The sequence below is a fragment of the Solanum dulcamara genome, chromosome 4, assembly GCF_947179165.1.
Source record: "Solanum dulcamara chromosome 4, daSolDulc1.2, whole genome shotgun sequence".
Lineage (NCBI taxonomy): Eukaryota > Viridiplantae > Streptophyta > Magnoliopsida > Solanales > Solanaceae > Solanum > Solanum dulcamara.
In genome coordinates this window covers 14894920-15039098 of record NC_077240.1, presented here as the reverse complement: position 1 = coordinate 15039098, position 144179 = coordinate 14894920, and the positions used below count along the sequence as shown (strand labels likewise).

The 144179-nt window shown below is 33.5% G+C and overlaps 11 protein-coding genes, 2 long non-coding RNA genes and 2 pseudogenes across 14 annotated transcripts; 9 read left to right on the top strand and 6 right to left on the bottom strand.

Moving 5' to 3' along the window:
• Nucleotides 1-5631: 5631 nt before the first annotated feature.
• Nucleotides 5632-8686, bottom strand: LOC129886523 (1-aminocyclopropane-1-carboxylate synthase 2). The gene is made up of 4 exons (XM_055961231.1): nt 8354-8686; nt 8089-8220; nt 7825-7985; nt 5632-6849 (listed from the first exon to the last, which is right to left on the bottom strand). The coding sequence occupies exons 1-4, from the start codon at nt 8522-8524 to the stop codon at nt 5853-5855; spliced, it is 1461 nt and encodes a 486-aa protein (XP_055817206.1). The 5' UTR covers nt 8525-8686; the 3' UTR covers nt 5632-5852.
• Nucleotides 8687-27188: 18502 nt separating this feature from the next.
• Nucleotides 27189-36079, bottom strand: LOC129886522 (uncharacterized). The gene is made up of 9 exons (XM_055961230.1): nt 35817-36079; nt 34315-34585; nt 32342-32443; nt 32133-32215; nt 31921-32037; nt 30917-31019; nt 30166-30832; nt 29674-29873; nt 27189-27496 (listed from the first exon to the last, which is right to left on the bottom strand). The coding sequence occupies exons 1-9, from the start codon at nt 35933-35935 to the stop codon at nt 27383-27385; spliced, it is 1776 nt and encodes a 591-aa protein (XP_055817205.1). The 5' UTR covers nt 35936-36079; the 3' UTR covers nt 27189-27382.
• Nucleotides 36080-59289: 23210 nt separating this feature from the next.
• On the top strand, nt 59290-61211 carry LOC129884029 (uncharacterized). Its single transcript, XM_055958407.1, has 3 exons — nt 59290-60552; nt 60742-60980; nt 61208-61211. Exons 1-3 carry the CDS (start codon nt 59290-59292, stop codon nt 61209-61211), a joined length of 1506 nt encoding a protein of 501 aa, XP_055814382.1.
• A 352-nt stretch (nt 61212-61563) lies between these two features.
• Nucleotides 61564-63676, bottom strand: LOC129884736 (uncharacterized). The gene is made up of 3 exons (XR_008765977.1): nt 63468-63676; nt 63124-63317; nt 61564-62360 (listed from the first exon to the last, which is right to left on the bottom strand). It is a non-coding gene; the product is annotated as an uncharacterized LOC129884736 (long non-coding RNA).
• A 6502-nt stretch (nt 63677-70178) lies between these two features.
• On the top strand, nt 70179-71870 carry LOC129884735 (WRKY transcription factor 22-like). Its single transcript, XM_055959022.1, has 3 exons — nt 70179-70765; nt 70948-71058; nt 71192-71870. The coding sequence occupies exons 1-3, from the start codon at nt 70311-70313 to the stop codon at nt 71682-71684; spliced, it is 1059 nt and encodes a 352-aa protein (XP_055814997.1). The 5' UTR covers nt 70179-70310; the 3' UTR covers nt 71685-71870.
• Nucleotides 71871-74856: 2986 nt separating this feature from the next.
• Nucleotides 74857-77684, bottom strand: LOC129886521 (pentatricopeptide repeat-containing protein At3g61520, mitochondrial). Its single transcript, XM_055961229.1, has one exon. The coding sequence runs from the start codon at nt 77595-77597 to the stop codon at nt 75315-75317; it is 2283 nt and encodes a 760-aa protein (XP_055817204.1). The 5' UTR covers nt 77598-77684; the 3' UTR covers nt 74857-75314.
• Nucleotides 77685-78935: 1251 nt separating this feature from the next.
• Nucleotides 78936-87904, top strand: LOC129886518 (uncharacterized). Of its 2 annotated transcripts, none has more exons than XM_055961228.1 (11): nt 78936-79283; nt 81787-81923; nt 82003-82176; nt 82441-82674; nt 82811-82911; nt 83011-83083; nt 83962-84030; nt 84176-84283; nt 85564-85689; nt 85923-86188; nt 87840-87904. In XM_055961228.1, exons 1-10 carry the CDS (start codon nt 78956-78958, stop codon nt 86115-86117), a joined length of 1545 nt encoding a protein of 514 aa, XP_055817203.1. In that variant the 5' UTR covers nt 78936-78955; the 3' UTR covers nt 86118-86188; nt 87840-87904. The 2 variants fall into 2 exon arrangements, with proteins under 2 accessions (XP_055817203.1, XP_055817202.1); XM_055961227.1 differs by lacking the exon at nt 87840-87904 and adding an exon at nt 87281-87481 and having other exon boundaries at nt 78937-79283.
• LOC129886519 (uncharacterized) lies at nt 87280-88363 on the bottom strand. Its single transcript, XR_008766225.1, has 2 exons — nt 88304-88363; nt 87280-87580 (listed from the first exon to the last, which is right to left on the bottom strand). It is a non-coding gene; the product is annotated as an uncharacterized LOC129886519 (long non-coding RNA).
• A 5963-nt stretch (nt 88364-94326) lies between these two features.
• Nucleotides 94327-95956, top strand: LOC129886517 (desiccation protectant protein Lea14 homolog). Its single transcript, XM_055961226.1, has 2 exons — nt 94327-94608; nt 95453-95956. Exons 1-2 carry the CDS (start codon nt 94403-94405, stop codon nt 95736-95738), a joined length of 492 nt encoding a protein of 163 aa, XP_055817201.1. The 5' UTR covers nt 94327-94402; the 3' UTR covers nt 95739-95956.
• A 7929-nt stretch (nt 95957-103885) lies between these two features.
• Nucleotides 103886-108448, top strand: LOC129886516 (desiccation protectant protein Lea14 homolog). The gene is made up of 2 exons (XM_055961225.1): nt 103886-104223; nt 107990-108448. Exons 1-2 carry the CDS (start codon nt 104021-104023, stop codon nt 108291-108293), a joined length of 507 nt encoding a protein of 168 aa, XP_055817200.1. The 5' UTR covers nt 103886-104020; the 3' UTR covers nt 108294-108448.
• Nucleotides 108449-110917: 2469 nt separating this feature from the next.
• On the top strand, nt 110918-111235 carry LOC129884028 (desiccation protectant protein Lea14 homolog). The gene has a single exon (XM_055958406.1). The coding sequence runs from the start codon at nt 110918-110920 to the stop codon at nt 111233-111235; it is 318 nt and encodes a 105-aa protein (XP_055814381.1).
• A 1945-nt stretch (nt 111236-113180) lies between these two features.
• Nucleotides 113181-114078, top strand: LOC129884027 (CENP-B homolog protein 2-like; annotated as a pseudogene).
• A 1603-nt stretch (nt 114079-115681) lies between these two features.
• Nucleotides 115682-118423, top strand: LOC129886515 (pentatricopeptide repeat-containing protein At4g37170-like). The gene has a single exon (XM_055961224.1). The coding sequence runs from the start codon at nt 115861-115863 to the stop codon at nt 117946-117948; it is 2088 nt and encodes a 695-aa protein (XP_055817199.1). The 5' UTR covers nt 115682-115860; the 3' UTR covers nt 117949-118423.
• A 5246-nt stretch (nt 118424-123669) lies between these two features.
• Nucleotides 123670-129558, bottom strand: LOC129884025 (uncharacterized; annotated as a pseudogene).
• A 2117-nt stretch (nt 129559-131675) lies between these two features.
• LOC129884734 (uncharacterized) lies at nt 131676-132586 on the top strand. Its single transcript, XM_055959021.1, has one exon. The coding sequence runs from the start codon at nt 131759-131761 to the stop codon at nt 132437-132439; it is 681 nt and encodes a 226-aa protein (XP_055814996.1). The 5' UTR covers nt 131676-131758; the 3' UTR covers nt 132440-132586.
• The last annotated feature ends 11593 nt before the right edge of the window (nt 132587-144179 follow it).

Below are 144179 nucleotides of genomic sequence, written 5' to 3'. Positions count from 1 at the left end.
ATGCTCGAAACAATATTTTTAAAAATTCCAGAACTGGTCCCTTCCTCTCTATTTCTCTTACTCCTTTTTCTTTTCTAAAATTCAATATTTTAGTTTTTTTTTCTTTTTTTTTCTTTTCCAATTGATGATATAATTAATTGTAGTTCTATTATAGTTTTCCATCAAAAACAATTTCTCATGTATATACATATTAACGGAAACATGACAAATCTTTATAAACCAAAATTACAAAGTTTTCAAGAAATTAAATAACCTTGAGATAATTGAAAACATTTTCAGATTAAAAACAGAAAAGTCTATTACAACGTTCAAACATTTTACTAAGCTACTATAGATTTTTATGATAAATATGAATTCATGACCTCGTGATCTAATAAACATAATTATCACTAAACTACTATATATGGTAGGTTAAATTGTATTGATCATATAATTTTTTATAACCTATCAGTACATATAACTTAAATGCTTCTGATTAAATTCTTTGTATGAAGTTTTCCAATATCATGCAGCACATAGAATATGCATTAGGACTTGTCCTCCCACCGTTCACGACATTCCTTGCTTCTCGCAAGAACGACTCCTCGGCGGAGGAGTAGAAGCGTTGATCCCCTTCGGTCAACTTGCTTGTGCCTGCTGTTACCTACCGTAGGACCTCCGTCCCCGAAGCGAAGAAAGAGGAGCAGGAACAAGAGGTTGTCCTCTTCAACTAGTCAAGAGGCTTTCCGCTCCTCTCCCGGCCTAATAGTTTCGCAACTACTACCGTGGTTGTTGCCAACGGGGATCCCCCATTCCGAAAGGTTACTAGGCCGGCCGTTAGGTCCAAAGTTGTATACCACTGTTATGGTGCCGATAGATTCACTATTTCAGCGCCGTTATCGGACATTGCAGGCTGAGTATCTATTTCTCGTATATCGTTCCACACCGAGAAGAGGGATGTGTACCTCCAGCAACAACAAGAATGGAACCATAGGCTCCTATGCTGGGAGCATTTGCATGTATAGATCAGAAGATAAAAACAATTTTGAAATAGTTAATTGATTATTTGAATCTTTTCGATAAGCTTTCAATATGTACGGGTTAATATTATTTTCAAGTCGGATAGTATGATATTTATGACTGATCGATTTCTTCTTTTAGTCTAAAATTAGTGGGTTTAATTAGTAAAATTTAAACGCTCTTAATGATCACATCAGATTAATAAATGATCAAAAAATATTTGACTTTCATATGTTTAAATATCATGCATTCTCAATTTTTTTTTTAATTTTTTACTCCTCTTTAAAAAGAAAAGGTGAAAGCTCCTTCGAAAGAATAAAACAATAATCCATGGGACCAAAACTTAATGTGGCCTTTTTACATTTAAAACCAAAATAACCATTTTCATACCTGTAAACACTTTTGGCAGATTAAAAACTGAGTTTTGAAAAGAATGTCAAGATGTAAGATTGCGTCCAGACCGACAAAAGATTTAAATATACGTCACAACAACATTTTTAGTGACAATAAATATGTAAATTAATAGAGAATGTTAAAGTCTTTATCGATATTAGTTAATTATTATTGTATCCAATGTTGTTATAAGCTCTGAGGATATTTACAAAGAATACTAATTGTCTCTTAAAAGAATATTTAGCAATAATTAATTTATTATTATTAATTAATTACTGCTAAAAATTATTTTTGATGTAGTGTAGTTTATCAACAGTGTTGAAGTTGTTTTTCTAATTATTCATACAGATTTTTTTGACTATTTTCATCAGAAAAAGTCAACATATCTAAGATCGTTTACTTAAAGCTTAAAGCAAAAACATTTCGATATTGCTTGCTAGCTATATGGTTGGTAAGTCCAGTCTTTGATATCCAACTATATTCATACAACTGGTCTTTAAGTTCAATTCTGCCCCAATTTCCTCTACTCTAATTTGTGCTTCATTTATGTTTAAATCTTTGATTTACGGGTAAAGATAGGGGCGAGCCTAATTCACCAAATTTAAAAAGTTGGATTAATATGTAGATTAAATTAACTCATGAGCAATTTTATCAAAGTATTTTTAACAAATATTTGTTTTCATTTAATAAGTTATATTTAGGCATAATAAAAAAATATTTTATTAGCTATCAAAAATTTATAAAAAAACAAATACAATAATTATAACTTAGTAAAAGTTGGACAGATTGGGTTATGACCCACATTTTTAGCCCATTTCAACCCAACTAGCTTCAGTTCAAGTAGCTTTTGGGTGAGTCAATAACACGTCCAGTTATTAACTCAACTTAATTTGACCCTTTCAAATTCAATCCAATCCGCTCATTTGATACTTATAGGTAAAAATAATGAGTGATGATAACAATACACTCCCTATTGTTATATAGTACGTAGTGATCGAGTGCAAATTAACGGTGTTAAATGGACAAATTAGACTGATTATATATAATAGTTTGACAAGATTTCATTATTAATTCGTTCAAATTTAAACAAATCAAACGAGTCATGTTTTTATATGCTAGTTTTGCCATCGGTCCTACGGTGCAAACTAAGTATAGATATAATTTTCTTATATATTATTCAACTATGCGTTGTAAATATATACTTTTAGTCAATGTTTTGGCATATTTTAGAACACATTTCACATGTATTCTACGTACCTCATATATATTAAAACAGTCAAAATTAGATTTTAGAGTTTAGTGCGTGTAAATGAATTTGAAAAAAATGTCAATTAATGATATGAAACTCATGTAGTCTGTGGCTACACAATTTTCCCCTTCACTTAAAATTTCGTGTGATTCATGCATTTTATTGTTAAAAAATGATATTTCATAATTTCTTAAATAAAAACATGCTCCCCCCCCCCCCCCACAACCCTTCTTTCCTCCTCTTTTTTTTTTGGTTATTTTTTACATTTTATTATACATGAGAATGTGTGATGTCAAAAGTACTTCGTAAAAAGGTAAAATTAAAATTATCTCCCATTCACTTTTCTCTCACCATTAGTTAGGTAAAAATTTACGCCGTAATTTTTTTCTTATATATTGGAAGTTCAAAGTAATAAAAAGCATTTATATCTTCAATGTAATAATATTATAATATAATATTGCAATCAAGAATTGTATTAGAATAAATAAGATCTCTCCATTCTTAATCGAAGGTCATAATTAGATTCAAGCTCTAAAAATAAAAAAAATTAAGAGATGAATTCATATTAATCAAAACTTTAATATGGAAATCGACCAAACAATATAGGGTATCTCCATTATAATTAGTGACAGATTCGGAATTTTCATCAAGGAGGTTCGAAAAAAATATATATAATGCTTAAAATTTGAACTTAGAACCTCAAGATTAGTTTTGAACCCTCAACCACTAAGTTAACCTCTAATCTTCTATTTAAGTGATTCAAAATAAATATATAGACATAATTTTTTTAAAAAATATTTTATATATACAATTTAATTTTTTGCCGAGACGATTTGAGTGAACCCTTAGATGACATCTAGGTCAACCCTCAATTATAACACGTACTTTCTATAAATAGTTAAACTATACGGCTATGCTTTTTACTTATCTTAGCCATTTCAATAATAGTATCAAATCAAATCATGAAATAAGGCCAAGGAAGCAAAATCCATGTTGGAGACATCGTTAGCATCAACTATACGAGTCAATATTTTCATCTTTAAAGTATTAATAAGTAGTATTTTCATTTTTAAAGTTCTACTTTTTACCCAAAATAAATAAGTGCCCTACATATATATAATTACTCTACTGAAGTCAAAGGCTTTGGGTGGCTGTTGACTCAAATATTTAGAAAGTCGTCCGACAATTCAATTCTTTTGAGGGATTCACTTGGACCCCAATGTCAGCTTGTCTTCCAATAAATCCAATTTTTTGTCATCATTTCTATTTACATGTTGTCTCTGTGTGGTGGTTTGCTTGGATATCAACTTCTATATTGAAAAAAGTAAATTGAAATAATTTATGATTTAAAACAAGTTATAAATGTAGAATAGTAATAAATCATTTTATTATAATCTTTTTAATAAAGTTATATTATTTTAAACAAGAGACAATCTCCAGAAGTTCAGCATTAGTTGAATTCAGGAGCATGACAAACTGTGCAGCTGAGATCACTTGGCTAATTGGCCTGTTCAAAGAGTTTGGTGTTCAGGATGATCTAACAGTTAGAATGGTGTGTGAAAGCAAGTCAGCAATACAAATTGCTGCAAATTCTATCTTCCGTGAGAGGACTAAACACATAAACATAGATTGTCATTTTGTAGGGAAAGAATCTGTCAAGGAATTCTGAAAACTAAATTCACTCATACTAAAGATCAGCTAGCTGATCTACTCACAAAGAGTCTTGGCAAAGCACAACCTCAACTACTCCTAAGTGGCTTGGGTGTCATGGATTTGTTTAAACCATGAGCTTGAGGGGGAGTGTTAACTAGGGAGGTTAGTTAGGCAAGCTATCATGGTTAGTTAAGCTAACTAAGTTTGTTAGAAATTAGTTAGAGTTAGTTGGAGAGTAACTTCCACATGTAGTCTATAAATACATATGCTATACACATATATTGTATGAATGAAGATAATCTAACTACTTTCTCTTCTTCCTTTCTTTTCTCAGTTTCTGTTTTACAAAGCTCCATCAATGGAGTTTATCAAATAGGCACTTTTCCGTTGTGTTCAGTGTTTTGATAAATTGAAGAGGGCATTATTTTCTAATCAATTTGGAAACTCATATAACATCCAATTTGAGGAGAAATTGTGGCATCCACGTTACATTCACCCGACAACAAGAAGAAGATATCTAGTGAAATTCAATAAATATGCGCAACCTTACCCCTTTAAAAAGATAGAAAGGTTGTTCCAATTGACCCTCATCTCAAAGTAGAACATAGTAACAAACTAGGAGATCATCTTGTAACGTAACTAGTCTACCTGCACTATAGTAATTAACTGCCAGTTGGTCCATTTCTGCTTGTGATTTGTAGTCGATATTTCCCACAAACAAGTACTGTATTTCTTTTTTCCATTAAAATATAGGGAGGAGATGATACTGACTAGCAAAAATATACTAGTTAATTAATATACATAGTTATAGGTTAAGTTAATTCCTATTCGTCACTAACTTTTTCTAGTAATTAATATACATAGTTATAGTTGATATGGGCACATCCAGAATTTGTATAATTAAACTCCAAGTGTATAAATTCAGAATTTCCTAATTGAATAAATTCATAATTTGTATATGTTTACCCTAGCATGTATATAATCATAATATTGATACATTTGATTTGTATAAGTTCTAAAAAATTCATAAAATGTATAAATACAAAATTTATATATACTTACTCTTTTTGTATATTGTTAGCGAATTATACAAATGAATTTGTATATTGACAGCAAATTATATAAACGGATATGCGAATTATACAAACATTTGCTATAGCTACAGTTACAAAATGTAATTACCCAAACAATAGTTATTTCGGCCTATATTTAAGTTTTAGGACTAAGCTATTTATGAAAATTCTACTAAAATATACCTAAGAATCATATGGAATACATGGAATTTAATAATAATAATAATTAAAAAAAAATCGAAAAAGTCCAAGAAATCAAAAGAATCTAAGAGTCATAATACAACTTTAATTTTTGCATTTCATTAGTTAGACAAATTTATGATGTCAATGTACGTAGATCAGTGTAGTCAATACATACACTAACAGTTATTTCTGAATACATTCCTCCTCCTACATTCTTATTTTCTTTTCCTTTCTATCTTATTCTTACTATTTCTTTTTTCAAATATAAAGAAACATAAATTAATTCTTCCCTTACTTAAGTCCTAGCGAACTAGTGGTAAGGGAGGAATAGGAGACGAAAGTGGTGACAAAACATTTTCATCATACATTCTTTTCGAAAAACTAAGTCGTAAATTATTCTTTTTCCATTGATGCTTCTTTTCCATTGCGTTCGATTCATCTCCAATTTTCTTAACACCCACGAACCTCCGAATCCTCGCGAGCGCGATATCCACAGTTCCATCATCCATGTTCGCAAAACAAACTCGGAACCATCCTGGCTCTTGACATTCAAACGAAGATCCTGGCGATACGTTGAGCTTCACGTCGTTTATAATCACTCTCCATAACGACATTTCCGAATCGAATGTCGATTCCCTTAAAAGCGGACGCAAATCCATCCAGCAGAATAGCCCCGCATTATTTTTCAAACATTTAATGCCCACTTCTTCAAGTCCGTTGGTAAAGTGTCTGTGCCTTTTACCTAATCTCATCGCACTTTCTGTCAGAAAATTTGCCACGAATTTTTCGTCCGATAGCATTGCGGCCAAAAAATATTGCGTCTGAGTAGAAATTAAGCCGAAACTCGACATTTTTCGAGCACAATTAACGACATCATCGTTGAAAGAATATACAATTCCAATTCTAAATCCAGGTAATCCCATGTCTTTCGATAAACTGTAGACGATGTGAACCAAATCTTTGTTGCAATAATTCATTTCCTTATCGTCGAGGACTTCAGCTATGCTGACGAATTGAGGCGTGTCAAAGACGGTGGCTGCATAAATTTCGTCACAAACAAGGTGGATGTTGTGTTGGTTGGTGAAGTTCAAGAGGCTTTTTAATGTGTCTATGTCCAAAGTAGTGCCCAATGGATTTGATGGGTTGGTCAAAATCAAGCCTTTTACTCTGATGTTTGACTTTTGTGCCTTTTCATATGCTTCTTTTACTGCTTTTGCGGTAATTTTGAAATTGTTGGAGCTCTCACAATGAATTGGAAGGAGTTGTACTCCAGTTCTCCATCTTAGATCTCTGTTAAATCTGCATTAGTCAATTGCAAAAGTATTCTTAGTTAGTACTTAGAAATATATATAGTACTACATATGCACAATTGACTATTGTAACATGCATCCACACGTGGGACTTTCTTCTTTTTTTCCAGCTAATTATATCGGTACTAGACAGAGTGTCAATCATGTTTTTTACTAAAATTAAAAATATTTTTAATAAAAATAAATACAAGTAAAGAAGGTTGGGTCTAATTTTATCAATCGTAATGAGATAGCGAAACTCTATTAATACAAGTGAATATATAGAAATGAAGTAGCAATCTTGACATATTAATTATATATTCTTTGACAAGTCATTGTCAGTGTTTGAAATTTCAATTTACTTCGATAGGCAATGGTCACGGGTCAAGCAAGAAATTAAAGTGGGGACCCAATTGTTCTAAAATGTTCTAAATAATTGATTGCTATACCTTAGTTCTTTTTCTTTTTTTATTGTTTTTTGTATTTTTAGTTTTTGCCTTATTCGTCTGTTTGACTATTGTTTTTATCAGTATTTATTTATATTTCTCTCTTTAATTAATTACAACCAGGATGTTTTATAGTGTGAATACAAAGTTTCACGAACAAGCTGGATTTTACTAAAGGAGGATATTATAAAATCACTTTTTATTAAAAAGAACAATAAAATTCAAGATCGCTTGCGTGATGATCCCGAAATTAAAATTAATTAAACACTCATTGAGTTCAAAAAGAATGACAATCGCATGAATGTTTTTGTGGCCCAAAGTTTTACCGATCAACATAAAAAGACAAATTAAGTTATATACACAATTAATGTACTGAATAAGTTTATATTATTAGGCCACTTAATGAATATTTCTCGATAATTAAATTTCTTTAAAATATAAATTTCTTTTGAAAATAAGTCAACTTATCTGGTAAAACAAATAAAAAATAATTTAATGGTTTAAATTAATATTTTTTTATATAAAATGAAAATACGTACGCTGGGTAGTATGGTGAAGGTACTAAAAATGCATCGCCTGGATTAGCCAAACAAAATATAATTGTCTCATTGGCTCCAGTGGCACCACCAGCCATAACAACTCTTTCTGGATCAAATCTAACTCTTCCTCCTCTTGTTTTCTCCATAAACTTCGCAATAGCCTGCAAATTAATTAAGGACATATAGTATAAACTTGTTAGTTATATATACTAACGAATTTTTATATTATCAGTATAATTTAACCGACTATAGCATGATACATACTCTTCTGAATTCAGGCAAGCCATGATAATCTTGAAAGTTGGCTATTGCCTTGAATGATTTCATTCCTTCAGTGGAACAAATGGAAGCTTTTGGGTTTCGCTTAATCCAGTCTTCTATCAAGTCGAAACAAAGCTGCAAACAAATTTGACTTATTCAAGGTTATGGAGAAAATTTATAGTCCGTTCGATCAAACTGTCAAAAACTACTTATTTTCTTAATATAATAATAAAAAATATATATATTAAAATAAAAGATAATTAAGTACCTGATTTTCAGCAAGACCCATTTGGATAACTCCATTAGGGTTCTTTAAAGGGTGGAAAGGATTGCTATCGTATGCTTTCCACCCATCAAAATATGGCGAGTTTTCGCCATGTTCTTCATTAGTAGCCAGCTTTGACAAGATTGAGTTGGTCTTTGCAATCTCAAATCCCATTTTTTTTTCTTAATGAGTTTAAAAGTGAAGAAGAAATTAAATATTGAATAGAATTAAGAAGATGAAAATATGCACACAACTCACAAATGCTTAATTTCAAATACTTTTAATAAATAAGTATTATATTAAAAGAATATTTGTTTCTTGTAGTTGTGTTATGGTACGAGAATGAAGAATGAGTGAGGGATATATATAGGGAGAAAGACTGAAGTAAATGAGAATACGTCAACTAACGTATAGAAGAATTACATCACACAATAAATTAAAATAGAAAAGTCAATTTTAATGTTCAAAATGTTGGAAAACAAAAGTACCCATTAAAAGAAAAAAACTAGATCTACGATTCTTACTATTTTCTCCCTCCTCTTCTTAATGTTGGGTATTTCACTAATTTTGTCGTAATTGCTTGCGTCTGAAAAGTGAAATGAAATTCCATGTTCAAGCTAGAAGCTACACGTGAGAAAGAAAAAAGTTTGACAATGACTACTAAAAAAAATATGGAATTAACTATGATTTTGTCAGTGATTTCTATCTAATTCGTAGATAAAAAGCTTTTAGATAATTATTTTTAAAAAGAATTCATCGCTAATTCGTAACTAAATGAGATTAGCATAGAATTTTTATTATTGTTTAACCACTAATGTAGTTTATTTATTTTTTTCTTTTTTGAATAATTACAGGCATGAATTATCAGCCATTTAGTTCACAAAATATGTATAAAGCGCATAAATAATGTATATTTGATACTAAGTATGCATTTATTATACATATATAATACATGTCTATAAAAAACATATATATTGATAAATTATTTGACCGAATATTGATAACTATACTATAATAATTATATGGTGCTTTGATTTTTCGTTTGAATGTAGGTTTATCATGGGCTGCTTATTTGGCCTAGTCTTTGTTAGGCTCATATTCCTTCCCCCCTCAGAATATTTTGGTATCAAATAGGGAATTAAAGCTCCAAAATAAAAATGTGGGAGAATGAGAGGAAAGTTCCCAACAAGCAGCACATAGAAAATGCTTCAATGACTTTTCGAAGCTTGTTTTGGTTAACAAGACTATTAAAATTCCATATAGTAAGTTTTGACTTTGGTTAGTTTATACATATTGTTGAAAAAAAAAATTCACCTTTCTATAGGGAGTGGGTTATTTGTACACATCATGAAACTCTTAATAACTAATATTTCCAAATTATTTGTTTATTGTACCTTCGCTATACTATCCAAAAAGGCTAATTACCCTCGATATACTATCCAAAAAGGCTAATTACCCTCGATATACTATCCAAAAAAGCTATAGATAAATTAGTTGTGAAATTCATCACTAAATAATCTATAGCTAATAAGAAGCCATAACTAATTTTCATTGCTAAATAACGAAAATACGGTTTCACCCTTATTCGTAGGCGTATTAACGCACTATGATTCCTTGTACTCTGATGTATGTTATTTATGTTATTATCTAATAATAATATCTACTGTTGTTTTGTGCTTTGATTATACTATTGTTTGGACCGTTTTCGTCATCTACTTATTTACTCTAATAATCTTGTGTAACCTTTTTCTATGCTTTTATTGAGCCGGGGGTCTTTCGGAAACAGCCGTCCTACATTGGTAGGAGTCAGGTCTGCGTACACTCTACCCTCCCCAGACCCACGATGTGGGATTTCACTGGGTTGTTGTTGTTGTTGTATATATAATTTGAGATTATAAATACGCAATGAGCATGAAGATCGACAATCTACATCTCCACTAAATAATAGCCCAAGGTGCATAGTTCTTTATTTTCTTCAGCTTTGTATTGTACTTCACGCAATGAACGTTCATGCACTAATACTTTATAGTACATATACTCGTTTTTTATCGTAATTGTTTTTCAAAAAAATATTTTGAAATGTAGCAGTATAGTAATTTATGCTTGATCAAAAATTCAAAAATACTAAATTTTATTTATTTATTTATTTTAATTTTGCTAGCTGCTACTCAAAAATACTTGTTTTTTTAAAGTATAAACTTGACCGAACACCTCAACAAAAACTCTAAAATAAGCACATTTTTTTATTTAAGAGAAAATTTGATCAAACGGACTATAAATCCGAATTCCGTGGGAGTCTTTTGAGTTTTTAGGCCTTTTTGGTTTAGTAATTGAATTCATATCCAAAATGAAGTCATAACTTGTAAGATCAAGAAACGAGTTAATTAATGTTTCTCTTCATTACATTATTATTAACTTGATATGGGAATAGCTTGCTCCTATTTTTTGGGAGGTGACCAATAAACGTGTTTGGAAATTGGGCTTGCTTGGCTGATCACTAGTGCATGTGTATATGTCTTTGTGTTTGATAACGTGGATACTTCTAATTCCTTATGATTAATTAGAGAATTCAAGATTCATATGGGACGGCTACCAAAGTAGGACCTATCCCCGCCCCACATCTGCGAGATATAGATATGAAACTAGATATGCTTGAATCGGACTGCATCTCGATTTGGACTCCTCAACTATAAGATTGACGTAAATCCAAGAATTTCAAAAAAAATGATTTTATAGTCTTTTATAAAAATATTTTTAGTTTTATATATTATTTATGAGATAACTTTATTTTTCTGTATACTATATTTGAAAAAAATCATTTTTTCAATTTAAATGATAAGTGATCATAAGAGATCATTTCTACGAAATTTCCTTATTAGTATGAATAATTGAATGCACCTACCTAAATATTTCTCATTGAATTGGACCATTTTAGGATTACGATCTCTCTTCGGTATGAAAGAACTGATTTTTGATAAAAACACGGGTAATGCATGCAACACGAACATGATATTAATTATCGACCTAATTACAATCATTTGCATTAATTCCTATACCAAAATCTTTTTATTAGGTGGAAATTTAAGGATTTTGGATAATGGTCTATATTGACGGTGTAATGGGAATTTATTGTTGGGTTTAAGTAAGGTATGAAAGGAAAATAACAATTGGGAAATGTGGGGAAACAAAGTGAAAGGAAAAATAAAAAGTCATTTCTTCCTCATTGGTAGAAGAAAGAAAAAGTGTTGTCCTTATATTAGGAAACACTTCATTTAGCTCTTAAAGGATTAAGTAGAGGGCGCCCTTCGCGTTGTCGCTCGCTCGACTTCGACTTCGACAAATGATGTGATTGATTGATTGATAATACACTGAATTATTTATTAATTAATTAATTAATTTGAATTAATTACCCTACAAAAAAAACTGTGAAAAAACGACGCAAAAGAGCGACAGATCGATGCATACAACCTCTTTAATCTAAGAATAAGAGGTAAATAATGCATTGCCTTAATTGGGATCATCTTTCCAGCAGAAGTCCTCTTATAACGCGCTGCTTCACAAAACTTATAATTTTCTAATTCACTATCAGTCTTGTAGAACAACATGCAGCCATTAACAAAACAATGAATTCTATCATACGACAATCCTAACTTGGAAACTAATCTCTTTGCCTGATAGAAGTTCTTAGGTATGCTAAACTCAGGATTAAATAGTTCGCCCAAAAGATCAACCATTGAGTCCATAGCCGCATGAGGAACACTCCAATCTGATTTAATATTTATTAACCTAACTGCAACTGACAAAGCAGAATGCGGACTCCCGTCACATAGTGGACAACTAGCCTCTTCTAATTGTTGATAGAAGCGTCTTGCTTCTTCATTAGGAGTTTCATCAAAATATTGTTCAGGTTCCATCCCACCTTGAACCTCGAAAGCATCATTGACCATTTCATGAACTATATCATATAGAACTCTATCATGTAGAACCCTATCATGTTCAACACTAATTTATCCATGTGGTGCAAGCATATTATATTCATTCACAAGTAGCAAATTATAAAATATATTATTCAATCCATCTATTTCTCCATGATCAACTCATACAAAATATCTAGGCTTAAATCCATTACCATACAAATGAACCATAACTATATCTAGATTAAAAAAAATTAAATACCTACATTCACGACAAGGACACCTAACCAATCCATTTCTCTTAAAAATATCAAGTGTCATGACATGATCGATAAAACATCTTACACCATCAATAAATTCAGATTTCAAACCACCACCAACTTCATAAAGCATGTTATACATCCACAAACGATGATCCATCTATAAAATTACATATATTCAATCTTAATTAATTAGTTCATAAAGACTACAATTCATCGAGATTACAAGTGTCATTAATTCAAGTTATAATTAATTAATTCATATAATAATTAAGTTCAAGTTATAATTAATTCAACTTATAATTAAGTTCAAATTCTAATTAAGTTCAAATTCTAATTAATTCAAGTTATAATTAATTAATTCATATAATAATTAAGTTCAAGTTATGATTAATTAATTCATATAATAATTAAGTTCAACGTATAATTAATTCAACTTATAATTAAGTTCAAATTATAAATAATTCAAGTTCTAATTAATTCAAGTCGGATGTTCTAAGTTAAATAAGAACAAAATTAAAAGTTTCAAGTATATACAAATTAAAGTTCTAAAATACGAGTATTCAAGTAACTAATTAAAGTTCAAGTTCATGACAACATAAAGTTCTAATTAATTAGTTTTAAAGTCTAAAAGTTCAAAATTTATCCAAACCAAAATAATTTATAAAGTTCTGAATTCCTAAAATTCAAGTATCTAAAGTTCAAGTTAATAACCACAGAACTTCTAAGTTCTAGTTACTTCTAAAGTTTAAAGAGTTCAAACATATATAAACCTAAAAATTTCAAAGTTCAACTTCAAAATTCCTAAAGTTTAAGTTCAAGACTTTGAATGTCGTCTAACTCTAATTAGCTTAACTAGTTCATAAGGACTACAATTCGACAAGATTTCTAAAGTCAACAAATTTCAAGTTCTAAGTTCAAGTTCAAAATTCAAGTTCTAAGTTCAAGTTCTATATTATATTCAAGTATCTTAAAATTCAAGTATCTAAGTTATAATTAGTTCCAAAGTGTAAAGTTCACAATTTATACAAACCGAAAAAAAATTCTAAGTTCAAAAATCCTAAAGTTCAAGTTCATAACTTGAATATATACCAAACATCAAAAATCATTCAACCCAATATTTTTCTAACTTAAATATCTTCCAAACATAAAAAAATCTTAAATTCTAACTTCTAATTACTTCATATTCTAACTTTAATTTTATCTTCAAAAACACTTCAAGTCCAACTAAAACAATACCCAATTCACAGTCTAATTTTAAAAAATCACAATTCAAACTAAAGCCCTAAAATCTTCATTCACATTCTAACTTCAAGAACTAACCAACTATGTTAATAACATTTGAACATCAAGAACACTTTAATTCCAACTCAAAAAATATTCAATTCACAATTTAATTTAAAAATAAATAAATCAAAGCAAAGACCTAAAATCTAATTTCTAACATTCACCAATTCAAAATCACATATACAAATTAACTATGTTAAATAACATACATTAAACAAATTAAATAAAATAAATTAACTAACAAATCAATAAATTATATTTTTTTTCAAAATTAAAACCCTAACTAACTAACCTTATTAACAATAAGGAGAGAGAAGGCTGACGGAGGGAAGTGGAGAAGGCAACAACGGAGATGAGGGAGGGAGTGGCGGCGACGAAGGGCGGCGAAGGGGGCGAGGCGTTAGGAGTTAAGAGAGAAGGAGGAGGGGTTTTTAGAGAGAGAGAGAGAGAGAGAGAGAGAGCAGAAAATAAGAAATCTCACGTACTCAGATGTAATATTTCAGAAAAAACGACGGACAGCGTTGCCCTGTCCGTCACAAATTTTAAATAGCTGACCGCCATTTTGATCAAAAAAGTGACGACCTGGAATACGCTGTCCGTCTTTTATTTTAAAAAAATTAATAAACAAAATGTAATAAATAACGACGGATAGCGATGCAATTTTTAAATAATATTTAATTATTTTAAATTTAAAGCGACGAACTCCATCACTATTTATATCATATAATTAATTTTTAATTATATTTACATATGGCGCAAAAATCCGCCAAAAAAGCAATGGACAAGGAGTCCCTGTCCATCATTTTAATAAAAAAAAATTAAAAACCGACGGACAACGTCTCAAATTCCGTTGCTTTTTTGAGCGACATAGTCCGTCGCTGTTTTTTCGTCATTTTTTGAACTGTTTTTAGTAGTGTTAAATCACGATATTAACTAACAAATTTAACTACTTAATTCGCGAGGCGAAATTAATTTGAAATTCGCAGATTTGGAAAGGAATTGTTCCTTCCGAATAGATATTTTCCTTCCCAAAAGACACCATGTCTGTTCTGAACAAGTAAGTTCGCACCCCTTGTTGGTTATAAATAGAGAGGCTTCCTCTCAGTTTGCGACATTGAAATTTCTCCTTCTTCTGCATATATTTTCTTACAAACAAAGATGTGTCTTTGTGTGATTTCATTGTTGCTTTTTGAGTTCGCTGGAATTATCGAAGTTTGAGGTACCACTACTTTATTAATGGTCTATCCGTTTTATCCTGGACGAAATCATGCATAACCTCGGGTACAATGAGAGAATTAAATTCTTTAAGGACACACGGTAAATTTTGTTAACTCGGATACTATTTTTCTTTTCATTTTTATTGTTTCTGGTTTCTAACTTTAATACAGGAGATAACATTTATATTATTTGTGTAATTGTTGTGTAAGATCGTGAGTTAACTAATATATGCAAAATTAGTGGTGAAACCAAAAATTTTACTAAGGGTCAAAGTGTCACAATATAAAAATCTACTCACACAAAAAAATAAGAGGAATCAACCTCTAGTATATATACATAAAATTTAAATTTTAATCTAACTTAACATTACAATTATAACGATGAAGGGCTGTCATTTGACATCCCTTTAACATAAGATGAATCTGCCACTGTTGCACAATCACACATAAAGCAAATAGACAAAATAAAGTAACCAAACTTTTTAACGAATTTCAGACAAGGTTACATCTTCTCAAGCAAAAGCAAAAAAGAGTTTTGCCAACCTAGCTACAATGATAATGGGTTTTCCAAATCTACAAGGAGAATAGGATTCCCAAACCTATTAGGAAAAACAACAACCCCCCAGTGAAAACACAAACAACTAATCTTCCTTTTAGCTTAAATTCTCTTGATCAACATGAATAACATCAATTTGTCTTGTCGCCAGTCCTCACAAGGATCTATTAAGTACTGCACTCACTAATCAAGTCTAGATAATATCTAAACGATTAAATTTGTTGGTTGATACTATCTTGGTCATTATATCAATTGGTAATCAAGCATGTGTAAATACTTTATTCACATTGTATATGTGTTTGGCTCGAAGGAAAATGTTTTCCTAGAAAATATTTTCATGAAAAAAAAAGTTGATTTTTTACTTATTTTTTATGTTTGGTTGGTGAATGAAAAATATTTTTTAGTCTTAGATTGGTGAATGAAAAATATTTTTTTGAAAATATCTTTTATGTTTGGCTACAAATTAGAAAATAATTTCAGAAAAATAATTTTTGATCCAGGAATGAACTCCAATGATCGATCAGGTCCTCAATTCGGGAGTCAAATCTTGAGTAGGGTGTTAGACTCAGGAGTTGGGTTCGAGTTTTAGATCGGGTGTCAGGATTGGATCCTGAGTCGGGTGTTTGGCTGGATCCTAGATATGTCAATAAGGTCGAGTCCTGATTTGGGTGTTAGTGTGGGGGTTAGGTCCCGACTCGGGTGTCGGGTCTCGAGTTAGGATTTGAGATCGAGTCCCGGTTCAATTATTAGGTCCGGGTTGAGTCCATGAAAGTGTGAGAAAGAGTGGTGGAGATGAGGGTGAGGAGCGGCATATCTATTTTAGAGAACCATTTCGGATTTATGCCGGAATGCTCAACTACAAAAATCATCCATCTTATGAGGAGACTGGTGGAGCAGTATAGGAAGAGGAAGAGGGACTTGCACATGGTATTCATCGATCTAGAAAAGGCTTACGATAAAGTTGCATAAGAGATACTATGGAGATGTTTGGAGGCTAAAGGTGTACCTACGGCGTACATTAGGGTGATCAAGGACATGTATGAAGGTGCCAAAACTAGGGTAAGGATAGTAGGAGGGGACTTAGAGCACTTCCCAGTTGTGATGGAGTTGCATCAAGGATCATCTCTTAGTCCGTTTTTATTTGCCTTGGTGATGGATGAATTGAGGCAAAAATTCAAGGTGAGGTGCCATGGTGTATGCTTTTCGCGGATGACATAGTCCTGATCGATGAGACTCGTAACGGAGTTAACGCTAAGCTGGAGGATTGGAGACATACCTTGGAGTCTAAAGGGTTTAAGTTGAGTAGGACCAAGACAGAGTACTTAGAGTGCAAGTTCAGTGAGATACCTCAGGAGGTTGGCACGGAAGTTAGGCTTTGTGACCAGGCCATCCAAAAGAAAAGTAGTTTCAAGTACCTTGGGTCTATCATGCAAGAAAGCGGAGAGATTGACGATGATGTCACACATTGTATTGGGGCAGGATAGATGAAATAGAGGCTTGCTTACGGTGTACTATGCGATAAGAAGGTGCTACCACAACTTAAGGGCAAGTTCTACAAAGTGGTGGTTAGACCGGCTATGTTATATGGGGCAAAGTGTTGGCCAGTTAAGGTCTCTCACATTCAAAAGATGAAAGTCGCCGAGATGAGAATGTTGAGATGGATGTGTGGGCATACCAGGAGTGACAAGATTAGAAATAAGGCTATTCGGTACAAGGTAGGAGTGGCTTCGATGGAAGATAAGATGGGGAAAATGCGACAGAGATGGTTTGTGCATGTGAAGAGGAGACACATAAATACCCTAGTGCCGAGGTGTGAAAGGTTGGCCATGGATGGTTTCAGAAGTGGTAGGGGTAGGCCGAAGAAATATTGGGGAGAGGTGATTAGACAGGACATGGCGCAGTTACAGCTTACCAAGGACATGACCTTAGATAAGAAGGTGTGGATGACCATATTAGGGTAAAAGGCTAGTACAAAGTCTCGTTATTCTTCTGTATTAGTAGGCGCATTAGCGCACTATAATTTCTTTTGCTCTGACTTCTGATATTATCTATTACTTTCTGTACTGTGGTTACTCTATTTTATCTGTGTCGCTTTCGTTATTTGCTTTCCCATATCGCTTTGAACTTCTTAGCCTTATCTGACCTCTTTTTATGCTTCTATTGAGCTGAAGGTTTCTCGAAAACAGTCGTCCTACCTTGGTAAGAGTAAGGTCTGCGTACACTTTACCCTCTCAGACTTCATGTTGTGGGATTTCACTGCGACCCTGATGATTAATTCGAGATCCAATCCAGACACCTGAACATGACAGTCGATCCTGACCTTGACACCAACACTCGACCCCGACACCCAAATTGAAACTCAACAGTAATATTCGATCTTGGACCTGGTACACGAATAGGGACACTACCCTAAATCCTGACTTTAGGCCTAACACCTATATTGGGACACGATACCCGACTCGGGGTCCGACAATCGAATCAATACACGACACTCGAATGGGGACCATACCCCGACTTCGAAGCTCAACCCCAATCGAAACACCCGAATAGGGATCCAATCCCTACAACTAATCTATGATACTATCTCGAGACCCACCTTGATACCCAAGTTGGGATTTGACACTCAATTCTTACACCAATACCTGAATCGAGACCCAACCCTGGACCTAATATCCAAATAGTGACTCGACCCCAAATCTCTACTCGTGACCCGATATTTGAACTAGACCTCGATACCCAAATTGGGATACGATCTCGACACTGACACCCGACCCTAATGATTTATTCGAAATTCGACCCTGATATCCAACCCTAACACTCGATCTGGGAACCGATCCCAACACCGACACCCGACCTTAAAAATCGAACTCAGACCCGATCTTGATGATCGATACAAAATTTGACCTCGATATCCGACTCATGATCCGATCCTAACATCATATTTGATATTCCACCCCGACTTTGACTTGGGACCCGACACCCAAACTGGGATCCAACTCTGACACTGACTCTGTCACCCATCCTCGATGATTGATCTAATACTCGACCATGATACTGGACCCAGCACCCGACCCTAATACCTGACCATGACACCTATCCAGACTCGATTCTAACACCCAAACTAAGACCTGAACTCGAGACCTGATTTGGGACCCGACCCCATGCACTGATTTGAGATCTGACACCCAAATTGGGACCCAATCGCTATCGAGATTGGTTCTCGAGTCGGAATGTATTTTCTACTATGTTGAGGTGTGAGGTTAAGAGAGGGTTTTGGAAAATGTTGTTCTTACATTTTGGAGATAAGTTATTTCCTTAAATTTTGAGGAAAATTAGTTGATTTGAAAAAATAGTTTCCATAATATTTAAGCAACCAAACATGAGAAAATTAGAAAACAAACCAAACACACTTCAGGGTGTGTTTTGTATGAAGGAGAATATTTTCCATGAAAAATGTTTTTCTAGAAAATATTTTCTTGAAAAATAAATTGATTTCTTACTATTTTCTAATATTTAGCAAGTAAGCAAAAATTATTAACTCAAGAACACTTATATGTAATCTAACATAATATTATAAGGGTTGGAGGCTGGAGTGAGGTGTGGGGCCTTGGTGCGGGAGGGTGTGGGATGATCAAGGGGCAGGGAATGAGGGCATTGGATGGGTGGATGGATACAACAAACATAAAATATCATTTATAGAACGGAAAAGAATCAAAATTACCCCTGAACTTTGAAAAATAGTTTATTCATGTCCTTCGTTATATTTTAGGGCCAATTATACCCTTATTATTATACTTTGGGCCAAATATGCCCTTGAGTATAACAGAGTGCCACGTGTCGGTCTCTTAGTGGACAACTTATTTTCCCTTTTAAATGTGTTTTTTTATTTGTTTTTAAATCTATTTTTTATTTGTTTTTAAATATGTTTTTAAAATTTATTTTTTTAAATCTATTTTTTAAAATATGTTAATTTTGAAAAAAAAACAGTTTTTTTTTTAAAAAGATAAAAAAAAAGATTTAAAAAAAAGAAAGATTTTAAAAACAAATAAAAAAATAGATTTTAAAAAATAGATTTAAAAAAATAAATTTTAAAAACAGATTTAAATTCTTTTTATTTTAAAATCTGTTTTTTAATCTTTTTTAAAAAAAATCTGTTTTTTATCTTTTTTATTTTAAAATCTGTTTTTTATCTTTTTTTAAAAAAAATCTTTTTTTTAAAATCTGTTTTTTTTTAATCTTTTTTTAAAAAATCTGTTTTTTAAAATTAACATATTTTAAAAAATAGATTTAAAAAAATAAATTTTAAAAACATATTTAAAAACAAATAAAAAACAGATTTAAAAACAAATAAAAAAAACACATTTAAAAGGGAAAATAAGTTGTCCACTGAGAGGCCGACACGTGGCACTCTGTTATAGTCAAGGACATATTTGGCCCAAAGTATAATAATAAGGGTATAATTGGCCCTAAAGTATAACGAAGAGCATGAATAAACTATTTTTCAAAGTTCAGGGATAATTTTGACCCTTTTCCGTTTATAGAATTTGTTTTTTCTTAATTTCATTAAAAATGTCATTTTTCTCATTTTTAAGAAACTTGTTTTTCTTGAGAATTTTTTTTTCAAAGATCCAATCAAATTTGAGAAAATAAAAAAACATTCTCCAAAAAATATTTCTGTATGCCAAACACAATTGCGCGCGTTTTGTTACACAAATCTTTCTGTGCTTAATTATTTTTCATTCTTTTTTTTTCATATTATTACACAAATCTTTCTGTGTTTAATTATTTTTTAATCTTTGTTTTCATATTATTTTAAAAGTATTTTGGACAGTAAACGTCGTGATAGCTAATAAGTCCACTAGCGGACAAGACCCCGGGATGTCGGGTGATGCACCGATAGACTAGCATAGGATTTTTTTTCTTTATTTTAAGTATTTCGTTTTGAAAGGTAATAGAAGTAATAATTTTTAAATACTTTTTTCTGTTTAAATTTGTTTATTTTATTTTGACTTAACATATAAGTTATGAAAATATAAAAGATTTTTGAATCTTATAATTTTAAATTTAAAATATATCAAATGTATCAAAATGTCCTTTAATTTCGTGGTATTAAACATATCATATAAAAGTTGAAACTAAAAAATTATTAAAATGAAAAGAAATATTCTTTTTAAAACAAATTAAATAGAAAAGAAAATTTGAAACGGGAGGAGTATTTGAACTATGCATGCTAGTGTGGGTGGAGGTCTCGATTGTTTGTTTATACTCCCTCTATTTGAATTTCTAAGGTAATGTACACGTATTAAAAAAGAAGGACAAAATTTAAATTATATTTTTCTCTATTACCCTTTTGTTTAATCAACATCATAAAAATGATTAAATGTGAAATCATAAATATAAATAGTCATTTATTGAAGTATAACTTTGTAAGTGGTGTAGTTTACTCTTAGCAAATTACAAAACTTTATTAATGAAAAGGGTAAACATGGAAAAAAAATTAAATATTTCTCTTGAACTTTGAACAATTTAACTATTTTAAACAATGAAAAAAGCTCTTGAAATTCAGTTAATATGGTATAGAGGGAGTAATAAGAAGCCAAATACGATTAAGTAGGAAACCATGTAAACCAAGTTACATTAAAAGAGAATAAGATAAAATTAAATTACATTGAAAATCAAGCATCTATTTTGGATTGAATGTCATTGAAAAAACTTCATCTCAGATAAATTCTTCTCTACCCCGTGGTAATGTTTTTTGTAATTGACCATTTGGCTATTAAATTAACAATAATGATAGTTGAAAACCATTTTGTAACATAAACTTTTGGGCAGATAATTAAGCTCTACGCTGGAATTAGATTCAGTAGCTGAGATTCGAAATTATCTCAATTAAGATTGCGTCCAAACTGACGAATATTTAAGTCTAGTCAAGTAGTTGGCAGAAAACGACTTTGAAAACCTCAATAAAGAAATGTTTTATCCACAAATCTTAAAAATTGTGTGTTCATTATTCTTCTTTTTTTCTGCAAATGTTTGAGAATTTTTTGGTAATATTGTCGAATTAATGATAGAATTTTTATTTTCTACATGACAAAAGTCAATGCAAGCAATTACTTACGTGCAGCACAAGAAATAACATTTACATGCTTTTTTGACTAGATGGCTTAATTAATTCCCACTGTGCTCAGAGTTCAGACTATTAGTCTACCTTTGAGAAATTTAATAGGTCTTTTTTGTGAGGACTTCGAACACCATTTTTCTATATTTCCCGGTTGTGTTTATACTCATTCAATGCTTTAGATTTGTTTTCATTATAGTGAGTCATCTTGACGTTGCAACGTGAAGATTGTTGTAAAATTATTGGAAATCACGTAGCTTGAGACGTGTCTATGACACTGTTCTTAAATATATTTATCATCCATGATTCAACAAGCTTTTCTAGAATTAAACTATGAGATAGCATTTAACAAAAATATTAGATTGATAGAAAACCCAGTAACTTAAACAATAGGAAGGAACATATTTTCTTATTCTACATCGAAGGAAGACTCTGTTCTTTTATATATCATCCATAGAAAATACCGTGGTGAATATATATAAATATATATATATATATATATATATATATATATATATATATAGGAAAAAAAGGATCCACACCATAAGAGTGATTGATTAGAAATCAAGGAAATTAATAATGGAAATAAAGGAGAGTAATTGCTAATCGTGAAGAATAATGACCAAATTAAAAGTTACCGTTAGCAATTTGGAAAAGGAAAAGTGGTCAAACAATGTCATTTAAGGAAGGGATATCATTGGCCAATAATTCTCATAAATGCTGAATAAATTAGAGAAATTAAAATATAATTTTTATTCTTTTTGAGATACAAATTAAAATTATTTTTCCAATAAAAATAGAAGCGGATTCAAAATTTAAATCAATGGATGCATAATGCTATTTAATCAACTACTATGTCATAGCAATAACAATAACAACATATATGCACAATGTACCTTATAAGTAGGATCAGAAAATGATAAGAAGTACAGATATTTTACCCCTACCTATGACATAGAAAGAATGTTTCTGATAGCAACAAATACAAATAAATATGTATGTACTAAGGGACGGAGATAGAAGTCCAAATATGACTTCGGTTGACCCATTAGATGTTGCTCAAACACTAATGCATAATTGAGAAATTCATTAAATATAAACAAATATATATATATATTAAGTTTAGAACCTAGTTAAATATTAATAACATGAAATAGTCATTCTAAAATTCAGAACATAAAATTAAAATTCTGGCTCCGCCTCATCATTATGTATCAAATTAAAATTATTCAACTATATTTATATGGTGTCTAATTTAAACTTGAGAAGGGGAATCTCTTAAAAGATAATCGCTACATTATAATCCCTACAATATTACTAATTTATATATTACAATCTTTTATAACTTATTTTTTATTTTTTTCCTTATTAATTTTCCCTGGTTAACAGGGGTGTTGTTTATCAATAGAATACATCAATATACAACACAAGGATAAAATTCTTATTCTTTGCAAAAGGAGGGTTGGGAGATAACTATCTACAAACTATGCATACTCTTATTTTCCTCCAGTTTTCACATATTAAAGAGGCAGAAGGGAGAATATATATATATAAAAATTAAGAAACATACATGAGAGAGGTTGTGATTTAATTAGGATATTGACACATATTTCACGTGTGATCTAAATATGTGAACCAAGTATAAGATAGAATTTCGAGTTTGGTCATTTATTAAAATGTTTAATTTGTTAATGACCTTACAAATTAATTAAATTAATATGCAAAACCATTATCATGGAAAATCGAGAATCACACACATCTAAATCATACCTTTACGCTGTGTCTATCGTAACCTAATTGATTAACTAAGTATGTCATTATAATAACTCACTTTTGTCAAAGACGATAAGAACGTGATAATTAATATTTTCTCTAACTTTGAAGAAATGATTTAAATTAACCAAATTTAATTAATTAGTATAATTATATTTCCAGCATAGAATTAGAAACGTCAACGTGGGCCGCAGAAATTTGGCTGCCCAACCTGAAACATCAACATATCGTGCTTACTAGTTCCATCTTTATTTTTTTTGTTGTTCAGTTGTCTTTAGCAAATAAAATAAGAATAATTTGGTTAGACTATATAATAATAACAAAAATAATAATAAAAAAAAGAATTAAAAAAGGTGTATATAACACTTCATGAAAGGTGAATTATTTGTTGTTTCTGTAGAAAAATGATGATATAACACTGTAAAATTATGTTCACAATTGATGAGTATTATTTAAACTCTTGAACTATGACTTCTTTATCACACTAGAAATAGGTGCCAAGAGTTTAAATAATATTCATACATATCAATGTGAATACTATTTAAACTCTTGAACTATGACTTCTTTTTATTCTTTTTTCTCAGAGGAAATAAAAGTATATTTTAGACGTAAAAAGAATGACAAGATTGGATTGCAAAGTCAACTCATCAAACATATCTTCTTTTTTTGGTTATCCTACCCGGTCGCGCCGGAAAGTTCCATTTGGTGTAAAGTGTGTCCTAACAAAGGCGACTTCGTATTCAAGGAGATTCGAACACGAGATCTCTTGATTAAAAATAAAAGAGTACTTATCACTCCACCACAACTCTTATTGATAACTCATCAAACATATCAGTGTGAATATTAATAATTAATTTTTTAATAAACTTTATAGATTTAAAAGTTAAACAAAATGATTGCAGACTACAACATTAATAACTTAAACAATAAAAAGATTGTGATGAAAAAAAAAACCTTTTCACTTTAAATACGGAGTATTATTATAGAAGTGTCGTATTGAACAGCCCAAACAAGTAAAGTTACCTAGCAGTATCAATCGGATCTTAGAAAAAGAATTTCAAAAGGACAAAGGGTGTGCTTCTTATGTGGAAAAAATGCTTTTCAATGTTTTCTCAGGGCCGGTTAGTCAAAAAAATTAAATGATGTTTTCATTAAGAAAATAAATTTCTTATAAAAATAATTATAGTAGGAAAAAACAAGTTTCACGAGTGGTATTCATGATGTGCTTCTTCCCTGCAACACACCTTATATTATCTCCTACCCCGATAGCCCCCATCCCCACGACTCCATCCCTATCTTCTATATTATTCGTCTAGATCATATATAAACGCTTTTAGGATAATATATTTTGTTTGCATACCAAACAAAAGAAAATATATTTAAAAATTAATCCACCTTTATTTCAAATGGGGTAAGAGAAAGAGATTTCAAGATAGGGAATCAAACTCTCATCAACCATGTAGAAATTCAGAGCCAACCAATTGAACTTAATAGAGAAATCACTTAGAAAAAAACGATCTTCAAAAAAAACATTTCACTTCGTACCAAACACATGACCAAAAGTCAAAAAGTAAATATTTAAAGTAGAAAGTTTAGTTTCAAAGCAAAATCCATGTTGTTAGCTTCCACCCATGGCCATCATCGTTCAATCTTAAGTCTTAGTTTTACCAATAAATAAATGCAAATGAAGTCAAAGCTGGCTGGGCTTGTTGACTCATGCACGTATTTACAAGTCAACCAAGAATTTAATTGGACTATCCACCTATAAGGTTGTTTTCCAATAATAAATCAAATTCTTTTCTTGCCACGAATGCATTAATTAGTTCCCCACAAATTAATTACTGTCAAAGGGTACGTTGTCATGCGGTAAATAAATTGTAAATACGATGGGGGAAGTGCGTGTGTATATATAGAGAGAGAGAGAGATTTTGAATCACTTTAGGGACAAAGCTTATAATTTTTTTGTAAATTTAGTCAGATTTCGAAAACAATTTTAGGCATACGAGATTAAAGTTGTAAAAACTCACCTCTAAAGTTTTGCAAATTAGTTGTACAAGCAAATTTCTGACTTCTTTTGATGATCGCGCCTGAAATTTGGTTTGCCAAAACTAAAATTCAAATATGTACGTATGTCTAAAGTTTGAACTATCAATCTTTATCAGTTTCGTATGGATATTCCCAAGCTTACTTTAATCAAACTTCAAAAGAGTGTTCCCAGTGACAACTAAGATTTCCTTCATCAAGTTTAATTAATTTTTCCCTTTCCTTCTTCGTGTTTAGTTGATTCAATTTTTCCAAAATCTAATTTTTTTTTTGTCTACGTTTACAAGTTTCTTGGTACTTTCCCATATTTACGAGCTGTAAAGTGCAAGATCCGCATGCAATTATATAAGTACGTGTAAAATAGAGTTTTCCTAGAAATTTCTTTCTGAATTTTCTTAAAATAAAAGTGTCGACTTATCTTTATCCTTAATATATTTTAAAAGAATCAAGATCCTTCTTTTACGTAGTGGAGTAATTACTTACGGAAATTAATAGTGTTACAACATTTAAGTAAATCATGAAATTGACTGATGATAACATTTAAGTCTCTCACGTTAATTAACTAGGAAATACAACATGACATATTATTTTAAAATATTCTGTTAGTTAAAGTTTATGTGGTCCTCCAAATAATTATTTTATGTGGCCCTTCAAATATTTATTATGGTTTAGCTTTTGTCGTCATATTGGCAAATAATTGAACTGTATTTACAATACATAGCTATAGTTTTCAAAAAATGCAAAACGTGAATTATATTAGCTAGGATATACGAAAAAGGAAAAGAATTGTTTCCAAACCACAATACTGAATTTGTAGGTCTAGTTTAGACAAGAGAAATTTGACACTCAAATGAATGAAGAAATTTGGATATATAGTTGGGCAGCTGGGCACTGCATTGTGCTCTCGAGTTGTCACAATCACAAGCAGAAATTAAAGAAAGTAATAAGGATGAGAATGAGAAAGAATATATTACAAGGAAGTTAAAACATGAAAACTTAAAATGGCCAAACTTGCAAAAAAATCTTTCTGTCTCAGTTTGGTATCTATCTGGGTGTTTATCTGGTGGTCCGTTTGATTTTTACTAATTTGACTTATCAATTATCATTTTTTATTCGTGCTAAATCGTTATTGAAGAAATAAGATATTAGTTAATTCAGTAGATTAAGAAACACACGTAAATACCATTAACTGACAACAGAGTTCCAAGATGAGATTTGATTTTTCTTCATCCGGAAAGCAAAAAGGATAATATGAAACATCGAGACTAATATTATAAAACAATTAAGTGGATATACTCCATCATAATGGTCTATGTTTCCAATTTCAACTATGAGGGTGATATTGTAAATTCACTGGAGTTAACATGTTATCAATTTATCCAATATAAAAATTAAACAATCCATTCTCAAATCAATAATTTGTTCTTTATAAAATTCTAAACCACTTCAAAAGTATTAATCCGATAATTCAATAATACTTTTTCAATTTGAATTATCTATTATGATTCGATTTTGAACACCGTAGTATCCTCTTTGGACTATTTTGTATCTAATGTCAACTTGTGCAAGTTACCTCAAGAAATTATAAAGTACAAAACTGACAAGTACCTACTTCAGAAAGATGGGGGATTATACCTACATGTAGCTGTTTTGTGATTTCTGAATGAATATTGATGTAAACTACAAGATATGTATTTAACTTAGCTCAACACAATGATTACTTTGTTTCTGTATTTTTCAGTCAAAAATGGTAAAGCAAGATCTAGCCAACACAACAAATCTAAAAACTGAAAAATGAATGGCTGCTCATTTTTATGTTATGCATATACAGAGAAGAATTCTACAAGTGCCATTGCGCATAGTGCTATTGACCAGCCCTTCTGAAGAAATGTTCTATTTGCAAGCATCCTTGAGACTGTGAACTACCTGTTTTCATGCCGGATTTGCATCTCTTTATTGATACTGCACTCTCCTTGTCCTGATCAGGAAGTAAAGAGCAACAAATAAACTTCTATATTCAAACATTAACCTTTATATAACAGTTTCAAAATAGAAAATGGAGTATATACCACCATGGATAAACAGAAAACCAAGCACCTGCATATATACCAGAAAGGAACAATGCATACAGCCAAGAAGCAAAAGATCTAGTTATAAATGCAAATACAAAGTACTTTCCAACAAAAGTGCAAACACGATTATTGTTAGAGAAGTTGGGAACTTATGCTATCTTAGATACTACGATAATTAGGCTCTTTTATTGTCATTCCTCTGTAGTTGAGCTCGAAATAGTTTAGCAAATCATAGGTGACGAGATGACAGCTAAATTGTGCTCCATTGTCTTCTTACATTCTGGAACTCTTACGACTTTGGCTGAGGCTCTCCACCCCAGTGGCCCAGAAGAGGACTTAAAAAGAAGCATACAATTTTTTAACTGCTTAAGTTACTTTAAATTCAACCACGATGTATAACTTATACAGATTGGCAAACTCAGATCATGGCTCTGGAAACTTGAATATCTTGGCAACAGAAAAAAATTCCATACTATAATACATTAAAATCTGAAAGTATCCATGTCAGAACAGCAGAGACAGCTCTAATATTGTAGAGTAAAATCAAAGAGCAAATTTTCTGTTAAGGAAGGAGATAAAGTTTTACCACATGAAGGTTAATAACAAAGTTGTTGCTCATAAACCAAGAGGTAATCATGTTGAACACTGCATAGTTACACTATTAAGTCATGTATAAAGAATTGTGTCTCTGTGAATTCAGTTACAATGACTGAATGAGAAGCTTCCTGATAAATCCGTGTCAGAGATATCAGGACACAGCATACCTTTGAGGATTTGAAATTGAATACAAGGGGGAACAGAAAAAGCCCTATACAGTTTGAAGGCTTCTACCAGAAAAGAGCTTATTAACAGATAAGAATTACAAATACAAGTCTAACTTTCTTCTCTCATTCGGAGAAGTAAGATCAACCAATTCAGAGATGAAATCTAGACAAACCAAAAGATTAGGAAGATTTTTTTTTTATAACCACGGTGTCCAGATCAGCTTGCATGCCCCTCAACTAGATCGATGGGGTACCTGCCACCTCCCACAGAAACAGATACCAGGTAGCTATGTCACCAAGACTATGACAAATGGGAAGAAATCACCTAGTGTTTGTCTCTACTGGGATTTGAACCTAAGACCTCATGATTTTCAATCCACTATACTGAACCAAAAGATTAGTAAGTTGAAATTGTATTACTCCAAAATTAATCAATATTTCAAGAAAGAAACAATAGGACAGGATTGCGTGTTTGGGGTATTAAATGCTAAATGTCCCACATTGGTTGGAGTGAGTAGGTTATTGTCTCCTTACATGGCCTAGGGCAATCCCCACTTCATGAGCTAGCTTTTAAAGTTATGAGTTAGGGTCAAATTCCATTTTCTTAATGGGTTGTCTCCTCGGACGATTTTGGGTAATCCTTATCTTATGAGCTAGTTCTTGAGGCGGTGTTTGGCCCAATATTCATTTTCTTATCATAGTATCAAACTTAGACTCATATGCTTGGTTTACAGTGTTAGGCCCCTACATTACGCTATCCATGCTCCAAATATCCATCCCTGATCGTGCAAGAAAGGTGTTCCCACATTGGTTGATGGAATGAGTAGTAGTCTCCTTCTATGGTCTTGACAATCCTCACCTCATGAGTTAGTTTTGTGGTTGATTTAGACCCAAGATTCATTTTCTTATCATTGATAAAACAAAGTAAAAAGAGCAACATAGATCATGACTTCATATAAAAGGAAAATTGATAAATGCCTCTAATTAGGATCTCAAAATTTAAGAAATAAAGGACAAAGAAATTAATAAAATAACAAACTTTCTTGTTTTTCTCAATATCACTCCAAGGTACGAAAAATCATTTCTTTTTTTTTGGTCAAAAGATCATTTCACATCCTCCTAGAGGAGTAGTAAGTGATGAAGATAAGAAACCAGAGTGCAGACTGCTGATGCTGATCACAGTAAAATATGGGAAGGATCCACAGTGTATTCTGCAGAGACCTTACTGAGTAAAGCTACTTAATTTGGAATATGACAGAAAAGTAGCAAAAATAACTGCACATATACATTTGTAAGTCAGAAGATGAGTAAATACCCACCATAGACGCCTGATTTATTGATCGGAGAACTTTAATCCTACCACCTCTGCCATCAGCTCCCACAGAAATCAAATCACCTGAATTTGCACCTGATCCTTGCAACCCTACAGATCCCTTGTTCTGCACCTTCTTACACCATTTTCCCAAGTGCCTGTTTGTTCCATCAGGGCCTAATAATCCACCGGAGAAGCAATGGTCTCCTGAAATATTACGATTAAAATGTCAGAGAGCCTTCTTATGATGTAATTTTCTGTTTTCATGAGGAAATGAATTTCATGACCGCCCTCAAGAAAAGTCTAAGCAATGGCCCATTCATATATATAATTGAATTAAATTTTGGGTATATATTGATCTTAAAAGGCTTTGCTGAAGAGTGAATTGAGATTATTTGTAAACAGATAATTGTTGAAACTCCTCGCCATCTAAACAACTAAAAAAATTTCCAGCCCAGCAGCCCACCAACATTGAAGATGAGAGAGCGAGAGAGAGAACCTATTTCGGCAAGTGAAGTCAGTGCAGAAGTCCCTTTTCTGATGTGAAATGAGGGCTCACAGTGAGTAAAGTCATCTAGAGGGAGAAGATCATCATCATCAAGAATAGTTACATGCGACATGTTTACTGTACTGTTCTTGCCACAATTCTTTAAGCCTGAGAATTCATCCTTGTTATCTGATACCTTTACTTGAGTTGCATCTGCACTCCCCGAACTTACTTTCAACCTTGAAAAAATACTCTCATGAACTGCCTTATTATGGTCAATTAGGGGATTCAGTTTTTGATTTGATACTTGATGTACATAACTGGAAGTCTCCAAAATGCTTCCATCCTTATTTTCCTGGATCGGGTTTTTCTCCCAATTATCTTGGTCAAGAGAACTAGCTATGATACAATCTGCTGTATCTTTTTCACTCACATCATTATACATAACCTTACGTTTTTCCCCTCGAAGAGAATTATTACCAGAGCCAGTGACCTGATGCAAATGCACTACTGTCTCGGCAAGTTTCTTTTTTTGATTCTCGTATGAGCATTTGACATCTTTCAGTTCTTTACTAACACCTTTTCCAGTTTCAACTTCAAAGTTCTTGGAAGCTCTCAAAGTTCTCAAAATTTCATTGTCTCTTCCTTCAACAGCCATCTCAAGCTCTTGGACCCTTGCCTATTAATATTATCACATTGATGCATCTTCAAATCTCAAAGTGAAGTTAACAAAATTGGATTGATGAGGACATCGAGCACTTACCTTGAGCTTATCTATCTTCTCTATAGCCTTCTCAAGCTTACTAAGAGAACGAGCCTCTCCCCTCCCAAGGGTGTTGCACTTGGTCATCAACTCTTTGTAACTCCTGCCAGAAGCACACAGTAGTAGTCTTGCATCAAACTTACAACTTGAATATAAAGAATGCTGCTGTACCACATAGAAGCAGGCCAGTGTAAACCACAAACCGTACAGCTCAAAGCACTAGAAAATAACTTTACAATGTAAAAAGATGAGTACTTTAGGGGAAAGATCAGCTGGTGCGAAAATTTCTAAAGATCAGCTGGTGCGAAAATTTCTACATCTCAATCACAAAACTTCTTTGATAAATTAATCTCGGCCATAATACTTTAAAGTGTCCTAACAAGTCCACAGACATATTCACAATATATAACTTACTCCACCAAAATTTATCTTCTTAATAGTTGTTGAAGAAAATAATAAAATTCAGAATACTAGTCAGTATTTCTTCTTTAAAAAAAAGGTTGACAACTACAATTACCTATAGAGCAGAAAGAAGCCACTATTTTAAACTGAAATAGCACTACTTCCATGTAAGCATGACATAATGTGCAAGAACTCTAAGTTTTGCAGACTAAAAGTTCTAGTCTAACTATCTTTCAGACTTAACCACTCTGTTGGATGTAAAGAGTCCCTAAGGGAAGCGAGGCTTTGATAGAGTTTCTAGGTTGAAGCTTATGTATTAACATGTTGACCTTGCCTACATGCATATTCTGGTATCCGGTCAATTATGATTTGCCTGAGCTCAAGCAGAAAACAAATATGATGTGTCACATTTTGTTCAGTTTTTCCAGTGGCAATCAATTACCAAGAAAATACCTACAGATCTGTCGATAACAAAAATATATCTAGAGCAAAGTTTTGCATTACTAGATGTAAATGGCCGGAACAGAGATACTTTGTACAGTCCGATATTGGGATAAAAATGATTTCTATAAATAAAAGTAACTCAAAAAATAAAATATTACTTGTTACGGATGACCAGTGACTTTTTCAAGACGTCAATTGTCTCTTTACTGTTGGCCTCATTGCCCAATGAAGCAAGCTTCAAGACTTCTTCTTCCCCCAAGTTCACATCACAGACTCTAAAGACAAGAAACATAAATGAAAAGTCATAACAAATTGTAGAACAACAAAAATATGATATGAATGGTTGTTTCCCTTGATATAATTCACTTACAGCTTGAGTGCTGCAAGCTCCTTAGCTAGGGCCATATTTCTTTCTTGCAGTCTTCTGCATTCCAAGGTAGATTGATCTAGCTCCTGCAACACGAATTCTCCCAACGCATAGAACTTGTAAGAGTACATTTTTTTCCCACCAGAAGGCATTTAGTGCAAGCATGCAAGGCACAGATTTACTTGCAATAAATCAAGAGTCAAAAAATCTACCTGAGATTTAACATGAAGCAATTGCTGACTGGCTGTCTTCTGTTTTTTAGCTTCATTCTTTAGAGCCACTTCTACTTTCAACTGCTCTTTGCAACTGAACAACTGAAAATTTCCCAGTACCAAGAAGATTAGTTGAGAGAAAGAAAGTGATGAGAAGTCTTAGGACGGATGAATTTGGAGGCAGATATTCTGACTTGAATATCTCTCAGAACACTTGACTGTACAAGATATGCATCAGCAATCACCACGGGACATTTCCTGAACTGGTCTATTTGCTCCCAAGAAACTCTTTTGGTTTTGAGCAGAATATGGCTATTCAAATCATTGTCCTAATAGTAAATTGAAACTGGAATTTTAACAGCTCCAGAAGATTTTATTTGTTTGCCACATTTAATTGATAAGCAACTCTTGGGTGACTCATTGCCATCTTTAAATATCATTCACACATGTCAAATGTGATAAACAAGAATGATGAAAAGAAATCTCTAAAAAGTTTTCAACTCAGTGATGGAATCCTTAATCAAATCAGATAGTTATTTGCCTAATTGCTTGCCAGAAGCTATTACCATTTGATTTTATGCATTAATGTACTTACTACTGTTTCTCAGTTCAATGGCTTCTGATTGCTTTGTTTATGCGATATTTAGTTAAAGAAAACTGTTTTTTTGGATAGGTGTAGTTACAGAAAACTAGAAGTCATGTTCGTTCTTATTCGAAATCCTTGACCATTGCAACGTCGAAAATTCCTAATCATTTTCTCTTCTTTTTTATAATCATGGTGTCTAGGTCAGCTTCCACAACTAATGCCAGAGATACCCGCTACCTCCCACCAACACAGGTACTGGGCAACTCTAGCCACGAATGCTTGGACAGATGCGAAGAAATCACTTAGCGTTTTTGCTTCCACTAGAATTTGAACATGAAATTCATAGTTCTCAACATAGAACGCAAGGTTACACACTCTTGGGTGCCGAATTGTTTTCTCTTGCTGTCAACATGTATACTATATTTAAAGTGGGGATTGACATTAGGCTGATCAACTCCCTTAAATCTCTCAGAGACCCTCCAAGTATTGTCTACCACCCAGGTCAGAATAAATTGGTCTATTCTACTGCAAGACTGTGTGTTTGATTTGGCCTAGCCTAACCAACCGGATTCACCTGAATGTGATGATTGGAGACAGTTATGTATGGGGGTGTTTCAAAATAACAATAGGTGGGTTAAAGAAATGAAGAGGAAAATCAAGTTTTGCCCCTTTTTTGAATCTGTACCGCATAAAAAAAGTTAAACTCATTAACCATAAGTTAGACAGAAATGATGAGAAAATCAGGCTTTATCATTTGTGAATCTGTGTGGCGTATGTAACTTAAACTCATAATGCAGACAAAACACAAAATGCAAAGATGATAGTTCAATGGAAAAGTCCTCGTAGTTCAGTATCTAGAGCTTGGCATATAAACTGGTTCGCATCTCCAAAACCTTAGCAAAACAGCATCTTAATAGGCACCCTGCCTTAGATAGTCCCCAAAGAAAGTCAACAGGCTTGTAAAATTCTTAATAACCAGGACAAAATAGGAACTGTCAGAAAAGCATTAAAATTTAACAATTTATAGATTAAACAGTCTATCATTCCCTTCAATAACTCAAATCTTTAGTTTTGAGCTTGGTGGAGTAAATAACTGGGAATCTACTTGTATTTTTGTGGAATCAAAAAGTACCAACCATGTAATGAAAATGGAAATAAAAAATTGGCTCAACTAGACAACAGATATGCAAACTTCTACAATCATCTCTTCTACAAATGAAATATTACAAAACTAATCCTTTTTTAGTCAGGTTAACGATATACTAAACCTGTTCTCATTTCATGACTAGAAGTAAAGTACAGTGAATAGCATAACCAGTATGCAACTCCAAACTTTATATACTGCAAATTCAGGGCAACCAAAACAGGAAAAGGATGAACCATTTACCTCAACGTTAACTTCTTTGAGATCTTTCTGTTGCTGTTCCAGAGTAGAAGCCAGTTTTAAAACTTTCCCCTCTAACCTTTTGACCTCATTTAGTAATTCACAAGGAGTCCCCCCTTCAAAGTCATGTGGTTGCTGGGAGAGACTAGGATCATTTGGATCACCAACTGATTGGAAAAAAAGCCTATTTGTGTTTTTCTCTGTACAAGTCTGTTTGCAAACTGGACAGTTCTTCTTCTTTCCATTTGTACAATACTCAAACCATTGCTGAAGACTGGTTTTTACAACCATAACATGTGAGGCAGAAACAACCATAGGAAAGACATGAGGAAAATTGAACCCAGATAGACAAGTTGAGAAAAAAAATTATAATTTAATGGGCGCAAAGTACCATTGCACCACTCCTCCTTATGGCATTGGTGTGAAAGTAATGTAAACACATGATCACACACACACACACCAGCTTCCAAAGCTCTACATCCACCACTATAAGCTGGCACAGTTATAGCACGGTGGACCTGACTAGAACAACACTAATGCAAATTCATCTATTCACATTATTGAAGCAGAACATATGGATTTATCCGTAAAAACAAGAAATGGGATTTGTAAAGGACATAGTATCAGACTTCAAAATTTGCACAAACAACTTCGGATAAACTGGTCCAACAATAGCCACTTTCAAATAAAACTCCAAGAACAAATGGGAGAATTTTCATAACAAGTAGGAGTACAATTTTAGGTAATAATTTTAACCAAATGCAATCCAAATCACGTATAACTAAACTAGTCAAACTATTTTCAATTTTAAACTGAGTACAATCCAAACCAAGGAAATCCAATACATGTTCCACATATTTTCAATTTTTAACCAGGTTAATCCAAACTAATGACACTAATACAAGTTGTTACTTTTTTAAAATGGTTAACCTAGTATAATCCAGCCTGATGATACCCAGTAGGAGTCTCCTAGTATTTTCATTTTTTACCAAAATGAAATCAAAACCAAAGTTGCCAAGTACAAAAGTCGTGCAAAAAGATATGAGTTATGTTAAAGAAATGATCTTTAACAAGGTACATTCCAAACCAAGGTACCCAACACAAGTCACAAAAACATTTCAATGTTTACAACACCAACAACATTTCCAGTGTATACCACAAGCAGGGTCTGGGGAGGGTGGTGTGTAAGCAATCTTACCCCTGCCTTGTGAAGATAGTTAATTTGTTTCGGATAGATACTCGGCTCAGGTAAAAAGCATTTCAATTTTTAACCAAATGAAATCCAAGGCAAGGATGCCCAAATACACAATTCTTCACATATTTTTAAGAAAATTAAAATCCAAATCAAAAGTACCCAATACAAGACTTCAACTAATTTCAATTCTTCACTAATTAAAACCCAAACCCAGAATACCCAATTCAAAGCATTGCAATAATTTCACAAATGCAACATCTATATCCGCAAATTAGAAATCAAAAGCACAAGAAAAGGGATGTGGACTTACCAGAGCTCGTGAAAGACATGGCCGCAAAGAGAAATGGACTGAAGGTCTTCGACTACAGGTTTGAGATCCTCATAGCAGATTGAGCAAATGGTTTTCGCAAATGTGTTGCCTCCTACCATTCCTACCAGCAGCTCTTTTCTCTGTCTTCGAATGTTAATTTTTGAACCATTGGAAAATTGAAAGCGGGACGGGAAGAAGGGGGGAAATTGAATTGACGCAAATGAAGAATTTTACCTTACCCCACCCCTATTTTTCCCTCTCTTTTTTTTCTCTCTTATTACAATAGTAAATCAAGAATTTTTGGAAGAATGTCAATATATGATTATCTGAACTTTGCTTTTTTGATAAAAAAAATTGATTTTTATTTTGTAATCTCTTCGACTACCCCTAATTAAAAAATAATAATATATATATATATATATATTTGTCAATATATTTTTTTGTTCGTGAGCCACTTTCCCCTTTAATATAATTTTCAAACACAAATGATTAAATTAAATAAAAAATACATATAATTTTACTCACAAAACTAAGATACTAATTAACATAATAATTTTTCATTTTAATTTTAATAATATTTATTTTGGGAGAATTTCTCTTTGCTAAGATAATATTTATTTTATGATGGAGAAAGTATCTTATTTAAAAAAAATACAAAATATAACTTCTTAGGATTGAAAATTGAAATAATTTCACAAACTTCCCCCAAAGTTTTATCTATAATGCACACCAGTTTTAATATTTTCACACATTTGATCCCCCTCAAAATAAATTTTAAAAAAGGCGGAATGACCTGCGAAACCTTTATATTTGGCTTCGTTTATAAGTTGGACCCTTATACTTACGATTTTGTCAACTGAATACTTAAAATCACCGAAACACAATATTTTAAATTCCTCTGACCATTGACCAAACTTACGTGGCACTGATATTGCTGAGTTAAAAAAATGTTTGAATGCACGCGTCTTAAAGCGAGTAAGTATCTTTTTTTATATTAAAAAAATTTCATTTTAGTTTCTTTAATTTTAAAATTCAAACTCTTTTTCCATGATTCTTCTGAAATTTGGGTTTTCAAATTTTGTTGGTAAAAGAATGAAGTTAAGATAATCTTGAAATTTTAAGAGTAAAAAATAGAAAAGACTTGCGGGAAGGTGAAAATGAAGGATAAGATTGAAAAATTCACCTTCACCTCTAATTGTATGTAGTGTTTTTCTCAAATGAAATAAAAAATTTCAACTCAAAAATTTCTTTTGTTGCAAAGTTCCCACAACCTTCTGTCACTCTCCCATCAATTTCATTAGTATCTTTCAAATCTTGTATGAGTTATTTGTGAAAAGTAATGGTGTATATTGAAAAGTTGAAAAGTTTCAAGAACAATAAATGAGTTTTGTGAATTGATGAAACTAATCCAAAATTGTGATGAAAATTTGTTGAGTTTGTGAACTTTTAGTGTAAAAAAATTCAAGTATAATAGGAAGAATTAGACCAATTTGACATCAATTTAGTGCTCAATTATGAGCAAATATGAAGAACATGATATTGAAAATTTTCTGAATGTGCAAAATTTTATTATTATTTTTTAATATTTAATCTCCTATGTGGCATTAAAAATGACATGAAATTCTATAAAATGACATGAAATTCCACATGTAAGTAGTTGTGCTACACCACATACATCGAATGAGAAAGGGATTTAAAATATTTTGTTTTGGTGAGTTTAAAAATTCAGTTAGCAAAATCATAAGTATAAGAGTCTAACTTACAAACGAAGTCAAATATAAGGGTCTTTCAGGTCATTCCGTAAAAAAAAATAACGAGTCAAATAGTTCAAGGGTTGGTATGAAGGATGAGTTATCCTACTTCTTTTTAGCTAAAAAGAAATAGTGGTAAGGACAATTTTACGTCAATAATATATATAAAAGAAAAGGTTAATCTATTTTAAATAATTCAAAATAATTTTATTTATTATTTTTTCTAATTTTATGCCGTGATATCCTCTTTTATAATTTCACCTTTTTGCATGTGTTGAATTGTGTGTCCATCTTCTTGCTTTCTTCTTTCACTACTCTTCATTTTTGGTCAAAATGGACAACTAATATAGAACTTATGAAGTATATTAAAGAGTCAATTCTTTATTTAAAGCATTTAATTAAGGATGAGCAGTAAAACACTTTTTATTCTTTTGATTTTTTTAAATGACAATTATTTTAGATCATCTATTTTATTAAGGACAACAAATAAAGTAGTTCGGAGCAATTACTTCCTCTTTATTTGCCTATATTGCTAAAAAATAGTTATCCCAAATTACTTATCAATTTACAAAATAAAAAAAAAAATATTCTTTCTCTCATTTAATCCTTAGAATTAATTCTCTTTGAAAGTATAATATTGTCAAATTTCATCTTTCAAAAAAAATCACAATTTTTTTTGGTATTGATAGATAAAGAGTGTATTAAAAAAAAAATCCGTTCTTATTTATAATTTGGCATATAAAATGAAAAGTGAATACATATTTTTTTTTACCAACTCCAGAGCCATATTGGGGGTTGATTTCAATGACATTTTGTTGGTCCTTTTACATTTTAATATTAATAAAAATGCATTTTATGCATTGCCACATTATGTATGGACTTATGTTCGTTGTATGCCGTTTTACTCACAATTAGAGAATCTCATTATGTTAGCATAATGTGACGTTAGTGGTGAGTTGGAGTTTACAATTTGTTGGTCAACATTTAGCAGCCAATGAAAGTGGCAGGGAGTTGGCCTTGAATTCCCTTAAAACCTTGTAACCTTTTAACACATTATTTCACCCTTAATTCTATCTCATTATGCTTATAACTTATCTAAACTTTTGGCTATTCATTTATCAAATTTATTATCCCACATTTTTCTTATTCAATAAAAGAGAGAATTGCACACTTATAAATATTGGTATTTTTTTTCTATGTGATGGGTATAAGATGAGATGAAATATGAATGGTGTGGAAAGTTATTGTAGTGTGTAAAAGTACAAGAGAGAGTTTGACACAAAAAATATAAAATAAAATATTCTAAATCTTCAATTATATTCATAATATAAAAGAGAGTATTTATATGTTGAAAAAATGATGCTCTTTTTATGGAGCTTAGGACTCTTCAACTAATTTGGACGATGTTGGGATGTTGTATCCCAAAGGGGATAAGTCAAACTGCTGAATGAGTGTAGATTATGCCGCAGCGGGCTTGAATCTCCTTAAAGAGAGCGAAATATCCACACATTAGCCTAAATATATTTATCATTCATTTTTATCATTTTATTTTCAATTATAATTTATTGTATTTATGATATATATACACCAACATATTTATATGTTGTATGATGCACTAGACTCTGCATAGGTACTTAATTTTCTTGATGATATTATGCATTGATAAAAAAAAAAGAGGGTGTTTTGAAGTCATTTGCCATATCACTCGATCATATCGCCAGAATATTACAAATATAGGGGGGGTTAATAAAAAATCAAGAAAATATCTTTTTGGCATATAAACGGAAAGGCTCAAAATCATTTTCCCGGAGTTTGATTTAAAAATCAAACCCTCTCCCTAACTTTCAACAAGAATCATTTTTCTCCCTTTATCCCTTAAAATATCTATTTTGCCCTTGATTTTCTATTTTTCATCGCCTATTTATATTAATAAAAATAATAGGCAATATAATAGCTTTTAAATATATTTCAAAAATAATACAAAAATATTAATAAAAATGAAGGTATATCCTATAAAAAAAAAGATTATATATTTGTATTGTAAGTAATTTTTATTTTTAAATTTAAAAAATACTTCATTATTGACAAATAAAAATATTTTATCTATTCAAACATTTAAGAATAAGAGAGAATTGAAACATGCATTTATATACATATACATATTAAATACATGTAATATTAAAATAATAATCATAAATAATAACAAAAATTTTAATTACAAACTGATAAAACAATTGTTCTACTTATAATTTTAATGTGCTTAAATAAAAATCTATAAATACTTAAATTAAGAAAGATAAATAGTATACATTAGAGTTTTGATTATTATTAAAATATTCACTTTTTACTCTACTCATTTATTTCATTATAGAACATCAGTAATTTATATATTCAATTAGAATTTTTTTTACTTTTCGGATAGAAAAAATATTTTTTGCCTTTAATAGAAAATTTGTTACCTAGAACAAAAAATAAAAAAACATGGTTTTAAAGAAGTAAAATATAAATGACAAAGGTGAATAATACAAAGGGTAAAATAGGCATTTTGAAAATTTAATTAAAATAAGGGGGGAAATGATTATTATTGAAAGTAGGGATGGAGTTTGATTTTTAAATCAAACTTGGGGGGTGATTTTGACCCTAAACAGAAATTTATTTGTATATATTTAAGATGAATTATGAGGATGGATTGGAGGATGGACATGGGGTGGGGTGGGGTGGTTGTCAGTGGCGCAAATTGGGGTATGGATGGGTGAAAAACACAGTGCGATTTATTTTTCTTTCGTTAATATTAAAGTTATTTTTCTAATTTTAAAAAAAAATACCTTTTCTGAGAAAATATTTTTCTACTCCCATACATGATACCTTTAATCTTGGAACCCATTATTTTCCTTTAATACAATGATGGAATTGGTAGTGTCTACGTGAGACTGTGCATATGTACCAGTCCAATCTGATAAAGAAAGAAAAGAGCAGAAAGGAAAGCACTATGTACAGAGATAGTGATGAAGCGAAGCACAAACAAAGGCGCAAAACCTCCTGCCTTACCGACGAGGGTTGTGGTGCAGTGATGAAACTGCTTCATTTTTAATTAGAGGTCTTGAGTTTGAGTCTTAATTATAAAAAAATCATATTGACTGCGTCATCCTCAAATAGACTCTGCAATTCATGAGCCAAATTTAATCGAAGCTCCACGAACTCCGAACACCCATTGAAAAAACAAAAAAATAAAACCTCCCTCTTTAATTCAAGTTCTCTTATTAAACACTTTGAAGTGATTTTTTTTTTTTTTTATTTTTTTATTATTATTATTTTTTACCCCCCTATTTTGGAGAATTTATAGTGTTTTCACACTTCCCCTCCAGTGTGACTCGAACCCAGGACATACCGATCGTGGGTGGAGGTGCTTAACCAACTGAGCAACCTTCACTTGTCCTTTGAAGTGATTGAGATATGCACTAACACCTCTTATAGTAAGTTCTCTTATTAAACACTTTGAAGTGATTGAGATATGCACCAACACCTCTTATAGTGGCTATATATGCAACTAGCTTTCTCCTTAATTTGATCATCTAAGGTGTATTTGGGTTTTTAAAAATAGGAAGAAATAATATCCACATTAAAAAATTAGTACAGTAGTGTTTATATAATGTTTGGTTACTTTTTTCTTCTACCACATAAAACATTATAGCGTTGTTATATAAGTAATACTCTATGTTTGGTTCGTGTTTATTAAAAAAGATCGCATAATTAAATTATGCAGGAAATAACATGTGACATACTTTTTTTCTTAGTTTATATTAAAAAGAGTGTCATATTTTTATAATTAGAAATAACTTAATTTTAATATTTTTATTTGATTCCTAATCAAATAATTTATAACCACACAAATAAAAAAGATTTTCTTTTAGATCATAATTTTTTTAAAAAATTATTTATTTTTTAAATTTATACATAATCAAATAATAATACATAAATTGAGATTGAAAACAGTGTGGAGTATTAATTTTCTTAGTTACTAAAAAAATAACATGAAATTGCTTGACGTGCCAAGCAATAAGAAAGAAAGATGATGGGCCAGGTCACTGGGATTTAGGCGGTCTCAACACATGTTCTTGTCCCATCCATGGGCCTAACTAGTACTACTCCATAGCTTCACATTAATATTTGAAGTCTAGTCAAATTAGAACTAGCCTTTGGGCTTATAACTTGATAAGATAAAGTTATATAAACGGAAAAGAGTCTAAAATGTCTTTGAATTATTAAAAATAATATAAAAATAATAAATTTTATCTAAATTTCATTGTGAATCAATTCAATTATAACCTATCCCTACTATTTTCAATATTACTCAAAATTCCTCACTTTCGGATAAATAAGGGGCCTTCATGATACATAAGTAGTTGATACGAAACATTAATTACAGTTGAGTTTTTTTATGAAAAAAAAAACGTAAAACAATTTAAGATTCCTTATTTCAAGCAATCATGTATTAGAAGTAGTTAATTACTCACATCTATTCAATCCATCCTTTGTCGTAACAGCTTGAGTGAATTTAAAATTCAGAACTACTACTACTACTTCTTCTTCTTCTTCTTCTTCTTCTTCTTCTTCTTCTTCTTATTATTATTATTATTATTATTATTATTATTATTATTATTATTATTATTATTATTATTATTATTATTATTATTATTATTATTATTAGTAGTAGTAGTAGTAGTAGTAGTAGTAGTAGTAGTAGTAGTAGTAGTAGTTAATTATTCACATCTATTCAGTCCATCATTTGTCGTAACAGCTTTCGATTGATTTTCTTCTTAAATTTTGTATTCTTCAACTTTAATTTCTAATACATATGAATTTTGATCCTTCTTTTAGTATTGGTCTTACCCAATTATAAATCCTCAATAATAAAAAAATTATTTCTCCTAGATCTGATTCAAATGGTGATGGTTATGATGAAATTAGATTCAAACACCACAATGATCCTTTAGTTATGGAAAAATTGCGTGAAGAATATTTAGTGAAGGACTATGATACAAAATTAAAATCTCCAATTGCACAACCCCCCCCCCCCCCCAAAAAAATGAAAAAAATAAATTAAAGGTGTTACAACACGCTTTTCTCTGTCCAAGATATGCATTTTTTAATGTATTTTGTGATTTTTAATTTTAAATTCCACGAATAATCATTACATTGCAATGTATCATGTTTTCAAATCTTTCTTGATACATAATCCCAATTCATTGATACAAAATTTAGCATGTATCATGTTCTTATTTGTATTGTTGATACATAACTCATTGTCTTATTTATATTCTGAGTGAATGTATCATATCATGACACATAAATTTTTTGTTTATAATGTTAATTGTTGGTTCTGTTCATGATACATAAGGTGATATACATGATATGTGGTGCTGAATGAATGTAACTAATATCATGATACATAAGTATTATATGTATAATGTTCATGGTTTGTGGTGTTCACGATACATAAATTTTTATGTGTGGTATGTGAATTTGAATCAATATATCTCATATAATGATATATAATTATTTTGTCTATACTATATAGTAAATATGCGTAATCATGCTCATGATACATAAGTTTTTGTAATGTATCATGAACAGATCTTATAGTTATTGATATTTATGCTATGTCAATGTAGGATTTGACGTACGTAATCAAAAAAATTCATTCTCACTTTTAATTTGATGAGTCAAACAATGATGTTTCATGTTATTTACCCAAATTAGAAGTAACAAAATTATATCACTGATACAAGCAGTGTAGAAGTGAGGAGAATCAATTGTATAAGGATAAAGCAACACTAATCACTATAATGTTCAAATAAAAATTTAAAAATAGTTTCAATTTCAGAGTTAAGAGATCGAATAGTAAAATATATGTAATTGTAGGTATTGTGCTATGTAATTGATTTTAAATTTGTGTTTTTTGTGATTTCTGGATCAAGAGTGATACATTGCTATAGTATGTATCATGAATAAAATAGATAGTGAGTGAATCTATCATTATACATTAGACACTATATTATTGATGTATATGATGTCTATTTTAATTTTGATACATTGATTTGTAGTATTGTTAAATTAAAAGATACATGAAGTTTAAATTTGATGTTATGTATCATGAAAAAAATATGTTGAACATTATACATTATTAAACATGTATTATAGTTAAATTTACGTAAGAAAACTATTGAAGTTTTCAAATGATAGCTCTATCTACAGTTATAATTATTTTTTATTAGTGATACATAATGTAAATGTATATGATACATATTGATAACTTGTCTATTCAATATAATGGTGCAGCTATGTATTAAGATATTATTCGGAGGACTGTGCTTGGAGTATGAAAGCACCTTGTAGGATGAATCATTCAATGTGTTAATGTTGACAGGTTGTTGGTTCATCTGAATATCTTTATTTAGTTTATGAATCGGAAAGAAGATACATTGTCTGTCTTGAACGAAAAATATGCAATTGTGAAAAATTTCAACTAGAGGAGATACCTTGTTCACACGCAATTGCTGTTTTTGAGAGTAAGAATGTCATAGATATGCATCCATACTGCTCTGATTACTACAAGCCAGACACATTAGCAAGTACATATGAGGTGTCAATGATTCCAATGCCAATAAGCAAGATTGGTCTATTCCAAAAGAAGTTTTAGAGGAAATGATCTTGCCACCAATATACAAAAGGATGTCTGAAAGATCAAGGAAAGGAAGAAAAAAGAACGGTAGTGAGAAGCTAACTAAGAGCACAAACTTTTATCGACGTTTTGGACATGAAGCTCAGAATAGAAGATCTTGTAATTTATTTCCCAAGGAGAAGTGATAATTTAATTTTTGAAAATACATTCACCTACTAGTTGAATAGACAACATATAATTGGTTTATGTATAGTATGTATCCTGACTTTGAATTATTGAGTAGTTTTAAATATTTTTATCATGTAATTGTGAATTTATGATACATTTACATTGAGTATTAGTTTACTGAATGGCTTGATTTTTATAATTTAGAACCTGATACATTTATTTTTGTGTATCAGATTAAAAAAAATCAATTAATTTTATATTTGATACATTATATAAATTAAGTTTATTTTGTCTGATACATTATGTTCAGGGACTTAATTATACTCGAATAAGATACATTATATTAAGAACATACGAAATCATTACATTAAAAAAATGACTTGGTGGTGCAATGTATCAGATACATTACAATCTATGAATTATGTAGAAGATACATTATTAATAATGAACAAAATAAATCTAACATGTAGAATTAAGTGTATCTTTAAACTGATACATGAAAATGTGTATCATTTTAATGTAGTTGATACAATACATGGTGTTATTTATCACATGCTAAATAGGTCATCTGGAAAAATATATCAGATACAAGTAAAAAATCAAGAATTCAACAGCATGTAGTAATTAACATAAACGGAAACAAATTTATAAACATTATGCATTCATAAAAGTTTTAAATAGTACTTCTCCAAAATATTGACTACAAAACTAATGAATGAATCAACTAGTAAAAACAAAACTATAGATCATTAGTGGTAACATAACTATTCTACATCAACCAAATTTTCAGGAGCCGGGGGCACGAAATCACTCTTAGACTTTAGTGGATTGTCGTTTTCACTGACATATCTTTTCGTTGCCTTTTCAATATCATATAAAAATGATGTGTATTGAGCACGAAGATAGTCAGCTTGGAGTCTAATAGATGAAATCTGAATTCTCACAGACTGTCACTTCCTTGTTGAGCAATGCCTTGGACACATTCAACATGAAAAGAGTGTTATGGTCCAAGTAAGCTCATATAAGACTTATGTATCATGATATGAGATATAATAATTCAACTCCACATACCACATATAAGATTTATGTATCAAGAACACCACAAACAATAAACATTATATGTATAATACTTATGTACCATGATATTAGATACATCAATTCAACAACTTATGTATCATTGGGATCTTTTTGCTCCAACTCAAGCAATAAGAGACACTTGGTGATTTGTTCTTGAAAATTACGCCGTGGTATATTCAAGTAAAGACCAAATATTATTTCTCTAAATAACTTAATTATTTCTTCTCCTATTGACAATTTGATTTCATTCACAAAAGTCGCATTGTCAGCTGTACCAAATTTCAAAGAGTGAGATGAAATTTGTTTTCTTACATACTTCATACCCCGCATTAACAAGGCATAACTGATAATATGACAAACTTTGATACATTGCAATATCATATACATTGAAGCACTATATATATATATATATATGTATAAAACTGTAGATACATTAGATCACATGATACATAGCAGAAATATACAGTTTGACATAATTATGTATCAAATATGTAACTATGAATATGATAAAAAGAGAAAGGTTTTGTGAACTTCTGTATCAAACAGAAAAACAATGACATGACACATAACAACAATTTTATGTATCGTGAAAAGTGATAGATTAACCCCAATTCAAAATAAGATATTCACCCAACCATAAAAAATACAACAACATGATAATAGAAAATAGACTACTATTTTGACTTTTTTCTCCTTTTTTGAAAGCTTTTGAAACTGGATATTTCGAACTTAAAACTATTAGAACTGGAGATTTCGAACTTGAACAAGCATCCTTTCGCAATTTCTTCATAATTAAAGGTCTTGTTACGATATTTGAATCTATTTTCATCAAAAAACCCACTACTGGAAGAATCAAAATCATGAGTGAGAAATTAGAGATATGCTCAATAAAAGATATGAAAATAGAGAGAGAATGCAGTTGAGAATCAAAAGGAGATGATAGATTGTAACTTCTAACTCATGTGAGTGCTTTTGGGCAAGAAATTAGGGATATGCTCAATAAATATCTTAAATTTTTGGATCTTGAAAATGGAGAGAAAATGAGAGAAAAAGATTTAGAGGAGAGAGAATGTTTTTTGAGTGATGTATCCGGAAGATGAAGGGGAAAACTGAAAATAAGGGATTTTGGTAATTTTTTTTAAAGGGTTGGGACTTTTAGACAATATAATAATAAAATATGTGTAATTTGATAATTTTTCAATAAAAATATCCCGCATTTATTTATTGGGACTAAAATATCCTTGATATCCACCTTTAGTTCCAAAAACAATATTTTCTTTAACGGAAAAAGACATTTTAGGCCCAATAGATAGATGAGAGACATTTTTGTACCATTTTTAATAGTTTGAGAGCATTTCAGGCCATTTTTCGTAATTAAAATTCTGTTAAACAAATTTTGATTTATAATTAATTTTAAATAATTAAATTGTAACCAATAGATGGCCGCCACGTGTTTAAAAAAAATTATTTAATTAAAATTCTGTTAAATAAATTTTGATTTATAATTATTTTCAAATAATTAAATTGTAACCAATAGATGACCGCCACGAATTTAAAAAGATTATTTAATTAAAATTCTGTTAAATAAATTTTAATTTATAATTAATTTCAAATAATTAAATTATAACCAATAGATGGCCGCTACGTGTTTAAAAAAATTATTTAATTAAAATTCTGTTAAATAAATTTGATTTATAATTAATTTTGAATAATTAAATTGTAACCAATAGATGACCGCCGTGTGTTTAAAAAAATTATTTAATTAAAATTCTGTTAAATAAATTTTGATTTATAATTAATTTTGAATAATTAAATTGTAACCAATAGATGACTGCCACATGTTTAAAAAAATTATTCAAATTATTTAATTAAAATTCTGTTAAAAGAGCCTAAAATGCCCTCGAACTATTGAAAATAGTACAAAATGCCCTCATCCATCTAGTGGGCCTAATATGACTTTTTCCGTTAAAGAAAATGTTATTTTTGGACCTAAAGGTGGTTGTCAAGGATATTTTAGGCCCAATAGATGGATGAGCGTATTTTTGTACCATTTCCAATAGTTCAAGGACATTTTAGGCCCTTTTCCGTTATATAAATAACACACTAACACTTCATAACTGATTCTTTCATAAATAATATATCAATTTTTTGTATAATTATTCATGTTTTGTTAATAACTCCATAATTCTAGCGCTACTAAACAATCTCTAAATTCGGAGTATATAGTTGGGTCATTAACAATTATGCCTCGTGACATTATTTTTTAAAGGCATAAATATTACGTTTATATATTTTTGTATCATAATATCCTATAAAAAATTTTGAGAAAAACTTGAGAAGTGGTGTTTGGTCATATAACTTGGCAAATATATTTGGCAATATCCTAAGTTTCCAATACCTAGAAAAAATAGTATTTGGGCTGAAAAAATTAAAATATTTAAAAATTATCCCAAACTTTTATATTTTATAAAAAAAATACCCTTCATTTATTTATTCCAACTTATATTTATCTACCTCTTTCAAAAAAGTTTGAGTTATAATTTGATTGACAAGATTGAGAAAAGAGAACAATTTACTTTTAATACATTATAATTCCAACTGAATCAGTGACAAGTTTGAGTATGCCATTAATGTATTACTCCTGCCATATTGTTATTTTGTTGTTGTTGATTATTATCAATTATGTTCTGAGGTTATTTTTTTAACGAAATATTTTTATTATAAAATAATAATGCAAATTTATAAGTATTTTTTTTTTAAAACTTATGGGTATAAATCATATTTTTTTGAAATGCTCAAATATTTTAAAGAAAATTTATGGTCAAACACATAGTAAAACTTTATCAAAACTTCACCCAAAAATAATTTGACAAAAATATTTAAAAATTCGGAATCAAACGTTAGCTTAATGAAATGAAACTCAAATGTTAATTTGCTCTACGTATCTTTTATCTATTTGTGATCTCCTTGCCTATAAATTAGTGGAGTGCCTCAAAGACTAAAGAAGACGTCCTCTGTCAAGTCAAGCAAATTATAGTTCACCAACAGAGAAAATAAAAAATCGCTGCTTGACAATCTACATTTAGGATGCATCGAATAAAGTTACATGTCCATGTCGATGTGAAATATATTTCGTTTGTCTGTGTTTTTCTTTCCCAATAGAAATACATCTCCATCAATTGCCCATTTTTTGTTTATTGGCCACATGGAAAAAAAAAACATATTTATTTGTAAAGAAACACACATACTAAACAGAAACAACTCCCACTTGGCCATACCTTAGATGGATGAAATGAATGGATGAGGAAATTATATATATATATATATATATATATTATGTAACGACCCACTAGGCCGTTTTGAGACACACTAGTTCATTTTGAGTACTAGAGCTTCTTATTTTATAAAAGACTCATCTCATAGATTTTAATAGGTATTTTACACTATTCGATAACTACAGTTATTTAGTTGAGGTAACTTTAGATAACTAAATTAATTAATGAGTTAAATTGATAATTTATTTAATACTTTATACCACTTTATTTATTAAAATAAGTTAGTATGGTTTGTGACTTTTAATACATAATTAATTAAGAAAAAAAAAGGGAGACAAATCCTGGCGAACGAACTGTGGAAGCAAACATTGCACTTTTTGCAGGTAAACAAACGAAAATTTGCCACTACTAGTACATTATTTTATATACCTAATTATGTATATAGAATATAAGACATCCTATTATTATTATCTACGGTGCATTTAGAAGTTATGGCCTTATTAATGTTGTTGCTGTGCGTGGAAAAATAGAATTTGGAGATAAATTTTTAAGGAGTGGTTACTAAGTAATGATTACAATGTATAGGTAATGATGGGATAATGATTGATAAGGGATGCAGGTGGTGGTGAATGTGAAATTATGCACTGTTAAGGATTGGGTTCATTCGTTCCTTTGTGGTTAGAGTTGCAGATGGTGTATTTAGTTTCAATTGTGGATTTTATTGTCACCTTACAATTTAAGTTTTCAATATATTGGTTTATGTAAATAAATAATAGGTGTACTGTAGTATATAAATACAATTAGATTTATGTTATTGGAAGAAATTGAGGCTTAACCCTAAGTTTGAGATTGAGGAAATTAATTATAGATTTAGGTGAATTTTTGGGTCTAAGCTTGACATATAGTAATATGGGTGTCTACGGACTCGTTTACTAATGAATATTATATACTTGATAAATTGGAAATGTGAGACATTGAATAAAGGAAAAGCGTTGGTGAATTAACTTCCTTGACTTCGGTTCTTCGGTTAAAGTAGATTATGATTTATTTTATATCATAGATAGACTCTTAATAGTGATTGATAGTCACTGAGTAATGTGTGAAGTTTACTATGCATTTTTAATTATTTTGGTTTGAATGGTTGATATGTTGTTGTGATTGCGATTGGTCTGCAATCCCAAGACCATGAAATCCATAATATTGAACTTACCCTATCAAAAGTGATGTCTTAAATAAAGAAGACTTGATGAAATATTGTTAATGATGCGGAATGTGATAATAAAGAATGATAAATTAATTATATTTAGATCGGGTGTCACATTCCGATACGGTATATTTGGATCGAGTGTCACGTTCTGACATGGTATATTTGGATCGGATGCGCGTTCGACATGATATATTTGAATCGGGTGTCACATTCCAACACGATATTATTGGACAGTGTGTCACGTTCCGGCACGATAATATTAAAGAAAAACAAATTAAATGACTTAATGCTACCCAATCTCAAATAACTCATTTCCCAAAAGAGCGTGATGTGGAGGCCTGTGTGATCTTGATATTGTTGACTGGTTATGTAATTGTTCATTATGTTGTCACTTGATCTTGATCTTGTTGGTTGTCACCTGTTAAGTGCTATGGTTGATTTTCCGCTACTACTTTATACATATTGATTTTTATTTTGAGTAAGACGATGATACCTACTCAATACATGTTGTCCCGTACTGACCCCTACTTGCATTTTTCTTTGTTTTATTTTGTGGAGTGCAGCGAGTGTTCCATCAACTTCGACTAGACCTCAGCTCTAGCCAGTGTCCAGCACATCAGGTTTCAGGGTGAGCTATTCCTTCTAGCTCGTGTTGGATTCTCTCGAGCATGGCAAAATGTCCTTTAGTTTTTGGACACATTAAGTTATTTATTTATTCTGGTGTTTGATAGTTTCAGACTTAGTATTTTAGAATTAGATGTCCTTGAAGTGTTGTCTTTCAAGTTTTGGGAATGACATGTAATAGACCCTAGTGGATTGTTATTTCTTACTTCCGTAAGTTGGGCTTCCGCATTATTATCGTATTTCATAAGTTGAACAGCTAATATAAGTTGGGGTTGTATCGTTGGTTCTCCCACCTAAGAAGTTAAGTATGGGTGCCACTCATGACCCATTTTGAATAGTGACATATTATCTTAATACTACTCTCCCATGCTTTTGATTGTGCAAGCAACTCCACTTAAACTTTGTTTGGATGTTGTCATTCATTCAATCGTATTGTATTGTTAGTTCAAATATAATATTTATTTTGATTATTACTTAAATTTTATAGTATTGTATCGTTAAAAATTATCGTTAAGCGATGATGACGACTGATTTGATGTGGTCCCATTGTTACTTTAATTTTTTCTTCTCATTGTATCTTTACTTATTATTTAATAATTTTATTTTATCTTTACCTTACCCACGAACGTCTTGACAAACCTAAAAAAAGGCATTAGCCTTAGGCCCCTAATTTAAGGGGGCTCATTTTTTAAGCAATAATGGGTTATAGATATATATTTTTTTTAAAAATATTAAGTATTATTTATTAAAAAAATACAAATATTTTATATAAGGGAGAAAGAATTATTAGAAGTTTGGCAAATCTATAATACTATTTGTCTCAAGAAAGATTAAATTGATTGAGAGTAAGAAATTTTATTTAAAAACTTAAAATTTAAGGTCTCCGTTCGAATTTGACTTTAGACCACTGATATGTTTGAACCGTCCCTGACCCTACCTTTCTATAATAGCTCTACCTTGTACCTATTTTTCTTCTATATTTATCCTTCAAATTAATATTGGGTGACATTATCTAATGACGAAGACAGATACAATCTATTCAAATTATTTATTAAAATAATAAAATAATATACGTAACAACCAATATCGATCCAAACATAGTGTTAAAGATCATTTAATTTATTTGGTCCAATATAAAAAATAAGGAGTTTAAATTATGTGACATTTGTCGTGTATTATTTGATTGTCTACACCTCAAGTTCGTTTAATCTATAATAACATGTAAATGCTTATATCATATTAAAATTTGATAATGTAACTTTTTTTACACGTTAATGTGTTGAATATTGTGGCCCACATAGGTGGTTGGGAGGCTATCACCTTATATGGTTGTCCAATTTTTTTTTCTTTTTAAGTTTGACGCTAAATTCATTTTCTTATCATGATATTAAAATTAAGTATATTTAAAATTTATTTTATTCGATATTGAACTTTTATATTATCTTGTTCATATTCTAGCTGGCAGGCCTGAATGTGAAGAATATTGAATTTTGTGTCCCACCCTAGTTGGTGGGGATTATTTATCTCTTTTTATATGGTGTTAGACAATTCTCATTTATTAAATTAGTTTTGGAATTGAGTTAGATATAAGGTTCATATTTTTTTATCATCACAGTTGATATAATGTAAATCCAAAGTAGAATACATCGACAATCCTTTAAGTTTGTTAGTAAATTTTATTTTGACTCTTAAACTATAATACGTTCTAATTAAGCTGCCTAAATATATGATAAAATGTTCAATATTAAATATTTTTTACTTGAAATTTTTTAGAAACTTTTTACATGTGTTCTCCTCACTTTTTAAGTTAATCATTTAAAATAGATCACATCATTAAAATATTATATCATTAGCTCAATAGGTCATAAAACTTCATACATGATTCAATTGATATTGATGTATATAATAAAAAATGAAGCATATTATATGCGATAAATTAACTTATTTATGTAAAGAGTGTTATGAACACGCGTAAAAGTTTTTTCAAATATGGTCCTCCCACGCCTATGAGATTTAACTGCTGCAAAAACCTAACAAAACCTTGTTGCCTGTTGGGATTTCAAGACCAGTTCAACTTGTCTGTGTCTACAATATCTAGGTTTCGGCCATTTTTGTTAAAATTTAATTAGAATATATCAAGTTCAACAAAAAATTCTAGGCTCTTGACATTTTTGTTAATAATTTATTAGCGTGTATATTAAGTTAATAATTTGCTACAAATGTAGATGAACCTAATAATTTAATACAAATTAAATGTCTTTTGCTTATTCAAATCATTTGCCATTTACTCGTTCCAATTGTTTATCTGTCATTTTTTATTTACCGGATTCAATTTAATTTGACAATTTTAAGGGGGGAAATAGAATATAAATAAATGAACTATTTGAATATATTTAAAAATTATATGAATTTTTTTTCTTATCAAAATTCAACTAAAGATTGAATATAAAAATATGAGATAAATGTCTATCCCTTTTTTTTTGAGTTTCATATCTAAATTATTAGAAGTTTGAGTTTCAAACCTAAACTATCACTTATTAGTTTGAGAAACACACTTCAGTAGTGTGTGTAATACACTCTCTCTACTCTCTCTATTTTTTGAAAAAACCTTGCCACATGGATATTAGTTAAATGTTAAATAATAAAGTATTTTTATCCCCCCAAAGATGAATCAATATTTTATCCATGTGACAAGGTTTTTTCAAAAAATAGAGAGAGTAGAGAGAGTGTATGTTTCTCAAACTAATAAGTGATAGTTTAGGTATGAAACTTACACTTTCAACAGTTTGGGTATGAAACTCAAAAAAAAAAAAAAAATTAGTTTGTTTTTGACACTTATCTCTACAATGTTGATTAAATGTTAGTAGTACTCTGTTTTGTTTTCAACGTACACTCATGAGAATTAAATACTCATTAACTCATGACAGGTACGATCCCTTCGTCACCCCAAAATGAAAGGGGTGATCTCGTAGTTTTTGGTCTAAGAATTTCATTGTCTATTATTTTTATGTATCTATTGTCTTATTTTTGTACTTTAGATATTATCTCCTCCGCATTGAATATATTACGAGGAGTTTACTAGTTATATCTCAAATTTGAGAGATTTTAATGCAAATTTGAAGTTATTTTTTCAAAAAGATAAAAATAAATCAAGTTTGAAGATACACGATTAAAGTTGTCCAACATAATTATATTAATAATAAATTTATATTTGTGAATGTAAAAACATACTTATATTCTTGTATTTACGCATTCAGAAATCACGAACGGCAACAATGATGTGGTGGATATTTTCTTTGCACTCAGTGTTGCTTTATATGGCGGTGAATAAAGTGACTCCGGTACAAAGCACACTATGTAGTATATGTGCTTGTATTCATCAGTTCAACCATCAATGTATATATTTTCCGTATTTTTGTATTTTGTCTAGATGGGTATCATATTTGTACCTTTATTTTCATGTATGAGATGTATTTTTGTTGTTTATATCCCAATTTGATTGTATTTTTATAATGTATCCTTGCTTGATTGTATAATGGTGGTTAGGTACCCATATGTATACACCCCTTCGTTTTTGTTCTTTGCACTCATTTATATTTTTGTAAAAATTTCATAAATGACATTTATAAGATAGTTTATTACTAGTTAAATCATGATTTTTTATCTTTCAAGTACTAACAATAAAATATCGACAACTTATAACATTATTTTAATATAATAAAGTAATTCAAAAAATGAATTAGAAAATAACAAAATAATAAATGTATTAATTATTTATCTTCTTTAAATCACTCAAATCAATTATAATTGGAAAAGATATCTAATCAGGTTACTATAACTTATTATATATTTATATTCCTTAAATTATTCAAATCAATTTACTTAGTTTGTTATTTGCCTTTGTGAAAGAATTTTTTTCAATCGTCTTGCTTTCATCTCTATTGATCAATTTTTCTTGTTTTTGTTTTTACCATTTTTGGAAGAATTTTTCTTTGGTATTGACGTATTGACATAGAGAGTAAAGTATTATTATCGATACTTATTCAATATGGTGGCAGATGAAATTGTACAGGTTAGTGCTATAATATTTTCTTTTTATGACTGTTGTGTTCATTAATAAAAATATATTTAAATAAACTGATCAATTTTTTGAATTTATTTGTATTGAGAAATTTGATAGTAAGGTAAAATAGTGTTCGATTTTATTGATTATGAATATATTAATATTGGTGTATTTAATTTTATTTTTTTCAAAGAATAAATTACAGAATAAGGTAACATCTGGATTGGATGTGATTTATTTGGAATAATCATTCATTGAAACGTAATACGGATTTTTAGTTGGCATGAACTGTGTATGAATTTGATAAATTTGTGAACCACACAATTTGAAACTTGAATTGTATAGTGAGATGTGACTTGGCATACTTGATATATGTATAACGTGTTTTTAAAGTGTTGTTTGTGTTTAAAGGTGGAAGGATATTGGCATGAATTTGGTATAGTTTGTTGATATATATATATTATTTACAATTTGTATTAAATCGGTACAACATTTGATGTACTATGTATGTCTGTTCTCAATGTTCAAATTTAGTATACTTTTATGTCTATTCTAAATGTTCAAATTTAATTACACGGAATTTGTATGAATTTAATATATTTGTGAACCACACAAATTGAAACTTGAATATCGATATTTATACTCATTGGCACAAAGAGATTTTATCTGACATAAGTTAATTTATAGGAAAATTTATGAAATATAACAAATATCAATATTTATTTAATGTAAATAGCTACAGTTTATCTTTATTATATTATATGAATACATTTAAATATCAAATAAATAACTTTTTAAAATTTTATAAATATTTAATACCCAAAAGCAATAAATGCACTACTAATCAATTACCACGCAATTTTTTTTACCATCTTCGAAGTATTTTTTGAATACAAAAAGCAATTTGATGTTTGATTTTGATAGATAGTACAATATTTTTATACATATAAATACTTTGCTTTTTTAAAGAATTATGTGACACCCAAATAAAAATATATTTGAATACTTTTCCTTGGATAATCACAATGTGATACATTATATCTTGTTTATGGGGGTTATCCAAGGTACAAGATTTTGTGATTAATAATAGGGGTATTATGTACAGAGAAGGCTTACGATAAAGTTCCACGAGAAATACTACGGAGATGTTTGGAGGCTAAAGGTGTACCGGTGGCGTACATTAGAGTGATCAATGATATGTATGAGGGCGCCAAAACCAGGGTAAGGACAGTAGGAGGAGACTCAGAGCACTTTCCAGTTGTGATGGGGTTACATCAAGGATCAACCCTTAGTCCGTTTTTATTTGCCTTGGTGATGGATGTATTGACGCGACAAATTCAAGGTGAGGTGCCATGGTGTATGCTTTTTGCGGACGATATAGTCCTGATCGATGAGACTCGTAGCGGAGTTAACGCTAAGCTGGAGGATTGGAGACACACCCTGGAGTCTAAAGGGTTTAAGCTGAGTAGGACCAAGACAGAGTACTTAGAGTGCAAGTTAAGTGAGACACCCCATGAGGTTGGCGCGGAAGTTATGCTTGGTGACCAGGCCATCCAAAAGAAAGGTAGTTTCAAGTACCTGGGGTCTATCATGCAAGGCAGCGGGGAGATTGACGACGATGTCACACATCGTATTGGGGCAGGGTGGATGAAATGGAGGCTCGCTTCCAGGGTGCTCTGTGACAAGAAGGTGCCACCACAACTTAAGGGCAAGTTCTACAAAGTGGTTGTTAGACCGGCTATGTTATATGGGGCTGAGTGTTGGCCAATTAAGATCTCTCACATCCAAAAGATGAAAGTAGCCGAGATGAGAATGTTGAGATAGATGTGTGGGCATACCAGGAGCGACAAGATTAGAAACGAGGCTATTCGGGATAAGGTAGGAGTGGACTCAGTGGAAGACAAGATGTGGGAAAATGCGACTTAGGTGGTTTGGGCATGTGAAGAGGAGAGACACAGATGCCCCAGTGAGAAGGTGTGAGAGGTTGGCCATGGATGACTTCAGAAGAGGTAGGGGTAGGCCGAAGAAATATTGGGGAGAGGTGATTAGACAAGACATGGCACAGTTACAGCTTACCAAGGACATGACCTTAGATAGGAGTGTGTGGAGGACCCGCATTCGGGTAGAAGGCTAGTACATAGTCGCATTATCCTACCCTATTAGTAGGCGCATTAGCGCACTATAATTTCCTTTGGGGAGGACTCAGATTAGGATTAAAGGCTAAGTGATTCATCTTTTGCACCATAGTAGTTGTAGTTCTGCTCATTGTTTATTGCCTTTTGATTTCTGCATTGTATTGCTGTTTATAGTTGTGGCGCCGTTGTACTTTGACTGTCTTATCTATCTTATCTTATCTTATCTTATTTATTTATTTATTTATTGTAGTTATGCCTCTTTCTTTTCGTACCACTCTACCACAACTTTCCCTTTTGTTATTCCTGTTTTCATCTTGTTTTCTATATGTTTGGCCTATCTGACCTTTTATCTTGTCCTCTCTTAAAGCCGAGGGTCTTTCGGAAACAGCCGCCCTACCTTTCAAGGTGGGGGTTAGGTCTGCGTACACTCTACCCTCCCCAGACCCCACATTATGGGATTATACTGGGTTTGTTGTTGTTGTTGTTGTTGTTGTTATGTACAGAGAAATATGTCATAATTTTATCTTATTTTTATACAATATTACATTAAGGGCTACATGTATACTTTGATATAACAATACATTACCTATATAAATGCTTGTATTCATTTGAAATATAAATATTCTTATGCTAACATATTTAAAGGCATTTTGATATCGTTATGTGTTATGTTCTATATTTTTCACCTTTTATGATTTGTCCAATGCATCAATTTCTTCTTTAAAATGAATGTTTATACTAATTTGGATTGTTGATACTAATTTGGATTCTCTATATTTATTTATTTTCAAATGGATGTTGGAAAATGGAGGATAGGAAGGTGGCTAGCAAGTGAGGTAACATGGGCTTGTATATTCAGATTTCAGACCATCATCATATAATCTTGGGGTTTTAACTCAAAATATCCATAAAAAATAAAGTAATTATCCAAAATTGCTATCTATATAAAAAACTACAGAATATAACAAATATCAATATATATTTAATATAAATAGCTATAATTTATATTTTTTTATAGTATTTAGATACAATTAAATATTAAATAGCAAAGTTGATTATACATAAATAATAATTTATTATATATATATAATTAAATAATTATTTAATTCAAGACAATTAATACACTCCTAATTCTAATCAATTAAAGATTAGCAATTAATATATTTACTTCAATTATCTACTCATTTTTTTCTCTTCTCTCCAATTTAGTGTATAACCCCAAACTAGCATATTCCGTCATTTTTCATGGATGATTATTTTTCTTCTTTTTTTCCATGGATTATTTTTTTAATTTTTTTTCACTTTCTCCAATAAAGCGTAGTCATCATTGGCTCAAGATGATTACGAAACTTTATTGTCAGTCGTGAGAGAAAGTTTTAAAGCTTTTGGTTTGTACATGCTCGACTGGTGGGAACGTTGTCTCTTCAGTATCCTTTCTTTTGTTAATTACTAATTTATTAGATCTGATAAAGAATTTTTTTAGTTTATCAATTTTCAATTCATTTTGCTAATATAGATGTCGGATTTTGGTTGGATCTGGAGTTCTCAACGCTTTTGTTTTAATAGATATTTTGGTGCTTGTGTTGCTATGGTTTGTGTTACAACGGGTTTCGATTTGCCTCCGAACTCTTCAATAGGTACGTGGTTCATTTGTCCTAATTACTTGCAATTAGTTTAATTTTTCAGCAACTATAAGAAATGATCAAATATTATGAAATCTAGAACATTTATGTTTAATTCCAAAAGTGTGTTTATGGAGATTGGATGTAGAAATTGAGTGACAAATGGGATTAGTAAATCATTAAAGCAAACTGATTGTGGTTTTGCTGTTTAAATCTTCATTTTGAAAAATAGATTATAGTGAAACTTGCATAATAATATTTAGTTATTGCCCGAGCAGTGAACTTACATAGTGATATCCAGGTAGGTGATTTTTGTAGTCTATACAATCGAATCTCAATGAATGTAGTGGAAGGATTTGTTGTGATTTATCTCTCAGAGATATGTTGAAGGAGGAAGATACAGAAGATGAAGAGGCTCAAGACCACTTCGTACAAATAGAAGTGTCTAGATCCTCTTCAGATATTTTACATGTTAGGGCAAATGGACTGAGGACATGGTTTTATTTGGGCTTTCAGATTTTGGATCTCAGTTTTGAGTTGGGCTGGGAAATATTATATGAATAGTAGATGAAGGCCCAAATGACCTGTACATATATAATGTTTATTTTATTTGTGTATTTGTAATTTCAGCATTTATTTATTTTAAGTTGTTAGGAGGTTACAACAGAAATTGGGACACTTGTCCATTCTGTTACAAGATTAGATTCCATACAAATGTATATAAATTCTAGAGTAGATTGTAAAGATGGGTAGCAGAAAATAGAAGAAAATTTCGCAAATTCTTCATTATTTCATCATGGTATCAGAGCAGGTCTGATTTCAATATTCTGCTGTCAATCATTTTTTGTAATTCCATAAACTAATTTACAATGCCTAGAGATAGTTCTTCTTCTGATGAAAGGAATGAAGGATCCACTACAACTAATGTTGTGGATTCATCTCATCCTTACTACATACACCCATCAGATTATCCAGGGATGAATTTGGTGGGTGCTCTCTTTGATGGTAGAAGCTATGGAGGATGGAGAAGGGCTGTCATCATAGCCCTTTCAGCTAAGAACAAGTTAGGATTCATTGATGGATCCCTAACTGTTCCAGCTGTTGATCTTATGCTCCAGAAAGCTTGGGAAAGATGCAATAATATGGTACTCTCTTGGTTGCTGAACTCTTTATCAAAAGAGATTGCTGAAAGTGTGCTGTACTCCCACAGTGCACAGTTACTCTGGTCTGACCTGGAAGATAGATTTGGTCAGGCAAATGGGGCAAAATTATTTCAACTTCAAAAGGAATTAAATGCACTGACACAAGGAAACCTTAGCATTTCTACTTATTTCACAAAAATGAAAAGTCTATGGGATGAACTAGATGCAATGAATACTTTTTCAGCATGTGTATGTGAGTGTAAATGTGGTGCAAAAGAGAAGACTGTGAAGGCACATCAGGATGAAAGACTCTTGCAATTTTTGATGGGTCTGAATGAGACTTTCATAGGAGTAAGAAGTAATATTTTGTTGTCTTCACCACTTCCTACTATTGGGCAAGCTTACTCTTTGGTAATTCAAGATGAAAAACAGAGAGAAATTCATGCAACCCCTAATTACCCAGGGGAATCATCCTCTTTTATGGCAACTAACCAACATCCCAGGAGGTTTAATGATCATAAGAATCAAAAACTTGCCTATGACACTAAGAAAACCACAGTTTACTGCAACTACTGCAAGAAACCAGGACACACTATTGACAAATGTTACAAGATTCATGGTTTTCCAGCTGATTTCAAATTTACAAAGCAAAGAATGTTTCAAAATAATATTCAATCTAACAATGCAATCAGTTCAGCAGATGATTCACAACAATCAGGAGGAAACAGTGAGGCTAAGTTTTTGAATCAAGACAATATTTCTCAGCTTTTGCAACTTTTGGAACAAGTGAAAATGAACCAGCAAGCTGCAGGTTCCACTGAAAATGCTGCAAATCTAACTTGTGCTGGTATGACTAAGTTTTTTTTCTCCAATGCCTGCATATTCAATGTTGATAATAGATCTTGGATAATAGATAGTGGAGCAACTGAGCATATGACTTTTAACAGAAGTTTGTTCACTAATTTGAAAGCATTTTCTGAGCCTATTGTGGTAAATCTTCCAAATTCTCAAAGAGTCAAAGTAACCTATTCAGGATCTGTCTACCTTTCTTCTAAATTTATTCTACATGATGTACTCTATATACCCTCTTTCAGGTTTAATCTGCTGTCTGCACATAAATTGTGCAAACAACTCAGAAAATTTCTTCTTTTCACACCTAGTGCCTGTTTTCTTTTGCAGGACCTTTCACTGAGGAACCCTCAGGTGTTTGGTAGAGAACAAGGAGGACTCTACATCTTAAAGCCCAATCAGCCAGCAATTTCTAGTAGCTTTCCTAAGGCTGTTTCTAGTTGCTTGTCTAGTTCTAGTTTTAACTTACCTAAGGATCAGTCCATTTGTATTTCCAATTCAGTGTTTGTGTTTTCTGTTTTCTCTAGTGTTTTTGATCCAAGTGTAAAAGAGAAACTGTGGCATTACAGGTTGGGTCACCTTCCTTTGAGTAATATGAAAAATATTGTTCCAATTTCTCCTTGTTCTAAATTTACTTCGCCTTGTATTATCTGTCCTATGGCTAGACAAACCAGGCAGCCTTTTCCTTTAAGCACAATCACATCCAAATCTGCTTTTGATTTGATACACATAGACACTTGGGGACCATACAAAACTCCTACTCATGATGGTTTTAAATATTTTATCACTATTGTAGATGACTTTACAAGAGCTACTTGGACTCATTTGTTGAGCACAAAGTCAAATGCATTCTCAATATTGCAATCCTTTTTAAGCATGGTGGAAAGGCAGTTCCATTCTCATGTAAAGATAATAAGATCAGACAATGCTTTTGAATTAGGAAGTGGCAAAATCCAATCAGATTTTCTATCCTCTAAAGGTATTATACACCAAACCACATGTGTTTCTTCCCCACAACAAAATGGAGTAGTGGAGAGGAAACACAAGCATCTTCTTGAAACCTCCAGGGCTTTACTGTTTCAATCTCACTTACCTATCACCTACTGGGGAGACTGTGTTTTAACAGCCACTTATCTTATAAACAGATTTCCCTCTAAAGTTTTACACTATAAAACACCTTATGAACTTTTGTTTAACACAAAGCCATTGTATTCTCATCTAAAGTGTTTTGGTTGTTTGTGTTTTGTGTCTACTCTACCAAATCATAGATCCAAATTTGATCCAAGGGCTCTGCCATGTGTATTTATAGGATACCCTTTCAATAAAAAAGGATACAAGGTTATGAATCTTAAGACTATGCAAATTTCAGTGTCTAGAAATGTTGTCTTTCATGAGGAATTTTATCCTTTCTCCTCTCCTACTCCCCACCATCCTCCAAATCTATTTTCTCATGAGAATCCAGAAACTATTTCATCTGATATCTTTGTGTCTCCAGGTCCTGATACTACTTCTGATGATTGCAATGTCACTACAGATCTTATATCCCCTCTTACTGATCCTATCACTAGTCCTACCTCTTCTGCTATCTCACACTCTCCTATTCCTAATTCTCCTGAACCCCTAGTTGAAACCATAGTTAGACAGTCCTCTAGGATTCCAAAAACTCCTTCCTATCTCAAGGATTACATATGCAATGCTATCACACACACAGATATGACTTCCAGCAATTTCTTTTGTCCAGTTAATGTTGCATGTTTTTCTTTTAGTCACTTATCTTCTGTTAATCAAGACATGCTTAAATCTATATCTACTATCCAAGAACCTATTAGCTATGCACAGGCTTCTTATCATCCTGGTTGGCAAGAAGCTATGAACAAGGAAATTGAAGCTTTACAGTTAAATCATACCTGGGATGTTGTTGTTCTGCCTACCGGAAAGAAAGCCTTACCCTGCAAATGGGTTTACAAGGTCAAACAGCATTCAGATGGGAGCATTGAAAGACTTAAAGCTAGATTGGTGATTAGAGGAGATATTCAACGAGAAGGTGTGGATTATAATGAGACCTTTTCACCTGTGGTAAAAATGACGACCATAAGGTGTATTTTGGCTTTGGCAATTAAGAAAGGATGGGGTCTTTTTCAACTAGATGTCAACAATGCCTTTTTACATGGGGATTTGGATGAGGAAGTCTACATGAAGTTTCCACCAGGTATCTCACCTCCTTCTCCTAACCATGTCTGTTTGCTGAAAAAATCCATTTATGGACTTAAACAGGCCTCCAGACAGTGGTATTCAAAGCTAACCTCTGCTCTCAGTTTCAAAGGATTCAAACATTCCTTAAATGACTATTCTCTGTTTGTAAAGAAGGAAGGTGATTTCATTTCTATTGTTGCTGTTTATGTGGATGACATTATCATGACTGGGAACAATTCTGCCGAATTACATTCCCTTAAGATGTTTCTGGATACGGAGTTCCGAATCAAAGATTTGGGAAATTTGCATTTTTTTCTTGGTATGGAAGTTGTTCGAGAATCTCATGGTCTTGTTCTATCTCAACGGAAGTTTACTTTTGATCTACTCCACGAGTTTGATTCATTAAATCTTCAACCTGTCTCTGCTCCTTTGGACTCTACCGTCAAGTTACATGCTCACACAAGCACACCTATCACAGATCCCACACTCTATAGGCATTTATTGGGTAAGTTGAATTACCTTACTCACACCAGGCCTGATTTGTCTTTCACTGTACAACATTTGAGCCAGTTTATGCAAGATCCTCGTGAACCACATCTTACTGCTGCCTTTCGGGTGTTACGCTATCTTTTGAAGGACCCAGGACTTGGTTTGTACATGACTTCTTCCTCCTGCTACAAACTCCTCGCCTTTTGTGACTCTGATTGGGGTACCTGTCCAGATTCACGCCGATCTGTTAGTGGTTTTTATATTTCGCTTGGTTCTTCACCTATTTCATGGAAATCTAAAAAGCAAGCTTCGATTTCTCTTAGTTCGGCTGAAGCTGAGTATCGTTCCATGCGACGAGTTGTAGCTGAACTTACCTGGTTAGTCCGCCTCTTTGACGATCTGTCTGTTCCGCTTTCCTTGCCTATTCCTTTACATTCCGATAGCCTCGCTGCCATCCACATAGCAAAGAACCCAGTTTTTCATGAACGGACGAAGCATGTTGAACTTGACTGTCACTTCGTCCGTCAACAGTATCTTGCTGGTTTGATTTCCCTCTCTTTTGTCAAATCGAACTCACAGCTTGCCGATCTGTTCACCAAATCGCTCACTGGACCGCTTCATCTTCGATTGTACGAAGTGGTCTTGAGCCTCTTCATCTTCTGTATCTTCCTCCTTCAACATATCTCTGAGAGATAAATCACAACAGGATTTGGCTATAGTTTTATGAATATGAGTATTAATAATGGGCGAGAAATTTTCTTTATAATCTGGTTTAACTGTAGGAATTGACTGTAATTGTCATTTGATTTAATACCAGGGTGTCTGACAAATTTGTTTCACATCAAGAGATTGGCGACCAGGTCAAAAAAAGAAACCATGTCATTGGTCAATCTAACAATCCATATTTCGTAATGTTGTATAACTATGAATCTTACGAGGTAACACCAGGTTCTTGTCGTGATTTTGGTTCAGAGAAGATGGAAGTTGCGACTACAGTAGCTTACCATCCCCGACAGCAGAAAAGAAAAGTAAAAACATTTAAAGAAGCATTGATGCACCAAGGGTGTCGTCTAGTGGTCAATAAAGTGGGAGGAGAATCATAAGGTCTTAAGGTTCAAATCCCAAGTGAAATGCAACTGAATATACATGTATTAGTCAAAATGAATTTTCTGGGAAAAATAGTCAAGGCAGAGTAGCAACCTGTTGTTCTTCAAATTTATGCCAATTCGATCCTACTCAAGTAAAGCTTCAATAAGTTACTATGTTTGTAGCTTTTCATTAACTTGAGCAAATCTGTGATGTACTTATGAAAAGTTAATTGGTTCTCTCTTCTGTTCTTACACTGTAAATATTGTTGTTGAAGCTTCTTCCATTTGATTTCATTGTTGTCTCATAGCATGTACAACATTGGAAGTGCCCTTTTCTTAGAAACAGATTTGCTCCTGCTGAAGCAAATATTCAGTAAGAAAGTCTCTCTTCCAAATTCAAATTATGTTAGCAGTCTTGACCCTTACACAGGGCGATGATACTGTATCGAGTGTGTTGTTGGAGAAAAAAATTAATAGTTTATGTTGCTTACCCTTTAGACTTTTTTGAAGAAGGTCCCGTTACCAATATGTTTACTTCCAATTGTAGGTAATGTATTTGGGTTCAAGGCCCTGCGGACTCTACGTTTGGAAGATATGCGAATTCATTCTGCTTATGTTAAAATTTTTCAAGGTCCGCCTCATAGGATCCAAGTTGAAAAAGATTAATTGAACAAGTATGATCATCCCCTGTATGTACTGTTAAACTTAAATTGTGGGTGAACTTAAATTGTGGGTGAACCAAAAAATGCAATCAGCTAGGCCAACCTTGCAATACAAAAATGACCTTATCCTATTTTTGATTCTCCCCTTCTATACAAGTCAATTTCCAATTTCTAGTTTGCTTCTATTCCTTTCTCATTTTTTCGTATTTATTAATCTTCCTTCCGTTAAAAAACTTAAACTCATACTTCCAAGTTCCAACAGATTACTTTACTACTCAACTTTTATCATAAGTTTCTTAAAAAAATTATGTATTTAAAATTATTTATATTTTTATTTAATATTTTTAATTGTATAAAATGTTAATTTTTTAAAAAATAAATATTCCTTCTTTAGTCACTCTTCAAAAAATAAAATGAGAGTAGATCTAAACAATCACAATTGACTTAAGTTTGCTATCTCAATTAATTGATATTTATTATTTTCAATAATTATTATTCGAGGACAAAATGATAGTAGCATGCTTAATTATATCTTGATTTTTTATAATGACAACTATTTTGGACCATCTATTTTTTATAAAGCTGATAAGACTTTCTCCGTTCACTTTTACTTGTCCGCTGTGCAAAAGTAGGTATCTAATTTTATTTGTTTCAATTTGAAAAATTGAGAGATAATTTATTATTTTGTACCTTTTTTAAAACTTTATTATTAAGTACTATTTATTTTTCAATATTTAAATTATTTGTAATAATTATGAGTAATATAGTAAAATTACTATTTTATTTATTGATTTTTAAGGGGTATATAAATTAAATATGAACCAATAGAGAATTTATTAAGAATCTATTTTATTAAATTAACTTTATTTATAGTTACTTATAATGGCAATATTGAAAGAAAGTGATAGATAATTTTTAATTTGCTCAAATGAACCGGTAAAATAAATAAAGTATAATTATCTTCTAAATTAACAAGTTCATAATAACCGTATTTTAAGTAAAGTTTTACTAATATTTTTACCTACATTGGATAACTTAATCAATAAATTAAGATTAGTAATGGATAAGTGTGAAGCTTGATCAAATAATTAACATACACTACCATTCGATAGGCGGAGAATTGAATCACACAAAAAAGTAAGTTGAAACATTTTTAGTTCTCTTGGGATGAGGAAATATATATTAATTTTTTTGATAATTTAATTATAGTATAAAATTAACGGTGTGATTTAATACATGCATCAGGTGAATTTGTTTTATTTCAACCACTCACTCAAATCTTGAGTCTTACTTTTCAAATTTAGTTTTCCAAATAAATATATTTCATTTGTCCACATTTCGGCGGCAGGTATTTTTTAATCTATTAAAAAAGAATAATATAAATATATGTTTAAAAATAATTTAATTTTAAAAGTCTCATTTTTCCCGTAATAAAATAATTTATGCTCATAAGACATTAATTAATATATAAATTATTTAAGACTATAATTTTCAAAACTTCTATTCATTTTTTTAAATTTTTTGTCCAATCAAATAGTGCTATATAAATTGAAATGAAGTGAAATAGTAGTTAAAATTTAAAAATAAAAGGGATATGCGTTAATAAAAACTATAAATGAGGGTTTAGACGTGGAAATAAACCCTAGTAGATTAACAAATCACAATTTCATAAAACGGGAGAATATTCAACATGCAAATATTGGAATAAAGAAAAGTAAATCGTTGACTGTTAGTTTATTAATGCTCTTTAATACTAACTCCATTGACTGAATTTCTAAAGCTTTTTTCATTGTTTAAAATAATTGAATTGTTCAAAATTCAAAAAAAAATATTTAAAACTTTTTCTATGTTTACCTTTTTCATTAATGGAGTTTTGTAATTTTTTAGGAGTAAACTACACTACTTACAAAGTTATACTTTAATAAAAGACTACTTGTATTTATGATTTCACATTTAATTATACTGATTAAACAAAAGGATAATAGAAGAAAATAAGGTTTAAATTTTATTTTTAAATGTTTTTTCTTAATATATGTGCATTGCCTTAAAAATTTAACTAATATGGAATAGAGGGAGTATATTAGAGTCGAGTTCCATACAATGACAATGAATTGTTTTTTTTCTCTATATAATCAAATCATTGCCCTTTTTATAATCAAATCATTAATTACTTGCCGCGTTCCAATTTATGGAGGTTGAGCAAGTTTTTTTTTTAAAAAACTTTTAGAACTTCTCCTTTAAAATATTAGTATGATATTTAAGTGATTATAAAAACTTATTGAACAAAAGATAAAGATAAGTAAAATATATTAAAATGTCGTTTAATCACATAATTTAAAATATGTCATATAGAAAATTAAAATTAAGAAGTTATCAATTTTTTTTTTAAACGGATTAAAAAGTAAATTAGTTAGATAAATATATTAAAACGGATGAAATAAATATATTGGAAAGAGTGATTTATATAGATTTTAAAGTAAAGAAGCTATTTATGATAAATTGTCACATTTAATTTATATTTAGCTTAATATATACATAACCAACTTTTTAAACTTGCCGAAGTATTTCATTTAAATGCTTAAAAAAGTCTTGTTTCAATTAAATACTACAACTCCTAATAAAGTGTTCTAATTAGACATTTTTTGTTCAAAATTTAGAAATTATTTTATGTGTGTTTGTTCTTTTTATTGGGTAGTTAGGTTAATTACATAAAATATAATTGTATCATATTCACCTAAGTTGTAAAATCCCAAGTATTTTTTACTTGAGGTCAATCGATGCATATAACTAAAAGAGATGTTATATTTTATGAGATTAACTTAACCACTTAATAGATGAATAGATACACGCACAATTATTATTTTTTAAATTGAAATAAAAATATCTAACTAAAACACTTTATTAGTATTAAAACAATTATTTAAAATTAGAATTAATCTGAATATCTAAATGAAATATAAATTTTATATGTCCTCCGTTCACTTTTACTTGTTACTTATTCCTAAAATAAATTTTCATATTTACTTGTCACTTTTGACATATTAAGAAATATTTTTTTTTTCTTCATACCTTATTATTAAATACTATTCTCCAAATCATTTTTCAAAAACTAATATTCCCTCTGTCCGAATTTATGTGACGTTTATCATTTTTTGAGAGTCAAACAGTTTAAGTTTAATTGAAAATTTGCGCATGAAATCTTCAAATATTTTGAAATAATTTTTTATATTTTTAAACTATCATAAGTCACAATAATTGACAATTCAAAATATTTAAAAGATATGTGAAAAAATACAATCAAAGATAGACCTGTTTGAATCTCAAAATTTAAAAGATACCACATAAATTAAAACGAAGAGAGTACTAAACATCAATTACTAGAGATAATATGATAAAATATCAATATCAAGAATTATTTATTTAATTAAAATGCCAAGTCAAATAGTGACAAGTAAAATGAACGGATAGTGTATTTTAGCCTGTTTGGATTAACTTATTTTTAAGCAGCTTATAAGTTGAAAACTGCTTAATTAAAAAAAAAAAATAGGTGCAGGCCAATTTTTTTTTTTTTTTGAATTATAAGTTGTTTTCAACTTATAAACTGCTTAAAATAAGTTCATCCAAATAAACTCAACTATTTATTGGGACTTATTTTAAACACAAAATAACTTTAAATTGGCTATCCAAACATTCAAAAAAAATTAAAAACAATTTATAAGCAGTTTATAAGTCAATTCAAACGGTTTTTTTATATAACTTAAATTAAGGACACATACAAACAAAATAAAAAGTAAAAAAATTAAGGACACTCCACATGAAGGAACACTCCGTTTCTCTCTCTTCTCTCTTCTTTTGTCGGTCAGTGCACGCACTCACGAGACTCGATGTGAGAGAGTGTAAACACCTACCGCGTGGACCTTTTCCAATATGCTAAACCACCTTGCCCTTTGACATTATAAATAGTCAACCCCTTCAAAACCACCACCAAAAACACAGAGCATTTTTTCCCCCAATTAAGATGAGGACAAAAGATAAGCCCTCTTTGAATAATTGAATACTCTACATTAAATTAATGTAAATTTATGTCTGTTGTGCTAACCAACAAACCATAAAATCCTTATCTTTTGTCCTTTTTAGAATCTTACTCAAACCAAGTCTTAGCACTTTTATTAAACAATTGTTAAGTTGTTGACATGTTAGCTAGCTAGCAAAATGCTTTGCTTATCCTATGTGAAAGATGGATACAATTTTATGGCTTGACTATGTAAAAGTATAGAAGAGAAATAGATAAAGCAACACCATTGTTGTCATCTTCTTGGAAAAATTCTACCCCACTTTGATTTTTTATTTATTTTTGTTGAATAGTAATGTAAAAGTAAAAAGGGGTCAACTAAATAATCTTTTATCATTTAAATTAAAACTTGTGGTATGTTGCATAAATCATACTCCTTCGAGTTATGTTTGTACTTTGCTTTCATAAATTATACTCCTTCAAAATCATGTATACACTTTCCTTTCTAGCTTGTACAAAAAAAAAGAAAAAAGAGAAGGGGGCATAATTTCCCTGGTTAAAAATAATCAATTTAAAATTTTTCATGAAATGATTTAGAGTTACGTATATATCTATGAAATATTTTTGATCATTCATTTTATTTTATTTTCCTTTTTCTCATAAATTGCATTTTTCAGTCAAATACCATAATTTTAACCTGATACTCCCTCCATTCATTTTTATTTGTTTAGTATTAACTTACCACCCCTCTTAAAGAGCATTCCCTCTATTCCATATTAAGTGAATTTTTGAGGAATTTTTCATTATTCAAAATAATTGAATTGTTCAAAATTCAAGATAGATGTTTGAATTTTTTTTCCATATTTGCTCTTTCCTTTATTGAAATTTTATATTTTCTAAGAGATAAATCACACTACTTGCAAAATTATATTTATAATTTACAAAGAGCAATAGTGAAAAGTATGGTTCAAATTATATTCTTAAATATTTTTTTTAATATTTGTGCATTGCTTCATAAATGAATCGAAAAATTAATTGATGCTATTTACAAGAATACAATGTGTTAAATGTTAATACTCCCATTTTGAAATTGTAGATAGCACATAGATTTTACCTTTTGACAACTCAAATCTTGAACATATGAGGACTTAAATATGGGTAAAACTCATCTAACTCATAAAAGAAAAGGTCCAATGTTTAGAATTAGAGATCAAAAATGAAAATATTTGTTGTCCCCCACCTTCTCTCTCTAAACATGTAGTGAAAACCAGCCAAATCACAAACACACCCACACAATCTCTTTCTATAAATATTAAATGTATTCCACTCATTTATGCCTCTCATCAGATCCCTTTTCCCATCTCTCCAAGCCAAAAGTCAGCGCCTTCTTTTGTCTCTCTACATTGCCTCTCTCTAACCCCAAACAAAAAGTCAAGGCCATAGCAAAATAACAACATGGAGGAGGATTGGGATCTATATGCAGTGGTCAGAGGCTGCGCCGCTAGTTCCACCGCCGCTGCCACCACCACCACAACCACCAGCAGCGCCACTACTTCTTGCTGCAGCTTCCAACCAAGACAAGATGGCAACTTTTTTAGCTTTCAAGATCCATTTGTGCCAAGATTTGACAACCCCACAAATGATTTTGAAGAGTTGCATAATCTTTACAAGCCTTTCTTCCCTAAATCACAACAAATACCTCTTTCTCCTCAAAATAATAATATACCCATTTCACCCCTCTCTGTTCTTGGAGGAATACAAGATCTATCACCCCAACAAACACTAAAACAACAACAACATATACATCAGCTAAACAGTACAAGATCAACACAACCCAAACAGTCTCCTCTGTCTGTATATGGTTCCACAACTAGTGCTTCACATATTCAAAGCCCAAGACCTAAAAGAAGGTAACTTTAACTATATTTTTTAAAAAAACTTTTTACCTTCATTCTTTTATTTCTATGTAACATATTGAAGTTTCTTGTTGGAAAGATTAAAACTTTCTTAGTTTGTACAATACCCATATCATAAAATTCATTTTTTTAAAATTTTCACACATTTTTATGGAATTTCTTTTAATTTTTCTCAGGAAAAACCAATTGAAGAAGGTATGCCAAGTACCTGCTGAAGGTTTATCTTCTGACATGTGGTCTTGGAGAAAATATGGACAAAAACCCATCAAAGGCTCCCCATATCCAAGGTAGATTCCTTAATCTCTCTTTTAATTACATTTTAAAGTTGGTTTAAAACAAATTTTAAGATTTTTATTTTTTTTTATTTTTAGTAATTAAAGTTTTCTGATAAACTCTGTTTTCTTCTTTTGGGTTAAACAGGGGTTATTACAGGTGTAGTACCTCAAAGGGTTGTTTGGCCCGAAAACAAGTGGAGCGAAATAGATCCGACCCGAATATGTTCATTGTCACCTACACAGCAGAGCACAACCACCCTATGCCTACTCACCGGAATTCCCTCGCCGGGAGTACCCGACAGAAGCCGGCGAATTCCGAAGCTGGCACTGTAAGTGACTCTAACAAACCCACTAGCTCATCGCCAGTATCTTCGCCGGTGTTCCATTCTCCGGCGACTGAGAAGCAAGAAAGCAGCAGGGAAGAAAAAGAAGACATTTTTGAAGATGACGATGATGAATTTGGTTGTTCAAATATGGGATTAGATAGCATGGAGCCTGCAGATGATGACTTTTTTGAGGGGTTAGATGAACTCGCCGCTCAGGCCACCGGAGATTGCTTTTCCGATAATTTTCAGGGGTCTATGCAGCTTCCATGGTTGTCAAATAATGCCACAACCACCGCCGCAGGCGGCGTTTGACTTGCCAGGAAAAAAAGTTGAAGAAATTGATGCTTTTCTTCTTATTCACTTTTCTTTTCACTTGTTAGGAGTATCTTTTTGTCCGTTAGAGATATAGGAAAATAGAAAGCAAGAGAATCTTGAAATCTCCATGTCCTTTTCTTTTTCTTTTTTTAATTTAAAAAAAATTTTGTTCTCTTTTTGTTCGTGTAAGGTATAATTCCATTCCCCATAATCATAGTAGAGGAAAAAGGAAAAAGAAAAGAGTTAGATTCCAATTTTCTTTGTTAGTAGGTTAATTATATTGGATGATAAGGTACGTAGAGATTAGAGGTAAAAAAATTCCATTAGTTGTTAAATGTTGTAATTTTATAATAGTACTAGTAATCATTATCAATGACTTAAGTTTTTTTTTCAAGTGTCCCTTTTCATACCTTTTGTGGTGCTTGTTTCGTGTTAGTGTGCTTGAGTGTTTGTGCTACTAATTATGTTAGGGGAATTTGAGTCCTACCAAATGGAATCTTGGGAAATTTGCTTTGCCAATTTACCTCAAACACCAACCATCTTTGCTTATCGACTGAATTATGTGTTTGGACATAAATTTGGTTGAAATTTGTAAAAAGGGTTTTTGAAATTGAAAAAATCAGTTAAATATATTACCAACCAAATATACTATTTTTTTAAGCAAAAAAGAAAGCATTTCTATGTCCAAACCGCCCGATATAGATATGCCAATGACATTTGCCCATCTCCTCTATGTATTGTACAGGGTGAATGTGATGCGTTTTCATGGAACTTCTAACTATTCAAAGTGAAAATTCAAGCGTTGAAGTTTAATTTTTCAATATTTGTCCAATTCTTTCAACTTGCTAATATTCATCTTGATTTCGATCTTTATTTTTTTCAAGTTGAAATAATTGACTTGATTGGTTTAAATTTGATTTAGCTGTAAGAAAGATGAGCTGATTGAAAATAAGCATTCCCTCTGTATCAACTAAGATTGCCACACCAACGAGTGTGGTGGTGGAGTGGTAAATACTCTTTCATTCTTAATCAAGAGGTCTCGGGTTTGAGTCCCCTTGGGTACGAAATCACCTTTATTAAAGAGCACTTTACCCCTCAATATGGGACTTCCCGACGCGAATTCAGACTTAGTCGGGCTCCAATAAGGGTGCCGGACATCGGATGGAAAACCCCCCCCCCCCCCAAAAAAAAAAAAAAACTTGTAATTTTTAAATATACTGTGGCTATTAAAAGACATATCATTATGAATAGGCGGAACCCATCAGTGACCCTCTAAAATTGGCACCAACTTTCATTTAGACACCTCAACTAGGCTTTGTTCATTTTAGATACCTCAAATAAGGCTCCGATGTGTCATTTTGACACTTTTTTGACAATCACCAAAATATATTAAGTGTGTGTAATGTACTCGCCTGACGTGTCAAAAACAGCGAATTAAATAAAGACACGTGGTATATATATATATATCAAAAATAATTATGAAATAATGACTTTTGAATAGAAAAAATGACCAATAATTTGATGACACGTGATATTTTTTTAATCCAAATAATAATTTTTTTTTAAAAAATAAAAATTAACAATTATTAACCCCCACTCCCACACCCTATCAGTGGTCTTCCAACACCACCCACCCCACCGTCGTCTTCTCCAACCCCACCCACCCCAACCTTAACCCTCCCCCACCCCACCAGATCTTTTTTTCCTCCAACACCCACCCAACGCTATTCATATCATTTAAAAAGGAAAAAATGGAGCTATAATGGCAAACAAAAATATAAATCAAATTAGGTCAAAAAATCCGACGAACCTCAATTTTTTTCGGCAAGATTAATACAAATATAAAATTATTTTCTTTAAAATTAATAAAGAATTCAAATCTTAAAGAACTCACAACAAAATTCGAAGCCCAATTAAAAAACAAATGAGCTATTCTCCAATTTCTCATGTTTCTAAGAATAACTTCAACAATACAAATAGTAATTTTTGAATCCAACTAATCAAGTTCTTGGCTTTTTGATGAATCAAGAGGCTTAGTGAATATGTGAACAAGTCTATCAACGATTCTTGAATCGTTTGGAGAGATTGGGGGAAGGGAATTTATAGGTTTTGGGCAAATGGGTGTTGAAGAAAATGGAGAAAGATTGTATTTTGTAAAAGGGATTTGTAAAAGAAGAACATGCAATGAAGAAGAAGAAGAACAAAAAAAAATAATAAAAAAATATTTTTAAAGAAATGAAGAAGAACTTTTTATTTTGATGGTGTTGATGGCAGAAATGAAGAAGAAGAAGAATAACAAAAAAAATAATAATAAAATATTTTTTACGCGCTTAAAATGGGTGCAGCACACGCAATGTGCCAAGTTAGCAAAAAGTGTCAAAATGACACATTCGGGTCTTAGTGAAAGTTGGTGCCAACTAGAGGCTATCGATGGGTTTCGCCTTATGAATAAAAAGAGTTCAAAGTTAAAAACCATAACAGAACATTTATCTCACTAGACATGAAACTCGAGGTTATAATTTTGGGTAATTGACCTCCATTAGTCACTCAACAACTGAAACATAGTGGAGAAGAGCATGAAAGGATGAAACATATCTTTTCAAAAGGGAAGCACCCACCAAAAAAACATTGGAATCCAGTAGATCGATTCTAGCATATGGGGAATAGTTTAAACAATATGTTAGAGCAGTACCTCCACAACAACCCAAAAAAGGGACAAAATAAAGAGAAGGAACAAGTTAAGAAGAGGCAAAATTTCACTTGAACCATGCTAGTCAGCTTACCTTTCACCAGCACATATTCAAACAACTCTTGGCAACTATAATTTAGACAGATGGGAACGACTCACTTCCCTTTTTTGCCTCTATTGAGATTTCAACTCTGATATTCATTTTTTTCATCCCACTTCATTGAACGAAACAGAGCTTACTGCAGCAACAGAGAGACATAATTCACACAAATCATGATAAACACTAATGTATTGATAGCTTCTAGTCTTCCATACGGAAGACCATCAGAAGTCTGGATCTCAGAACTGTTTATACATGGAGATAAAAAGAGAAACACATTTTCACCACTCGTCAAAAGGCAATAACAAAAAATCAGTATAGGAAAGACGAATAGCATTAAGATACATCCAAAGCCAAAAAATATTAAGCTCAGTACAGAGTTGGCACAATATAAGCATATATAAACTTTATTTCAACTTTATCTTGAATTAGATACCAATAAAATCATTATCCAAGAACATAAGGTGCTTCAGGCAGCAATTACACCAGCTACAACTTGGATGAAATTTGAAAATACAAAACTTCAGTACGACCACCAAATTTGTAACATCATTTTGCTGTGTCCAAATGATAATCAGTTCATCTAAAGTGCAAGGGATGGAGATGTCTTCATAGAACATAATTTGTGTACCTACACAACAACTTATGCATCAAAGCAGGCATGCCAAATGACAGCACAGAGCTTGAAGGCCAAATGGGACCTCACACATTCTACTTGATCTTAGCTAAAAGATCGAGAAAGTTATCCAAATGGGATTCAACTGACTGCAAAAGAATCTCGACATGCCCAGTGAACATCACAGCAGAATTAGGGAAGTATCTTCAGTTCCAGTTAGTATTAGGCAGTTGAAGTAGAAACCTCATATCCTTCCACAAAGCTTCGCAACTTTTCTGTTTCACCAATGGAAGAAAGCCATGGAGTTAGGACTTCCATGGTAATGTAGTCAGGATTACATGCATTTTCAGTCATTTGGTCCATTATTTCAAATGCCTTTTCCACCCAGTTCCTCTCCTGAAGACCTTTAAAGAGGGCATTGTATGTTTTGGTATTTGGTCTTACCCCTTTGTCCTTCATTTCACCCAACAAAGAAATAGCAGCTTCTACTTTGTCACTCTTGCAGAGAGTGTCGATCAAAATATTGTATATGACAGTGTTTGGTGGCACATTACTAGCAGAACTCATATTCTGGAATATTTCCATAGCTTCATCAAGATTTCCAGCTAAGCAATATGCATGAATTAATGCTCCATATGTAAAAACATTAGGCAAATAACCATCACCAATCATCCTCTTCAGTATTCTATTGGCAGTTGTAAATTGCCCCTTCTCGCTGAAATATGATATCAAAGTGTTGTAGGTGTACATGTCAGGTTTGATACCTGCCTCTTCCATATTTTTAAGAGTCTTATGAACTTCATCAATCTTATTTTTCCTACAAAGTCCCCCAATCAGAGCATTGTAGCAGACAATATTCAAGCCAAACCCAGCTTCTTTCGCCTTTGAAGCAATACAGGAGGCGTCATCCATTCTTTGAGCCTGGCAAAGGCCGAAAATCAAACTGAAATATAATTTGGCATCAGGGAGACACCTATTTTCTGACATTTCATTGAACAAACTCATTGCTCTGTCAATATTGTTGACACTACAAAAAGATGTAATGAGGATGGTGTAAGTGATCGCATTCCCCTTTAAACCCTTCTCTTGCATCTCAGCAAAAAGTCTCATAGCGCTGTTAACTCTCCCGAGCTTACACATTCCGTGGAGCAAAGTATTCAGAGTAATCACATTTGGCACAACCCTGTCCTTTTTCATCTGGTCAAAAAGCTCTAATGACCTCTCAATCCCACCGGCTTTGCAGAAACCATCTATCAAGCAATTATAGGTAACAGTATTAGGTAATCTATTCTCCAACCTCATCTTCTCCATCAACTTAAACCCTTCTTCTTGCTTCCCTACCTTGCAAAGCCCATCAATCAATGTATTGTAGAGTACAAGGTCTGGCTTAATAAGAATGGCATCAGTTTCACTCCGTCCCATCTTCTCAAACACCTGCAGTGCCTCATCGACCCTGTAACTTTTGCATAAATGATTGATGAGAATCCCAAATGTCACAACATCCGGTTCAACTTCCTTTTCCTTCATCTCATTCGTAAGCAAATTCATCTTTTGAAAATCACGCTCCCGGCCTAACCCGCTCAAAAGGGCATTGAATGAAGAAGCTTTTGCCTGACCACCCAGCCTCATCATATCATGCAAAAGGTCCCAGGCCTTATCACACTTCCCACTGCGACAAAACTTGGTAATCAATTTAGTAAACCACACATCATCCAAGAACACGCCATGCTCGAAGAATCTCACAAGAAGTCCACAAATATCCTCCACAGTCATCCTCGTCCCGATCCAATTTATCTTCCACATAGAAGCCAGAACAATACGCACCGTACTATTATTCGGAGGAAAATCACTATCCCTTTTGAGCATTTCGTCGAGCACCTTGAACCCATCATCAATATTCCCTCCGCGAAACAAACTATCCAACAACAAATTAACCACATTTGTGTTTCTTAAATCTGAGTCTAGCTCATTGTACACAGATATCGATTCCTTGAGCATTTTGGCTCGCCCAAAGCATCGTATAAGAAGAGTCACAGCATTGATCGATAAAGGGATTTTTTGGTCTTTGGCAAAGGAAAACAGTTGGAAAAGCTTACCGGGTACGTCAAATTTTTCTTCATGCATTGCTTGTTCAAGAATAGCTTGAAATGTGAAGGAAAGAGAAGAAGGGTTTGATGATGAACTCGAGCTATGATTCTTGAAGAATTCAAAAAAGTGTAAAGATTTTTGAGTGGACCCCAATTGGCGGGTGATTTTGAGAAGTGAAGTTGGGGAAGGCGGACTATGAAGAAACTCAACAAGCTGCGAGCTGGAAATCCAGTCATTGTGATCGGTAGTTTTGAGAAGAGAGACTATTTCGGGTACGGCCCAGGAGGTTGGCGGCGGCGGAACAGGTTTATGCGTATCGTCGACCTCGCCGGAGAAGTGTCTCACTCCGGCAATAGTCCCTGTTTTCGGCAGGGCAGGGAGATGAAGGAGGGATTTTCTTGCAGCTGCGAGTTTCATAGTAATCGGATTTTCAGAAGAGGTAGGGATGGATAGTTTTAGGTCATAAAATTTTGCGCGGGTCTATTCTCTACCAAAATAAATTACTCCTACAATTTAATTTGGAGTTTTATAAAATTGTTTATATTTCAATTTCTAGGCGTCAGATAAAATTAGTAAAATCTTGTTGGATACGTATAACTATTTGCAAGTCTTTTCTTATTCAATTATATTAGTTAAGTTATGACATATGAAGTAGTAGTATCTTTGAAACTTCTAATGACAATTAACGAATTTTTATCAGCATTTTATATTTTATTTGATGAGTTTAACAAAAATTGATCCAAATTGAAAGAAATATAAGAATTAACTAGACTGAATTTATAATTAAAATTTCTGTATTTTATTGTCATTTTTTGTCTATTTAAAAAATCTATATTGATAGGTAAAAAATATAATTGATCTTCGTACATGAACTTGGACAATCATCACTTTAGGAGTTAATTTTTTCTTTGTTCACCAATGTTGATTCTCCATATTATATTTGCCCATCCTTTCAATTAACGATAATGTGCGAATGAGGATTAAGAAGTCTCACATCAAAAAATAAATAAATAATTAATCTCTATATATGAATTTGCGGTTAAGTAGGCCAAGATTTTAATATCCATTTCTTTACTGGATAAGCTAACAAGGAAAGTTATGGTTTATAATTTGTTCAGTAATCTTATATATATATAAAAGAGAATTTTTAACTTGCCTACTAGATGCTCTCTAAGGCTGGAATACATATTTATTTATTTTCCTTAAATTTTCACCCTTTTCCTCCATTTAAAATTTAAAAATTTCAAAAAATGCCAAAAAAGGGCTCCCGAAAAGTTGTGTCCACTCACTAAGGGGTGCCTTGGCAGCGTTTTAGTGTTTGTTTCTAACAAAAAGGTGGCTTCTTCATTTTTTTTTTTAAAAACCTTGAATTTCAACCATTAAAATCAACTCTGCTCAATACATCACATACGTACAGTGTCAATTTTAAACTTTATTTCTCTTCCAATTTAAAACTTCCAAACGCACCAACAAAAACCCAGATAACATTTGTAAAATTAATTATTTTTACTATTTTCCAAAATTAGAATATTCTTACACTTCATCAAATCATAATTCACAATGAAGTTGAAAGTCACACTATCGGCCATAACTGAACATTTGTAGGCTTTTATGTCCTTTAACTTTTTATCATTTTTGTAGTGACACTATATTTTCTATACCAAGATAAATATTTATTTTCGTTCAACTTTAATATGTAAATAAAAATATAAAAATAAAATGCATAAATATTTTTTCCCGAGCTGCGCGAGTGTGGATATACTATAGAAGTCAAAATGCGGTCACTTCACTCGTCATTGATAAAACCCCTCATTCATCTTCATATCCCATTTTCGACTCACATTTTTTCACCATCTCTAATTCGAGCACAATTTCTCTACTTGCACTCCTCCACTACTCCTTCACTCCCAAAACTAACCGCCATGTCCGACAACAAGGCAGCCGCCGTCGACGGCAACTCCACCTCTGACCACGTTTCCGGCGGTTGGTACTCCGTTCCCGACCTCCGATTACGCGATCACCGATTCAACGTTCCTCTCGATTACTCTATCGATCACTTTTCCTCCACTAAAATCACCGTCTTCGCTCGTGAAGTCGTTGCTGGTATTACTCTAATTTGGTTCACGTTGTTCATCATTATGGATTTTGCATTTGTTCACTCTATCCAAGTGGAGTACTTCGCGATGTGTACTCTGGATTAAGTACAAGGATTGCTTGTAAATATATTCTAATTCTGAATAGATACTGAGTATCTTCATATAGTGGTTATAGTTGTTTGATTGATGGATTTACATTTGTTCGGTTTACTTATGCACATTATCGTGCTTATGTGTTCAGTCTATTTGATTCGTATTTTAGGCAGTGTTTGATCTTAGTTTAGCTTATAAAAGAGTGCCAAATTTCAGCTTAACTGATATGTAAAGTAGTAGGAGAAGTTTTCCAGATAAGTTTAAGCTAGTAGATTCAAAACTAAACACTTGTTTCACATTTGTTCTGTTAACTTTTGCACGCTCATGTATTGATTCTCTGAAATTTCTGTTTTAGGCAGTGTTCGGTGTTGATTTAGTTTATACGGTACGGCACAACTTTGTTTTTTGAGGAAATAGGTTTTATCTTAGGATGGCTTGACATATTTGGGATAACAGTTATAGTTTAAAGGCAAAAGATTTGATTCACTTAGTAGTATCATTGGACTAGCTAGTTCGTTCTGTGATGGAAATGACAAATGCAAGAGCTTTGAAGTCCTTGAATTTTCCGCGAAGCTGATCTAACTCCTCATCCTATTTAACAAGTTTAAATCCTTTGCATAAAATTGAATGTCCATCTTCGCTTTTCTTGTTTGTCCCAAAGTGGTGGTTGCAAAAGTGAGATGACATATTTTGAACTCAAGAAGTTTGGTGGGGAACTTATCAATTTACTTTGTGCTGGGCCAATATCTCAAAACTGAGTATTACCTAATCAGCACTAAATATTCCAAGAAACATTACATGACGTATTTCTACTCTCATCTTGTATCTATATAAGATGAGGCTTGGACATCAAGCCGTGGTTTCCCCTTTTTCTCTTGATTTGTATATAGGTTATACAAATTTGCGTAGTCTTAGTATTTCAATGTTTTAAAACAACTCTTCTCTTTCTTCATCTGATTATAAATTTTAGACTTGGCATGCGTATTAAGATACGAGTTGGAATTATGACAGTAGCTTACTAATGATATGACCCTAGATAGGAGGTATGGGGGTCGAGGATAGGGGTAATAGGTAGTTGAGTGTTGTCGTGCTTTTATGTGGGAGAGGCATGGGTTTAATCTCCTCTTCTCTTCTTCTCCTTATTTAGTAGTATTAGATAGTTCACGTAGTATCTTATTCTTCAATTCTCACTACTACCTGTTGCTTCATTTACTCTTTTTATCTTGGTATTTTGTTGCCATTATTTTCCTTTTGTTCCTGCTTTGATTACACTTCTTTTGAGCCGAGAGTTTATCGAAAACATCCTCTCTACTCCAAGAAGGTAGGGGTAAAGTCTGCGTACATCCTACTCTTCCCGAACGCAACTTGTGAGATTACGTTGGATATGTTGTTGTTTTTTAATTCTAGAGTGAGAGAACATCTTATCACCAATGATCCATTGATTGACTTTCAAAAATAAGAAGAGGAAAGAAATTTATTGAAGAGAAGGTTGGCCCCTGTAACATTTTGGGAGTGGAACATGTTACCTTAGTTACTTGTCACAAAAAGGAAAAGAAGAAAAGAAGGTTGCTGGATAAAAGAAAGACATATTACTGTACATACTTGTCACAAAACAACTACACCTTAATCTTAAGTTGGATGGGTCGGTCGGCCATGTGAAGGAGCTTGCTCATGTTGCCAGTCCCAAGCCTGCTTAAAGGAGAGGTTGCGGTAGGTTGAAGGCCATTAGAAATCTAGCTAGAAATATTTACTAGTAATTTTAAAGGTACAAGTAACTTTATTTGTTTGATTCACATCCACTGTAAACGGTTCGGATGAACCTTTGTTTTGTTAATCCACAAGTTTGGTGCCAAAACCGTCAAGTCATTTATGCTGTCACAATTTGGTAAGAGAGAGAGAGAGAGATTGAGCTTACCTCAATGCTACTACTTTTGAATAATATGCAGATACTTGTGTTATGATCACTTCTTTCTGTCTGTACAACTAACTTGGCATTGACAAATGAAAAAACATGGTTGTAGGGAAAGAGTAAGTGAAGTTCTGGCCACATAGATAGCTTAATATGTACTATTCCCGTTGTTTTACTTTATGTGGCACAATTACTATTTGGTAAGTCAAATAAGTTTTTCATCGACCACAAAAATTCTAAAATACCTTTAAAATATTTTGAATTGTGAATTATAGTATTTTTTATGTAATTTCCTAATGTAAATTTTATTTCACAAACACTTGAAGATTCTATGTATGAATTCACACCAAAAATTAGGCAGTTTGACCCTCATGCTCTGGAACATATCATGTAAGTTAGAATGGGGGGTGTAGTTGACTACTGGTTGGTGATTAACTAACTGCTATTTTCTGTTAGGATCAGTTATTGGTTAATATATATTCTCAACTGATTATCAAGCAAACTGCAGTTGGTAAGGAGGAACAATGTCTGCCATATCTACTATATTTGCAAGGTGGACCAGGCTTTGAATGCCCAAGACCAACTGAAGCTGGAGGATGGATAAGCAAAGCATGTGAGGAGTACCGTGTTGTTTTAATGGATCAGGCACTCTCTCTCTCTCTCTCTCTCTCTCTCTCTCTTTCAAAATGAAATAAGTTTCCTTCTGCTGATGCTTTTACTGCAGAGAGGAACAGGTCTATCAACACCATTAACACCATCATCTATGTCACAAGTGAAGTCTGCTGAGGATTTGGTTAACTACTTGAGACATTTCCGAGCTGATAATATAATACATGATGCTGAGTTCATCCGAAAATGCCTTGTCCCTGATACTGGACCTTGGACAATACTTGGACAGGTCACATAGTTTTTGCTCTTTCCTGTATTTGGTTTTTCTACCTTAACACTGTCGTGCTATTCTCTCAACAAGTAGTTAAAGAAGACTTACTGCAGGAACAATTTTTTCAATGGTCTTGATTATATATTTTCTAGAAAATTATTTAAAAATCTCTTTTGAGGAAAATTATCATCTCATATGATGTATGGAAGTCTTAATACTGATGCTAGTTATGCTTGGAATTGTACGCGGTGTGATTGGAATTTCGGATCGATTATCGTGCAGAGCTTCGGAGGATTTTGTGCAGTTACTTACTTGAGTTTTGCTCCTCAAGGACTCAAACACGCTCTTATAACTGGCGGGCTCCCTCCAATTGGCGAAGGATGCACAGCTGATTCTGTTTATAAGGCAGGCTTTGAGCAGCTTGTTTATCAAAACGAAAAATATTACAAGAGGTTTCCACAGGATATTGAAATTGTTCGTGATGTTGTAAATTACCTGGCAGAGTCAGGAGGCGGGGTAAGGAAGCAATACTGGTATAAAATAACATTCTTCATATAAGTCCATCTGATACATACTTTTCCAAGTTTTGTTAATCTCTCTCTCTCTCTCTGCACCCTGTCCTATCTCCCTCCCTTTCTCCGTGTTGACATAGGTGCCTCTTCCATCTGGCGGCATCTTAACACCTCGAGGACTACAACTTCTTGGTCTCTCAGGTCTAGGATCAAGTACTGGTTTCGAACGATTGCATTACCTGTAAGCCATCATTTTGCCATCTGCTCTCTCTCCCCCCCCCCCCCCAAAAAAAAAAAATATCATATATTTGAACCTATCCTTTCTATACACTGCTTATAGGTTTGAGAGAGTCTGGGATCCTGTAATAGTTCAAGGAGCAGAAAGGAGAATCAGTGACTACTTCTTGAATGCTGTAAGAAATACACATGCCTATTACAAAAAAAAAAACAGTGACTTTATTCTGAGTTTAGGTTTGATTAATATGCAAAAACTAGAGATCTTGTTGAGCAATTAGTAAATGGTTCATGAACTAAATACGCTGGCATAGATATCCTCCACAAATTTTGTACCATTGAGTTCAAATGCTTTGTGTTCATTTTCATCAGTATAATTGTTTTTTGGTGGCTACATTCTTTATTTGTGTACATGATTTTTCTAATGACTATCTTTATGTTGATTCTTGAATACGATAATTCATGACTAATTAAACCAGCTTTGACCTCAATGTTTCAAATGAAGAAATAATAAATAGTGGTAGGAAATAGAAAAGAACACATGAGTGCACAACCTTATAAGGAAGAATGCTTAAATCTTTCATGTGATGTGATCTCCTATGAACTGGAACCTAAATGTTATGTTAAGCTATTACCTGCTTTATTTCTTTTGAAAATTTGAAATTCTGTTGCATGGTAAAAAGTTAATTCAAGATGCTGGACAAAAATAAATTTCTTTCAGAAGTGAATCTTGGATACTGACATATTTAAGCCTTTAGCGCTCATGATGACTTAAGAGGTCACGCTGTATCCCACTTGGATTATCTTTGTTACTATTTTCTCAAGGCTGATGCACTATAGAAGTGCTGTGTCTTCGAGTTTTAACAAGTAAACAGAGGTTTCATATTTGTTACGGTAGATTGAGATTCTTTTCCATTTAGGAGATGCATAGGATCTGAAACTTTGGCCCATTTTGTGCGAATGTTAGCAGCATTTTCTTGGTAATTCTAGATGCATTTAGAAGTACAGTAGCTGGATGATGGATATCTGCTAAATTGAGTTCTGTGTGGCATTGCAGTATGAGAGATGGATCGCATTTGATGCAAACCCTTTATATGCTCTTTTGCATGAAAGCATATATTGCCAGGTAAACTTTTCAATAGGAGTATTGCTACAATAGTGGGAGTACTTGGCCAAAAGGAATTTCTGCATCTACTTTTATAGTTTTGGATACCTATTTTCTGCAGGCATGCCTGAACTGTCTAATTCATTTACTTTTTATTGATATGAAGGGTGCCTCATCCCTGTGGTCTGCTCAGAGAATTAGGGCTCTAAATGACGACAAATTTGATGCAATTGAGGCAGCAAAAGTTGGCCGCCCTGTACTTTTTACTGGAGAGGTGAGACACAATGTGTTCGTTTTTGGTTAAGAACTGCCTTATTATGAAGCAAGCATCAAACAAAAGTTTTACTTCCACCTAAATTTCTCTGATGCGACTTCCACATTAAAGGGGCCTGTCCTTGAGAGGGCCCAAACTACAACTTATATTTAACTAACCAAAGCCACCTCCCCCTAATATGTACGGCTTGCGCAAAAAATTCATATATTCATAATTATTGGAAGTTTTTATAGATATATGACGAGCTGTAAATTAGCTTCATTTTGTTCTCCTATAAAAACCTTTATTACATTTAAGTGTAGTGTGTCCTGCTGGGAATTGAATTCCAGCTTGTAAAAAAGGGGTCCAGAAAAGTGTGGCTGCTTTGTTCTTTTACCATGTCAGCCACACTCTCATTTAGTCGAGCAGAGGCGTGGTGTAGACGGTAGACCATAGTGAATCTGAAATCATATTAATGCCAGTTCATTTATGAGCAACTATCATGTATATGCTCATCCTTTCACATCCTACTTATTTCCCTTAATTTAAGTTCCGACATAATTATATCACTTCCTGCAAATGTATGTAGCTTCTATGACCTTGTTCTTGATTTTGCTGCCACTGCAAATTGATTCTTTTAGTAGTACAAATTCTGTTTCTTCTTCTTCTTCAAAGAAATGCAAAGGAACATATGGTTAGAATTCATAAGGGTTGACTGATAAAGCACCCCTCTTTAAGTCGTGGATATTTGGTTGGTGATCGGAGGAAAGGATCAATTAGACCATATGATTGCTTTGGAACGACATTTGAACAATCAATATATCCGGGAAAAAATCATAGCTCAGGAGTCAGGACTACATGCATAATGTAGTGGGTTTGAATAGCTTCTCTCTCCTACGTAAGGTGCTTATTGATCAGAGTTGTGAGGTTTGTCTTTGTTATACAAAATTTAATATAATCTACACTGCATTATTATGGACATTTTGATTAATCACACATTTAGCTTCTCTTTTTGCTGTTTGGCTAGCTCCCTGACCCTTTCATAGCATCTTGTATAGGAGCTAGCATATCTATTTTGTAACCATTGCATCTTCTTGATGCCAATAAAACAAAGTAAATGGATTTGTTTTACATTTATTCGGACCAGACATTGATCTGAGGTTAAACTTTGCAGAATGCATTTATTTCTTTCAGCTGGAATTAAGAAGACCCCTTTGTTATCTTTTCGGGTGAAAAACAGAAAGTTTGGACTTGTCTTGTATTCCGAGCGAGTGTTGATCACTTATTAATTTAACGTGCAGATGATATTCCCATGGTTGTTTGATGAAGTCCATGCCTTAAGGCCATTCAAAGATGCTGCCCAGCTATTAGCGGAGAAGGAGGATTGGCCATCATTATATGACATTGCTGCATTAAAGGATAACAAAGTGCGTCGTATTTCTGTTAAAGTTGACAAGTTTGGATACCTGATGATTAATGTTTTTCGTCGTACTCGTGTCAATCAATATGTTAAGGATTTTAATCTACCTTGATGTCTGGCTACTTCTTATAATACATAAATTGCCTCAACTTTAAGCAAAACTGAAGTAGTGGAGTCACAATAACCTGATCAAATGATTTTGACTTTATGTAGCCACCTGGGTTCTTTTTGTGTTGATAGGTACCAGTTGCAGCTGCTGTCTACTACGAAGACATGTATGTTAACTTAAAGCTATCTCTGGAGACCTCTTCTCAGATAGCAGGAATCAGGCTTTGGATTACTAATGAGTACATGCACTCTGGTCTGAGAGATGCCGGAAGTCGAGTTTTGGATCATTTGCTTGCTATGTTAAATGGAAAGAAGCCCCTATTTTAACTCTATTGGCCACCACCATCCACACTTCTCTTGAACGTCAAAGGCTTTAGATAATGCTCATGAATTTATTGGTAAGTCTCTTTTTATTTCTTACGGACCTTTCAATAAATATTTTATTCTGTGCATGGGTACTGTGTCTTAGATAATTTCAACCCTCAATCCAGCACACCCACCTGCTCAAAAGATATTGAAAATAAGTAGTTACACTGAACACGTCCTTGCTAAAATGTCCTTTTGGTAGTTTATATGCGACCTTTGGATGTATCAAGAAGGCAACTACACATCATACTTTTCCTTTTAAAAAATGCACTGCAACAGAAGTTAAATTGTTGATGGCTTTTAGAATTTTACAAGAGGCTCGTCTCAAATGTCTTTCTGAAGGAATGCTCCATTCTAGTACTCCTCTCTATACGCCATGCTTTATGCAAGAAAGTAAGTTCAACCTTCTTTGTTCTTATCCTTCCCTCCACATCCCAATCTCCGAACCTCGATATACACACCATATGATAAAAGACATGTCTATTACATTCTAAGAAGTGGAGTCCTCTCTGGGAAGGACAAGCAGTCACTTCACTTCTTCAAACATCTCATGATCTCTTCTTGCCAACCGCCCCCCTCCTTGGCCTAATCTGTTCTTGTCTATCCCATTTAGTTTGGATCAATTCAGTTGATTAATTATTTAGGTGGCATATCTAACCACTAGATCTATGAAAGGCAGAGTCACTTAGTCAAGTTAACCAGGTCTAGTTAAAATATTAAACTAAAAGTTATTTCGTGTGTTGAAGTAGAGATTCAAAATTATTATGCAATAGTAGATATTTTACAAGATGGTGAAGTAATAAAAAAACGTTTAAGAAGATTGTTCCCAAGTACAATATTACAGTATTTTTCTATTGGAAGTGAATAATTTCATATTAAAATAACCAGAGGAGATAAAATAGTTAGCAAAATTATAAGGATGCTATTGATCACACAACTGTAGATTGCTGAGATAGAGCCAAATAGACTTTGCTGCTAAGGCTGCCCCTTCTGCATTTTACCAGATAGAATCCAGTTATTAGTTCTTGGTGCCTCTAAGCTCTCTTGTTTCAAATCTATCCTTTGCTCAAGCTGGTTTAACCATGGCTGAACACATTTTTTGACCTTTCTCCACATGTTGCTAGATGAGATGGCATCAGGAAGGCTCTTTGAGGTTGTTGACTGTAGCTGCTGGCCGGGGCATTTGTTTTCACTGATGTAACTGGAATAGAAGCATGCACAACGATTCTAGGCTTGTTTTGCATTTGAATTTTATCCAGAGTTGGAGGACCTAGGCTGTATTTATTTTCATGCGTTAGCTGCTCAATGGATTGCCTCTTGCTATATTTTTTACTTGAGTTACTATTGTCTCGTAAGATCGATTTCTGGGATACATTTGCTGGTGTGATTTTATCAACAAACTCGTCACCTGCCTCATTTAAGACCTGACAAGAATTTCTAGGAGAAGTGAGGACACTGCCAAATAGGTTTCTTCTATGCATTAATTTCTTAGTAGTGATAAACAACCTATTGCTGGCCCAGAAATGTAAACGTAACAAGCACTCAGCTTGGAGATGCCAAAACACGCCCAAACAATTGTTGCATCACCTAGCAAAACTTAATTATCAGTAATGAAACACTAGTTATTTATGTTTCTTTCTTATAAATTCAACTGCAAGTCCAGTTAACTAATATAGTTTCCAGGTCAGAAATATGTTTCCAAGTTTCTTTATGAGGGACAATCCTTGAGTTCCGCTTATGACTAAGAGGAGTCTGCTTGAAAAGGCTTATTTGATTGGATATAATCAAAGGGACTCTTCAAGAGTTGAAACAGATTGAAGAATTTAAACTCAACTTCTCCAATGCTGATTGAAATAAAGCTTGTCATTGGACACAACTGTCAACAAGGCACCCAACTTGATCAACCAAGAGGAGAACAACTCAAAAATTTTCTAGCCATATACGCAAATTCAGATTGATGGGTCCAGAAAATATGCAGGCAGCTAGAGGACAGTGCTTTAACTCCAAGTAAGCTTCATACACTAGGGGAAATTTTTGGAGATAAATATAGTGCCTACGCTACTGGGCATTGTTTCCAAAACTTATAAATAAAAGTAGAGAAGCCAAGACATCAAATAAGAGAAGTTATGTACCATATGATAATTTACCTGACGCGCCAATTAAGCAAGACTCTTGACGAGGTCTCTACAATTTCCAGATCTGCGATTAATGGGAAGCAATAATTATTCAAGTTATACAAAATATCTTCTTCAGAAAATATCAGATATGCTCTCACATAAAATGGACTTGAAACAAATATGCATATTGCATACTACTAAATTAAAAGTGCATACCATCTAATGTTTTTTTTTAAACAAAGCTTTAGTTTAGCTGGACGAGCTAAAGAAGGAGCTCCACAATAATCTTTACTCCCAGGAGACTCTAGAGATGGTAGTGAGCTCATTATGCCAATTACAGCAATATAATGACCTGTAAAGGTTTTCTCCAAAATATAACACATCGATAACAGATATTTATGAAAATGACAATAAATTCTTGCATACCATTAAATTGTCCTACGACTTGTAGAAGATTGACACCTTATTTGAGCATTTTAGTGATGTTGGTAGGAAGCTGCAGCGTACTGTCCTGCAAATTTCTGGACAATAATTGTGTGGCGCTATACCAATTGATCAACATAAAGAATTGATAACAAAAAGTTATTCAGAGAGAGAAATCATTCGTTGTGAGAAAGAGAGTTTGGACACCTTAGTCATCTCCTCCAATCGTTTTCCATTTAAAAGAAAGTTACAGTCAAGAAGAGCTGAGAATTAGGCCCGGGAACACAATCTGAGAGACCTATCCTTTTTTTTTCCTTCTTGTTTTCTTCTTTGATAAAAAACCAGATTGATGAGTTTAAGCTGACAAAGTTGAATAAAATAAAGTAGGTTATACCTTGTTTCTGGTGGAACAATCATGCAGGACGATGTCTCCATGTTATCAACATTTGTGCATGAAAGTTTTAGACAACGAGATTGGAACACGGAAAAAGTAACAGCATTGTGTAATAGCTCAAACAGAATGATGTAACTATATTTAAAGCAGAAAAAGTACAAAAATAAAGATCCAACTTCTTTCTCCTGAGTGCTCACGTTAGTTGCTATGGGATGACTTGCATTATTCAATTAGACCAGGACAATAGAGAAGGTAGTGATGATAAGAAGCAAGGAACTGCAACAGTTCTCTACATAAATAATCTGAAATTCCCCAAAATGTTAAAACAATGTTGGACACAAGAACCAGGTCCCTGAAATGTAGACTGTAAACACACATACGAGAGAACCGCAACGGTTTCAGAATAGAAAAGATTTTAATAATAAAACACCAAATTCTTATTCAAACTGGAGATGGGATGATGATGGTGATTAGTGAGTGAAAAAGAAAAGTGAGCTCTATGTATTAACAAAAAGTAAGAAACTGACTGAGTTAGTTTCTAGGACACAAGTAATATACAGTAAATAACTTGCTTTAATAAAAGGAGTTTAATTGCTAACAAAAAAGGGCAGTCCGGTGCACTTAAGCTCCCGCTATGCGCAGGGTCCGGGGAAGGGCCCGACCACAAGGGTCTATTGTACGCAGTCTTACCTTGCATTTCTGCCAGAGACTGTTTCCAAGGCTTGAACCCGTGACCTCCTGGTCACATGGCAGCAACTTTACCAGTTACTTCAAGGCTCCCCTTCTTAATTGCTAACAAAGAAAGAGGAAATTTATATTATCTATATAAAAAAAAAGGAATGGCCAAAAGTTTAATGGTCAAATTGGCAGTTCCAAGGCTAGAGATGTCACCATAGGCTTTTAAGACTTTTAGATTCTGTAATTGCTTAAACGAATTGACTCTTGCATAACATCAAGGACAGAGATTTAGAAAGATAAGAAGTTTGCAAATTTTCTTTCTATGTTTTTTTAAAATTTTTCATCACCAAGGAGGAAACAACGGACATGCTTCCATGAAATTATGTCCTAGAGGGGGTGAAAGCTTTTGTAATCCCATACCCAAATCTGTATGGAAGGGATTTATGAGAGCACAACACAATTGGAGAGGAAGATGCAACTTAAGCTCAAACAGAAAACATATTCTCAATAGCTTATATGAGATAATAAGCAATGCGGAATCTAGCTTCTGATAATTGGCGAAGGAAGAAAACTGGCTATCATGGCATTATTCTTGCAGAGGAATCTGCAAATAATTCCAGAGAAGAACAGAAGTCTGACCCACAAAAACCACTCCTAATGACACTTCACTGCTTGATGAGACGATGAATAAGAATATGACCATATGATTTTCATGAAGAACACTGCTGCAGATGCATCAACAGTATCACAGACAGCATTCTGATTTCTCAAACAGAAAAGATGCACAGTATATTTCCTTCCACCTATGCATTTTCTCAGTGCATATTAGCTTGGCATATGCCAACTGTCAAGCAGTTTTTGCGCATTTTAACTCTTATTTTGATGGGAGAATGGGTTTATTCAACAGGTAAACACTCCAAGGTAGAGACAGTGAGGAAGATTTTTGGTTGTTAAGATTCCAGATGATGAGGACTAAATAAAAATGAATTTAAGTCAGGTGATTGTCATCCTCGTCATCTCAACAAAACGTTCACTCCAGAAGGATTTCTTCACCACACTCTAGGAGGATTACTCTCACTCTGTGCAATAGTATATTTGTCAGGTTTCCAACAATAAAGGCACAAAGACTGATCTGTGATAGTGTCCACCAATAAAGTTATGGATAACCCATGGCTGTCTAAATTCATACATGACAAAGCTACTGCACATCCATGAGTTTATCAGTTAGGAAACAAGCCTGCCAGATTAGATGATTGGCTGTTTCATATAATAGGTACATAAAAGAAAAAGGAACAACATATCATATAAATCTTGTGGTGTATTAAGGGACTGTTGGAAATAGAAGTGCAGTTAGTAATGTCATGGCTACACATTAAGAGTACGGACCTTCGTAATACTCTTGAAACATAAGGGTGGACGTAGCTGGGGTCAACATCAGCATCTTCAGCACTAGAGAAGTATCTGCTAACCTGAGCAGGATCCAAAAGTAAGGTCAAAGTTCAAAAGATACAGAGTCATCGCAAACCAAAAGAATCAGCAGGATGACAGAAAGATTTCACTATCCTCCTGGATAAGTTTAAGCAGATCATCAGCATCTTCATTCCGAAACCATCCAACCTTGCACGCATTCTGATCAGGACATAGATGCAGCAAATCTGTTCAATCAAAACTAATTAAGTGCGAGACTATAAGCAGTTTTGCACATTAATTTTTAGAAATGAACAAGATGAAGAGGTTTCCTCAGAACATTGGAAACAATTTAAACAGCCATATATCTGTTGATTTACAGAAGAACTCAGTATTTAGAGATAAGCATATTTGCACTTTTATCTGATTTATCACGTGAGAGGAGTGTTATAAAGGGTCTGTTGGCTTTTAGAAGTCAGGAACAGTTCTACTCTAACCCTCTGACTAAATAATGTGCCTTAGTTCTGGTATAAAACTAGAAAAACTACCGTCCTATCTCTCCCTTACCCAACTTAGTTCCCTGTCCATATGTCATAGATGTTTAGAGCTCATTTTCTAGGGATGATTTAGTACTAAATTTGATTTAGTACTATCTCTCCCTTCATAGGGTATGCTTCTTTTTGCAGCAAACCAAATTCCTCGCTTGCCACCCAAAAAATGGCACATAAACTTCCTTTTGACGCTTGATATTTAATGTTCAATATAATTACGTCATGGGAGAGTATTTACTATTTAATCCACAATGGAGTTTTAATTTGTACAAATATATACCATTATGCTGAAAGTCAAATTTTCTCTAACTGGACATAAGGCTTCTGGCTTTAATTTTCAAATCACTTTCCTAGAAAAGTTACTTTGACTAATCCTCACTAGTTGTGTCTATCTATAACAGGATTTGTAGTTCCAAGTTTTAGAAGCTATTTTGTGAAGCATTTGTTTCAAGGAAAAAATAATCTTATTCCAACTCTGTTGGAAAACTAATAATAACTTTTTATTATTTTATTTCCAGGATATGGTATTCCCTCTGATAAAGAAAATAGCTAAGAGGAAACTTACAACATTTAGGAAAAGAGGATTCTTAATAGCTTTACCAACACTATTTGCTACTTAGCTTGCTTATTTATTGGTGAGAAATAGGGATCTTTTGGGGCAGAAAAGGTCGCGAAGATGTGAGTAGGATGGTGAAATTTATGGTGGGTCCAGCAGACGAAAAAGTTCAGGCAGCATTTCTGTCAGCAACTCATCTTGAAGGTGTAGTTCTTTTCTATCTTACAGAAGACTCAATACTACAACAAAGCTATAAATAAGAATATCTTGAACAACTCTATAGATACCGTGCAGTTTTTGTTGAAGTTTGTCTTTCTTTGAGAGAACACAAAAAATTATTTTTTAATTGTCAATTCTTCAAGAGAGAAAAGCCAAAAAACTTTGTTGTCCATAAGTATTAGCGTTGGAGACACACATCCTAGGATTCATCTGATTAGTTGATAGGTCTGTTGCCTCAGCTGGTTCTACCAACCACAGCAAAAGATGTCAGCTTTATAGCTGACTAATCTGCAACTTGACTTATTCATGAAATCAAATCCATGTATTAGATCCCATAGTTTGTTGATCATCAAAACTAAATAACAAATACAATAATAATAAGGATCAAAGAGAAGAGGTGGACAAAGAGCGAATGAAAGGAGAGAAACCGACTATTTGGAGAATTAGTATTAATTAAATTAAAGAAAATATAATGGGACGATCTTTTTGAGATTAACAAATGAAAGAAGTTGGATCATGGGCCTAAAGAGTTGTCGACAGGTGTTGAGCAATACGTGCTGAAATCTTAAGTGAGATATTGTTAGTGTCCAAATTCCATCAATCTATCCAATGCAATTTTGATTTGTTACTCATTACTAATAGTTAATTTCAGAAAATTATATTTATTTTTTCTTTAAAAAGAAACCCTCTTTAAAATAATATTAATATTTCCTCCGTCTATCTTTACTTGTCTATTATATTAAAAAGTAAATAATTGTCTAATAATACTTGTCCAATTTAAAAAACTAAAAAATAATTTATCATTTTATCTCAATTTTATCCTTGATATTAAATACAATTCAATATTTAAGACATTTTTTCAAAGCATTAATTTTATATATTTAAAGTATAATATAATAATATTATGCTTATTATTAATTATTTTTTAAAATACATATCAAATCAATAATGAATAATTATTAAAAGATTTCATCGAAGTTCTTACTTCAAATGAGAAATTTATTCCTGATAAAAGGAAGTTGAAGGACCGGTGGAAACTTCCTTAGAGGCAGTCAATCAGAGCAAGACGGATGAATTTCCTTTTATCTCTTTAAATCTATAAAAGACTAACTTGTAAACATACAAAGGCATCAGAAAAAATACTCTCATATTTTCTTTTAGTTTTTCACCCTTTTATAATTATATTAAAGCTTCCGCTTTAATCATTAATATAATTCAATATTCTTTATGAGTTTTTTTTCTTTGAATTCTGCAAAGCTTTCTGGAGCTTTCATCGTATAAGAGTTTTTAATTTGGATTTGAAAAAAATCTTTGTTTTCCAACTCCACATTGATGACGACTTTCAAGTTTCAATAAACAAAGACTTAAATTTCCACCTTCCATTCAACTAAAGAGTAGCACGTACTCTTTCTTTATCCACTACTATTATCTTGGCATAAAAATTAAGAAGCAATAAAAAATAACGGTAATTTTATTAAATTATTTTTATTAAATATAAGTTATTTAAATATTAAAAAATAAAAAATAAATACATTATAATAAATTATTTATTAATTTTATAAATTAAATAAGTATTTATTAGACATCTTAAAATGATATATTGAACGATTAAATATGAAAGGAGGGAGTAATTAATTTAGTAGATAGATATGCAGTGATGTGGTCAAAAGTAACCTTGGACACGGGCTCAAGATACCGACCTCACGTGTACTACTCGCGTCGGCATAACAATTTTTCCTTTGTCATCCATTATCACAACTTTTTTACGTGTCAACTGCGAGACACTTGTAATCACGGAACCACAGCCTATAAATCGACGACACTTTAGAACTACATATTCCTCAAACACTAGGTACAATTACAATTTAAGTTTTAAAAATAAAAGAAAGTAAAGCTATTCAATGGCAGGTATGATGGAGAAAGCGATGAATTTGGTGTCGGAGAAGGTAGGGAACACTGAGAAACCGGAGGCTGACATCACGGACTTTGATCTGAAGAAAGTTGGCATGGACAGCATTTCATATCATGCCAAGGTGGCCGTGAAGAACCCTTACTCTGTTCCCGTTCCGATCACGCAGATCTCTTACACCCTCAAATGCTCCGGCAGGTCTTTACCAATCTCCTCCTCTATATCATTCTTTCGTGCTACGTATATTACTTCATCTAACATCTTATATGATATATACTCCTTTCCTTACAATTTCAAGAGTCAAAACTTTTAAAATTTATCGTGAATTCGGATATAGTGAAGCTTTAATTTTATTGAAATAAAATTTATATATTTAAAAATTAGGTAAAATTGGCTGTGTGTGTGGGTGGATGCAGTTTTCACTTTACGGATTTCTACAACTCCTATAGATAAGCAAGTTTTTGTTTTTCTTTTCCTTAATATCAATGTACGGATTAACTTGGACTCGCCTGGACTAATTCACAATCTAGTTTAAAGGCACATGTTGGCTAAGTGATACTGCCACACAGAATTAATAGAGGAAAATCGCAGGTCTAGCTAGTTTTATAATTGAAATTCCACCTTAGATTTACAGGTTGTTGCTGTCATGCATACCTCAATTTGTAGGTCATCCCTTAAAGGAGCAAGGTTTTTAGAGAAAAAATAAATGTATAAAGTCTGGAATTAAATCTTTGATGAAATACAACCTGTGATTAATTAATACTAGTATATTGAAATTTGATAGTCTTAAAAGATCTGGCTTTTCCAATTACAAATATACCACGTATGTAGGGACATATTGTACCCATCTTTCCTACATGCTATATAAGTGACAGCGATATTATGTCATAGTGGTAACTATTATTGATTTTTTTTTAGCATGTTATAGTATTTAGTTTTGGTTTAAATTTTGCTAATTGATAGTGAATTTATCAGTTACAAGTACGAACATCCAATTTTGGGATTACTAATGATTTCTATCAATTGATTTGGAATAATACAGGGTTATAGTATCAGGAACAATTCCAGACCCAGGGAATATTAAGGCAAATGACACGACTATGTTAGATGTGCCAGTGAAGATTCCCCACAGTATGCTAGTAAGTTTGGGTAAGGATATTGGTAAAGATTGGGACATTGACTATACACTGGAATTGGGCCTCGCCATTGATCTTCCAGTCATCGGAAATTTCACCATTCCACTCTCTCATAGTGGAGAGATCAAGCTTCCATCACTCTCAGACTTATGGAAGGGTGACAAAGAAGAAGAGACTGAAAAAGAGATATGAAGTAACTTAGCATAGCGCGCTAATAATAATTACCACTACTAGTGGTAATTAATATTGTAGTTTCATCATGTGTGTTTTTCCACTACAAATGTTTTAAGTAACATTTAATTAGTTTGTATCTTGTTTCAAAATCCAAAGCAATATTGGATTTTGTTTAATATTCCAATCACTAAATCCAGTTTTGGGGTTTAATTAAGAATACAAATATATTTTTCTTATTTCTTGTTGTGCTCTACATTTTTTTTTCCGTACGTGATATAATTAAGATATATATAGCACGGAACAAAGGTTTTAAGGTGGGTTAACTCACGATGATCTAACCTATTTCGGCAGCTAACACTTTAGACTCAAATCTTTCTTTCTTTTCTCTCAATTTCATTTCACACTTAGACAATGCCTATAAATTTAGAAACACAAGGACGCACAGGAATAAGTCCCAACTTTGTATTAAACTCGTGCCACAAAGAAGCACACAAAACTAGCATTACAAAAATCTGATCCAATGACTCTCTGCCTGTGACTAGTCTGCCTGTGTCATTAAATAGGCCACAACACCCAGTCACATGTCAATCATGTGCCTGCAGAGTTAGTTGACATCCCCAATTGATAGGCCAAATTCGAAATTCAAATTAAACAAGTCTATCTACAATGCTGACAAAAGTCAAACGATTAAAAATTGCTCAACTGCCCACGCATGTGCGAGGCACACGTGGATCACCTCCACTTTCGGCATCAAAATCTGCCTCTGGCCGCCCAAACTCGCACCTATCCATGTGCCTGCACTGTGTCCAGGTCCTACCTCGCACAGCTTGCCATTGTGGTCCAGTCTCCTCAGCCTTTGCCTCCCTTGTCCAGTACTTAGCTTACACTTAATTAGCCACGATCTTGCAACGATCATAACCTTGCCCTGCCTTAACTTTGCTCAGCCCTTGTCATGCCTTAACCACGTCTTGTCTTGTATGCGTTAGCCACGACATTGCCAAAATTTTGTCAATTGAACTTAATCTTGATTGATTGCATTGGGACTTAGCTAGGTTCATCATATAAATCTCTAATCATGTCTGAACCACTCGAACCATCAAACTGAGGATCTAACACAAGAATAGATCTCGCCTACCATCTTAATAGGTATGAAATTAACCTATATTATTTACTTATCCCATAAAATCTCATCTACAATTATTTTTATTGAAAACAATAACTCAAAACCAAATCATTGTATACCAAATTCCAACGTATCACTTGATCTGCATCCCTATCCCTCCCTAAAAAAATCACTACTCTCTATTTTAATTTATATATGTTAATGATGTTTGACTGAATATTGAATATAAGTATAAAATTTTAGATAATCATCAACTATTTTATTAGAGATAAAATGATAATCACAAAGTGAAATTATTCTTTTAATTCTTTTAAGTAGAGAATTGTGATGTTTATATTAAGAAGTACAAATAAAGAAAAGATATCATAAAAATTGAAAAGTCACATTGAGATTTTATCTAAAATGAGGCAGACGAGAACTATTGATAATTTCGAAGGGACTACATAGTCGGACCTATCTTTGATTATTGTAATTTCTAGCACTAATATAAAGAAAATAATTTGACCATTTCGAGATCTATAAATCTAAGTTTTCAAATCATGGTACTATAAAATATCCAACAACTTATGCAATACTTTTGTAAGTGATGTTGATACTTAAAAACAAATAAATAAATAATATAGCAATATTATATTAATAAAAGCTATTTAAAATGTATTAATAAAATATAAATCCAGTAAACTATTAGTTTGATTGATTTAATTTATCCTAATTTGACTAGAAATTGAAGGTGGGACGCGCGCAGCAGATCAACGAGCCAAAGAAGCTCACTTGTTCAAATTGTGTCATTAAATTAATTCAAATTATATATATTCTGTTAGGTTATAATAATAGATGTCCACTTTATAATAGTGGAATCCTTTTGTATGAGCAACACTTATAGTGGTCCAATTGTCACTACAATTCATCTCTCACTTTGGCTATAAATTACCAATGTTGGCAATGAAATAATATATGAAAGATAGAAGAAAAGATAGAACACAGATACATACACACGATTTTCCTCTCTGTCTCTCTTCATCAATTTTTCTATTACTATTTTTCTCTTTTTGTTGTCAAACTAGTATATTTCACAACACGTTATCAGCACGAGGCTCCGGCTAATTTTTCAAGATAACAAAAAGCGGTAAGAGTTTTATTTAATTTTATTTTCATAAAATGGCAAATATTTTAAAAATTGAATTTACTGCTCTTGATGTCTCTGGAAAAGGCTACTCATCATGGACACTTGATGCCGAAATTCATTTAGAATCAATGGGTCTGGCAGACACCATTAAAGATGACAATATGACATCCAATCAAGACCGTGCTAAAGCCATGATATTTCTCCGTCACCATCTTGACGAGGGGCTAAAATTACAATATCTTACATTAAAAGGACCCCTTAAATTGTGGAAAAATTTAAAAGAAAGATATAACCACCTGAAGTTGGTCATGCTTCCACAAGCTCGTCATGATTGCCTAAATTTGAGATTAATGGATTTCAAAAATATAACTGAATATAATTCTGCTTTATTTAGAATTATAACTCAGTTAAATTTATGCGGAGAAGAGATCACTGAGCAAGATAAACTTGAAAAGACATACTCCACATTTCCACCCGCGAATATGCTCCTGCAGCAGCAATATCGCGTAAAAGAATTTAAAAAATATTCTGAATTACTTTCTCACCTTCTTATTGCTGAAAGACATAATGAACTATTAATGAAAAACCATGATAGTCGGTCAGTTGGTTCTTTGCCACTCCCTGAAGTAAATCAGACAAATTATAACCAACGAGAAAGAGGTCATGGCCCCAGTCGTGATCATGGTCGTAGTCAAAGAAGAAATTTTAATCATGATGCTCGGCTGGCACCGAGAAATAACCAACAATATAAAAGGCAGGGTAAAAAGCCAGAAGCTTTACCGAAGAATAATTCAGAAACAATATGGCATAGATGTGGAGGTGTGGGGTACTAGCCGTGGATTTGCCGATCATCAAAACGCCTTGTTCAGCTATATCAGGCATCTATGAAAAGGGCATAAAATAACTCAGAGACAAATTTTATCTCTGAAGATAATATTGAGCCCATGCATTTGGATGTAGCTGATTTCTTTAATTTTCTAGACGAAAATATGAATATTGACAAGACTAATAATATGTAAATATTTTTCTTTTTATCTGTATTAAATATGATGTTTGTATTTTTCTAGTTAATGTAAATAAATAAAATTTGTGTAATATACCATGTGTTAATACTTATTTTATTTCTTATTGAAGAAAATATGGAAATGCCTCAAATCTTGTTTGGATCAATGATAAATCAAGAGGATATTTGTGTAATTGACAGTGGAACAACTCATGCTATTTTTAAAGACGAGAAATATTTTTCCAATTTACTTAAAAGAAAAGCTAATGTTACTACAATTTCTGGTAATTCAAAAATGATAGAAGGCTCCGGAAGAGCTACTATAATTCTGCCTAAGGGGACAAAAATTGTTATAGAAGATGCACTATTTTCTTCTAAATCCCCAAGAAACTTGTTAAGTTTTAAAGATATTCGCAGAAATGGATATCATGTTGAGACACTAAATGAAATGAATATTGAATATCTTGGTATAACCAAGAGTGTCTCAGGCCAGAAATATATTTTGGAAAAATTACCAACTCTATCATCTGGCTTATATTATGCAAAAATTAGTGCAATTGAAACACATATGATCGTAAACCAGATTAATTGCCAGACCATCCACCCTAAAGGTTGGCATCGAATCTCCTAGTTTTTTAGAGCGTATACATGGAGATATATGCGAACCTATTCATCCACCTAGTGGATTATTTAGATATTTTATGGTCCTAATAGATGCATCATCTAGATGGCCTCATGTTTGCCTGTTATCATCTCGCAACCTGGCGTTTGCGAAGTTGTTAGCACAAATAATAAGATTGAGAGCGCAATTCCCAGATTATCCAATTAAGGCCATTCGCCTTGATAATGCTGGAGAATTTACATCCCAAGCATTTAATGATTATTGCTTATCAATTGAGATAAAAATTGAACATTCTATTGCTCATGTCCATACTCAAAATGGCCTTGCAGAGTCATTTATAAAGCGCCTACAATTAATAGCAAGACCTCTACTAATGAAAACAAAATTGCCAATTACTGTTTGGGGTCATGCTATCTTACATGCAGCAGCACTTGTACGTCTCAGACCGACACATTATAATAAATACTCTCCATCGCAATTAGTATTTGGACATGAGCCAAATATAGCCCATCTAAGAATTTTTGGTTGTGCGGTATACGTGCCTGTAGCACCACCACAACGTACAAAAATGGGCCCTCAACGAAGGTTGGGCATATATGTTGGGTTTGACTCACCCTCCATAATTCGATACCTTGAACCGTTGACTGGAGACTTATTCACTGCTCGATTTGTAGATTGTTGGTTTGATAAAACAATTTTCCCGCCATTAGGGGGAGAGAAAAAGGAACCCGAAAAAGAAAAAGAAATTGCGTGGAAAGTTTCATCACTATCACATTTTGATCCACGTACCCACACATGTGAATAGGAGGTCCAGAAGATCATTCACTTGCAGAAAATAGCAAATCAAATGCCAGATGCATTTACTGATTTGAAACGGATAACTAAGTCACATATCCCTGCAGTGAATGTACCTATCCGAATTGATGTCCCAAAAGGACCATCTACAAGTATCATAGCTTCTGAATTCCAAACACGCCAGAAGCGTGGTAGACCGTTGGGTTCAAAGGATAAGAATCCTAGAAAGAGAAGCGTAAGAAATAATAAAGATGATACTACAATAGAACCTCCTGAAGAAGGTCAAGATTTGAGTAATCCTGATATTTCTGAAGAAATCAGTGAACCCGAGCCTCAAGTGAATGAAGAACTTTCAATAAGTTCTACCGGTGATGAGATAAATTTAGATCGACCTAAAATCATGGTTGATAATGTTTTTGCATATAATGTTGCACTTAACCTCATGCAAGATAGTGAAAGTTTTGAGCCTAAATCCGTCGAAGAATGTCGACGTAGATGTGATTTGCCAGAATGGCAAAAGGCAATTCGATCAGAATTAGACTCACTTGCTAAACGTGAGGTTTTTGGACCTGTAGTCCAAACCCCTGAAGGTGTAAAACCAGTTGGCTATAAATGGGTTTTTGTTAGAAAACGAAATGAGAGAAATGAAATTGTAAGATATAAGGCACGCCTTGTTGCACAAGGATTCTCTCAAAGACCCGGAGTCAACTATGAAGAAACATATTCACCTGTTATGGATGGAATAACATTTCGATATCTCATCAGTTTAGCTGTACATAAAAATCTTGAAATACACCTAATGGATATAGTTACAGTTTACCTTTATGGTTCACTTGATAATGAAATTTACATGAAAATCCCAAAAGGATTAAAATTGTCTGAAGCATGTAAAAAGTCTCGGGAAGTATACTCAATAAAACTGCAAAGATCATTATATGGTCTGAAACAATCAGGGCGCATATGGTATAATCACCTAAGTGAGTACTTAATAAATGAAGGCTATATTAATGATGTTATTTATCCATGTGTTTTTATTAAGAAAACAGAATCAGAGTTTGTTATACTCACCATTTATGTTGATGACATAAATATCATTGGAACCCCTGAAGAGGTCCAAAAGGCAATTGAATATCTAAAGAAAGAATTTGAAATGAAAGACCTTGGAAAGACAAAACTTTGTCTAGGTCTGCAAATTGAAAATTTAGCAGACGGAGTTTTTGTCCATCAATCTGCCTACACTGAGAAAATCTTAAAAAGATTTTACATGGACAAAGCACATCCATTAAGTACTCCAATGGTTGTTCGATCACTTGAAGTGGAAAAATATCAGTTTCGACCTCCAAGAGAGGATGAAGAAATTTTTAATCCTGAAGTACCATATCTCAGTGCTATTGGTGCACTTATGTATCTTGCTAACGCAACTAGGCCTGATGTAACATTTTCTGTTAATTTGCTAGCAAGATATAGTTCTTCCCCAACGCGAAGGCATTGGAACGGTATCAAACATGTTTTGCGATACCTGAAGGGTACTATTGATATGGGTTTGTTTTATACTAACAAAGGTTGCACAGACCTTATTGGTTATGCAGATGCAGGTTATTTATCAGACCCGCATAAACCTCGATCTCAGACAGGCTATCTATTTACACACGGAGGAACTGCTATATCATGGCGATCTATAAAGCAGTCTATTGTTGCTACTTCTTCAAATCATGCTGAAATAATAGCAATTCACGAAGCAAGTAGAGAGTGTGTGTGGTTGAGATCGATGATACAGTTCATCAAAGAAAGATGTGGCCTGGAAAGTGATGTCAAAGTACCCACAATTATATTCGAAGACAATGCCGCGTGCATAACTCAATTGGAAGGTGGCTTCATAAAAGGAGACAGAACGAAATATATTTCACCAAAATTATTCTTCACATATGATCTTCAGAAGAATGGTGATATTGATGTACAACAAGTTCGTTCAAGTGATAATCTTGCAGATTTATTCACAAAGGCATTACCAACATCAACTTTTGAGAAATTAAGATATAAAGTTGGAATGCGCCGTCTCCAAAATATCAAATGAAGCTTTCATCAGGGGGAGTAAAATACGCGCTGCACTCTTTTTTCCTTAACCAAGATTTTGTCCCACTGGGTTTTCCTGGTAAGGTTTTTAATGAGGCAGCAATCAAGGCGTATTACCAGATTTGTGTACTCTTTTTTCTTCATTAGGCTTTTTTCCATTGGGTTTTTCCAAGTAAGGTTTTAACGAGACATATTTCACATGGACATCCAAGAGGGAGTGTTAGGTTATAATAATGGATGTCCACTTTGTAATAGTGGAATCCTTTTGTATGAGCAACACTTATAGTGGTCCAATTACCACTACAATTCATCTCTCACTTTGGCTATAAATTGCCAATGTTGACAATGAAATAATATACGAAAGATAGAAGAAAAGATAGAACACAGATACATACACACGATTTTCCTCTTTGTCTCTCTTCATTAATTTTTCTGTTACTATTTTTCTCTTTTTGTTGTCAAACTAGTATATTTTACAACATATTCTAATTATTTCAAATTTTTATATATGTATAATACTAAAAAATCTCAATGAAACAGTGTCGGTTGACAATCCATGACACAGGATGGGTCTGCCTCTGAAAATATCTATAAATTATTGAGAAATACCTGGTGGGAATCGCAAGTGAAATGCTATTGTTAAGGATATCCCATCCCACATGGGAATACAAAACTCGGACCAATTAGCACTATGAAACATCACGATCCCCACGTTTGACAAATTGTAAAGTTAATTAAGCTCTACTCTGTCAATGTGGTACTTTTCTCCCCTTCCACGCACCAGATGCTGAAAATTGATTTTAGATCTGCAGCAATGAAATAAAACGCGGGCGCAACGCGCGCTGGAAATACTGACATTCATGTGCGTGTAACGTGTCCTCATTACACTCCTACTACCGTCCATCTGACATCATCTTAATTCTTTACTTACTACTTTACACTCTATTTTTTTAATTTAAACGAGCTATAGTAATTATTCTTGTTGCAGTAGTCATACATGACACAAACTACAGTCCGGTTTTCGCCTAAGTATATTTAGAGTTGTGACTAATAAAGTTATTTAGAGTTCATTTAAATTAGCGTATTTACATATAAATAAATAATTATATCTAAAAAATTTAAGTATGTCTTAAAAATAATATTCTTTTTAATAACTAATTTTTTTAAAATTTGATTCTTTTTATCTTTAATGAATTAAATTATATATCATATAAATATTAAATATTTGTTTTATGACATAAATGTTAATTTTTTTTTATATCAAATCAATTGAGATGGAGGAATTAATGAAAAAGATGAAGAAAATGTTAATTTTGTTAACAGTATAGTTTGATTTGTTACTTTCCACATTATACTATTATATTAGTACTTAATAAAATAGAGAACTTAAATAGGAATCAGTATTATGACTGGAGCAGAGAGTACCGCGTCATTTCTTAACGCAGAATTATATATGATAAATAGTATACTAGTTGTATATCCCAAAAGAGAAACAGAGCTATTCGTTTGAGCACAAAACAGGGCAAATATTCAACTCAATTTCCTCCCAAGAAGAAGCATGGATCTGATAGACAAGGCGAAGAATTTTGTGTCGGAGAAGTTAGGAAACATGGAGAAACCGGAGGCAACCATCACAGACGTCGATCTTAAGAGGATCGGTTTCGATGGCATTTCTTTTCACGCTAAAGTCGCCGTTAAGAATCCTTACTCTGTTCCTATTCCCATCATGGAGATCGATTTCACCCTCAAAAGCGCCACCAGGTTTGACTTCCTTGTACTCTCTCTACAACATTCATATCGACTATTATGAAAAATGAAAATAGTATGAACTTTTCACCCTACAGCATTGCCAATCACAATTTTGTGTTCCCAATCGAGAGAGTGAATTCTAAAATGTTACTGTGTATTTTACTGTATTTTGTACTTATTTGACTACCACCCAAATGCCAATCTATAGTTAGATCCGCTCTGTTCTAAAATAATTGGCTGGAGACATAGCCAGAGCAGATCATACATAATTTCTACATAGTTATGTATGCTCTTGAAGAGTTAGAGAAAGGAGGATCCAACAATTTATTTATTTTTGGCAAATTTACCATTAGACAGGGTGTCTGACAGCTTTTATTAGAAATAAGAAAATCTCAAGAGTGATAAGTACAAGCAAGGGGGATAGGCCTTACCTTATCAATCTTAAATAGGTAACAAACTTCTACTAACTAACAAGCAAGAAGAAAATAAGAGCTAGAAAGAGCTAGATATTTTGTGATCACTACAGAGTTTGTACTACACCGTATGATGATATTACAAATGACGATGCTTAAATAGTGCAAAATTATGACAACCAAGAAGAAGTTGAGCTATTGACCTCAAACTTTCTGTTAAAGATGCATGAATTAAAAAAGATTGATTGCCCATCTAAAGTAATCTGAAGTATCTTTCTCTTGTCTTCTTCTTCAAATCTCTCCAACAACGCTTGATAATTCATCATTTCTTAGAATTATTGGATCTTGTTGAATTTGCTGACACTATCATATGATTTTGCTTTGTCGGTCGTATTAGTAGGTGTCTTGGAACAAATTCCCCAGTCACCTTGCCATCCCAACTATTCTTTCTTCCGTGCTTCTTTTTGTTAATGCGTTGTTGCCTAGGAGAAATATCTGCATCCCTAGTTGCATTCGCAAAACAGTGATCCAACAATTCCTCTTCGTCACTTTCCTCAAAGGTTTCCTCGTCTTGAAGGTTAGCAAACTGATTTGGGGAGAATGTACTACTACCACCAATTTCTATTTGTTTATTAGTGTTAATAGGTGTGAGATTTTCAACATTAGAACTCCCCGATGCGTCAATAATCTCCTTGTCACTAACAGAAATTTTTTGAACATTAGTACCAGTTAAAATCAATTGTCGCCCAGGATGTAAAAGAGGTGAAACATGGGCAATGATACTACCCTTAGGCACAAAGGCTGGTGCTCCGGGGCTCAATTTGCTATGAGGTGTGACATGCTCATCCTCTTCTTCTACCATATTCGCCCATCGACTCTCACTTGTAACACATTTTTGCCCACCAGAAGTAAGCAAACTATTTGTCGAAGTAGCTACAGCCTTTTTCGGTGCCACAACCTTCCAACCCTTACTGCTATGTTGAGCAGAGTTCTCATCATTGGATTTTTCAAATCGTTGTGTTGCCTCATGTTCAGTCTCTATAGCTTGTTTACCTTGTCCAACAACTAAATGCTGCCTATGACATTCATCTGCTTCGTGTGCATTAACATCACCTAGTTGCTGCCTAGAATCAATTAGTGATGCATCAATCACAACTCTTGAATTTGTATTCTCCAACCTTTGAGATGCACCATGATGTACATTCAAAATAGCAATTGTAGATGTCGAAGAACCAATTTTTGCCACCTTTTGATTATCCTCAATGACCACCGATTGTGATGTCTCAACAGTTGCCAAAGTTAAGACATGCCCCTGTTTTTTGACGCACACCCCAGCACCCTGCAAAGCCTTATCAGATCTGTGTTCAATACCTATAGAACTTGAAGATTTCTACTTGCCATTTGGATCAATTCCTACAGTAGCAATACCTATTTCAACATTGTCTGTATGAACAATTTGATTTCCAACCGTTGTTTTGATATTAGCTAGATTATTTTGGACCTCAACAACACCTTGTGCATCTTTATCAGATGTTTTTTCCGCCAACAAACCATCATTCAAGTCTGCTTGAGCTTGAGGATTATTTTGATCTAAAATAGGACTGAAATTATTGTGCATTGCATCATCAGATTTTGATGATTCAGTTATCGCCAATACATTGTTTTTGGTGCACGTACTGGGCTGTTTATCATCGACTCTTTGAATAACTTCTTCTAGTCCCCTCTTCTCATTCAAAATTTCCCTTGCGTCACCCTTATATTTCTCGATATCACGTGCAACTTCTTCTTCTCTTACACCCACTTCTTGATCATGGACTATGTTCTTTTTCAAGATTAGACCACAATTAGTTTCGGCATGAACTTGATGCTTGCAATTAGTACAATACAGAGGAAGATTATCATAAACAATCTCTTGAAAGTGCTCCAAAATCTTACCAGATTCCTCATTCAAATATTGGAGTTTAATTCGTTTAGGGTGCTTGTCCAACAGATCAAGTTCAACTTTTACTCTTGCTGTACTAGGTCTTGATCGAACCTGAGTTGCTTTATCGATTGCAATTGGCCGCCCTGTTGTCGATGCAATTGAAAAAAGATATTTCCTAGGAAACAAACTGGTAGGCAAACCTGGAAGGGATAACCAAGCTAATGCTCGTTAAGTTTCTTCCTTTGGATTGAAAGAAAGAGTTCATGGAAAAGTTCTATAACCAAAGTGCTCACTGTTAAACTGAATATAACCAGATTGATGCGATAAAACTGATACAAAATCCTCATATTGGTCACAACGAATTAAAATATGTCTTGTAGCAAGTAACCCAATTAAACATTGACCTTTGATAGCAAATTGTTTTGGAAGAATACTTCGTAATTCTTGGATTTCTAGTGCACCATACGAGAACTTCATCACAATGGCTTGGTGAAGTCCCTCTTCAGTAGCAAACTGGTCTAACTCCTTAAACGTGAATTGTAGGGTTGGCTCTCCATGTACATATTGGATCGATTTCAGTTGTGTTTTTGGCACATATTGTGTGGGTGTTTTAGATACGATTTGTGCAGCATATGTAGGTTTGGTACTGGATCTCCCTCAGCCATAGGCTAGGGAGAGGACGACAAAGCCATGGAAGGCCTTAAGTCGCCATTCCAGTCGTCGTCTAGAGAGAAGAGAGCGTTTTAGGTTTTTTCGTCTAAATGTACGTAGCTTCCTTTGGAGGATCCAACTATAGAATCGCAATTGGGTAGAGTTTTATATGTGTTTCTGCCAAAATTAAGTAAAATAAAGTTATATTATACTCATCCTCTCGTTTCAGAAGTTTAAAATAACAATTCCCAATGTTGTACAATGTACAGTTGTAGGAGGTAAGATTGATACTTGATTACTTTTCATTTTATAAGATATTTAATGAAATCACAAATAAGATGATCAATTTTACTAAATTACTTTTTATCAGATGGCATAAAGGTAATTTACAAAAAATATGCTTAAAAACATATGACTGCATGAATAGATATCATTGGAATAAATACAAATTAATTAATAAATTCTTGAAAAAAAGAAAATTTTAAAATTATAGGGATAAAATGGATAAACATAAATGAATTTTATTTTAATTTAATAAGTGGATACTAATTTAGTCGGCATAAACAGAAAAATACTTTTATTTGCTGATTTCTGTCTTGTAATTAGTTACGGCAGGCTGGGTAATATGTCCATCAATTGTTATAGTAGATTAGACAGAGATGATTCATATAATCGACTATTAGTTTAGAACCGAAAAGTTGTTCATTGATTGATAAAATAACTTTAGTAGGCAACTAGGCATGAACATAAAATACTCGTAGTAATTGCAATTGATGATGATGAAACACAGGGTAATAGCATCAGGAAGAATTCCAGACCCAGGGAGCATAAAGGCAAATGACTCGACCATGCTAGATGTGCCAGTGAAGGTTCCTCATAGTGTGCTATTGTGCTTGGTTAGGGACCTTGGTGGAGATTGGGACGTCGACTATACGCTGGAATTGTGTCTCATCATTGATATTCCGGTCATTGGCAACATCACCATTCCCCTCTCTTATAGCGGTGAGTATAAGCTTCCTACTTTGTCCGACTTATGGAAGGGTGGGGAAGAAGAAGAGGAGAAAGAAGATCCATCAAAGGTTATAGTGATATGAAGTGCCATTTCTATCTAAAAAAAATAATGTGGCTTCTATGTGCCTAGGTTCTCTTCTATTGTTTTAATAACATTAAGTTTGTACCTTATATCATTTGAAACGGGGTACAAAATCGACAACTTTATGCAACTCAATATTACTCTTATCTTACATGACTTGATTGATATGTGATTTTCCAGAAGTAAGCAAACTATTTGTCGAAGTAGCTACAGCCTTTTTCGGTGCCACAACCTTCCAACCCTTACTGCTATGTTGAGCAGAGTTCTCATCATTGGATTTTTCAAATCGTTGTGTTGCCTCATGTTCAGTCTCTATAGCTTGTTTACCTTGTCCAACAACTAAATGCTGCCTATGACATTCATCTGCTTCGTGTGCATTAACATCACCTAGTTGCTGCCTAGAATCAATTAGTGATGCATCAATCACAACTCTTGAATTTGTATTCTCCAACCTTTGAGATGCACCATGATGTACATTCAAAATAGCAATTGTAGATGTCGAAGAACCAATTTTTGCCACCTTTTGATTATCCTCAATGACCACCGATTGTGATGTCTCAACAGTTGCCAAAGTTAAGACATGCCCCTGTTTTTTGACGCACACCCCAGCACCCTGCAAAGCCTTATCAGATCTGTGTTCAATACCTATAGAACTTGAAGATTTCTACTTGCCATTTGGATCAATTCCTACAGTAGCAATACCTATTTCAACATTGTCTGTATGAACAATTTGATTTCCAACCGTTGTTTTGATATTAGCTAGATTATTTTGGACCTCAACAACACCTTGTGCATCTTTATCAGATGTTTTTTCCGCCAACAAACCATCATTCAAGTCTGCTTGAGCTTGAGGATTATTTTGATCTAAAATAGGACTGAAATTATTGTGCATTGCATCATCAGATTTTGATGATTCAGTTATCGCCAATACATTGTTTTTGGTGCACGTACTGGGCTGTTTATCATCGACTCTTTGAATAACTTCTTCTAGTCCCCTCTTCTCATTCAAAATTTCCCTTGCGTCACCCTTATATTTCTCGATATCACGTGCAACTTCTTCTTCTCTTACACCCACTTCTTGATCATGGACTATGTTCTTTTTCAAGATTAGACCACAATTAGTTTCGGCATGAACTTGATGCTTGCAATTAGTACAATACAGAGGAAGATTATCATAAACAATCTCTTGAAAGTGCTCCAAAATCTTACCAGATTCCTCATTCAAATATTGGAGTTTAATTCGTTTAGGGTGCTTGTCCAACAGATCAAGTTCAACTTTTACTCTTGCTGTACTAGGTCTTGATCGAACCTGAGTTGCTTTATCGATTGCAATTGGCCGCCCTGTTGTCGATGCAATTGAAAAAAGATATTTCCTAGGAAACAAACTGGTAGGCAAACCTGGAAGGGATAACCAAGCTAATGCTCGTTAAGTTTCTTCCTTTGGATTGAAAGAAAGAGTTCATGGAAAAGTTCTATAACCAAAGTGCTCACTGTTAAACTGAATATAACCAGATTGATGCGATAAAACTGATACAAAATCCTCATATTGGTCACAACGAATTAAAATATGTCTTGTAGCAAGTAACCCAATTAAACATTGACCTTTGATAGCAAATTGTTTTGGAAGAATACTTCGTAATTCTTGGATTTCTAGTGCACCATACGAGAACTTCATCACAATGGCTTGGTGAAGTCCCTCTTCAGTAGCAAACTGGTCTAACTCCTTAAACGTGAATTGTAGGGTTGGCTCTCCATGTACATATTGGATCGATTTCAGTTGTGTTTTTGGCACATATTGTGTGGGTGTTTTAGATACGATTTGTGCAGCATATGTAGGTTTGGTACTGGATCTCCCTCAGCCATAGGCTAGGGAGAGGACGACAAAGCCATGGAAGGCCTTAAGTCGCCATTCCAGTCGTCGTCTAGAGAGAAGAGAGCGTTTTAGGTTTTTTCGTCTAAATGTACGTAGCTTCCTTTGGAGGATCCAACTATAGAATCGCAATTGGGTAGAGTTTTATATGTGTTTCTGCCAAAATTAAGTAAAATAAAGTTATATTATACTCATCCTCTCGTTTCAGAAGTTTAAAATAACAATTCCCAATGTTGTACAATGTACAGTTGTAGGAGGTAAGATTGATACTTGATTACTTTTCATTTTATAAGATATTTAATGAAATCACAAATAAGATGATCAATTTTACTAAATTACTTTTTATCAGATGGCATAAAGGTAATTTACAAAAAATATGCTTAAAAACATATGACTGCATGAATAGATATCATTGGAATAAATACAAATTAATTAATAAATTCTTGAAAAAAAGAAAATTTTAAAATTATAGGGATAAAATGGATAAACATAAATGAATTTTATTTTAATTTAATAAGTGGATACTAATTTAGTCGGCATAAACAGAAAAATACTTTTATTTGCTGATTTCTGTCTTGTAATTAGTTACGGCAGGCTGGGTAATATGTCCATCAATTGTTATAGTAGATTAGACAGAGATGATTCATATAATCGACTATTAGTTTAGAACCGAAAAGTTGTTCATTGATTGATAAAATAACTTTAGTAGGCAACTAGGCATGAACATAAAATACTCGTAGTAATTGCAATTGATGATGATGAAACACAGGGTAATAGCATCAGGAAGAATTCCAGACCCAGGGAGCATAAAGGCAAATGACTCGACCATGCTAGATGTGCCAGTGAAGGTTCCTCATAGTGTGCTATTGTGCTTGGTTAGGGACCTTGGTGGAGATTGGGACGTCGACTATACGCTGGAATTGTGTCTCATCATTGATATTCCGGTCATTGGCAACATCACCATTCCCCTCTCTTATAGCGGTGAGTATAAGCTTCCTACTTTGTCCGACTTATGGAAGGGTGGGGAAGAAGAAGAGGAGAAAGAAGATCCATCAAAGGTTATAGTGATATGAAGTGCCATTTCTATCTAAAAAAAATAATGTGGCTTCTATGTGCCTAGGTTCTCTTCTATTGTTTTAATAACATTAAGTTTGTACCTTATATCATTTGAAACGGGGTACAAAATCGACAACTTTATGCAACTCAATATTACTCTTATCTTACATGACTTGATTGATATGTGATTTTCTTTGTGCGCACAAGGTTAAAAACTTTATGTGATACATTTTAAATTTATATGGTTAAATTTAAATTATTTTGATTTTCAAAATTTTAATTGTGTCAAAGAAATTAAAATAGAGGGAGTAATAATAATAGAACATATCTAATAAATTGATATGACACATCAAGATAGTGTTGCACTTTTTTATTTTTTGAAATTTTGAAGAAGACACTAATTTTCAATTTTTAATAATATATATATGCAAAAGGGTTAAATATACTTTTGTATCAATGGAAATAGTGTAAATATACCCTCGATATACTTTTGGGTTAAATATGCCCTTTTTGTTATATTTTCGGTTCAAATATACCCCTCTCATTATACTTTCGTATAAATCCGCCCTTTATTTTAATGGAAGAACACTTGAAAAGTTCAAAATAAAATAACTCATTCTCACTTTTAAATATCTTATTTTTAGAAATAAATAAAATTTCTAAGTACTAATTTGAGGGTTTTTTTCTTAGAAATGACAATACAATACTAATACATGATATTTCTAAGTACAAATTTGAGTCTTTTTGTCTTATCATTTTGTAAGAAAAAAGAATCAAATTAGTATTTAAAAATTTCATGTATTAGTACTTAAAATTATGCAATGCATTTTGTATTGTCATTTCTAAGAAAAATAAAACTCTAATTAGTACTTGAAAATTTTATTTATTCCTAAAAAAATCAGATATTTAAAATTAGGAATGAATTATTTAATTTTGAGTTTTTCAAGTATTATTTTGTTAAAATTAAGGGCGAATTTGTCCCAAAGTATAATGAGAGGGGCATATTTGAACCGAAAGTATAATAGAAGGGGTATATTTAGCCCAAAAATATAATAAAACAGTATAGTTAAACTATTTTTAATAGTACAGGGGTATATTTGACCCTTTTCCAATATATATAACTAGAGGCGGAGCTACCTTATTGTTGGGTTCATCCAAACCTCCTTTGATGAAAACAAACTACTATTTATAAATAATTAAAATAATTATTTACGTAGGTCTATATAGTAAATGTCGAGCTCCATTCGAGTGTTTACTGATTTTAAACGTCTTAATAAAATGCTTGCTATATACAATAAAACCTCTATAAATACATATGCTTGGAATCGGAAAAAAATATTTATTTATCGAGATTATTAATTTATCGATAAATGCATAAAATTTTAATTTATTGATAAATAAATATTTATTATTTTAAAGAGTATTTTATAGTATGTGCTATAAGAAAGAAAAAAAATTGAATTAAGAATTTCAAATGTTTAAATCTAGGAAACTAAAAAGTATAGTATTTGCATATTTATTATTTAAATCTAGGAAAGATAAACGAATTTAGTGAAGTTTAATGTTTCTAATTGTATTTATGTATATAGAATATGAAGAGATTTTATGTTAACTATAAAAGAAAAAAGTTAGATATTTAAAAATCATAATCCAAGTATAATGTCTTCTCATCATTTGAAAGGCATACAAAAATCACTTTTAACCAATAAAATACGAAATGCAATATGTGAGCATAAGAAAGAAAATTCAACTATTAGCCAAAAAGATTTGCAAGCATAGGTGAAACAAAAGTTTGATTTGACTAATAGTCAATCAACAATATCGCACACTCTCAAAAGGTTGGCAGAGTATTTGTCAAATAAAATGAAAAATAGCAATGCCAAGAGACATAAAACTAAAAAATACCCTGATTTAGAGAAAGTTTTGTATGAGTGATTTCTTCAAATGCAAGAGAAAGTGAACATGTCACGGGAAATTATCCAAGAAAAAGCAAAAGATCTTTTCCTGAAAATGTATGGTGAAACTAATCCAGAATTCAGCTTCCCTTCTGGTTGGTTAGAACGTTTCAAGTCAAGATACGGAACCAAGTCTTATAGACATTTTGGTGAAAGTGGTTCAGTTATCATAGAGAATATTGAAAACGAATTGTCTATGATACGGTCAATACTAGATCAGTTTGAATTGAATGATATTTATAATATAAATGAAACTGGATTATTTTACTAATTTAAGCTGATCATTCACTTGCTACCAAACAGCTTGAAGGTTGCAAAAAAGACAAAGAGAGAATTATTCTTACTCTCTGTTGCAATGGTGATGGACTTGACAAAGTAACATTGTGGATTATTAATAAGTTTACAAATTCTAGATGCTTTAAAATGTGAATATGAACAATCTTAATTGCATGTATAGATCCAACAAGAAAGCTTGGATGTCTGACTTACTTTTCCAAGAATATATTGGCTGGTTTGATAAGAGAATGAATGACAATAAGGTTTTGTTAATAGTAGACAATTGTCGAGCTCATCCAAAGATAGTTGAAGGCCTAAGAAATGTAGAGTTGTTTTTCTTACCTCCTAACACAACGTCTAAGATTCAACTATGTAATGTTGGGATTGTTCGAACATTCAAAGCTCATTATCGTCGTCATCTTTATTTCAGCATTCTACAAGGCCTTGAGGTTGAAGCACCAAATACTGAAAAAAACAATATTTTGAATGCTATTAATTTTGCTAACTTGGCTTGGAATTTTGATGTGAAAGAAATAATAATAGCAAATTGATTTTGGCATTGCAAGATTCAATCGGAAGAAAATAATGTTCTCAAGCCACAAGTTGGTGAATTAGACGAACGTATCTAAGAAGTTGGTGAATTAGATAAAGGTAGGGTTGTTCATAGTTTTGGTTAAAACCAAAACCAAATCGAAAATTTAACCAAACCGAATAAAAAACCCGACATTTGGTTTGGTTTGGTTTTAAATTTGAATAACCGATAATATTTGGTTTGGTTATGATTATAGAAAATTATAACCAAATAAATAACCGAACCAAACAGATAATTATATACATAAAATTTATAATTATTTATATGTATAATATTAGTTTTTTCATAAATAATTAAAGATATTTTATACATTTTAATTATTAATTTAATATTAATCTACTTATTTTTAAGACCCAACAATCCAAGTCCAATTATAAATTCTAATAAATACTAAACAGTAGTCCAAGTCCAACAATCCAAGCCCATTAGCCCAACTCTCAAGCCCAATTCTAAATCCTAAATTCCTAATAAGCACTAAGCAATTAAGCAGCAGGTAGCAACATAAGGTAAAAGTTAAAACTTTAAAACCCTAGTATCTATTTTTCTTTTACATTTTTGTTCCTCTTATGTTGGTTTCTCACAAAATCACAGACTCACAGTCATAGAGTAACTGTGAAGGCTCAAAAGCAACCTCAACTCCTCAATCCCAAGTACAAGATTGTCAAATTTTGAGAAGGTTTATAAGAAATTTTTCAAATTTTAAATTGCTTTTAAGTTGTTTTCTTTTTTATTTCGAATGTTTAAGTTGTTTCCTTTTCTGTTTCGAACCTCTGTGGGCCGTGAAGAAAAAAAAGCTTCGTAAAAATTTGAAGAATGTAGAAAGAGAATATTTGAATTGTCTTGGCTAGTCATAAACCGAATAACCGAACCAAACCGAACCAAACCGACAATAATCAAACCCGTGGTTATTATTTTACTTGATTTGATTATGGTTTTAGACATTTAATAACCGATTAAATTGGTTTGGTTATGGTTTTAATCAATAACCGAACCAAACCGAATCATGAACACCCCTAGATAAAGGTATCCACGAATTAAATGATGTCATCTCTAATTTAGCCTACAGAAATATGATGGATGTTGAATATTTTTTGAACTATCCTAACGAGAATGATATAGTTATGAAATCACCTAGAGAGGAAGAAATTATTTAATCTGTAATGAATAATGATAATGAGAATGATCCTGAACAAGATGATAGTAGCATTGTCCCACATGTATCGTCAAAGGAGGCGACTATATTGTTAAATAATTTGATACAACACGAATAAAATATTTTGAAAATTGTGTTCGTTCTTCAAAAAGTTAAGGATGAGATCAATTTTGATTTTGGTGGGAAGAAAAAAAAATCAACTATAGAATTATATTTTAAAAAGAAATAGTTATTGGTCTAGTATTATTGATTGATTAAATATATATAAATTTTTGATGTATTCTAGTAATTATTATTTTATATTTTTTCTGGGTTTTTAATATTTTATTTTTAATTATTATTTAATATATTTAGCGAGAATATTACTTTAATATAACTAATCCAAGTTGAGATTGGAAAAAAAAATTATTTAGCAAAATTATTATTTTATTGAAGTTTTACTCTATGGTTATATCCTTTGACAAAGGAGTGGTTCCAAAAAAAAAAAAGTGGGCGAAGTCATTGGCTGGTGTTGTGGTTCAGCCTGCCCTGTCCAGCTTCTAATGGCAATATCACTATTAGAGAAGACATGTTGGGGGGTTCCATCGATCAGACATCAGTTACAAACCAGCCTTACATGGTTGCAGTTTAAAGCGTAGCTCCTAAACATCCTTTGAAACAACCACCATGAGAGCAAATCTTAGAGCATCGCTGAAACTAACTTCACATTCTTCTTCACCCCATACTCATTCACTATGTTCTGTTCGAACTTCATCTTCGTTTTCTACAGCACAAAAAGAGAAGACTTTCTTCGAACCCGCTAACGAAGACCAAATGGTTACACGGTTATGTAAGAAAAACAAATTCAACGAAGCCCTTCAAATTCTTTGCGAGCAAAGACGTTTGAAAGAAGCCATTCAATTGCTAGAACGTCCAGAAACCCGTCCTTCAGCTACGATCTTTTCGACCCTTTTGCGGATATGTATCGAAAACCGGGCTCTTGAAGAAGGAAAGAGAATTCATAAAAGTATGAAATGTTCAGGTTTTAGACCTGGGGTTGTCATTTCTAATCGGATTCTTGATTTGTACTGCAAATGTGATAAACCCTTTGATGCACACAGCCTGTTTGTTGAAATGCCTGAGAGGGATTTGTGTTCATGGAATATTATGGTTTCTGGGTTTGCTAAATTGGGTTTGATTGATGAAGCTAGGAAGTTGTTCGATGAAATGCCTGAGAAAGATAACTTTTCTTGGACCGCCATGATCTCGGGTTATGTGAGGCATAATAAGCCTGAATGTGCATTGGAATTGTATAGAGTGATGCAGAGGGATGAGAAATTTAAGTGTAATAAGTTTACTATTTCGAGTGCTCTTGCTGCTTCTGCTTCTGTTCAGTCTTTACGTTTGGGAAAGGAGATTCATGGTCATATTGTGAGAACTGGGTTAGATTCTGATGCGATTGTTTGGAGTGCTTTGAGTGATATGTATGGAAAATGTGGGAGTGTGGACGAAGCAAGGCATATTTTTGATAGGACAAAAGATAAGGATGTTGTTTCGTGGACGGCTATGATTGATAGATACTTTAGAGATGGGAAGTGGGAGGAAGGTTATTTGTTGTTTTCATGTTTGATGGAATCGGGGATTAGACCTAATGATTTTACCTTTGCTGGAGTTTTGAATGCTTGTGCACACCAAACGACAGAGCATTTGGGAAAACAAGTACATGGGTACATGATGCGTATTGGCTTTGGTCCTTGTTCCTTTGCAGCAAGTACCTTAGTTCATATGTACGCCAAATGTGGGAGCGTAGATAGTGCATATAAGGTATTTAAGCGGCTCCCAAGGCCCGATGTAGTTTCTTGGACCTCACTGATTAATGGTTATGCTCAAAACGGCCAACCTAGTGAAGCTCTTCAATTATTCGACTTGTTGCTTAAATCTGGCACTCAGCCTGATCATATTACTTTTGTTGGGGTTCTTTCTGCTTGCACTCATGCAGGTTTAGTTGATAAAGGGCTTGAATATTTCTACTCAATAAAGGACAAGCATTGTCTAACCCATACTGCAGACCACTATGCTTGTGTGGTTGATCTCCTGAGCCGATTCGGCAGATTTAAGGAGGCTGAAGAGATTATTAGTCAGATGCCAATGAAGCCTGATAAGTTTTTATGGGCTTCCTTGCTTGGAGGATGCAGAGTCCATGGAAATGTCGAACTTGCAAAGAGAGCAGCTGATGCACTATTTGAAATTGAGCCCGAGAATGCAGCTACTTATGTTACCATCGCAAACGTATATGCCACTGCTGGCAAATGGACTGAAGTGGCAAAAATCAGACAAGTCATGGAAGAGAAAGGTGTGGTGAAGAAACCAGGTATAAGTTGGATCAATTTGCAGAGAAAAGATTACGTTTTCTTGGTCGGTGATAAGTCACATCCTAGATCAAAGGAAATATATGAGTTTTTAGGGGAGCTTTGGAAGAGAATGAAAGAAGAGGGATATGTCCCTGACATAGACAATGTGCTACATGATGTGGAAGAGGAACAGAAGGAACAAAATCTTTCTTATCACAGTGAAAAGCTTGCAGTTGCCTTTGGAATTATAGCAACTCCACCTGGAACACGGATAAAGGTTTTTAAGAATCTAAGGACATGTGTTGATTGTCACACTGCCATCAAATATATCTCTAAAATAGAAGAGAGAAGAATTATTGTGCGGGATTCCAGTCGGTTTCACTGTTTTGAGGGTGGGAGTTGTTCCTGCAAGGACTATTGGTGATTTTCCCCTTTGTTTTGGAAAGAAGCTGTTGGGTTCCTTTTAAAGGTTAAACGTTAAAAGATAAACGCGAAATGTGAATTGGAAAATGGAGTGGAAATGAAATTTGGAGAAAGTTCATTTCTTCCTCCTCATTGGTAGTGAAAGAGAAGAATTTTTGAGCTTATATATGGAAAGTACTTCACTCGCACTGTCGTCGCACGTCGTGCAAGTGAACAGAGTCTTCACTCGCACTGTCGTCATCATCATTTGGCTTCGGCAAATAATGTGACTGATTGCTTAATTTTTTTTTTATCAAATTCACAGATTTTTCCAACATAAATGTGTGACTTATTCGTTTGTTGAGTTCGCTGAAGTTCTTCAATTTCAGTTGTTAGTGTTGCGGGACAGTATTCCATTCTGTCGAGGGAGGAATTAATCCAAATCATTGACAATTTTGAGAGGATTAAATTCCTTACAGAAAACACAATTTTTTGGGTGGGCTTTACACTTTATTTTTCTGTTGTTATTTTCGTTTCTGTTTATACGTTGATGACAAGAATAATAGAAACTACGGAAAGCAAAATTATCATGTCTTCTAGGTTTTGGAACAATTTTTCCTTTTTGAAAAAGGAAACAATATTATAAATCTTCAGCACAAAGGATATGCTGGAAGCCATATTTAAAAGTTCAAAATGAGCAAAAGTATACGTCCCTGTTCTTCTTGTAACTTGCAAGGATCTAATGATGTCTAATAGCCCGTTTAGATGGGCTTTAAGTTGGTCAAATCAACTTATAAGTCTCTTTTTAGCTTTTGGACGTGTTTGTCTAATGCTAACTTTAAATCATAAAGTTCTTAAAGTCAGTCAAAAATGAAAAGTTAGGATTTCTAACTTTTTTTTAAGTGCTTAAAGCCATTTTGTTTGACCATGAAAATTACTTTTATATCCCTTATATTTTAATTAAATTCTTAAACTACCCTTTTTTATTCTTTTAACCCTAAAATTCAAACATTTATTGTCAACATAAGCACTTTTATCCAAACACTCAACTGCTTATTTATAAAAATAACTTTCAGCATTTCAAAATTCTAAAAACACTTCATACATAAAAATTATTTTTTTTAAGTCCATCCAAACGGGCTCTAAAACTAAACCTGAGTCTTAAAAAAAGAGTTATTTGTCACTTTTTTTTTCAAATCGATCATTACAATTCTATATTTTGCGGACGACAGCTATGTTATATGGGGCAGAGTGTTGGCCAGTTAAGGTCTCCCACGTGCAAAAGATGAAGGTTGCCGAGATGAGAATGTTGAGATGGATGTGTGGGCATACCAGGAGTGACAAGATTAGAAATGAGGCTATTCGAGAAAAGGTAGGAGTGGCTGTTATAGCTACAATTGCATACGCAAGTGTACGTAATCTCTCAAGTAGTAAAGCGACTCTTTCAAGCCAGATATCGAACCCACAGGGACCTTGATAAGGCAAACAGTTTCTTTCAAATGCCTCCACTAATTATAGTTATGCAATGAGGTTGAGATTTTTTTGTTACTAATTTTCGGAAATATAAACACTTTCTCGAAGTGAAGACAATGCTATAATTATGTATATTAATCGGGCTTTAAGAGATTCCAGGGCTATAGCATCATGTGAAATCATGTTTACTATCATTCAATCTTAGTTTCCGATGGGTTATTTAATTACTGATAAAAAGGGTTAATAATCCAATTATGGTTTTCCGACCTATAATTGCCTATCTTCATTGTCAACCTAACTACATCTTTGAGCGGTGATAGGTATGAAACAATAAAAACGCATTTAACTATCATCCTTTATCATAACCAAATGTGGTAAATAGGTATGTGTCACAAGCATCCTATCTACTAATCATGCTAACGTATGTTAGTATGAACACATTCCTTCCCTTCTTTGTTCTATCTACCTGTCCTCTTCCGAATTCAAGATAAACAACATATATATCTTAATGCTGGCCAAGCATCAAAATTATAATCACAAGAATGAAAGAGTAATTAGAATCAACAACCCATCTTCCACCAAGTTTAAATGCTAATAAATCATGTTTCGTAGCTATAGCCCCGGAATTTGGGTGTTTAGCTACTCATATGTAAATAACAACAACCAGGAATCAATTCCAAATACATTAGAACACACTAAGGTAAGAAAAGAACCTAAGATGTTTTTGTGCTTCTCTTCTTCTTTCTTCTCTTCTCTTTCTCTTTCTGCCTCCAAAAACACCTCTCTGGCCGCCCCTCTTGCCCTAGCACACCCCACTATTTATAGTGTTCTCTCTCCTATCAATTATTGAAGAGAAGAATAATAAACAATTGGAAAAGTGATGGCGCTGTAGTGGCGCATCGCGCCACTATCGCGCCCAGGGAATTTCTGAAGAATTTTGTTTGGCGCTGCAGTGGGGCATCGCGCCACTATCGCGCCCAAAACATGTCGCAGTAGTTTGTATCCTGGCGCGTCGCGCCACTAAAGTATATGCAGGTTTTGGCGCTGCAGTGGTGCATCACGCTACTATAGCGCCAGGACCATATTTCTTTTGCCTTTTGCTTTGCAAAATCCCTGCACATGTTGGAACTCATACCTTATTTCACACTTGCTTGATTTTCATCCAAAACACGTCATTTGGCTTCAATTACTTCTCAGAATGCCACAGAACAATGGCCAAACATAGTGCATGGGCTTATAAATGCGCCCAAGATCACTACCCCCTACTTAGACTTTTGTTCGTCCTCGAACAAACACCTGAATTGAGCGTAGACGTTGATCCTAGCATGAACATAAGGCAATCTGTCTCAGATATACCTTAAGCACCTGGCTACACATGTTCAATCACCTTAATTAGTTCAACACCTCTTAAACTCAAGAATTGACTCTATAATACAGCAAACTCATATGCATCATTTAATTGGACATTCTATAGATTATCAAATCCTTTACAATTCAACATGTGCATCTCACTCACTCAAACGATTTCATGTGCTACACAAAGATTTCCATAGGCTTGCCCTCCGTGTTTTGCTCTATCAATACAAGAATGCAATAGTTTTAGGATTGCATAGATCTTCATAAGTTGTAATTTAAACTGGTGGGATGGTAAGAATCAGTATTTGGTACCCCTTTTCACATTTTTTTTTTAGAGGCTCGGAATAAGAGAGTATTGAAAGGTTGGGTTTAGTATAAAACAAGGGAAAATAATCAAGGCTATTTAAGAAATGCCTAGTTTCTTTTCTAAACTAACCAATCTCTATTTTGTTTTGTATGTACCCCGGGCAAGTTCTAGCTCTCGATATGTCTGCACTGAATACATACAATCCCCACTCCCACATAGCACATGTACAATTTAAGGATGATAACTATTGAATGCCAACTACACAATCATATGAAAGCATGCATCACCTGAGTCAAATACAAGAATTTAAGTGTCTTAAACTAGTCATTTTTTTATATATATATACGGTTCAAAAGGGACTATTCTTGGCTAAAGAACCGAAAACAACTACCAAGAAACCCAAAATGAAAAATGCACTAGAATGAACTAAAGTAAAGTTTCTACACAGGTACAATACAATCAATTCTCACACTCTCACCCCACACCAAAACAAAGCACCGTCCCCAGTGCTCTATAATAATGCATAGTTTTAAGAGTGAAAGAAAGAACTCCCTGCATAGCTCAGTCATCATCTCCTCCAATTATGGTGGCTGTGTTATCTACCACCATAAGAGCAGTGGTAGCCGTATCCTCTGGTTCTTCATCTTCCTCGTCTTCTCCCACATCTTCCATAGTGGGTTCATCATCATCCAGAGGCTCTTGAAAATCCGGACCTACCCTGCACATATGCATAGCACTATCCGTCAGTGGATAGCGCTCTGCCAATTCTGTCATTTCTTCGGCCGTTGCCGGACGTCCACCAGTACGCAATTGCAATTCTGCCATTCCAAACATGCGACCCATCCAACTTTCGTCACGAGCTTGTCATTCTACAGCCGATAACATTTGTCCCTGTGCTGCATCATAACTTCTTGTTTTGGTAACATCAACCACCTTGCAAATCAGATACGGCACCCTTGGTGCACTTAGATCGTGACTTTCTTCTTTAACTCCTTGAGCTCTCAACATTCGGGTTATTATGCTTCCATAACAGAAACGCCACCTCTTATTGTTTCTGAATTTCAGCATATTCCGACGGATCACCGACCCGGCATTTACCTGCAACCCCTTCATCAACCGGTAAACTAGGACAACCCTTTCTCTAGTCACTTCTGACACATGCTTACATGGCAACAAGACACTACACACGATTTTCAACCACACCTTGGCTTCACTATTCAAATGTGAATAATGCAGCGTACTGTGCCTACCGGTGTCCTTTGCCCTCTCCCATCGGGCAACAGAGTTAGTACCACAAAGAGTATGACGAATATCTCTGTATGGTGGCTGTTCTTTCATATCTATAAATTCATTAAAATCACAATGTGGTGTCCCCAAAAACTCATTCAAACTTCTAGTTGAAAAACGGATAACTTTACCCCGAACTTCTACCTTATTGGTACTTGACTGATCAGTGTTCCAATTTGCATAAAATTCACGGACAAGAGTTAAATTACACTCACCTTGGTCTTCGAAAATAAATTGAAGACCCAGATTGTAGACCATCTCGTGAACTCGGGGGAACTCCGTCTGTAGCCTTCCTTCATTCACATATTCATCTCCCATGTATTTCGCTTCTTTCTGGGAGTCAAACCAATCTAATTCATACTGCTCCACTGCTTGTCTACCAAATCGACGCGGTGGTATCCCTGAGCTTGTTTGTCCAGTGGTTGAAGAAGTCCCAGTTTTTCGGTACCTCTTGTTGCCAACTCCTTGGGTCACTTGTTTTCCTTTGGATGCCATTAAAAAGGAGAAGGGTAATTAAAATCGGATGCTTGGTAATGTGGTTGTTTGGAAAAGTTCAAAGAGGATAGAAAAGAGATTTAGGGATGATTTGGTGAGGTGAATGTTCTTTGGTAGAATATGTGTGTGAAGGAAAGTGATTTATAGTAGATATTAGAGTGGAAGTGGAAGAGGGAAAGTTTTGGGAGTTTTTGAAATTAGAGGGGAAGTGGAAGAGAGAAAGGTTTTGGGAGTTTTAGGGTCGGATATTGGAGGAGATGATGGAGGCAATTTAGGGAATGGAGGGTTTTGGGGTTTTTGGTATGTTTTAAACCTGATATTTAAGCTTTCGACCCGGCCCTGCTTGTGGCGCTGTAGTGGCGCATCGCGCCACTATCGCGCCCAGAGTATTTCTGAAAACTTTCTCTTGGCGCTGTAGTGGCGCATCGCGCCACTATCGCGCCTAAAACATGCCTCAGTAGTTTGCCTCTTGGCGCGTCGCGCCACTAGAATTTGTGCAGGTTTTGGCGCTGTAGTGGCGCATCGCGCCAGTGTAGCGCCAATAACCAATGCTTCAACTTATTCTACACTGCTACCTATTTTTCTGCACATGAAATTTTCACAATTATATAAACAACTGGGTGGGTTGCCTCCCACCTAGCGCCTTATTTTTGGTCGTGGCTCGACGAAAAATATATATATATATATACATATAACCGCAACATCAAACTCTATTTTTAAAGAAAAATAAAATTACAAGCTATAAGTCCTAAGTTACGATACACATCACGGGTTGCCTCCCGTGCAGCGCCTTATTTTCCGTCGTGGCACGACCCAGCTGTTGCCTCACTCATTTTCCAGTTCGATGGCTTCCTCTTCCCGGTTAACATTTTCACCAAAATAACTTTTTACTCTTTGTCCATTTACCAAGAATGTAGACGTTTTCATCGTATTCCACAATTCCACAGCTCCATGTGACGTTGTACGCACCACCTCAAAAGGTCCACTCCATTTGGATCACAATTTTCCTGGGAAGAGCTTGAGTCTAGAATTGAAGAGGAGTACCTTATGCCCAGGTTCGAAAGTGCGGGTGATGATGTGCTTGTCATGCCATCGCTTTGTTTTCTCCTTGTAGAGCTTAGCATTTTCATAAGCATGGAGCCTAAACTCTTCCATCTCGTGCAATTGATTCAACCTCTTCCGTCCTGCTAGCTCTGGATTCAGATTAAGCTTCTTGATTGCCCAGTACGCTTGATGTTCTAACTCCACTGGTAGGTGACACGCCTTACCGAATACCATTTGGTATGGGGAGGTTCCAATGGGTGTTTTGTATGCTGTTCGGTATGCCCAAAGAGCTTCATCTAATTTTTCTGACCAATCTTTCCTTTGCGCATTCACAGTCTTTTGTAATATCTGTTTTACCTCTCTGTTGGATACCTCCACTTGCCCACTGGTTTGAGGATGATATGATGTAGCAACTTTATGCCTCACCCCATACTTAGCCAAGAGATTCTTTACTGTTTGATTTATGAAGTGTGACCCTCCATCACTGATAATTGCCCTGGGAGTGCCAAATCGAGTGAAGATGTGCTTTTTCACAAACTTGCTCACCATTTTCGAATCATTTGTAGGAAGGGCCACGGCTTCAACCCATTTGGACACGTAATCCACTGCCACTAATATATATTGATTTCCACATGAGGGAGGAAAAGGACCCATGAAGTCCATTCCCCATACATCGAAGATTTCAACCTCTAGAATGTTGTTCAAAGGCATTTTCATGTCTTCGTGATATGGTGCCCGTTCTTTGACATTGGTTACAGTTCTTTACATAACCTGCAGCGTCCTTAAACAACGTAGGCCAAAAGAAACCCGATTAAAGTACCTTATGTGCAGTGCGCTCTCCTCCATGATGGCCGCCATATGGTGATGAGTGGCATGCAACCAATACTTGGTGTACCTCTGCTTCTGGCACACATCTCCTCACCATTCGATCAACACCTCGCTTGAATAAATAAGGCTCGTCCCATATATAGAGGCGAACATCATACATAAGCTTCTTCTTTTGTTGTGAGGTAGCATCAGGAGGGAACACTCCACTAACAAGGTAGTTCACGATTTCTACGTACCATGGGAGATCTTGTACCTCTATTTCCAGCAGTTGCTCATCCGGAAATTCCTCCTTTATCGGCTCCTGCTCAGCCACATGGGGCGAACCCTCTAATCTTGATAGATGGTCTGCTATTTGATTTTCGCATCCCCTCCTATCTATGATTTCAATATCGAATTCTTGTAACAACAGAATCCATCTGATGAGCCTTGGCTTGGCATCCTTCTTGTTGAATAGGTACCTAAGAGCTGCATGGTCAGTAAAAACAATCACTTTTGTACCTACCAAGTAAGAACGGAATTTATCAAACGCATAGACCAACGCCAGCATTTCTTTCTCCGTGACTGTGTAATTTGCCTGAGCAGAATCAAGAGTTTTGCTCGCATAATAAATAGAATGAAAAATTTTCTCCTTCCTTTGTCCCAGAACTGCACCCACGGCTGTATCGCTTGCGTCACACATCAGCACAAAAGGTAACTCCCAGTTAGGAGCTAGTAGGATAGGGGCTTCAATCAGCTTTTTCTTCAAGAGTTCAAATGCCTGCAAACATTCATCATCAAAAACAAATTTTACCTCTTTTTCGAGCAACCCACACATTGGTTTGGCTATCTTGGAAAAATCTTTGATGAAACGCCGGTAGAATCCGGCATGACCTAAAAAACTTCGAACTCCTTTTACTGAGATTGGTGGCGGAAGTTTCTCAATCACTTTAATTTTTGCTTTGTCCACTTCCAACCCATCTTTTGACACTTTATGTCCCAACACAATACCCTCTTTTACTAAGAAATGACACTTCTCCCAGTTTAAGACAAGGTTTGTGTCTTCACACCTTGCAAGTACTTTCTCTAAATTTTTCAAGCAAAGATCAAAAGACTCTCCGAAAACTGAAAAGTCATCCATGAAAACCTCTACAAAGTCTTCCACCATATCATGAAATATTGCAATCATACACTTCTGAAAAGTGGCAGGAGCATTGCAAAGGCCAAACGGCATACGCTTGAATGCGTAAGTTCCGTAAGGGCATGTGAATGTTGTCTTTTCTTGATCCTCTGGTGCAATGGTGATTTGATTGTAACCTGAATATCCATCTAAGAAACAGTAGTATTCTTGACCTGCTAACCTATCAAGCATTTGGTCAATGAACGGCATAGGATAGTGATCTTTTCTTGTTGCATCATTCAACTTTCTGTAGTCCATGCATATGCGCCACCCAGTCACTGTTCTTGTAGGTATTAACTCGTTTTTTCATTGGTTATCACATTCATTCCCCCTTTCTTTGGTACACACTGAACTGGGCTTACCCACTTACTATCAGAAATTGGGTATATTATGCCTGCATCTAGCCATTTAATTATCTCTTTCTTCACAACCTCTTTCATGATGGGGTTCAACCGGCGTTGTGGTTGTGCACTAGCCTTATGTCCTTCTTCCATGAAAATTCTGTGCATGCATAAAGCGGGGCTGATGCCATGAAGATCAGCCATTTGCCACCCAATGGCCTTTTTGTGCCTCTTTAGTACCCCCAGTGCTGCTAGGACCTATGCTTCAGACAAAGCAGATGAAATGATTATAGGTAAAGTGTTATTTATTCCAAGAAAAACATACTTGAGATGTGCTGGAAGTTTTTTTAACTCCAATTTAGGGACTTCCTCGAGAAAAGGCTTGGGTGAAGGACCCAATTCTCTGTTTAAGAGTTCTACATTCTTCTTCCACATGTTAATATTTGGCATATCGAGTATACTTGCTAGCTCTTTAGCTTCCATGTCCTCTGCAATATCTTGACCCATTACGACTTTCGCCAATGGGTCATTTGAGGTAGTACATTGAGCTGATATTTCCTCGTCAATGATGGTTACAACAGACAGCTCTTCATAAATTACAGGCAATTTCAGTGCATGATATACATCGAACACTTCCACTTTATCATGTGCTCTCATAGTCAATCTACCTGCAGCCACATCAATTAGTGCCCCGCCTGTTGCTAAGAACGGGCGTCCTAAGATAAAAGGAACATCGGGGTCCGGCTCAAAATCTAAAACGACAAAATCAACAGGGAAGATAAGGGATCCTACTTGTACCAAAACATCTTCAATGATACCATCAGGTCTAGCTACAGAACGATCAGCCAACTGTAGCAAAATAGTTGTTGCTTTAAGTTCCCCAAGGCCTAATTTCTTAAGCATGGATCTAGGCATTAAGTTGATACTAGCACCCAGATCACAGAGACCTCTTGCATTACTATATTTACCGATGGTTACCTGCACCGTGAAACTACCTGGATCTTTTAGTTTGGCTGGAAGCTTGCTTTTGTTCAAGATTCTTGAACTACACTCTTCAGTGAGTGCCACGGTTGCAAATTCAGCCAACTTGCTTTTATTGGCCACGATATCCTTGACAAATTTAGCATACTTTGGGATTCCCTGTAAAACATCAATCAAAGGCAAATTAATTTGCACCTGTTTCAACAAATCTATAAACTTTGCAAAACACTCCTCTTCTTTCTTCTTTTTAAATTTTTGAGGAAATGGAGGAGGAGGTTTTGTCTTCGGTTCCTCTATTTCTTTTGACCCGCTAGGTTCACCTTCTTGCCCGACTTGATCTTTGCCTTTTTTCTCTGCTAATTTTTCTTTGGGAGCCAATTCAGTGAGTGGGCGACCACTGCGAGTAGTCACGACATTCACCTGTTTGGGATTGGGGTCAGTGTTACCTGGTAAGCCCCCTTGTTGGCGAGAGCTATGTGCACTTGCTAATTGCCCAAGCTGTTTCTCTAAATTTTGGGTAGCCAGTTGATTTTGTCGGACATCGGAAGCTAGCTTGGCTTGGTCTGTCATGATTTGTTTCAACATGTCCTCAACACTCATGCTTCCCGATTTTGTTGATGCTTGATCAATTTGACTTTGAGCATTGTATCCTTGACTAGGATTACTGTATTGGTGTCCACTTCCCTGTGGTCTATATTGAGTTGGCCCATGATGATGATTTTGTTGATTTCCACCCCATGAGAAGTTAGGATGGTTTCTCCAATTTGGGTTGTAAGTATTTCCATAGTTTTGGTTACCAACACCCTTAGGTGCATTACCTACAAAATTTATTGATTCTGGATTTGCTCCACAATGTTCGGCCACATGCTCACTGCTTCCACATACTTCGCACCACATATGTTGTTGTTGAACTATGCTCACTGAAGCCTGCTGCTGTCCTTTTGCTAGTGTGTTGAAATGTGTTGTCATCATATTTTGCATTGCTGCAATTTGTGCTGTCAATGCAGTTACTGCATCAACCTCTAACATGCCTGCTTGTTTTTGGGTGACAGATCGAGCATTTCCTCCATTCCACTCCGGATTTCCTTGGGATATGCGATTTAACAATGTGTATAACTCATCATATGTTTTCTCTAGGGCTTGCCCACCTGCAGCTGAATCAAGAAGAATTTTTGTGTTAGGCTCCAACCCTTCTATGAAGGTATGGACCAAAACTTCGTTAGCCTGATAATGATGAGGGCAACTAATGAGTAATGATTTAAATCTGTCCCAAGATTGGTATAAATTTTCTCCTAACTTTTGCTTGAAGCTCAAAATTTCAGCCCTCAACTTAGCCGTCTTCCCCGAAGGGAAGAACCTTATAAGAAACTTGCGGGCCAAATCATTCCACGAAGTGATTGAATTTGGTGGTTCCGACTTCAACCACCTCTTGGCTTCTCCTATCAAAGAAAAAGGAAACAATGTTAGTCTCACATAATCAGGAGATACCCCAATTGGCGTGTAAGTGTCGCTGATCTCCAAAATATTTTGGATGTGAACTTGAGGGTCTTCATGAGACAATCCCGTGAACTGTCCATTAGAGTGCAACAATTGCACCATGTTCTGTTTTAATTCAAATCTCCCTCCAGCTGGCGGTTTCTGAATGCTGGAGGTGACATTTGCAGTGAGTGGGACTGCCACATCACGTACGATCCTGGCTGCCATGACTGCAGGGAGCTCCTCTAGCAAGACCTCTCCTTCTAAATCGTGATTTTCCGCCAGATTTAGTTTATGTATTAAGTTTTGTGAAGCCGCTGTTCGCCTTTTCTGTTGAAAGAATCGTTCAGGCTCGGATAACGGATCTACAAGCTCTTTGTCTCTGTCCAGTGTAATGTTTAAGTTACCTACGAAAATTCACAGCTAAGACCAAGTTGTTAAAGCTAGCATAATCAACATAGAAAGTCAATTTGCCTAATTTCTGAGGTCCCCGGCAACGGCGCCAAAAACTTGTTATAGCTACAATTGCATACGCAAGTGTACGTAGTCTCTCAAGTAGTAAAGCGGCTCTTTCAAGCCAGATATCGAACCCACAGGGACCTTGATAAGGCAAACAGTTTCTTTCAAATGCCTCCACTAATTATAGTTATGCAATGAGGTTGAGATTTTTTTGTTACTAATTTTCGGAAATATAAACACTTTCTCGAAGTGAAGACAATGTTATAATTATGTATATTAATCGGGCTTTAAGAGATTCCAGGGCTATAGCATCATGTGAAATCATGTTTACTATCATTCAATCTTAGTTTCCGATGGGTTATTTAATTACTGATAAAAAGGGTTAATAATCCAATTATGGTTTTCCGACCTATAATTGCCTATCTTCATTGCCAATCTAACTACATCTTTGAGCGGTGATAGGTATGAAACAATAAAAACGCATTTAACTATCATCTTTTATCATAACCAAATGTGGTAAATAGGTATGTGTCACAAGCATCCTATCTACTAATCATGCTAACGTATGTTAGTATGAACACATTCCTTCCCTTCTTTGTTCTATCTACCTGTCCTCTTCCGAATTCAAGATAAACAACATATATATCTTAATGCTGGCCAAGCATCAAAATTATAATCACAAGAATGAAAGAGTAATTAGAATCAACAACCCATCTTCCACCAAGTTTAAATGCTAATAAATCATGTTTCGTAGCTATAGCCCCGGAATTTGGGTGTTTAGCTACTCATATGTAAATAACAACAACCAGGAATCAATTCCAAATACATTAGAACACACTAAGGTAAGAAAAGAACCTAAGATGTTTTTGTGCTTCTCTTCTTCTTTCTTCTCTTCTCTTTCTCTTTCTGCCTCCAAAAACACCTCTTTGGCCGCCCCTCTTGCCCTAGCACACCCCACTATTTATAGTGTTCTCTCTCCTATCAATTATTGAAGAGAAGAATAATAAACAATTGGAAAGGTGATGGCGCTGTAGTGGCGCATCGCGCCACTATCGCGCCCAGGGAATTTCTGAAGAATTTCGTTTGGCGCTGCAGTGGGGCATCGCGCCACTATCGCGCCCAAAACATGCCGTAGTAGTTTGTATCCTGGCGCGTCGCGCCACTAAAGTATATGCAGGTTTTGGCGCTGCAGTGGCGCATCGCGCTACTATAGCGCCAGGACCATATTTCTTTTGCCTTTTGCTTTGCAAAATCCCTGCACATGTTGGAACTCATACCTTATTTCACACTTGCTTGATTTTCATCCAAAACACGTCATTTGGCTTCAATTACTTCTCAGAATGCCACAGAATAATGGCCAAACATAGTGCATGGGCTTATAAATGCGCCCAAGATCAGTGGCCTCGGTGGAAGACAAGATGCGGGAAATGCGACTGAGATGGTTTGGGCATGTGAAGAGGAGAGTCCCAGATGCACCAGTGCGGAGATGTGAGAGGCTGGCCATGGATGGTTTTAGAAGAGGTAGGGGTAGGCCGAAGAAATATTGGGGAGAGGTGATCAAATAGGACATGACGCATTTACGACTTACCGAGGATATGACCCTAGATAGGAGGGTGTGGAGGACACACATTAGGGTAGAAGGCTAGTACATAGTGGTTTTATTCTCCCTTATTCGTAGGCGTATTAACGCACTATCATTTCTTGCATTCTGTTGTATGTTATTTATGGTATTTATGTTATTATCCAATAATAATATCTACTGTTTTTGTGCTTTGATTATACTATTGTTTGAACCGTTTTCGTCATCTACTTATTTACTCTAATATTCTTGTCTGACCTTTTTCTATGCTTTTACTGAGCCGAGGGTCTATCAGAAACAGTCGTCCTACATTGGTAGGAGTCAGGTCTGCGTACACTCTACCCTTCCCAGACCTCACGATGTGGGATTTTACTGGATTGTTGTTGTTGTATTTTGACAAATATTCTTATGATTTAAGGATCTTAAATATCTTTCTTAAAATATGTGTGATCTTTTAAAAAAGATATGAAGACTTTCAAATGCCTTTGGCAATATCTCATAATTTAGTGTTGGATGGTGCATATTTGAACACATGTCGTGTGAGGGAATTGACTATTTGGACATAACATAATTACTAAGGTGAACATTTCCTCCAACAACCAACTAAAAATCCTAATTTCGTTCAATTACTCATAACTTCATAATTGTAGGTAAAAATCCACTTCAAAGTTGTTTGTTCTTGGACATCACAATTCTAATGCTGGATTTTGGACGAAGTTAGAAGACAACTTAAGAGGTTCTATCGATCTCAATAAATTTATCTTATAAATTTTAAATTTGTCTTTATAAATTTCAAAAATTTATAAAATTTAAATTTTTTTTTTTTTTTTTGGAGGAATATGTATTATTGCAATTTCCAATGTACAAACTCAGAAAAAATAAAAGACTCTAAGAGTCAACATTGACAGTGGAATGAGCCCACCATACCTTCTCCACTCACAAGACATTATTTATATAAGGATAATTTAACACAAAAACACCAGTCCCAAATTTTTACATCTCAAATAGTACAACAACCATTTCTCCCCTTAGTTTCAAGACTTAATAAAAATGGTGGACAGAGAGCAAGATAGACCACTAGCTCCAGCATCCGACCGGCCACCTAGCAGCGACAACGATGAAACATCGTTTAACGTCAAAAAAAGGTTTCATCAAAGAAGATGCTTCAAATATTGTGCTTGTATATCTACCTTTCTTTTCCTTGTAGCCATAATACTCATCATTTTGATCTTCACAGTCTTCAAAGTAAAAGACCCTATTATAAGAATGAACGGTGTCACAGTTGAAAAACTAGATCTCGTTAACACTAGTGGAAACCTTTTGCCTATGCCTAAATCAGGTTCCAACATGACCATAAAAGCCGATGTCTCAGTGAAAAATCCTAATTATTCATCATTTAAGTATAGCAACACAACCACCACTATTTCCTACCGTGACACGGTCGTCGGGGAGGCGCGGAGCCCACAGGGGAAATCAAAGGCACGTAAGACTGTGAGGATGAACATAACAATTGATATTATTACGGACAAGATTGTGTCACACCCTGGCTTACAAGATGATATTAGTACTGGTTTGCTTACTATGAATAGCTACACAAGTGTTAGTGGGAGGATTAAATGGCTGAATATGATCAAGAAACATGTAGTTGTGAAAATGAATTGCAGTATCACTGTGAATATTACTAGCCAGGCAATTCAAGATCAGAAGTGCGCGAAAAAGGTTAAGCTTTAGGATATATATATATATTTGTTAGTTTTTGTCATGATATTTTTGCTGTTATATCTTTTTGATTTTTGTATACATTTTGTTGTTCATTATTAACCGAGTTTTGGGATATATGATTTAGATGTTACTATAATAATATTGTCAGATTTCTATAACAATATTTCATTATAACAATCATTTTTTTATGTTATATTATATGTTTTCTATAACAACATTAGCCGTCGAAGAATATCTTATGAGAAACGATATCGTTGTAGAAATGTTTGAACGTACATATTTGTATACACTACAGATGACACTGTGTGATTAAGCGAAACATTTTGTGCGCGCGCTGTTTTCTTGCTTTCCTTTGTGCATTATCTTATTTCTCTTCCTAGATTTATAAAATTCTTTTTGCAAATTTGTATGACAGTATGAGTTTGATCACAAATACTTTCCTTTTTCCTATGATCATATAAGTGACCAAGAAGATTATTAGAGTAAATTTTGCTAGAAGGGGCAAGAAAAAAATATCTTAATTAAGGATGTTGACGTCAAATGAGTCCATATATATATTCTCTTTGTATTAATCTTCAATTATCGAAGATTCTCAACTCTCTAAATGCTCCTGTGGTCAGGAATTTAGTGAAAGATGTGTAAATTTTCTTTTTAATTGTATTATGAATGTGCAAAATTAAATATATATTCATAATAACTAATATTAATCTCTGTACACCATATAATTTCCAGCAAAAAATATGCACCGGCCCCAAGGTGGCTATGCAGCTGTAATACTTCAATCCTTGTGAACTTAATCCTTTTTTTCCCTTCAAATTTCAGCAATTCAAACTACATTTAAATAAACGAAGACAACGAATTTCTATAAACTATATATCACATCGGATCGACTTCTCAATAATGTGAAAGTACTTAATAATTGAAGATTTCTTGTTAGGTAGTAAATTAAATGTTTGACTAGTACAAAATATTGAGAAAGGTTGACATTTCATCATTTTCCGAAACCTTTTATGACAAGTAATTGGCAGCATAACTACTACTCCTTCCTTCTTATATTACTTGTCAATTTTTTCCTCTAACCCTTAAGATTAATAAAAATTAGTTTTATTAATTTTTCATTTAACTTTTTTTAATACCCTATATTATATGTCTTATCCATCAATAGTACAAAAATTAACGATAAATACATTTCTTTTGAAACTTTACAGTATTTATACTTTATCAAAAAGAATTTATTTGAGGACAAAATGGTGAAAATTAAATTAATTCTACCATCCTAGGTCATGTGAACTTTTTTATATAACAACAAACTCCCATTATTCATATTTTTAAGGGTCATTGCTCTTGCCTTCTCTTGTTCTCCACATTAAAATATCTTAGATTATTTTAATAGAGTTTATAGTTTGTACGCTTACAATATAATATAAAGAATTTTTATAGTTATTAAGTTAAATTAACGTACAAGGATTATTTTCAATATCAATTCTGATACAATAATCTACAAATTATTGAAGTAGTAATAATAATTACGGATTGCCAAATAAGATTTCTTATATAACCTAACCTCATTTTATTATTGGATTCCTTCCAAACGCCACTTATCTATAGCATTTAGGTGACATTAACACGAATAGAATAATAGTGTAATAATTAAGTTGGTTGAAGCCTCGAAATATAACTTTGACTTTGTTTTGTGATTTTCTTTGGCGCTTTTTTTTTCCCATTATCTCCAATTTTTCAGTTTCATATATACTTGGATGAGATATGCGAAATAATTATTTGTATTGAGTGTTTACATTAAATTGATGCAAATTATTAAATTAAGTAATTTAATAAAGTAAAAATATATATTAATTAATCATAATTAAGTCATAATTAATTAATATGTTTCATGCCTTCATTGACTTGGTGTAAACATTTAATATGAGTAAATATTAACTAGCATATTTTATTTTATATTAAAATCAATAATTTAGGTGTAATGAATTAAAGTTAGGTCCTAAACATAATTATGGTAATATATACTCATAAATATTTAATACTTATGAGATAAAATTAGAAATAATTAGACATGATACAAATATAGCAATATGGAATGAACGTGGTAAGCAATGGAAAATCAATACAAAATAAAACCAACTTTTTAATTAAATATTTTTCTTCTTTGTTATTTTGTGTTGCCATTAATGAATCATGAGGCATCCTATTTGGACGCAACCATTTAAATTGTATTTATTGGTTTAAAATTATTTAACAAATAGCCACTTTTAATAAGCTTCGGACATAATTTGGAGACACCCCCCAACACATCCAACTTAAATGCCATCATTCTTCCAAATTTGAACATCTATTTGTGATTCTACTGGAGTGGAATACAGTCGATGGGTTAGCTATTATTGCTCAGATCTTTTTAATTATTGTATCGCGCACATTTTCTTGCAAATGATATGGACAACTTCAAACATATATGTACCCAATTTTAATTATAAATGTTTGTAATTAGGCAAATATATGTCCCGACTCCTAACCTTATGTCTAAATATCTTAAATTTGGCCTTGTCAAGGCCATAACTTCATTTAAAAAATGTCAGACGTTCGATCATATCAATCCTACACCTGTAATAAAAAATATTTGAAGTTGACTTGATAAGCCATTATATATTTGAAGTTTTGTCAAGGCCATAACTTTAGTAAAAAATGTCCGAAGTTTGATCTTGTCAAGTTTAAAACTTTGTCATAAAATGTTTAAAGTTGGCTTTGGCAAAATTATATCAAACTTTAGACAAAAATATCTGATGTTTGACCTTCCGAAACCATACTTCAGACACAAACGCAATTTTTTTAACTTCAGTCGCACACACACGTATGAAGTTTTGGTTCGAAGTGGATACTCTAGTGGCCCAAAAAGCAAGAAATTGTACACTTCGCTCATGAGTTAAGACTTAAGAGTCCACTTCTCATGTCTCAATTCGACGTAAAAGCCCAATTAATTAAAGCCCAAAACCGTTGAATCGTGAAATTTGATTTTTGTGGGTGTTTAACAGCAAAAAGAGTTTTTTTAATTAAAAAATAAATTATAGGACAACTGGAAGTAGCAGAAGAAACAAATTAAGCATTCAAAATTTACAACTACTGTCATATTGGGACCATCTTTAATAAAAGTGAACCCCTAAATTGTGTGATTGAATGGAAAACAAAAATAATAATAACGTTGAGAAAGACAATTAACCACTATGATAGCAACTTGGTAGTGCTTGCTTCATGAATTTATCCTTTCCAAATACTCACAGAGTCACAGTTTATTAAATATTTCATTCATAGGCTATTAAATTTATGTGGCACCAATAATTAAACATTACTTTGTGCTGTACATTTTATTTGTCATGATTATTAGAAATAACTACTCAAATATACCCATTCTTTCACATTTCCTCTTATTCAAATCAATGTGGAGAAAGACTACTATGGTGAAAAAAAGAGTAATATTAAATGAGAGAAAAAAAAAGAGAGGATAAATATTAAATTGATATTCTTTTAAAGAGGTATGCAAAAATAATTATGACAAATAAAATAGATAGGAGAAAGTACTAGATCCGGGGAATATTTTTTTATATTTGAAGTGTGATAGTATGTATAGTCTAGTTGACGAAGATTGATTTTCTTTTATTGTTATTTGTAGTCAATCTAATTAGCCTACATGTACCTATATAACAGTATTCATTATCATTTTATTCACCATACAAAATTACTACTTCATTTCAATTTATTTGTCCTAATTTTTCTTCCGATCCACTTTTAAGAAAATATCTCTCTTCTTTTTTGATAATTTTTTAATTTCAATTTTCCACATGTTATATTTAAGACCACAATATTAAAGAGAAGTTTGATATATTTGATATATCTTTAATTTAAGGCCATAAAATTCAATAAAAAAATCTTACATTTCTTGTCAAGTCAAAACACGACAAATAAATTAAAACAGAGGGAGTAATATAGATGTCAACAAAATTTGATTTAATTATGTGCTGTAGATTGTGTCTAATTCCATATATTCATCCTCAAACAAACTAGAACTTTTTATAGAGTATAAGATTGTCTGTTTGAATACTTGGGAACACCTTGTTTTCATTTTTGCTCCTTTGTGGTGTTATGGTATAGGGCTTTCCCTTGTTTCTCACTTATTTGATTAAACTAAAATAATTAGATTTTTTTACTATGAATTGTCATAGACAGGCAATGTTTGAAAGAGCTTTGTGTTTGACAAAAATAAGATACAAACAAAGAGAGATTTGAGATTTGTGATCATTTTTGTCTTTTATAAGAAGCTGTCCTTTCAGCATAGGACAAGTTGAGACTTTTTTTGTGTTCCCATTCGAACCTTCCACTTCCTTCTATTATGCAGTATATGCAGGGATCGACGTAGGCTTTAATATATGAGTTCGATTCAATAATTTTATCTTTAATTACATATTAAATTTTATATTTATTCACAAATATTTGAGATCGTTATTCTAGAATTAAAAACTCATAAAATTTAAATTATAATTTTGATTCTCAATTTATTTTTATTCTTTCGTCCAAAAATTATAACTAATCCATCAGGATCCACATTTCAATATTATCCAAGAGAGAGGGGAAATAATGTTGGGGGTAGTTGGACAATAGTATCTTAACTGGTTGAAAATTTTACTTAGTTGACTAGATTCTATTTAATAATTAAGGTCAAACCGTCAAAGGAGAAAGAAAAAACTACAGTAAGCTATTTTTAATACCCATCATGTGCATCTCAATGCTGTACTACTTTTTTTTTTTGTCATAAAAAGGAAAGCGGAAACAACGATACTTGAGGTCTCATCGAACGAGAAGTTTGAAGATAGAATGTATTTGCGCGATAAAAAAGAAAAGAAATAAGTAGGGCGATTGATCTCACGCCTAGTTCGGAGTCTGTGGAGCTTCGACTAAATTTGGATCGCGTACTGCAGGGCCCATTCAAAAGTGTCGCTCCCAACATAATTTTTTTTATATCCAGGACTCGAATTCGAGACCTCTAGTTAAAAATAAAATAGTCCTACCACTATACCACAATTTATGTTGTAATGTTGTACTAGTTACAATAAGGCAAATTCATAATTATTTGGACTTAGATTAGGTCCTACTGGAGCGCACAGCTAAGCAGTGTGGTAATATCTATTGTTTTTCTTTCTATTATAAAATAACTTTAATTTAAATTCTTTCTTGCTTGTATTTAATCATAAAAATACTAGTTAGGGGATTTTACAATTTTTTTCTGGTGAAAACGGATTTATAACAATTACGACTTGAGTTATCGATTATCACGAAGTGGATGATTCACTTTGGCTGTAATTTAGATATCCTTTAAAAGATGTCAAGTGTATTTTATGTGCAAATCCCTAACCGAAATATTATGGTGAAAAACTTGTCTATTTTTTGACACACATTATGATATATAGGTGAGATTTATAAGGAAGACAAGCTAATGAGTCAATTAACATCTTACGGATAAACCCGACTCAATAATCATTTTTAAGTTTTCTTTTCGTGAAAATACGAGAAGGAAAGTTCGTATTTAGAGAGTTCAAAACAGATTCTCATATACGACACGGACAATAAGTTAGAGCCGGACTTAAAGCTAACTTTATGTAAAAGCGCATTCTCTTTAACAACACACTTTTTGCATGATGATCGAATTCAGTTACATTAACGTTAAATATCATATTACTTCTTCTGTCTCAAATTATCTATCGTAATTTCTAAAAATAAATTAAATTATATAAGTTAAACGACAAATTACTTTTTTCGTCTCAAATAATTATTGAATAAATTTGGATTGAGAAATTAAAAAAATGGTAGTTGATGGTATGAAAATCAACTGTGTATAATACAAGTTATTAAATCGGGTTAGATAATTTATGAGATCCGTATATGTTAGATCCAATCAAATTGCAATATACATTAATACCATATGTTTGACACTTTGACCATTGAATCAGTAGTTCAGTACAAAGAGACCTCCACATATTCATCAACTCGAATCTTATTCTTCTCTAACTATTATTACGGATCAGCCTTGCTCTTTAGGATAATAATTTTACTCAATTTATTCTAATGCTATGTTTAGCTTATTTAAGAGGATGCGTGTTACATGATACAGCATATTTATTCTTAATAATAATTATATTTTGTTCAAGGTTAAATTACTCCAAAAGATGAACAGTCTAGACTAATAATTAATTGCTTTCTCAAATATACAACAACAACAACAACTCAGTGAGGGTAAAGTGTACGCAGACCTTACTCCTATCAAGGTAGAACGACTGTTTTCGAGAGACCCTCGGCTCAATAGAAGCATAAAAAGAAGTCAGATAAGGCTAAGAAGTTCAAAGCGATATAGGAAAGCAAATAACGAAAGCGACACAGATAAAATAGAGTAATCAAAGTACAGAAAGTAATAGATAATAACAGAAATCAAAATATAAGAAATTATAGTACGCTAATGCGCCTACTAATACGGAAGAATAACGAGACTATGAACTAGCCTTCTACCCTAATAAGGGTCATTCACACCTTCCTATTTAAGGTTATGTCCTCGGTAAGCTGTAACTTGCCCATGTCCTGTCTAATCACCTCTCCCCAATATTTTTCGGCCTGCCCCTACCTCTTCTGAAAACATCCATGGCCAACCTCTCACACCTCCGCACTGGGGCATCTGTGTCTCTCCTCTTCACATGCCCAAACCATCTCAGTCGCATTTCCCGCATCTTGTCTTCCACCGAAGCCACTCCTACCTTGTCCCGAATAGCCTCATTTCTAATCATGTCGCTCCTGGTATGCCCACGCATCCATCTCAATATTCTCAACTCGAAAACTTTCATCTTTTGAATGTAAGAGATCATTGGCCAACACTCCGCTCATATAACATAGCCGGTCTAACCACCACTTTGTAGAACTTGCCCTTAAGTTGTGGTGGCACCTTCTTGTCACATAGCACACCCGAAGCGAACCTCCATTTCATCCACCCTGCCCCAATACGATGTGTGACATCATCGTCAATCTCACCACTGCCTTGCATGATAGACCCAAGGTACTTGAAACTACTTTTCTTTTGAATGGCTTGGTCACCAAGCCTAACTTTCGTGTCAACCTCCTGAGTTGTCTTACTGAACTTGCACTCCAAGTACTTTATCTTGGTCCTACTCAGCTCAAACCCTTTAGACTCCAAGGTATGTCTCCAATCCTCCAGCTTAGCGTTAACTCCGCTACGAATCTCATCGATCAGGACTATGTCGTCCGTAAAAAGCATACACCATTGCACCTCACCTTTAATTTATCGCGTCAATCCATCCATCACCAAGGCAAATAAAAACGGACTAAGCGTTGATCCTTGATGCAACCCCATCACAACTAGAAAGTTGTCACGGCCCAAAAACTGAGGTCATGATGGCACACATCTCAAAACCCAATCTGATGTGTAACCCTAAAAATAAAACTCATACAAGATTCCCAAAGGGGAAAGTGATGCCACGATTTAAATAAAAAGAAAAAAAAATAAAGAAATTATCCCAAAACCTGGTGTCATAAGTATAAAGAGCATCTAATACAAGGTTCGAATCTGAAGATACAAGATAAGTCTCTGAATGATACAAAAGACTGAAAAATAAAGATAGACTAGTGACGATCCAAATTCTAGGACCTCACCACTAATCTGAGAATACACAATCCGCTAGAATATTAACTGCCACGTGGGGTACTCCGACTAGTATCTGCATCAAAAAGGGACACAGAAGTAGGAGTGAGTACAATTCACATGTACTCAGTAGGTTTTAGCTGACTGAGTATAAGGAATTAATCAAACCTATGAAATAAACTAAGGAACGCTTCCACCTGCATACAGAAAAGTCCCACTTCGGCATCGGTGCTGCCAGTTTATATATATATTGGCGCGAGTAAAGTAAACCCATAATAACAGCTCATAATCACAATTAATCAGATAATTCAAGCAGCACAGATATCAATGCAATGCAATGCAATATGATGATGCAATGATGTGGTGGTACGGTGGAATCAAGACTATCGCACAGCCTGTCGTATACACCTGCCGAGCTGTGCTACCAAGCAGGACCCATGGGGGTCTCGCAGACCATATACCTCAATCACAATATCTCATTATCCTTGCCACCTCCTCGTGGTCAAGGGATCACAATGCATCCACTACCCTGCCGGAAAACTGCCTCGGTCAGGGACTCAAGATACAAAGGTTAGGATCACAATGCATCTACTACCCTGCCGGAAAACTGCCTCGGTCAGGGACTCAAGATACAAAGGTTGGGATCACAATGTATCCACTACCCTGCCGGAAAACTGCCTCGGTCAGGGACTCAAGATACAAAGGTTGGGATCACAATGCATCCACTACCCTACCGGAAAACTGCCTCGGTCAAGGACTCAAGATACAAAGGTTTAAAGGTGTTTCATTTTCTTTCTCAAAAAGAATTTCCATATTTCTCAACTTCCCATGTTTCATGATATGATGAATGAGGATGAATGCATCAAAACACATATGCATGGAAGTAATAATCAACTCACATGTGGTATAAGGTTCAAAGTTCTCAAAACTTAACCTACACATGATATTCACCCTCAATAAATAGTAACGGGAAGAACACACTTTCATTTAAATATTCACCCCTTTCTCAACAATATTTCAATACTCAAGTATGCTCAAAACTCCCAACTCAATCTCTCAGGCGGCATCACAAGTCAAATAATATACTCAAGCCTCTCTCTTAGGCAAATCATAATTCACATGCTCTCAAAGCAAATAAGATAACAAATAAGGCCCCCACACGGGCTATGTAATACAAATAAACCCTGTCACGGCAACACATTAATAAATAAGCCTCCACACGGACATCACAATATATATAACATTCTCAACTCATACTACAACCCCATCCCAAAGTCTATAACATATGAATGACTAATTACCCCATCTCAATCTCAAAGAAAGATAGCCAAACCTACCTCAATTGCCGAAGCCGCACTCGAATACCTCCACCGGACAAGCAACTCTCGAATTCAGCGCCCGGAATGACAACCCACTATAAACAATGAAACATACACGTCACAAGGAGTCCAATGACACCCATATTGATAGGTTTCGGAACCGGGGGTAAAATTGTCCAAAAATTAACTATTTTCGAAAAGGGTCAAATCTGGAAATTTATTGAACAATCCCATTCTATTGGTAATAAGGAACTCATGGTTGAAAAACCCATAAAAATAGAGCTCAAAACGAGTTGGAAATCACAATTTTTCTTAAATTCGGATTAGGGAAGAAACAAAGATTTTTGGGGTTTGAAACTAAAATTTAAGAGTTAAAATCGTCAAAAACTTAATGAAAAAGGAAGGTTTTAGGTCAAAAATCACTTACCCAACACTTTGCCTCAAAAATCTCTTCTCAAATCACCTCAAGGAGTTCAAGAACTAAAACAAATGATGAAAAATATTGAAATGGGAAGAAAGGGGCATTTTCTGCCCAAAAAGTTACTGTTCACGCGTGTTACTGTTCACGCGTGTTTTGTACAAATTTTCGAAAATCACCCTCAAGGTCATTACATTATCCACCACTAAAAAGGATGTTCGTCCTCGAACATAAGATAAAATAAAGTACCTGGGGTCTCAAAAAGCTGAGGGTACCGAGCCTGCATATCAGACTTTAACTCCCAAGTCGCCTCCTCAGCAGGCCAATGCTGCCACTGCACCTTGACCGAAGCGACCTCCTTGGTCCTGAGTCTACGAAGCCGCCTATCTAGAATAACTGTCGGCTCCTCCTCATAAGTCAAATTCGGACTCAACTCTAGCGCATCATAAGAAATCACATGAGACTCATCCGGTATGTACTTGCGAAGCATGGAAATATGAAACACCGGATGGACAGCTGACAATTTAGGGGGTAAGGCCAACTTATACGCCACTCCACCTACTCTCCTCAGGATTTCAAACGGGCCAACAAACCTTGGGCTAAGCTTGCCCTTCTTTCCGAACCTCATCACACCCTTCATGGGCGATATTTTAAGCCACACGCAATCACCCACCATGAACTCTAAGGGACGAACCCTCCTATCAGCATAACTCTTCTGACGACTCTGAGCTGTCAATAGTCGACCCTGAATCAAACGTACCCGCTCCACAGCATCCCTAAGTAAGTCAGTATCCAATGCATCAACCGCAATAGAATCAAACCATCCAATGGGTGATCGACACCTACGACCATACAATGCCTCAAATGGTGCCATTTGAATGCTGGAGTGATAACTGTTATTATAGGCAAACTCTGCTAAGGGCAAGTGTTGGTCCCATCGGGCACCAAAATCAATCACACAGGCCCTAAGCATATCCTCCAACACCTGAATAGTCCGCTCGGACTGACCATCGGCTTGGGGATGAAATGCTGAACTCATCTCTAGCCGCGTACCCAAACCACGCTGTAATGCCTTCCAAAAGTGAGAGGTGAACACTGAACCCCGATCCGATACAATAGAGATAGGCACCCCATGCAGCCTAACAATCTCACGAAGATAGATCCTAGCTAACTGATCCGCATTGTAGCTAGTCTTCACCGGAAGGAAATGAGCTGATTTGGTCAATCGATCCACAATCACCCAGACAGAGTCATACTTACCCAATGCCATGGGTAATCCAGACACGAAGTCCATAGTGATACGCTCCCATTTCCACTCAGGAATGGGCATCCTTTGCATAGGACCACCCGATTTCTGATGCTCATACTTCACTTGTTGGCAATTTAAACACTTAGCCACAAAATCAATAATGTCTCTCTTCATGCCACACCATTAATAGTGTTGTTTCAAGTCATGAAACATCTTTGCCACTCCCGGGTGAATCGAATACTTGGAACAATGAGCCTCCTCCAATATCATACGTACCCATTCACTAACCTTGGGCACACAAATGCGACCATTAATCCTCAAAACTCCTTCCGAATCAAGAGAGGCTGATTTTGCTTCACCACTTAACACTTTGTCTCGAATGGCCCTCAACTTTTCATCTTCAAACTGGTGTGTACGAATCTGGTCCATCAAAGTAGACCTAGCCTCCACTAAGGCCAAAATACCATGATGTGTAGAAATATCAAGTCGGACCAACTGTCTAGCCAATGACTGAACCTCCAATGCCAAAGGCCTCTCCACAGCCTTAAGAAAGGCCAAACTACCCATGCTAGATGCTTTGCGACTCAGGGCATCCGCTACCACATTAGCTTTTCCCGGATGATAAAGTATGGTAATGTCATAGTCTTTCAATAACTCTAACCACCTACGCTGCCGCATGTTCAGATTCGGCTGAGAAAAGATATACTTAAGGCTACGGTGGTCAGTATAGACCTCGCAATGCACTCCATAGAGATAATGCCTCCACAACTTCAGAACAAATACCACCGCTGCTAACTCTAAGTCGTGGGTAGGATAGTTCTTCTCATGTACCTTCAACTGTCGAGAAGCATAAGCTATAACTCTACCTTTTTGCATCAATACACCACCCAAACCGACTCCCGAAGCATCACAAAACACAATAAATGCCACGCCCTCCTCGGGTAAGGCTAGAATAGGTGTTGAAGTCAATAATTCCTTGAGCTTTTGAAAGCTCGCCTCACACTCATCAGTCCACTGAAATGCCACGGTCTTTTAAGTTAGCCTAGTCAATGGGGGCT

Bases quoted from the DNA above. Each gene is read 5' to 3' on its own strand.
- LOC129886516 (XM_055961225.1), top strand. From the start codon at position 104,021: ATGGATCTGATAGACAAGGCGAAGAATTTTGTGTCGGAGAAGTTAGGA. The intron at 104,224-107,989 runs GTTTGACTTCCT...GATGAAACACAG, and splicing joins ACCCTCAAAAGCGCCACCAG to GGTAATAGCATCAGGAAGAA.
- LOC129884734 (XM_055959021.1), top strand. From the start codon at position 131,759: ATGGTGGACAGAGAGCAAGATAGACCACTAGCTCCAGCATCCGACCGG.
- LOC129886518 (XM_055961228.1), top strand. From the start codon at position 78,956: ATGCGGTCACTTCACTCGTCATTGATAAAACCCCTCATTCATCTTCAT. The intron at 84,284-85,563 runs GTGAGACACAAT...TTTAACGTGCAG, and splicing joins CTGTACTTTTTACTGGAGAG to ATGATATTCCCATGGTTGTT. The intron at 85,690-85,922 runs GTGCGTCGTATT...TTGTGTTGATAG, and splicing joins CTGCATTAAAGGATAACAAA to GTACCAGTTGCAGCTGCTGT.
- LOC129886515 (XM_055961224.1), top strand. From the start codon at position 115,861: ATGAGAGCAAATCTTAGAGCATCGCTGAAACTAACTTCACATTCTTCT.
- LOC129884735 (XM_055959022.1), top strand. From the start codon at position 70,311: ATGGAGGAGGATTGGGATCTATATGCAGTGGTCAGAGGCTGCGCCGCT. The intron at 70,766-70,947 runs GTAACTTTAACT...AATTTTTCTCAG, and splicing joins AGCCCAAGACCTAAAAGAAG to GAAAAACCAATTGAAGAAGG. The intron at 71,059-71,191 runs GTAGATTCCTTA...TGGGTTAAACAG, and splicing joins AAAGGCTCCCCATATCCAAG to GGGTTATTACAGGTGTAGTA.
- LOC129886521 (XM_055961229.1), bottom strand. From the start codon at position 77,597: ATGAAACTCGCAGCTGCAAGAAAATCCCTCCTTCATCTCCCTGCCCTG.
- LOC129886523 (XM_055961231.1), bottom strand. From the start codon at position 8,524: ATGGGATTTGAGATTGCAAAGACCAACTCAATCTTGTCAAAGCTGGCT. The intron at 8,221-8,353 runs GTACTTAATTAT...ATTTGTTTGCAG, and splicing joins TGGGTCTTGCTGAAAATCAG to CTTTGTTTCGACTTGATAGA. The intron at 7,986-8,088 runs GTATGTATCATG...ATTAATTTGCAG, and splicing joins GCTTGCCTGAATTCAGAAGA to GCTATTGCGAAGTTTATGGA.
- LOC129884028 (XM_055958406.1), top strand. From the start codon at position 110,918: ATGATGAAACACAGGGTAATAGCATCAGGAAGAATTCCAGACCCAGGG.
- LOC129886517 (XM_055961226.1), top strand. From the start codon at position 94,403: ATGGCAGGTATGATGGAGAAAGCGATGAATTTGGTGTCGGAGAAGGTA. The intron at 94,609-95,452 runs GTCTTTACCAAT...GGAATAATACAG, and splicing joins ACCCTCAAATGCTCCGGCAG to GGTTATAGTATCAGGAACAA.
- LOC129886522 (XM_055961230.1), bottom strand. From the start codon at position 35,935: ATGGTAGGAGGCAACACATTTGCGAAAACCATTTGCTCAATCTGCTAT. The intron at 32,216-32,341 runs GTAGATTTTTTG...TTCGTGTTGCAG, and splicing joins TGCTTCATGTTAAATCTCAG to GAGCTAGATCAATCTACCTT. The intron at 31,020-31,920 runs GTAATATTTTAT...TGCTTCTGGCAG, and splicing joins TCACTGGTCATCCGTAACAA to GAGTTACAAAGAGTTGATGA.
- LOC129884029 (XM_055958407.1), top strand. From the start codon at position 59,290: ATGCCTAGAGATAGTTCTTCTTCTGATGAAAGGAATGAAGGATCCACT. The intron at 60,553-60,741 runs GTAAATCTTCCA...TTTCTTTTGCAG, and splicing joins CATTTTCTGAGCCTATTGTG to GACCTTTCACTGAGGAACCC.